General features: G+C 37.3%; 4 protein-coding genes across 6 annotated transcripts in view; 3 read left to right on the forward strand and 1 right to left on the reverse strand.

The window, feature by feature from the left end:
- Positions 1 to 6701: 6701 nt before the first annotated feature.
- Positions 6702 to 25270, forward strand: SLC24A5 (solute carrier family 24 member 5). Its single transcript, XM_065872177.1, has 9 exons — positions 6702 to 6822; positions 7509 to 7688; positions 17406 to 17489; positions 17578 to 17681; positions 18027 to 18127; positions 19827 to 20110; positions 22223 to 22429; positions 24355 to 24456; positions 24948 to 25270. The coding sequence occupies exons 1-9, from the start codon at positions 6702 to 6704 to the stop codon at positions 25268 to 25270; spliced, it is 1506 nt and encodes a 501-aa protein (XP_065728249.1).
- Positions 25271 to 25760: 490 nt separating this feature from the next.
- MYEF2 (myelin expression factor 2) lies at positions 25761 to 57498 on the reverse strand. Of its 3 annotated transcripts, XM_065871815.1 has the most exons (17): positions 57298 to 57461; positions 51967 to 52175; positions 50680 to 50732; positions 49456 to 49463; positions 49259 to 49352; positions 45063 to 45254; positions 44211 to 44364; positions 43623 to 43672; positions 43450 to 43513; positions 38375 to 38476; positions 36802 to 36852; positions 36438 to 36506; positions 36035 to 36133; positions 35659 to 35730; positions 33691 to 33899; positions 33560 to 33611; positions 25761 to 25993 (listed from the first exon to the last, which is right to left on the reverse strand). In XM_065871815.1, the coding sequence occupies exons 1-17, from the start codon at positions 57459 to 57461 to the stop codon at positions 25830 to 25832; spliced, it is 1806 nt and encodes a 601-aa protein (XP_065727887.1). In that variant the 3' UTR covers positions 25761 to 25829. The 3 variants fall into 3 exon arrangements, with proteins under 3 accessions (XP_065727887.1, XP_065727888.1, XP_065727889.1); XM_065871816.1 differs by lacking the exon at positions 35659 to 35730; XM_065871817.1 differs by lacking the exons at positions 35659 to 35730; positions 36035 to 36133 and having other exon boundaries at positions 57298 to 57498.
- A 16633-nt stretch (positions 57499 to 74131) lies between these two features.
- On the forward strand, positions 74132 to 82731 carry CTXN2 (cortexin 2). Its single transcript, XM_065872792.1, has 2 exons — positions 74132 to 74305; positions 82218 to 82731. Exon 2 carries the CDS (start codon positions 82275 to 82277, stop codon positions 82518 to 82520), a length of 246 nt encoding a protein of 81 aa, XP_065728864.1. The 5' UTR covers positions 74132 to 74305; positions 82218 to 82274; the 3' UTR covers positions 82521 to 82731.
- Positions 82732 to 88599: 5868 nt separating this feature from the next.
- Positions 88600 to 144179, forward strand: part of SLC12A1 (solute carrier family 12 member 1) — a 90571-nt gene continuing 34991 nt past the window's right edge. The window contains exons 1-16 of the mRNA XM_065871383.1: positions 88600 to 89019; positions 99197 to 99328; positions 99484 to 99559; positions 105451 to 105546; positions 107323 to 107462; positions 108514 to 108624; positions 110486 to 110597; positions 112815 to 112942; positions 126247 to 126331; positions 129630 to 129781; positions 130952 to 131059; positions 131379 to 131502; positions 133293 to 133394; positions 135359 to 135514; positions 138957 to 139056; positions 139834 to 139945. Coding sequence (XP_065727455.1) covers positions 88600 to 89019; positions 99197 to 99328; positions 99484 to 99559; positions 105451 to 105546; positions 107323 to 107462; positions 108514 to 108624; positions 110486 to 110597; positions 112815 to 112942; positions 126247 to 126331; positions 129630 to 129781; positions 130952 to 131059; positions 131379 to 131502; positions 133293 to 133394; positions 135359 to 135514; positions 138957 to 139056; positions 139834 to 139945 — 2154 coding nt within the window. The remainder of the gene's footprint in view (positions 89020 to 99196; positions 99329 to 99483; positions 99560 to 105450; positions 105547 to 107322; positions 107463 to 108513; positions 108625 to 110485; positions 110598 to 112814; positions 112943 to 126246; positions 126332 to 129629; positions 129782 to 130951; positions 131060 to 131378; positions 131503 to 133292; positions 133395 to 135358; positions 135515 to 138956; positions 139057 to 139833; positions 139946 to 144179) is intronic.

Below are 144179 nucleotides of genomic sequence, written 5' to 3' on the forward strand. Positions count from 1 at the left end.
AGCACAAGCTACTCGCATGACAGTGGTCCATCCTCTTGGTCAACTCCCCTGCTTCTCCTCTAGCTCCATACCCTCCACGACAACAAAAGTGGCAGAGCTGTGACCACGTCCACCTCTACTTGCTAAGGAAGGACTTCGAAGCACATGAGGTGATGTGTATAGCCTATCCCAGTATGGAGAGAAATACAGAGCACTTACTGGAGTTCCCTCTTCAAGACCAGATTCTCTTATGTTCCGTCCTTATGAGCTCTAGGGCTCTTGAGTTCCAAGCCTAGGGGAGAAACTCTAAGCCCAGCAAATTTGGAAGAATCCCTGATGAATGCCTTTGAACCAATTATTTAGAGTAAAGGAGGCATCCTTCTCCCTACATAGGGGTGGCAGCCTTCACAGAGCAGACTAAGGAAAAATGATGATGCTAGCTCAAACCCTGAGGGGGTTTATTATATTAAAGTGAAGAAACTAAAGCTCCTCACTCCAGCACGTTTGAGTCAGGGTCCCCCCTCCTCTTGTCTCACTTGCCACCCCATCAGAACACCCCAATGAAATAGAGCTAGAAGAGAAAACGACAAAGCCGGGTTGAGGCAGGCCCTTTTCCAGATCACTCATTAAACCACCAAGTACTGAAACACTTCGGAAGGCTTTTCTATCTAAACTCTGAGAACAAAGACAGAGTAAGGCTGGCACAAATGAAGTGGGTGGAACAAGGATCAAAATGCAGGCTAAAAGCAAAATTCCATTTTTTGGTAAATATAGCTAATGAAAATCCCTTATCTATTTATTTTTTCCGCAGCTCATGGCCTGCCCAGTGCATTCAATTTCACCGAGCACTAAACACTCTGCCGAGTTCTGGTGACATAGAACGTGCTCTCATGGAGTTACAGTGCAGAGGGAAAGGGGATGAATATTTATGCTCTATGTCTGTAATCCCACAGCCTAAAAAGCATGTGGTATCATCCCCATTTATTGAGTTTCAAAAAGAATGGAGGAGGGAGCTTTAACCCAGGTTTAGCTAATTCTAAAATTATTTCCACTCTAAAACGTTTTTTATTTTAAATCATATTTGATCTACAAAACGCGAACCCCCCCATTAGTATTCAGAGGACTGGAATACGCCCTCCAGGAGAAGAAAAAAAAATACAATTTTTGAGAAAACTCTGAAGGCCTTCTAGGAATTCAAAATGTTTTAAATAACTTTCACCGAGTTGGACCCACACAGCAGTGAATGAGACCAGTCTGAACTGGGTTGGAAACTGGAAATGTTGAGTCATACTCTCAGGCAGTGCTTGACCCTGGGCTCTTGCTGATAGACCCACTAAGGGTGAGGATGTGAGAAAACTGGCAGGTACCTTTGGAATATGTGAACCATTGACCAGACTGCTGCTTGCTCACAGCCATGGCTATGGCCCCAGCTAGCAACTTCTATGATGGTTAAAGATAAAAAATGAGGGAGCTCAGTAGACTGAGCTGAAAGCTCCCTGTCATGAGGATTCCCAGGCTACTCTCGTAGGAAAGCAGCCTGAGGGAGAGCCACTCATGGGCCGACAGCAACGGAGACACAGAGGGCTCCCTATGACCATGCACTTACAGGCAACACTCACTGCACCCCAGCTCTCTCAGGCTGTGCTTAACATGGTGACAATCAGTCACTCATCTCATTAAGGGGTGCCCATGGGGCTTGACTCTGCCTGTTTAAATAGGAAAAAGCAATGGCAAAGTATGTGCCCTCTTCTGTAGGTATATTATATATTTTAACAAAAAGTTAAAAAATAAAAAGGTAATAATGACAAGCTGGAGTCAGAGCCTGGGACTAGCCTTAGCCACCTGCTTCCTTTCCCTTCCTGTCTTCACAGTAGTTGGGGCAGCCCACAAAAACCTTCATTTCAGGGTTGGGGTGCAGATAATAAAAGGCAGGGGCTGACCACCATTCCTAGCTCTCATTCCATGAAGGAAAGTCGAAATCTCTTTTCAAATGACTGATTTCACAGGGCTCCTCATTGTAGATTTTCCATATTCCCTCCAACAGGAAGTTGGAAAGCTCAACCGTGTTTGGAGCACCAGCAGGTGGAGCTGGAGAGCTGACTGAGCCCCCTTGGTTAGGGGACACTAGACAAATGCTTGGGGAACTGAGCAGATAGCACTTGGATGGGACAAAAGGATCAACTTATAGAAGATGCTGTGTATTCTTATCCTGTGGACGTTGTCAAGGAAAAATCATTGTGGAATTCCTTATTTCATTCATTCATTCATTCAACAATAGTTAGTAGATGCCCATCACATGCCCAACACTGTGTTGAACACTGGAAATGCAGGACGAAATTAGATAGGCACAGTTTCGCCCTCATGGCAATTACATTCTGAAGAACTGGCTTAGCTTAGCAGATAAGGACGTTCCTGCACTTTAGCATTAGACAGACCTTTGTCTGCATGCTGGCTCTGACATTTAGTTGGAACTATGTAACCTTAGATCTTAGGCAATTGACTCAATCTATCATCCATAAAACAGGGGTAGAAATATCCATCCCAGTAGTTCTCAACAATCCTAGAATCACCTGGGAAATTTTTAAAAATATCCCTGCCTAAGCCACTCCCTAGATTTTGATTGAATTGATCTGGGTAAGCGTCAAATCATCAATAATTTTAAAAGCCACAGATACTTCTACTGAGCAGCCAGTGAAAACTACTCCTCTATCCTTTAGGGTTAGTGGGAGAATTACACTGAATAGTGCACATGAATACCTCATGCTTAGTAAACATAACTTTACTGTTAGCTTTGATTCCAAACATAGAAGATGCTAACTCAGCAGAGGTCCACGTATCTGGGAGAAGACTGTGAAGGTGAAGCTGGTCAGTGTGCAAGGAAGAGCTGAACAAGATGATTTTGACAGTTTTACTCCTCAAAAGAAAAGAACGACTACCAGTCTATACCTTGACCTCAACTCAATAACCATCTCTGCACTGATTTTAACAGGTTAGCTTACTTGGCTATTTCAACAGATGGCTTGTTCTGGGCTTCTTTATTTGTTTCTTTATTTTGATTGTCATTGTGAGAACAAACCACAGTTCAGAGTTTAATAATGTTATCAACATGAAAGAACTCAGGGAATATTGTTCCCATGAACCCTTCCAAAGAATCTACTAGAATGTAAGATTTGGGCATCAAAATAGCTAGAGAAACATCAACCTAAGAGTGCTGGCAAGCATTAAAAATGTAGTTACTTGTAGTACCAAGACTAGATGAGGGTTAAAGGGAGAAAGAATATATTTAATGACTATATGCTCAGGCAATGCAGATAGGCTATAGCTCTTAGAATAGAAAGCGAATGGAAAGAGCATATGCAAAATCTTAAAACTCTTCTCAGTAATTATATGAGTAGTGGTGGTATCAATACCATTATTTTGAGACTCATATATGTAAATAGCACCAGTAAATGAGTAATTATGAAGCACTGGATATTCTATTGTCCCCTAAGTACTGGGACCCTTGAGAACTGGGACCCTTGAATGAGAAGTACCAGTATGAACTCATGATGTATTCTATCAAGAGGTGTGTGTGTGTGTGTGCGTGTGCGTGTGTATGTGTGCGCACGTGTGTGTGTGTGTGTGTCTGTGTGTCTGTGAGACAGAGACAGAGAGAGACAATGAGCATGCCTAGCAACCCAGATTCTTAGGTCATGGTCTTGATGTACTTTGCATTTAAAAAAATAAAGAGGCATTTTGGAGAAATGGCTGGTTTGAGGTATAAGATGAGCCTAGAACATCTTTTTATATCAGGTAGTAAGAAAGCTACCAAAACTATTAAGATCATGTCTCAGAAGTCAATTTGAAGAGGTTCCCACTGGCTAAAGATGAGACAACTTGAACTTCAGAAAGGATAATAATTACAATTGGAACCCATCAAATATATTTAAATACCCTAATTCATAATAATTGTTTAAATAGAATTGGTTATTTGGGAAGGAAAAGAGAGCGCCAAACATCTTGAGAAGTGATAAATAAAGAAGAGGCAAGCATATACATTGTCACTGCTACCTAAACTGAGTACCCCTGGGTACCCGCAAAGTGGATGATAGAAATCACCTTCTTGTAAAATATTCCAAGTAATAAATGAAGAAATTATAGAATAAGAATGCCATTCTTTTGCAAGTTCTAAAGAATTAACAGATTTAGGTAATGAGCATGAACTGCTGCTAAAATCACCACAAAAGAGAGAAGCAGATACCGTGTGCTTTATGAGGGAAAGACCTCACCACCACCTTAGTGGTGCCAAAGGGTAGCCCTGTAGCAGAGCAGATTCTGAGCATGCAGAGCTAGTCTTGCCAAAGGGGCAGTACTGAGTCTGAACAACTTCTGCATCCAGCTGCCAATCAACAAAAATATAGAAAACGGAGGAACACACTGAGCTATACCATAAGACGTAATCAATAAATCAGGACTGTGGGAAACTCTACAGATCAAATGCCCTGGGGTTTTCCAACAGATAAATTATAGGGAAAAGAAAAAGAAGTAGGGGAAACCTATAAACTAAAAGAGACTTAAACGACTTCTTTTACGGCTAAGCTATAGCATCCTTAGCATGCCCCCAATTAGGGATGAGCGATAAACTATTAGAAATATACACACAAGGAGGTGACTGCTATAGAAGCCAGGAGACTGGTTACTCCCAGAGAAAAGGATAAGTTGGGATTGGAGCACGTGAAAGGATTTCTGGGATGGCTGGCAAACTTTTATTTCTTGACTTGGGGAGTTTATAAGGAAGTCCATCTTATAAAAAAAATAACAACAATAGTAATATAATAACTATACATTTATTTTATGTGGCTTTTTTAATGTTTTATTTTACAATAAAGCTTTTTCAGATTCTTTTGCAAAATGAAGAATAAATGTATAAAGCAAATCTAATTAGCCTCCTAAATTCTCTTTTCTTGGTAAACCTATATTTTATTGGATAGTTTGCTCAGAACAAGTATACTGTGTGTTCTGAGAATGTGTTTTCAAGAATCATTACAGTCTAATCAACAAATGTTTATTAAGTACCTACTATGAGCAAGATTCCACTGGAATTGTTTCATTGTAATTGGCTTATATATTCAGATACTTGCTCTGTCTCCTGGATTAACAACATACATTGTATAAGTATTCACTTTCACTGTGGGTTTGAGTTTTCCTGTCATTTTGTTTGTTTATAATGTTTAGTTCTATTAATTGATTGAACTACTGCATTTTGGAGAGGAAAGGTTCACGAGACACTTCCACTTACACAAAGGTAAGTGGACTCTTCCCTGGGGCTTAGCACCGCTGGCATTGAGGCCAAAGGCCAGTGGTCCAGGGCACCACCTCCTGCAGGTGTCAGCAGCCAGAACTCTGCTTGCTGGGAATCTGCTCTGTTACTGGGCTACACTTTGGTGACTCATCATCCCAGCCTCACAACCACACCACGTATCTGGATAGTCAGTTCCTGGAAATGACGGTTTCAGAGAGGCTTATAATGGGTAGCAATTCCCAGCAAAGCAAAAGAGTGTTTGAGAATTTTTACCAACTCAAGATCACAAACTGACTCCTTTCCACCAGAAAAACGCAGTTTCTAAATTTAAAACTTAGCAAGCACATCAATTTTTATGCTTTTTCTGCAAAGGAACCATGAGAGTTGCAAAACTAAAAAATTCCTCTATGGCCAAGAAGCTTCTATCTTAATCAAAAGTAATACATTAATAATATAATATAGATGATAGACAATAGATAGATAACATTGACCATGGGGCAGAGGCTGTTTTAAGCAGATTGCATGCATTCATTTATGTAATCTTCACACAACCCAAATAGAGGGCACTAAAACCTTCCCATTTTACAGAGAGTGAAACAGAGGAGCAGAGAGGTTAAATAACGTGCCCAAGGTCATATAGGTACTAAACAGCAATGCTAGGACTCAAGCCACGTGGTCTGGCTACAGAGCCTGTGCTATTCGCCACATGTTTCTATACTGCCAGAAGTTCTTAACATCTTGGCAAGCCCAGTAAATGCTAGGGTAGGGAGGATAGTAGTTTATATTTGAACACTCCCTGGCTTGTCCAATTTGCATTTTAGAACCTCTGGCAGAGAGCACAGCTAACCAATGATCAAATAGCCTCCATCCACTACGACTCTTACTAGTTCTTGAAGCTGCCCACTTCTCTCCATCCCCATTGCCACTGCTCTGGTTCAAGCCACCATTTCTCCACTAGATTATTGCAGGAGCCTCCTAATTGGAGAGAGGACGAGAGGCCAAAACAGAAATATAAAAGGGTGACAGCCTAGCCAAAGAATGCACATACACGAGCTCCAGCAAATTCTAGAAGCAAAGGCTGGAGAGGTGGAAGCAGTTATAAACTCAGGTCCTTAAAAATCTAGAGACAGTCAAAAGCAGAGCCAGTATGAAGACAATAAATAAAATCACTCTGTAAAGAGCAAGCCGCCTGGATCTGCCCTCGGGGACTGTGGGCCACGGGACTGTCTGCTTCCTCCCTACCTCCTCCAGCCTCTCTGGGGCTTAGGGCTCCTGATCAGAGTAGCTTGGCTGGCTCCAATCACCCTCCCTTGTCCACTGGCCTTGCTTTGATGTGCCCTGGGCAGGGCACTGGGCAGGAAGGAGACTCCTCACATGATCCAGCTTAATCCTCCTCTTCTCCCTTCCCAAGGCTGCACGTTGCAGAAAGACCGCTGCAGCAATGCAGACCAAAGGGGGCCCACGGTGGGCAAGAAGGGCCCTGCTTCTCGGCATCCTCTGGGCTACTGCACACTTGCCTCCCCCAGGTGCCTCCCTGCCCCAACGTCTCCCAAGGGCTACAGGTAGGTGGACGCTGGGGTCAGCTACCCCTGCTGCTGCTGCCACATATGGATAAACAGACAAAGAGAGGGAAATTCTTACTTGACTCACTTTTGCTTACGCTTCCTGCTGTATTTGCTCTGTTTTAGCATTTGGTAGGCTATCAAACACTTTTGATCCTTCGGATAAGTTCTCAAAGATAGCTCTGAAATAATTCACAGACGTCATGAAGCAGGAGAGTCTTCGGTTTTTATTGTTGGAGACTTCATCATGGAAAAAGAAATCTTTCATCCTAGAAATTCTCTCTGCAACAGTGGATGATTCTTTGTGGGCCTTGGGCTTTGCGGACAACTTGGGCTCTGAAATGGGAAAATGAAATTGTACAGATATTAGGAATCTCTATCTTCAAAAAACAGTTTCTAATTGAGGAGGAAAAGGGGTTCAGAATTCCCTTTTATTAATGAAGCAGACAAAAAAGACTGATTTCGTTATTTCCTCTTTTTAATTCACCTGCTATCATTATCTTATTTCATTTAAAGCACCTCTTTCAGGTCCCAAAGACTAATTTTTTTTTTAAGGATCTACAATTACATCATATTCAAAAGTGATTTAATCCCACACTTCCTGTTTTTTTAAGGAATTTCTCTTTGTGGGCTTGGAATGTGTGACTCGAACATCCTTCAAATTTTCACCTCCTTTTCCTTACCAGGAAATAGCACCCAATGTGTTATGTCCCCATCTTCGGAGTTTCCTGAAGGGTTTTTCACAAAACAGGAGCGTGCAGATGGAGGCATCATAATCTACTTCCTAATTATCCTTTACATGTTCATGGCCATGTCTATTGTCTGTGATGAGTACTTCCTACCCTCCTTGGAAATCATCAGTGAATGTAAGTAGCTGGAAATCTTCTCTACAACTTTCCAGAACAGTAGTGCCACACACATATACAGCTGTCTTTGGAGTAGCTCCGCAGCAATCCTGTCCATCTCAACTGGCTGCAGGACACTGACTTCTGCGTCGTGGTGTCCTGTACCTTGAGGGACTGGTGTGAGTATGGTTTTTCTTGGTAGTTAATGTGCAGCGAACATCTTTAAATGAGTACAAAGCAACTACTGTTATACTGCCTATCTCCAGAAACTTGCAGTTTGTCTACCGTACCGCCTAGCTGTTTGTTAGTAAGCTGTTCCACGTTTCATATACATGCACTTGGTATATACCCCTAATACACTGGACTTCTAATACTTGCCATCAAATACTTCAAAAAATGTTTTTCATTTTTACTCGAAAATCTCTGTAACTCTTTAAAAGGTAGATGATAAACAAATACCTTTAAGGACCGCCCTCCTCCCTCTTCCTTTCCCAGCCTCCTAGCAGTAAGGAAACTAATTCATGTTTATGAACCAATAAATAAATAAATAAGTCCTGCATTTTATGTAGAGTGCCCTTCGGCATCAGGTAATTAAACATTAAGCTCAGTTACTGGTTTCTGGAAATAGGATCTGCCAAGCCCCTCAGTTCTACCCCTTCAATCATGTGTATCGCCCAGAATTCTGAGCACAGACCTTACATTAGCACACTGGTCCCTAAAATCAGGATATCAGTGATGTTTTATGGCAAATAAGCAAAAGTGCCAGCGTTTCCAGTCTCTGTCTCCTGCTTAATTAGTTTAATTGGTTGAGCATGCTCACTTCAGGGAAGGTCAGAGTTAAGGGTTAGATTTCCCACTGCGTACTCCCAGGACTGCACAGAAATAGCATCCCCCCGCCACACACACACACACACACACACACACACACACACACTGCTAGCATTTCTTCACAGGGAAAGAGCATGAATGTAAACTCTCCCTTCCTCCCTTTTCTCATGGTCCCATCCCCCACCCCTGCTGAAATACAAGTCATTTTCTCTCTTGTAACAGTGCAGTACAGCAGTATCCTTAGGACTTAAAACAGGATCTGGCAATAGCAGAGGCACTCAACACCTATTTCTCTAATGAAAAATAATTATCGAACAGGTCAGCGTAAGTTTATTATAATTATTATTTAACTTATACATACAGTTTCACATTGATACTACACTTGACATTGACACTGATAGTTTTCCTTAATAGAAAGTAAATTACTTTAACATAATACTTTTACTTAGACTGATGAAATGCAAGCAGAATAGAAGAAAAAACAAATTCCTCTACATTTCTATCACCCAGAGACCCCCACAGTTATCATTTGGTGGACTTCCTTTCAGTCTTTCAGATCTTGCTACATATACAATTTGAGGTTGTTTCCTTTTCCTAAGGTAATATTTAATCACGTGCATTTCCCTATATTATTGAATACCCTTCAAAAACATGACTTTTCATGGCAGCACAATAGTTCCTGATTCTGGAAACGATTTGAGCACCTAACACTGGTTTTTATACATAATAAGCACCCAGTAGAAATTTATCACAATTTTTTAAATTATTAATCTTACTAGACATTTGAGTTTTAATTTTTTGTTCTAAATGATGTTATGCCCATACTTGTATCACATCTTTGCAAACTTCTCTGATCATTTCCTGATAAAGATACAGAGCTATGCATATTTTAAGCTTTATATTATACATTTCCAAAAGCGTTTCACAAAGGGTGTGCCAACGAAAACCTCCACAATGTGTGGTAGCTTCCATTCCAGAAAAACATGAGTAATACCTTTTTTTTAAAATAATTCTTATTGGGATCATTTTAAATGTCTTTGTTAATTGCTTTCAAATGGAAGTTATTTTATAAAATTTGTATTTATCTTACTATTTGTGAGGTTGAAAATTTTATATGTGTATTAAAATTTCTGGTTTTGCTTTTGTGTTTTTTGCCCATGTTCTAATACGGGAGTATTTGTTTTTACTTACTGATTTCCAAGATTTTTTTTAATATAAGGGTATTAACTCTTTCTAATATAATTTTTATATGATATACTTTTTATGGTTTGTTTGGTTTTGTATTTTATGTGTTTATCACATTGAAGTGTACTTTTTAATTTTTTTTTGAAGTGTACATATTTTTAAGTAAATTTACAAATATTTTCCTTATGACTCCCCTTTTGGTTTTATACCTAGAAATACCTTTTTATCCCTAGGTCAGAAAAATTGTCATCTTTTCTTCTACTTATAGTTTCTTTTTTTTTTTACATTTATTTATTTATTTATTTATATTTAATATTTTTATTTCTTCCACCAAGAATTTGTTTTGCTATAGGATACAATACTATTTTTTCCAAAAGTTGATCCATTTTCTATACTCTCAACTCTATACTCTATTCTAATGATCTATTTGTTCATGTTTGTGCCAGTACCACACTTCTCATTAGAAAAACTAAATCATATTAATTACATAAAATTAAGAAATTAAAAATTCAAGGTACCATATCCCCACTTAGAATCCTTCTCTTCCTGGAAAACAAACAAACAAAAAAATCACTTTTTTTTTTGCTTGTTTTTTGTTTTCACATTTCCAAACAATGACTTGACTGAAAGAATAAATCCATCAAGAATTTTTTAAATAAAAACCTGTCTTGGGAGTGGTAAATAAACAGATAACTTTCTAGCCCTGCAGAAGAAACTACTGCATTAAAATTTAGATTGCTACTTCAAAATAATCTTCATTAAGCAACTTCATAAAATATCTATAATAATGACTTCCACCATGCCATTTGTGGAATTACTTTGGAACATCATCAGCAAACATTCATTTCTCAAGTGAATCGCTCTTTGCTCTGAAGTGTAACACAGTAGCTATTATGGATGTGTGATTGATGGATGCCCACATCACTGCCAAATCTTCAGCTGCTAAGAATTGACCCCGGTCTTCAGCATTGAAAATGCTGGCAATGAAATGAAATGGAAATAGTGCTAGCTGGATTCATTTTTAAATGCCTCTAAATTAATTCTGTCGTTTCTCTTTCCAAGGTCTTAGTATGGTCTTGTCCAAATTAGGACATCGGCAATAAAAAACAATTTCTCTGGAATTTCTTTACATCCACAGAAACTAACTTCAGAAAGTCTGCAAATGCTTTGCATTTCCCCATAGTTCTTTGACAAGCTATAATAGTCCCACCCAACTAATAAGTATTAATATAATCCTCTAAACAATTTCCAGAGCATTCTACAATGTACTGGAATGCTATTAACTATTTATATATTTATTATAGTTATTTATCATAAAACAATTATAGAAGACCAAGCATGGTTCTAAATTAAACATATATGATTATATTTAGTCTTCACATAAACCCTATAAAGTAGGGACTATTAGATTGGTTTTACTAATGAAAAAAACCGAGGCTGAGAGAATACATAATTTCTCAAGACTACACAGCCAGTACACAGGAGAGCCCTGGTTTCTCTAATGCCAAAACCCAGGAATGTTTTCAATTGCTGTGTGATATAATTTTACACGTCCTTGTTTGAGATTAGCTGCCGTAATATGGTTGTTTCAGAAGAACTGTTCTTTCTGAACAATTTTAAAAGGTATTTTATTTTTCTCCCAAGGGCACTGAAAATTTTGACCACAAAAATACATCAAATGCTCATTGTAACTACAGAGGAAGTATACTACAAAATAATGAGAATCCACCAAGTCACTTAAAAAAATCAGTTAAGAATTTTAGCAACCTACTGGGGGCTGTAAATTAACGTTATAAATGGTAACCTGCAATAATGAGACTCTGAGAACTAAGCATTTTGTCTATGATGTACATGAAATCACAGTGCAGTACTGTGGAACCAAACCATCATGTATAACGCAATGACTTTCTATGGAGTACATGTCTGAGTCCCAACCTAGGATACAATGGTTGAATTGGCACACCCCCGGCCCACCCCAGCCCCATCATCCCAGGAACCCCTCCTCCAATCACTAACGGTGGTTCATTTGGTTAGCACAAGGGTCCTCAGCAAGGTGAAGACTAGAAAAGGCTCAGGACTGGAGTCTCCATGCAGGGGATAAGTTGGAAGTGGTGGAGGGAAGAGCCTCTTGCTGATGCCCTGGCCAGGTCCAACTCAGGCAAGTGTAGCTGTCTCTGTCTGTAGCTATATATGCTGGTCTGTCAATTACCATTAGAACCACCACCACTTGAGGCTTTCAACAAGGATCTTTCCCTTTCTTGCTCAACTCATGACCATCAAAGTCACACAACCTCTCCTCCCCACCTCAAAACTGGAAAAGCAAGCACATACCCTGAGACATTTCAATGTCATCTTAACTATGTAGAACCAATACAAGAAAATGTTGTTGCTATACCCCCTTCCTCTAATCCTATTTTCTCTTTTATCCATTTAAGTTCTAAAGGAAAAGAGACTAAAGATGATTCTTTGAACACATTTATATATAATATAAACTATATTAACTTGTAGCCCAAATAGTAGGACTATTACCTCTCATCTTTATAAGCAGTTCATTTTTAGAAACACAAAATTCAGTATAAAGTCAAAACAAATCCTTTTTATGTATTGTTTTAACATGTAATGGGGATGTCCTAGAGTTATTTAACCACTGTTTAAATCACCTTTCTTTAACTTTTCCTAAGCTAACTAGAAAGAAACATGAGAACCCCTAGTGACTGGTCACTTGATATAGCCCAAAGTCCACAATGAGCTAGTTATGAAACTTTTCTTTTTAAATGTTACACTAATACGCTATTCAGTTAGTAGTTCTAATCCCTCCACCATGTTGATCCTTTGAAATATAACATGTCTTAAGTGAAAATGATCTTAGTAAGGTTTTCAGAAACATACTTAAATAAAATATTTACTTTTTTATTAAAAAATTATTCTTATTCACTCTGCTTTGAGCTAATATTTGCCCATGTTCTACTTTATGTTTCAGAAATAGACAATAAGAAAGAAAGGCAAGTTTTAATTCCAGGTAGAATTAATTCTAAATTGATAAAATTGAAAGGGAGTGGAATAATTCTGTGAGTATGGCATTTGGATAGCAGACAGTTTCAGGGGATTGTTTGATTCTTAATCCTTCTGAAATTTACAGAGGCAAAGCCTTTCCAAAGAACAAAGAATCTAAGAATAGCACTTCCTCCCTGCCACACAGGCACTCATTCTCCTCTTCAGAGCATTTTCATCCTCTTTGTTTTTCTTCTCCCTCTGATCTAAACTAATCTAAATTTAAAATATAAATAAATACATTGTGGTCACCTTGGATTGCATCTAAATCTACCCCAGGTATATGGATCTAAATAAGCGCTAAGTGGTCTGGATATTACCAAGATGCTATTCAGGAACAGGCAATGATGATGATGATGATGATGATAATAAAGCTATGTATTAATCTCTTCACTTACATGGGTAACAGAAAGAGCAGCTTTTTAAATTCAAAAAGGTCTAGCTGCCCATCCCATCTCTGCAACTACTAACCTATGTGACTTTGGGCAAGTTATGGAGACAAAACTCAGGTAATTGTGAGCTTTGGAGATAAAATGTCTTACATATGCTTTATATGATAGACTTAGGGCAAGTGGAAATTAATTAATATTAAAGCTGTTAGATTAGGCCATGGGGGAGTCTTTCTTTTTCAGTGGAATCAGGCCTTTCAAAACATTATACAGAGTTTCAGAATTTATTCCGTTATAGCTCAGACAAAATATGAGATGATAACTCTAAAGTACTTCAAATGTTTTTATTTACTGTTAAAAGCACCACAGAGATATACATGCAGTTGTACATTAAGGGGCTAGGCATTTATTTCAATGATGTCACTCAAAACATTTCTAGAATATATTTGGAATTAGTATCAGAACCAATTTTGTAAATCATAAAAGACATTGGTTTGCTGTCATACTTCATTTTGAATAGAATTACTCAGCATGACTACCCACCCTAGTCACTAGAGTTGGGTCTGAATGACTTGTAATTGCTTCCAAAATTCAAATCCAGTCACAAGGCATGAAAATTCGCTATCACTGAGGACTTTACAAAATTGTGCCAGAAGACACCAAATTGCTTATAGCCTTCTCTTGTAACTCTATTAAACGCACATTGTGAAAAGAACTGGAAATACATAAAGAACGGTAGCAGTGGTTAAAATACAATGTTAAAATTATAAATGATCCTCCCCATTGTTTTCTCCTCCATTTTCTAAATTTTCAGTAACAAAGGGGATTTTTATTTATAAAAGGAATTGATTTAACAGTAAGAAGCAGTACAGAGGCTTAAGGCATAGAATTCATATTTTATATTTTTTGTAAAAATTGATAATATTAGAAGATACCTAAATATTGTGTAGTCCAACCCTCCATTTTACAGATGGCAAAATACAAGACTTGTCTGAATGACTTATCTAAAGTCTCACATCAAGGTAGTGGCAAGGCCAGAAGCCAGGTCTCCATTTTAGTTTAAAACTCTTTCTACTATATTTCCAGAAGAGGATTTTCAAAAACCGTTATAAACTTTCCAACATGGTATCAGAGAAGAGAACATGCTTAAGAAAAAGTCTGATGAGTTCCAGTAATCAGTTCATTATCATAAAGTTGCACTTTATATAAACAATGTAATATCTAAACCTATAAAGAAAACTCACCTTGAACATTTCTACTATATCCTGAAGGAAATATGATTATTCCTTTAGAGTAATAGAGAGGGAAAAAAGTAATAGCTCTTGGGAGAGGGGGGAAACCAGAACAATTTATCTTTAATAATAAACTATAGCAGAGAGAAATGCTACCCAAGGGTCAGTGAAGACAAAGCCAGTTGATTCTAAAGTTCAAAGGTATAAACCATTTTATAAAATATGCTCAGAACCTTAAGATATAACTTGTTAAAATATCTTTGAAGTTTTACACATCCATCTGTACAGAACCTTTCTTTTCATAACTCAAATAGAGCCCAGTGAATAGCAACAAGCTTTATTGTTACTGCCTTTTGAGAGTGAAAGTGCTCAAAAGGGCCACCTATTTTCCTACCTTGCAACAGCCGGATGGATCACCCTTTCTCTCTCAAGACTGAATTTTTCTAATGAAGCATTCTTCAGCCAGCATTAAATGAAGATTGGCCATTCACACTTCAGCTGCCCTGAGTTTAGACAGTTACTTCAAGATAAAGCACTTTGTTCTTTTTCAATTTCCTCCACATATTATCGAGCCCTGGTTTGATTTGAGAAGAGAATTCATGGTAATATCACTAAATTTATACATTCTCTGGAATATGCTGGAAAACATCCAAATTATTCCTGACTCCCATTAGCTATTTTCCCCCTAGCAAGGAATGGAACAGTGGTAGTTATGTACCAGTGCCATGAGGCAGGAAAGAAAATGACTCAATTGTCCCCCATAATTGGCCTAAGTGCCATTCTTATATTATATTGAGTTTCTGTGATGAAACAGAAATAGCACTGGGTTTAGAAGCAATAGACTTGTGGTTTATGCCCTAATTCCTCACATTTAAGATCCTTGCTCTCCATGTAACTTTTAGTTACTTAACCTTCTGGACCTGTTTCTTTATCTGTAAAATGGAAATACCACCACTCACATCTGAGGATAGCTGAGATGATTAAATTATGTACATGGTAGTGAACTGTATACCATGAATGTAAGATATTATTTACTTCATACATAAAATGAAAAAGTTAAGAACAGAATAATATGCTTCATCTTGTTCTATTTTAAGTTTCATGGCCAATTGGTCCTACTACATATCAGAGTTGTAGTAAGAGTATAAATACGATATACTATATATATACTACATATTTATATGTAAAGTTACTCTAACCAGTAAAAGAAATGCTATGAAATGTCACTTACATAAATTATTACCTCTCTCCCTTCATTAGTCACAAGTAGATGTTCATCAAGCAAGATGACCAAAGGAAAAGAGTAAGGAATAGAATAGAGAGCCTGGATTAGATAATTCCGACTATCCTGAGAGGATTTTTCACAATGGAGGCTTAACAGGTGGCCCAACAAGCTGGTTGGGCCTCTGAGACCAGATAATCTCATGGGGATAAAAAAGATGACTGCGGCTGGTATTACCAGCAAGCAATATTGTGGATGTCTTCCCAAGCACTTCCCATATTCTTCACAATAAAAGCCCAAGTCCTTGCTAGGATCCACAAGGCCTTACATGATCTAGCCACCTATTACCTTTGACCTCATCATCTACAGCTCTCCTTCACACACTTTACTCCAGACACTCCAGTCTTTTTCTGTTTCTTGAACATGCAGGCTAGCTTCTACCTCAAATCCTTTGCACTCACTCCATCTGCCTAGAATACTCCTGGGTCTATGTGAGGTTAGCTCCCTCACTTTGAAGTCTTTGTTAAGTTACCATCTCAGTGAAGTCCTTTCTGGTTACCCAATCTAAAATTACAATCTCTTCTCCATGACATTTTATATCCCCCCACCCTGCTTTTGCTCCTAACATAATACGTAGTTTTCTTATCCTGTCTGTTCTCACTATAATTAAATTCCAGAAGATGAGAAACATTTGTCTGTTTTGTTACTGCCACATTCCTATCACATAAAAAAAGCATCTGGCATACTAGGTAGTCAACAGATAAATAACAAATAAATGAACAATAGTCAGGTGTGCCAGTTATCTACGGCCGCTTAACAAATCTATTAGCTTAAAAACTATTAGCTTAAAAGAACAATCATTTCATACCTCTCACAGCTTTGGGGGTTTACTGGCCTCAGCTGAGTGGTTCTTGCCTGAGGTCTCTCATGCAGTTATAGTAAGAAGAGAGGACTAGAATTATCTGAAAACTCCCTCCTTCACATGTCTGGTGCCTGGGATGGGAAGATTCAAAACTGGGGGGCTGAACCAGCCGGGGTTCCTCAGGGATCTCTATTTCTACGTGGGCTCTTCACAAGGTCTTTCCAGTATGGTAGCCAGGGTTTTTATGCGATCACTTAGGGCTCTGAAGCAAATGTTCCTAGAGAGAGAAAATCAGGAGAGTTTTGTCACCTTTTATGTCCTAGCTTCAGAAATATTATGGCTCTGCCATACTGTTAGTCAAAGCAGTCACAAAGGCTCATCTAGGCTCAGATAACGTAAACATAAACTCCACCTTGTTTTTTGTTTTGTTTTGGTTTTTTGATAGGGAATGGAGAAGTTCTGGAAAATCATGTGGGCAGAAATATCGTAGCTATTTTTGTTTTGCTGTCACACCGCCAACAACAAAAGGAATCAGTAATGTCAAAGGTAGATGTCTCAGCAGAGAAGTAGAACCTGATGTGGACCTGAGAGTGAGCGACAGGTAACGGTCCCCACAGGCAAGAATAAGTAAATACTGACCACAGGTGAACGGGACTCAACAAAGCACACCAGAGTTTGAGAGTCTGGAAAGACTGAGTGTCAAGTATCAGTAGATATAGCAAACAATAAACATCAACAAAGGATTGCTAGCAAAGCCTTAGAAACCCGAGTTTTAGTTCTAACTTTGATACTAACTTTCTGACGTAGGGTAAATAATGCCTAGCATGCTGTCTCTATTGGCTATTTTCCAGCTATAGTATTAGTGATTTTCTGTGAAGATGTAGCTTTGATATATATATCTGTTTAGTTATAAAGACATACTTTCATTCGTCACTTTACCAGGCATAACATAATTTCATTTGTCTTCAGCCTTTGGATTGTCCCAGAATGTTGCAGGTGCAACTTTTATGGCAGCCGGTAGTTCAGCTCCTGAATTGGTTACTGCTTTCCTAGGTAAATATTGCTCCTTATATTTTTTCTTACTCCATGTGATTTGATCTTCTCCAAGTCAATGCTAACTGAGCTACTATCATGCTTATAGGTGTATTTATCACAGAGGGCGATATTGGCATTAGCACCATTCTTGGATCTGCAATTTATAATCTCCTTGGCATCTGTGCAGCCTGTGGCTTACTATCTAACGTGGTATGTAAAACAACTTTATTCAACAAAATGTATTGCCTTGACAAATTATAAGAACCGTTCACAGTCTAGAACAAACAAGGCACTAGTAATGCGTTCAATTAAATTTATTAATCGGTAGAAAAACAACATGTATTCAATTTTAAGTTAACCCACAAATACCTCTTGGTCAAATTTATGAAAATCAGACTAGGTTTAGAAACACAATTTTTCTTAAAATTCCTTTCTCTATGCAATATGCAAAGGGCAACAATATTTAGCTACAAATGTACAAACAATTTTATTATCGCACTAAGCAAGTACTTGAAGAAGTTACAGTGTAATGGAAAACATTAATTATTTTTATAGGTTTCAACGCTATCATGTTGGCCCCTATTCAGAGACTGTGCGGCATACATGATTAGTGTAGCAGCAGTTCTTGCCATAATATTTGACAACCAAGTTTACTGGTAAGCTTGAATAATCATTATTCTTAATGTAAAACAGTTACAGAGAGGAGTTTTATAAAATTCTGACGGTTTAGTAACATTTCTTTTTTTTTTTCAAAAATGTTATTTCAATCACTTCTCAATTATCCGCCACTTCCGTACATTTTCCCTGTAGGTCTCTGAGCTAACCTCCTCACCACAATTGCTAGTTGGGTCCTTCTCCCTTCTTTGCAATTCTTTAGTCAAGTCAGTCTTTTTTCTATCTAACCACTGGATGTTACCACCTTTCTTTCTCTCCACTGACTTTCTGTTGAGAAGATCTCCCAACTTTTGTTGTCCGTTAAAGCCCCAACAGGTGGCTTCTTCATCTATTGGGTGGTTTACCTTGCCTCCGTTAAAAGTGACCATTGTCACAAGATTGGAGAAGATGACAAAGGAAGTAAAAGAAGTTCCTTTAAATTCCTCCAACTTTCTCCCTGATGTTCATTTAGTAAGAGGAACTATATAGCCTTCTTCCTCTAAAAATCAAAAACGTTTAGGTTTCAATATTAAAAACTATTTGCTTTATAATCTCCCCATGCCTTGCTGTCCCAAGAAAATGAAAAAGGGGGCGACTCAGTGAACAGATAGTAATCGTTTCAGCTAACAAGTAGGTGCTTATCACTACACTAGGAATCTTAACAGATAAAGAAATGTAAAACACAGCCATACGGATTGTACATTGCCTAATTCCAGAGATCACCAGAAAAATAGAAAACACTGTAAATGGCACCCCTCTGGAATACTACAATTTGGCAGTGCTGCATCAATACCTGCTATCAAAAAACTTTAAACCTCGCAGGGAGCAAATTTTTTAGATGAATCATCCTGAAATCTAGCCTGTCTCCCAAGGAAAGACTGTTGGTTACAATGGGGATGCTTCTGGGACTTAGCAGTTGTCTGTAAGGGGACAATGACTGTGAGAGCATCCAAGCTAATGCTCCCCCCCATTAGGGAAATTAAGAACTCTGTGCTTTCAAGCTGTAGCAGAGACTCAATGGCTATAAAATAAAAGGTAAATGCAAGGTTCAAATGTGATGGTATTAGCTAATGAAAATCCTTTAAACAGCAAACCAGAGTACAGGAAAACGGTTCTCAGTGCCTTAGGTATAGTTTTATTTTTGAGAACATCCTTGCTTTCTTGTGAATGCAATCCAAACTCATTTACATTAAAATCTTCGAAAAATCTCTGTATAGCAAACTGAAAGGCTACAGCCAAAGTCTAACATATTCTGAATATTTTACACAAAATTCCTATACCTGAACAATTGAAATGAACAGATACTATATGTTCTTATAATTATTATATTCTTCCAATGACCTGAGGTGGAGAATGCCCATCACTATTCATTAGTTTCACTTTTATTTTGAAAGTCTATAATTACTAGTATGTTTAAAGAACTTTTAATGCCTGCCATTAGGAAGGATTCTACAGATTAAGACAATGAATTTATAATCTTTGTTTCTGAAATACAGAAAGGACAGTGTCAAGTTTTCATCAATACATTTTTAATAATGCTGTAACCAAAGGTGGACACATCTGCAAAACCAAAATATATGTAGAACATTTCTGTTCTATTGCTGCATTAGAAAATTAAGCAGATACTGCCCCAAAGCTACTAACTCTAAAATAGCTTTCACATTTTTAATTGAAAAACACACAAATTTCTCTAATTTATAGGTATGAAGGAACTTCACTGCTTTTGATATACGGATTATATGTTTTGGTGCTGTGTTTTGACATTAAAATTAACCAATATATTATAAAGAAATGCAGTCCTTGCTGCACCTGCCTTGCCAAAGCAATGGAAGAGAGAAGTGAACAACAGCCACTGACGGGATGGGAAGATGAGGATCAACCATTCATCCGTAGGCAATCAAGAACTGACAGTGGAGTATTTCATGAAGATTCTGGCTACTCTCAGCTTTCTATAAGTTTACATGGTCTTAGTCAGGTTTCTGAAGGTAATAACCACATCCTGGCCACTATTAAGTCTATTCACTAGCAAAACTTAATTTCATTTCAATTCATTAAGTACTATATACTTACTATGTAAAAAACACTATGGGGATTAAGGGATGATCAAGAGGCAGACCTATCCCTAAAGAAGCTTCCAATACTACAGTGGGGGGGGTGGGGGCGGAAACCCAAATAGCTAAAATGTGAACATTTAAGTACTGTAAAGAGAAACAAATAACGCATAACTGTGGTTCCTAAACGGGACAGATGGTATAAAATTTGATGAGGATGGTTAGATAGGAAAGATTATCACGGAGAAGGGAGCATTAAAACTAAGCCTTGTAGAATAGTAAGATTTTAACTAACAACCTGATTTATGAATAATAAGTAACAGCTATTGAAGTCTAGACTTCAATAGCTGTTACTTATTAGTCATAAGTAAATGATGCAGAGATAAGAGTAAAGAGTATTCCATGGACTGACAAGGAAATAACATGAGCAAAAGGCCTGCTCAAGTACTAACATAACTGGAGCACTGCATGTGCAGAATGGAAGCAGAAGAAAGGTGGATAGAAAGGAAGAGGATAGAGTCTTAAATGCTAAATTAAGAGTGTTTGCAGGTTTGTGAGCAGAGAAATTATCAGAACTGAAATATGGGATAACAGACATGGAGGTCTTTAAGAGGCTACAAAACCAACTGATGTGTTTAGCAGATGTCTAGACAAAGTGAAGGCAGGGCGGATACAAGAGAACAGATGTGAGACATTGCAAAGGGAGCATCACCAAGACCAGGCCACTGAAGGGCTACTTGGGAGCAGTGATAATTCTGAGGCTTTTGATCATGACTGATTAAGAAGATGAGAACACCACTTACAAAAACTAGGAATTAAGGAAGAAAAGCTGGTGTGGGAAAAAAGAAAGTAGGAAGGAAACAGTCCAATTTTAAACATGTCATTTGAAGCAGTAGCAAAACACTTAAGTAAATATATTTAGTAGGAAGTCGAATTCAGCTATGGCCAGAAATACAAATTTGGTGGTTATTTTTTTAATAAAGTGGTTGTAAGAAAGAGATTCTAAATTTATTTAGTAGACAGGGAACTTATTCTAATTTATTACCTTAAAAAGTTAAAGTATGACTTTTCCCCTTCTTACAAAAATTATAGTTTCTAGTCTTTCAGGCGCAAGAGGTACACACATCTAAGTTAAATTTTGTAACAAGAAACTCAAAAGAACCAGTCCAAACATTTCTTATTACACTAAAATTATATCTGTTACTTTCTGGCCCATTGGCTGAGGCTTGGCAAAAAATTTTTTATGAGTTATTTTACTAGCATTCGTTGTAATGTGACCTAATATATGTGTATAGTATTTTATAAATGCCATACAAATTTTAAACAATTTTAAAGGAATTCCCCCAGGAGCCTGTGTCTGGGGTAGTGACTAATGGAGATTAAAAGCACAAGAGAGGATCTTAGATGAAATGTGGTGTCTTTGAAGAAAATGATTACAACTAAGTAGCAAATGAATCCACAAAGTGGGCCAGGGAAATTCTCAAGTTGGGCCAGTGTACAGATTAGAGAAGCCTAATGCCTAAGACAGACAACCCCAAATTCTCACAGTGAAGTCATTGTCTGAGGCCAGCCAGTGGGAGGGCTCCGTGCTGTGTGGCCGTTCAGAAACACAGGCTCCTTCTGTGTAGCGGCCCCACTGTCCCCCAGGACAGGACTTCACAGACTGTCATGTGCTTATGAATCTCTTGGGAATCGTGGTAAAATGAAGGGTCTGATCTGGTAAGTCCGGGGGTAGGTCTGAGCATCTGTACTTCTGACACTTCATAAACATTATGTCTCTAACATACTTAGTGAATGATCCAAGACATTTTGATGGATTTAAGGCCCCAAATCAAGAAACGCTGAGTATCACATTTTACACCGTCAGCCCTGAAGTCTCAATTAGTTTCTTTGCCAGCAATATCAGTAATGAGGTATTCGAATGTTTTAAATAGCCTCTTAAAAACTGATACAGCTAATTTATTTCAATACAGCTCTCTAAATGAACATTTCTAACTTAATTGGCCACTTGAGAAAACTCAAAATCGTTTAATTTTTCCTTAACAGATCCACCAAGTGTTTTCAACATGCCTGAAGCAGACTTGAAAAGAATTTTTTGGGTACTATCCCTTCCCATTATTATACTACTTTTTCTAACCACACCAGATTGTAGAAGAAAGTTTTGGAAAAATTACTTTGTGATAACCTTTTTCATGTCAGCACTGTGGATCTCTGCATTTACATATATCCTGGTTTGGATGGTCACAATAACTGGTATGTATCTTAAGTATAAGAGCACAATTTTAAAATAATCAGTTTTATATAAGAACAAAGAATATATTCACTAAGTGTAGTCTAGTTAAAGAGCAACTTTTTTTTCAGTAAAGACTAAAGATTAGTGCTATTTACAGAAAGATTAAATATTAATACACCAACAAGCTCATTCAGGTTTTGTGAGTTGTATATCACATGTCAACTATATTCTCACTGTTATATACAGCCCAGGGGTACAAGTCAAAGGAATGTACATGTTATAAATGAAATCAAATTCACAGAAAGTCTTTCTATTATGCTAATAATTAAATCACATTGCATGGGTGCACAATATAGTCTTTATATTGAATTCCATTCCATAATAAAAAATATAGCAAGGTGCCAGTGTTTTGAGAAAACGATGGGTACTCACTGTTTAACTGGATTACATTTTATTTTGCTTTTTAATATGGGAATATAAACGTAGTATGAAATGAATAAAAAGGGTACAAAATAAAGTTTCATTTTAGGTTTCTACTACCTTCATGATTAAGATTTAACTATTACTGCTTGGTCATAAGCAGCTCTAGTCCCACAGAACTCCTAGTCCAGAAGGAAAAACTGAGTATCAACAATGAACAAAAAAATCAGGAATTTCTCCCAGAAAGGTTAAGCTGAATGGACTTATATCATAGGTGAGCAAGCCACCACCTGTGTGCCCAAATCACTGAGTCTCCTTTTGAGAGTTAAGTTTTACTGGACACAGTCATGCCCATCAATTTATATATTATCTATGGATGCTTTCACATTACACTGGCAGAGCTGAATAACTGCAATGGAGATCATATAGCCTGCAAAGCCTAAAATAATTACTATCTCACCCTTTCAAAAAAAATTTGCTGACCTCTGACTTTTCTCAAATTAATATATGACTTAGAATAGTATGCTATTCTATTTCTTTTTCTTTTACTTTTTTTTAAGAGTAAGATGAAAAAGTCCAATAGCTTGCATATTAAAACTCTAAATTTTCTCAGACAGATCACATTTGACATTAGGAAAGCAAGAAAAGAACAAAATGAAGTACTAGATCGTAGAACAGTCCCCAAGATGATAAATATTAGTGTTATTTATGTACATATGAACTCTGGCAAACCAGTAACAAAATTAACAACCAATTACAATTCCAGTATCAATATATAAGCATGCAATAAATATGCTACTTGAAGTTCTTCTAATTAACATTTTAAGAAAAAAAAATTCTAAAGTAAGTTTTCAATTACAATAGTAAGAGCAGTTACAATTACTTTTTTTTTTAAACTTCCCTCTAGTTCTGCTTCCCAAAATGAATACATTTATGAAAAATGTTGAACTGACATCAGACTTAACACAAGTATTAAACTGGGACCATAAAGTTAGAAAGACTCAAGCTGAATCCTATTTTGTTTTCCTCAGATTTATGATTTCCCAAAGAAAACACTAAACTAAGGTCTGTCACGAAAGTAGGAATTTAAAAACGCATACCGTGTTAACACATGTACAGCTTAAAAACAGCTACAAATAATTTGCTTAAATCTGACCTCTTTAGCAAATGTTTTTAAAAGGGAAAAGAGAAAATGACCAATCTCGTTAGCATATTTTAAGCAACAGCCTTGACAACAGTAGACAGCCAAAACTTCTGTAAGCATACCAGGCAAGGAAATTACTCCTTGGTAGAATTTTGTGTATTAAATATCGATATCTGTCATTAAAAATCTGTGCTACCTGGGTTACCAATTCACCAATATTATTCAAATATTTTGGTAGCTAAAATCTAAGTAAATACATATTGGTTCTGAAATCTAAATATGCCTATTTTCTTTTTCAGGAAAGAAATATCTGAAATATCTGCAGAGAACAGTTAGTGAATCTATAAGATTTGTAACTTGTAATATCTATGTTTATTTCAGGGGAAACATTAGAAATTCCAGATACAGTAATGGGCCTTACTTTATTAGCAGCAGGAACAAGCATACCAGACACGATTGCAAGTGTGTTGGTTGCAAGAAAAGGTAAGAAGTAGGTCCCTCAAGCTGCAGTGCCCTTCTTAAAAGCCTGGCTGAAATACACTGAGCAAAGGTAACTTTAAAATATTTATTTCCTCAGTAACATACTTTGAAGAAAAAAAAAGGAGTGACTCAGAGGAAGGATTTACTATTTAATAGCAGATTAATTTCACTAAATCTAATCGCCCAAGTAATATTCATCTGAAATGTGCGTTAAATCATAACCATGTTAGAATGAAAAGCAACAAGTAATCTACATACCTTATTGAAAAATGGTTTAATAAATAAAGATAATTATTATTAGATAAATAAATGTTAAGACTTTAAATACTAACCCCCCAAAATTTAAAAATACAAATTCATTAAGACTTTTCCTCTAATACAACAATTTTCCAAAACAAACAGAGAAAGTATCCAGTGTTTTTTCTTATGAAGCTTATTAATAAAATACAGTATTGGTGTGCATATTTTAACAACATGCTTTTTTTTTTTTACAGGCAAAGGAGATATGGCTATGTCTAACATCGTGGGATCCAACGTGTTCGATATGTTGTGCCTAGGAGTTCCATGGTTTATTAAAACTGCATTTATAAATGCATCTGCTCCTGTAGAAGTGAACAGTAGAGGACTAACTTACATAACCATCTTTCTCAACATTTCAATTATTTTTCTTCTCTTAGCAGTTCACCTTAATGGCTGGAAACTAGACAGAAAGTTGGGACTAGTCTGCCTATTATTATACTTGGGGCTTGCAACATTATCAGTTCTGTATGAACTTGGAATTATTGGAAATAATAAAATAAGGGGCTGTGGCGGTTAATGTTATGTGGAAAATGTGAATGATGGGGAAGGGCGGAGAAGGAAAACTCCATTTCTCCATTTAAGTCAAATAAAAAATATTCTGAACTTCAGAATCTAAAACTTACTTAATACTTTATCACCAAGAAAAATTTAAAACCAACTAAAATCATGTCCTAATTTGTCTGAGCCCTTTCTTTTCAAGGACAATTACATATATTAAACAGAAGTTTTGAAAAAACCATCTATGTTTTACCTTACAATAAGTTGATAAAAGCTGGGGACACTTGAACAAACAAATCCCACTATGCAGAACTGAAAATAACAAGAAAATGGCTTATTTCATTAAAAATAGTATAACCATTCATTTAAACTGAATGACCAGACTTGCTGTCTTTAAAAATCCAAACTTGAGATTAACAAAAATCACAGTATATTAACACTATACTGTTAAAAGCTGGTGGGAGTTTTAAAAGTTCATCTTTACAACTTTTGTAAGCATACAGTATTACTTAAAAAAATGACTTTTACTAGGAGATTCAGCAAAACAGATGTAAGAATGTTCCAACCGTGGTTTCAAATTATGCATTACGATCCAAGCGAACATCAATTTCTCTGCCACTGATTTTTATGCCATTCATTATTCTGCAGGCTTTTTCAGCTGATTCTGGGGAGTCAAATCTGACCGTTCCACAGCCTTTTGACTTTCCATTCTCCATTTTTATTTCTGCAAACATTACATGACCTATAAAATAAAAATTATAGAATTACTAGTCTGTTTAACAGGTTCCATTTCACTACACAGGTTTGAAATTTCTCGTAGCCAATGAAATGATAACTTGGCTAAAAACATCAATGATTTTAAAACAGCACATCATATAAGCATTATTCTCATCATTTTATATTCTGAATATAATGCAATTCATATAAAGTAATGAATATATACAGGTTATAATATACAAAATTGAAATCAAAATAAATTTGCTTAGGATTTAATATTTTATTAAAATAAAAATTTTTAATGTTAAATCCTTACTTCTAAAGTGAATTTTATAGCAAGATAAGGTAAGCTAGCACAAAATGACACCAAGTCACCATGCCTAATAACAAAATTCAAACAAAATTATTTTCAGAAAAACAATTGCTCATTTATGCCCAATCTCCTAATCTCTCTTCCTTCCCTTTTATCCTCCATTTCACTCTTTTATCCCTGAAAACAGTAGCAACAGCCCAGAAATTTAATTTTTACCAGGCCACAAAGAGCTCCGCTAATTCTGCTTTTCAACCACAGTGCCAAAGTCATTTATTCAATATGACAATTTGAACTCCACATGTAAGAGTGGCACCAAGTATATTACAGAAACAGGCATGGACGAGATACTGTAGATTTAAATCAATAAAAGTAGAAAACAGTGATAAGAGCACAAAGAAGAACCTTAGAGAAACTTCCAGGAGGAGGAAAACCAGACAATGGTTCTGTTTATAGTTAATATCATTACTGACTCTATACAGACTGGTATTTGAAATAAATGAATACCATTTATCAAAATACGTAGCCATAAAAATCCATCATCCAAACCAGAAACTTGAGAGTAAAAGGGAGAGTTAATAATAATTACACACAAATAACAGATATAAACATTGAGACTATCCCCAGGCATACAAGGATGTATGATAACCCAGTTCACACAGATTTAGATGTGAGGTGACTACTTGCCATAATGTTTCCCTCCCGTTGAATATTATAGTTGCCAGATCACTATGGGCTAATTTTAGTCTGGCAATAAAATCGAAGAGTCAGACATATTTAGTTCTATAAAGGGACAAAAAAAGGAAAAGGGGGGAAGGTAAAAGAAAAAGGCTTGGGCTTCCCTGGTGGCGCAGTGGTTAAGAACCCGCCTGCTAATACAGGGGACACAGGTTCGAGCCCTGGTCTAGGAAGATCCCACAGTCCGCGGAGCAACTAAGCCCGTGTACCACAACTACTGAGCCTGCGCTCTAGAGACCACGAGCCACAACTACTAAGCCCACATGCCACAGCTACTGAAGCCTGCACGCCTAGAGCCTGTGCTCTGCAACAAGAGAAGCCACTGCAATGAGAAGCCTGCGCACTGCAACGAAGAGTAGCCCCTGCTCGCCGCAACTAGAGAAAGCCCACGTGCAGACAAAGACCCAATGCAACCCAAAATAATAAATAAATTAATTTTAAAAAGGGCTTATAAAAAAATTGCATAAGCCCTTTCCAGGCGATGGAATGAACTTTTTTTTTTTTTTTTTTTTTTTTGTGTTACACGGGCCTCTCACTGTTGCGGCCTCTCCCGTTGCGGAGCACAGGCTCCGGACGCGCAGGCTCAGCGGCCATGGCTCACGGGCCCAGCCGCTCCGCGGCATGTGGGATCTTCCCGGACCGGGGCACGAACCCACGTCCCCTTCATCGGCAGGCGGACTCTCAACCACTGTGCCACCAGGGAAGCCCGGAATGAACTTTTAATCCCAATGCATGAGTAAGATTTTTTTTTCCTGTTTAAATTTTGATCTGAATGATTTCTACAACATCCTAGGCTACTTTTCTTCTTTTGTTTATTCATCCATCCCCGCCCTGCCCCATTACCACGTTTTTTAAAAACCAACTGACAGAAAAAAAAAGAAAAAAAAAAAACCCAACTGATAGGTAATCACTCACCTACTCAATACTAATTAAATGGTTCAAGTTAATAAATATCACACTGAACCAAAACCATGATCTGTAACCCAAGCCAGGCAGTCTTTAACTGTGTTCTAAAAGTTATAAAACAGACTAATTCCAAGAGAAATTATTATAATGGTTAAAGTAGATCCAAAAACTTTTTAACCTACAACAGGTAAAAATCCAAACACACCCCTGTGCACCATTAGTGGGAATGTAAACTGGTGTTGCCACTATAGAAAACTGTATGGCAATTCCTCAAGAAATTAAAAATAGAACTACCATAAGATCCAGCAATTCCCCTCCTGGGTACTTATCCGAAGAAAATAAAAACACTAATTAAAAAAAGATACATGCACCCCTATGTTCACTGCAGCACTATTTACAACAGCCAAGATATGGAAGCCCCCCAAGCATGCACTACTCAGCCATAAAAAAGAATGAAATCTTGCCATTTGCAACAACATGGATGAACCCAGAGGGTATTATATGCTAAGTAAATAAGTTACAGAAAGATAAATACTGTATAATTTCACTTATATGTGGACTCTAAAAACCAAAAGAAATGAACGTAACAAAACAAACAGTTATACAGAGAACAAACAGGTGGCTGTCTGAGTGGAGGGGGCTGGAGAGAAGAAAGAAATAGTAAAGGAAGATTAAGAGGTACAAACTTCCAATTGCAAAATAAATGAGTCACGGGTATGAAATGTACAATGTGAGGAATATAGTCAGTAACTATGTAATATCTTTTTATGGTGATATATTGTAACTGGACTTATCGTGATGATCATTTGAAAAGTACGGAAATATCGAATCACTATATTGTGTAACAGGAACTAACATAGGGTTGTAGGTCAATTATACTTCAAAAGCAAAGAAACAAACTCATAGAAAAAAAAAAAGATCATTTTGTAGTTACCAGAGGCGGCAGGTGGAGTGGAGAGGGGAAATTGGAGGAAGGGAGTCAAAAGGTACAAACTTCCAGTTATAAGATAAATAAGTACTAGGGATGTAATGTACAACATGATAAGTGCTGAGTGTTACATATTAAAGTTAAGAGAGTAAATCCTAAGAGCTCTCATCACAAGGAAAATCTTTTTTTCCATGTCTTTAATTTTGTATCTACGGGATGATGGATGTTCACTGAACTTCTTGTGATAACCATTTTATATGTGTAAGTCAAATCATTATGCTGTACACCTTAAACTTATACAGTGCTATATGTCGATTATATCTCAACGAAACTGGAAGAAAAAAATTTTTTAAAAATATGGAAATCACATTTTCTAACATCATAAAATGAAACTGGAGACTATATATATTTTTAAAGCTTTAAAGACAAATGCAGAGCAATTTCCAGAGTCACAGTCCTCTTAGTATCTCAAATGCTGGGACCTGAAAAAAAAGCAAGTTTAATTAAAGAAGCATACCTTGGTAAATGGGAGCACTTTACAGTGATTTTGAAGAGGACTGTGGAGAATTTTCAAGAGCTTTTAAGGTTAAATGTTCTTCATTATCCTAAATTTATCTGTTTTTCTTAACATAAGTATCCCACCATAGGTTTATTAGCAATACTAAGGTTCACTCAAGCAAGAAATCTTCAAAACTTCAAAGGAAAATATGTAATAATCTCTTGCAAAATCCATTAATCTCCCAGGACAAGTTTCTCTTTTTTTCTCTTAAATTTCCTCTCTTTTTAGGAATCATGACTCAAACCCCCAAATTCCTGACCTCACAGCGATCTCAAGGCTTTTCTAGCTGACAAGGTCTATCAGCTAAGATACTTGAACCTTCTTACAGTTTGGACACTCAGGTTTATAGAGAAAGTAACTTATAGATACTTGTTTCATGGTTAGATTGCCCCAAAAAACCCCTAGGTATAGAACTAGAAAGTTCTGTTTTCTAACTTTCTTCTTAATCCCATAAAAACACCAACTGAGATATATTCTTTTCTAAAGATAAATAATTGAGGAGAAAAAAATTTAGTTTTAATTAATTAAAATCAGACTTCTCTGGTTTTGTACATGCTCCGAGGACTCTTAAATGAATGAAATTATCTACTGATCTTGTGTGATTCCAAGAAAAACAAAATAGGGCTGCTATTTTAGCAACAGTATAAAAGAGTATGCAATGAGAAATCAGTATTACAGTAATCAAAAATACTGCTGTTACATATACTAACTACAAAAAATGACTCTCCTGCAATAAAAGAAACCTTTCTGCTTTATTTAACTCAGCCTATTAAGTAATCTTGTGGGGTATACTCTGGAAAATGATGATGTAAAAGCATATCTAAAAACTGACCAAATTAAAGCATAAATAAATAAATAAATGGTTTAATAAAACCTACTTCCAAAGTACAGCTGTAACATAACCACAGGACAAGAAAGCAAAATCAGATATTCTACAAGAAACTATAATTATGATATGGAGGACAAAAAACAAAGTTTGAGTGTTTCTTTACAAACAAAAGAAAGTGACTATCTATGAATATTCTTCATATATTGTTTTTACTCTTACTGCATTATTTTTACTGTTATTTTTATCTAGAGTCCACTAGCCATGCTTGAAGCACTATGTGTTTTAGTAAAGAAAATCCACCACAAGTCTCCATTTTCTATGCAGGTAACAGGTAGCATACTGATGTAAAAAATGAAAATAATGGAAACCTGTGGAACAACGTTATATTTGGTATGGTTTATAGCAGGAATAATTAAGAATGGGCTTTCCTTGCTCTGCAGTTCTAAAACACACTGAGCCAGAGTATAGTTAAAGTGTATAAACAATATGGAAGTTTGAAAAACACCTATTTGACTTCATTAACACAACCTGAACTAATGCGGGGTCCAACTCTGAATGGGTTAGTTATTTATACTCAGTCTTCTTAAAAATGTGTATTGAGGAATTACATATAGCAAAATAAAAGAAGATCTACTTTACTATACTCACTTCCTTCTCATCCTGCTATATTTGGGGATATCTGAATACATTTTTTCCTGAATTATACCCGCTAAGGAAATGTTGTATTGAGGGTTATTTAACTCATACTCCAACATTTTCTCGATCTTTGTAATTGCCCCACCAAGGACAATTAACCACTCTAGACATCTAATAATCAGAGGGCTTGCTGATGGGTCATTTACTAGCAGTTACTATCTAGAGGAGAGCATGGAGTACCACTAGACTCCTACTAAGAAGTAATCAAGAGAATATACTTACTCACCTTGGGCTCAGGGGGTTAAAAAAATAGCAAAAAACTGACTTCTACCGTGAAAAGGGGCACTACTGGCTTGGAGCAGGTTAAAAAGAAACTTTCCATTCTAAGAAAGAAAAGCTAAGATTTGAAAATAAATAAAGTGATGTGTGGCAGAAAAACAGATGGTTCAGTTCATACAAGCCAGATAATTTCCATAGTTGTCAATAGCTGGACACTTAATTCTACAAATAATTACTGTAACTTATCTTCCTTTCCATCAATGTAAGTTCAAGGTTAAAAACAGGAAGATGGTAGGAAATTATTTACTATGGTATTACCTTAATATAAATCTGAAAGTCAAAAGCTTTTACAATTAGAATTGAGAAAACAAAACCAAAAAGCATTACTCTCATGATATAATACAGACTGATCAAAAAGGGACATAAAAATAGAGCTAAAATAAGAGTTAAGCACTTTATTTTATTGGCTAAAATGTTGTACAGATTTTTTAAATGTAGATTTGGGGACTAGTTTTTCCTTTTAAAAGGAATTGTTGATGTCCTTCTGTCAAAACAATGGCAGCAACAAGTATAGAAGCCCACCAAAAGACCTCAAATTTGCTGCAAGCCTTGCTCATATCTAATCTTGAAAGGAAATCTGCCTACGTACAAGGAAACAGTCAACTCAGTTTTGGTCACATTTTCACTAATGTCATTTGTTTGCCCCACTTTGTTCTTTATCTTGTTTCATTTCTACTTTTTAAAATAAAGTCATATGTCATCTGGAGATTCTTCTTCACTGAAACTACAATAGCAGGGATTATCTATACTTGCTGCCACCGCTCCTCATCTGATGGATCTCACTAAGGCCGTAACATGCTCATTTCCCCTGTAGCCTATGGGATTCACGGGTAGATGCTGCTTACTCATCCTAGTAGATCTACTTACTCCTACAAAGACTACCAACACCTCAAAACAACTTGATAATTCTGCTTTCTCTTAGTAGCAACTATTTACTAGTTGACTTGTTTACAACAACTTTTTTATCAATAAAAATTATCTTTCTCTTCTTTGAATAAAATGTAAATAAATATAAATTAAAAGATGATCAACAAAAAGGAGCCACTAGAACACTGTAGACAGATCCACACTGTATGTTCTTTGAGGACAGGGGTAATATCTTACTTTCTTCTCCTTTCTAATTCTAATGATGAGCAGACTACCAAAAATACAATATTTGTAGATTTACTTAATAAATAACCAAATAAATGAATGAAGATCTTTTCAGAATCCTTAACTCATTCATAACATTTAATAAACTCCTACTATACGTGCAGAGGCAACGAAATGTACTAGAATAAATAGATGATGGTTCTTGCCCTCAAGAGCCTTCATCTGGGAGGGAAGAAAACATGTGAACAGATTACCACAAGAAAAGTTAGGTATAAAGTACTCAGAACACATTAGAGAACAGTTGCCAGAAGGATCACTTTGATCCCTTGTGACAGTGGCTACAAAGGTTACTTTTGTGGGAGAACACTAAACTTATCCCCTTCGTGATCTCCAAAAATTAAAGATATATTCCAAATACTCTTAACTTTCCATTAACTCTCAAAGGTTGAATATACCACTTTTACTTAGCTATTTTTCATCATTATATCCCACCGACATAGTTGTACTATTAATACTCTCTGGGTTACCATGCAATAGCAAAAAAATACTAGCAGGAAATCTGTTACTTTGTTCTACTCACACTAAATCTCTCATCATTACAAAAAAAAGGCCCTCTTCTAAAAGTAATAAACCACCTAAACATCTACAGACCTAATGAACATATTACGGTCGTACAGGTAGTATCATTATAGCCAAGAACAGTTTATAAAAGGAACAGAAGGGCCACCAGAATGTACCTGTCTAAGGCATTCTAGGCAGTGGGTTCTACGCTATCAGCTAAGTTTCCTTTATTGTATAGGTGACAGAGTGTGCAGAACAGGTCTCATCTATTAACTCCATATCACTTGGATGTCAGCATTTCATTGGGTCATGTTGACAAAGCACTGTACTACATTATAAACAAAGAAATACATATACCATTCGTTAGTATTTCCCACATAAAAAACATCCTTTTAAATTCAAGCAATGATGATATAGTAACCATTTAAATATCAGGTAATAAAATAAGCCCTTTCTTTATCCATAGGAGACAATGAGACTCTACTCTAAATCTTGTTATTTTAGTAGTAATTTGCACTGCTGTATGTCAGAGGATAGCAAAATAATTCATTTCTTTGAAGTGGAATTAAACCTGTCATACTACCCAGGAATAAGCATCTGGACAGGTAAAGGTCTAAGCCGTATTTAAAAGTTTAAAATCAATTTTTCCTCCATAATCAATATCAATATATCTACAGTCATTGGCATACTTACCACACTGACTGAATTTCTCTTTTAGTTTCTGCCAAGTCAAGTCAAAAGGCAGCTAGAATGAAAAAAGGTATTAGTAACAGATATACAAGGAAAAAAATAATTTTAAGTATACTTTACATTTAGTTGCTTACATTTCTGACAAATATCTGGTTGCCTTTGGAGCCTATTCTGTCTCTCATTCCGCTTCCCATAGGACCTGATAAAAATCCTCGATCCATATCGATGCTCCTTTCCAGTATAGCTCCTATACCTGGTCCCATTCTATCAAAGCTGGAACTCATCCGGTCCAGTCCCATCCCCATTCCTCCAGTCACACTGTTCATGCCACCCATTCCACCACCTGGATTTTCAAGAAGGGAAGGGGGGATTTGGGAGTTTGGTGTTTTTGTTTTAAGAACAGAAGGAAAAGGAGAAGGAAGAGGAAGAAGGAGAGAAAGAGGAGGGAGAGAATCATTTTTGAGAAAGAAAGAGAGAAAAATTAATTCATTTATGTAATTAGAAAATATATAAATAAAATTATTTTTATACACACAATATAACAATCTTCCAAGGAACAGATTTTAATTTTGTATATATTTAGTTAGTTGAATGTTAATGGCTAACTGAATCTGTTCATACTATTATACATATACATTTCTAAAAAATTATATTCTGATCATAAAACATAAGTTATATAAATTTTTTATCAATGACTTTATTCATTAATGTTATAGTAGTTTGTATCCTCACTTTTATCTTTTAATAATACCAAGCTTATTAATTGTTAGAACAAAGACATATGGGGTAAATTCAAATAATTACAACTACAACAGATCAACTGTTGCTCTCATACTGTCCTACATAATATTCTTTTCCTAGCTTACCTTTCACCTCAGTATCTTGTTTTGTATACAATTGCTCTTTTCATATCAATTCAACTTTCAATAACCACAGAAAAAGCTAACTTTTAGTCTCTATGTTATACAGAACTTGTGGAGATAACAACAAAAACTGGAATCACACTCCTTTAGCCAGAGCTTAAAAATCTAGCTTGTAGCTCGTACCCACTTGATTCTTATACATTGAGTCCCCTTTAACTATTCCAATCCTACTCTTTCTCAATCGTATCCTTTTTTCTCGTACCTAATATCCCCACTCTAAAGATTAACATCACCCTCAAATTGGCTTTCTGTGAATAACAAATATAAAATTAGGGGAACAGAAGTATAAACACTGAGGTGAAAAAGGAAGGTAGGGAAGTTATGATTAACAGGAAAATGGCCAAGGCTGAAAAGATGATGAAAAGAAGGAATAAAATGAGAAGCAAGGTACAATGGAAGTAAGTATCTTCAGCTGACAAGATTTTTTTAACTCACTCTTAGAAGAGTTCAAGTAGACTTTGTTTCCTATTTGTGAGATTTCAATCAATTAAAGGAAGTCGGTAACTATGGAGAGCTCACATAGACATGGTTCAGTAAGCAACATGGGTCAAAAACTAAGCCTTGTGTTAAGGGTTAATATAAGGCCTAAAATGTACTAGTGGAAACAGAGGGAAGAAATTTGGCATTCCCCAGTTTTGCAACAGTAGTACTCTTGATTCTATCAAAGAAAAGGTTTAAGAAGCAAGGAAATAAGCATTTCTTTTAACCTTGCCCTCAACCTCAGGACGTCTCCAGAAGTGTTAGATCTGAGGCGGTTCACCTGCGTTTACCAAAAGACACAATTTTTTTTCACAGATGAAATAAGCTAGTCTCCAACAGCAGTTATAGAGAATAAGCAAAGAAACAGAGTTGGTGATAAAGCTAATGTTGTTCGTGACATATGATCAGAAAAAGCCCCAGATTCTTTAGTTGGAATAAAGGTTCTTGAATTGGGTGACAGTTAACACACATTCTGGTGTTAGTTTAGAAATGTCAAAGAAGTAAAATTCAAAGTTAGTTAAGAAATTTCCAACAGCAATAAAACAGTAAAGCTCAATAAATATCAAAGTTTCTCTAAATTATGACAAGTCATATCAACATATAAGAACAAAGTATTACAATACTACAGTAACTACTCTTGCAAAGTTTTTTGCAAGTATTCAAATATTACTGTAAAATTCTAGTAAAATTTAAACCTACTTATTCCAGATCCTACTGGACCCATGTTAGAAGCTCCTATTCTTCCTGCAAACCCTCCAATCATTGCACTGCCTAAACAAGGATGGAAAGATAATATACTAATTAATTTAAATAATCATACTTTAAAATTCCCAAGGTATTATGCTCTCAGAAGATGTACAATAACTGAAAAGTATAAAGTCTTCTACAAATAGGGTTCAAATATGTAAGACACTGAAAAAGAGAGCTAGTACATTAAAACCTCTGAAGTATTTTTCTTCAAGTAATAAATTGCACGAAACATTATACATTTCTTATTTTTCATACAAAAAAAAGACAGCCAAACTTTGAAAAAATACAACCTGCAAAAAGAAAAGAAGTAAACAGCCAGCCCTACCAAGTCTACCAAAGGAATCTCCAAAGCCTCGATTTATTCCAATATCACCACGTCCAAAATCTCTCTCCATGCTACTAGTCATCGCACCACGGTATAGCTCTGAAAAGATTATGCAACAAATTAACCCTTTTTCAAGTATTATCAATAAACAGTAATCCATTTAGGAACTTATTGAAACTAAACTGTAATGACAGCAAAAGCCACAATACAAGAAGTCCATGATTTACCCAACCTACTTCACATGCCAGAGATATCCCAGTTCTGCTCTGCCTGTCCCTACCCCTGGTGCCCATACTTCCTCTGAAAACATCTACAGTATCCATTCCTAAGTAAAGGGGGGACATTTTTAATAATGGAGAAAATGAAATGTAGTATACACATCCCACTATATACATTTACCTACCTCCCATTCGACCAACTCCTCCAAATCCTCCCATGCTACTCATTGCTTCCAGACCACCAAACCCAATTCCTACGGAATAAAGGTTAAGTTTGAGATCTGTCAGTTATATAGCTGAAAGGTATATTTTGTAAATATTAAGTCTCATCAGTAAGCTCTTCATCCACCCTACCTTGTGCAACTGCTTCTTAACACATCACCTTCCATATCCCTTAAGTATGTACCAGGCTCAATTTCTGCTAGCAGCCTTTAGGACGTGAGCCAACAATAAACCATGACTTCTGTTTCCCTTGGAATTCTCAACATAGTTTCTAACTTACTAAACATGGTGATGGGTACATACAAGAAAACAAATGCTTATACATACCTCCTCCAATTCTATTCATTCCTCCAAAACCTGGACCATCCATTCCCATACCTCAAATAAAATACACAGTATGTACTTTCAGTAAATCTTATTTTAATGACTAAAGAATGACATAATGCAACACAGCAAAATAGATACCAATGGTCTAGTCACAGTGGAATACTAGAGAAGCAGCAGGGCACAGATGGGACGGTTTAAAGTGCTATGCCACAGCAGGTGTCTAATCATGAGTCTTCAGAAAGGCCTCTTTGAATATTTATTAGACAAGAAAACAAAATTCACTGGTCATACTCACATTCAGTTAGAGAATATCTAGGACTAGGTAATCGCTCATTTTTTTTTTTCAGCTCAGACACACAAATATCACTACAGCAGATTGAGAGATCAGGTCAGAAAGTAAGGACTCCTTTAAACATGGCAGCTAAGGGAGCAGTAAAAAATGAAAGAATAAAAATAGTATGTGTTTAGGAGGGTAGAGGGCCTAAGAGTAAGGGAGAAGATTTCCATCTGTTTAGACCATAATGATTACCATAACTACCCTCACAATTTAAAACGTAACTATAGCATCTCAACAAAAATAGAAACCAGATAGCATTAATTAGTCCATCAATTAAAACAGCAATTCTCAAAATATGGTCTAAGGACCTTTGAGGGTTCAATAGGTCAAAACTCCTTCATTATCCAAATAACACTAAGATATTGACTGTTTTACTCTCATTTTCTCATGAGTATAAGGTGGAATTTTCCAGAAACTACATGATAGATGACACTGTAACAAATTGAGTGCAAAAGCAGATACAAAAGCATGACTGTCTTGCATTAAGCCAAACATTAAAGAGATGTACAAAAAGGTGAACTAATATCACTCTTCTCACTAATTTTTGTATTGGAAAATACAATTTATTTTCTTAAAAATTACATTTATTTTAACACATAATGTGTTTATCATTGTTATCTTAAATAAATATGTAATTTTTTTTTTAATTTCTAAGTTTTAATTTCAAATACAGTAAATATTGACAAATATAACCCCATAAACAAAAGCACTTTGGGGTCCTCAACAAATTTTAAGAGTATAAAAGGGTTCTGAAACAAAAAAGTTTAAAAATCAATCTTCAAACATAAACTGTAGGTTAGTCTATGTGAATAGCCAAACAGCTATCTGAAAAGCTACCCTCCCAACTAGATATTCAAATTTAAATTGCTTATATGGTAGTATTTTAGCCATTCCCCAAATACTGTATATCCATGATACACAAGGCATAGACTATGTTGAATATTCTCCTTCTACCTTAAAGACAATTCAAAATCTAAAAGGCTAAAGGCTAGCTAAAAGTGCTAAAAGGCTAGCTGCAATGTGGCTGCCCTCAGAGGAACCCTCCTGACCTTCTGTTCAACCTCTTTCACGTTCTCTGCTCTCAAAGGTTTCATTCCTTTTTCAGACTAAAGTAACATCTTAAATATTCAACTATAAACTACAGTCCTTTAAATATTATTACAAACTAGTAAATATAAGCTTTACAATGTAGCAAATGTATCATTTAAAAAGAAACAATAAAGTTAGAATACTCACCACTTGGACCTAAATTTCCCATTACACCACCTATGTTCAACTGGCTGGCACTAATAGGTTGTCCACCTGGACCAAGTCCCATTCCAATGCCTCCAAGACCACCTAAAACACAAATAAGAATATTATTACCAACTCATATATGATCAACTAACTGGCACTGAAAAAAATTTTAAAGCTATATGCTTGTAGTAGTATTTCTAAAATTTTGCAAATTTGTAAATAAGAGCACCACAGTTCTTGTTTTCATTGGAATGCAGCACATTGAAGCCTCACTATAATATCATTTACTAATGAGAAGTGTTTTATGAAGCAGATCCATCTTATATCCCAGTAAAAGGCATACTGAAAAAGAGTAATGAAATACCAAGAGGATTTTGAACCACCTTATAAATGACATACATATCTGAAAATAAGAATCTTGCTTGAATCTGTAGACCCTCTTAAAACCTAGGAATTACTTTTCAGATGGTTCAAATCAAACTAAAAAGTCAACAAACATGAAAACATTGAATAAAGCAAACATTACCTAGTTTTATCACTGACATAAATATTTATATAAACAAATATATTTATTTATATGGTATTTTAATTTATTTATATACTATGGTATACAGTGTTTTCACATCTATTATCCACAGATGAGGTAATTTCTGAGACCATTAAGTTACTTGTACAATGCCATTTAACTACGTGATTAAGCTAAGACTAGAATTCAAGTTTTCTGTCTCTAAATCCAGTATTCTTTTTACTTTCTCTCTTAAACTAAGTTCACTGAAAAGAGACTGTAAGAAGACAATCTGATGACTTAAAGACAGTGGGAACTGTTTTATTCTACTAAATCTGAGTTTGACTTAAAAGTTCTTGCTAGTCAATGTAGCAATTAGTAAGTGGTAAGGGCTGAGAAAACCATATACTACATATATATATTTTTAAAAAGAGTACAGAAGCATGTCGTGTTAAATTGGAGAAAGATCAATGTGACCTGGTAAAAGAAATATCTTTTTAGCTCAGTCCCTAAAAATGGTTCAAAGCAACAGCACACTTCACTATCAACAATGCTCATGTTTACACCTAAAACTCTTATTTTCTTCTCTGATATCATTCTTCACTAAAAGGAACCAGGCCTCTTTGAAAGTAGGCCAATCTCATGTCTTTGAACAAGAAAAATCTTCATGGATCTGGGAAATCCCATTCTCACCAGAAAGTAATAGCAGAGGGATAGGAAATGAGGGGTCCCCTCTTGCCAAGTTATAATAATTTGAGAAAAAGAACTGGGGGTGGGGGTTGGGGAGAAAGGAAAAAAATAGGGAGGTTAATAATGATTAACTTAACTAAAACAACAAACTGATTCTGTTAAAGTCTATGAGTTCATATTACATCTCAATAGAAAAGAGTACATAAAACCATAAATCTTAAAAAGAACAGATATAAAAGTATGAATGTAATTTTTAAATCTAAATAAATTGAAAAGTACTAACAGTGGAAAATAAATCGAAAGCCCCTACTTTATAAAACCAGGATATTAAAACATGACACCCTGAGTGATAAGGAAGGGCAGGAAAGGACTGCCCTACAAAGGGAGAACAGGTAATATTCAAAGACATGTAAGCTGAGAATTTATTTTAAAAAACTGAATTCTCAATTGTGAAAGCCCAATAAAACAGTAATCCACATCCACACTGTAGTAAAACTGCATGCCAAAGATAAAGATCTTAAGATCAGCTACATGAAGAGCACAGCTTATCTATAAAGAAAGGACAGTTCAACTGATAGCTGACTCAATAGCAAATATAGAAGCCAGTAGACTGGAATATTTTTAAAGTGTTGAGAGAAAATAAGTACCTTAAACTATATAACCAGTGAAACTATCTTTGAAGACATTTATAGACAAACCAAAATTAAGAGAATTTACTAACAACAGATACTCATTGAAAGAGCTTTTAAAATATATGCTTCAGGGGGAAAAAATAGTGCCAGGGTCTGTGAAAGCAGATGATAAGTAATAATAATGCCTAATTTGTGGGACTGGAAGCAAAGCAATATATAACTAAAACACTGAGCAATAATAGCATATAATTCGGTAGGAAAGTGATTAGAATTAGAGCATTCAAAGGTCATTCTACTATTGAGAATAACTATATTAACTTCAGACTTTATATAGGCATATTAAAATATCCAGGATAACCACCAAAAGAGAAAGATAGGAGAAAAATAAATATAAACATTTGTAAAACACAGAAAAATAAAACACATAATAAGATAATGGGAATTAATCCAAATAAATCTACAAATGTGAATAAACAAAACAAAGCTGTTTCATCTCCATTACTATTAGACAAATGACTTAAAGGTAGTTACTAAGTATGAAATCACTCTATAATGATAAAATCTTGATTCACTAAGAAAATATATCAGTTCTAAACCTGCATGCACCTACTGAATTAGTTTCAAAATAGTTCAAGTAAAAACAAGAAAAAATATGCAAATTCACCATTATAGCAGGGGATTTTACATAAACTTATCTCAGTAATTGACAGCACAAGCAGACAAAATCACTAGCAGAGATATAATTTAAATGATTAACAAACTTGATTTAATGGACATATACAGAACAGTATACTGCACACCTGAAGTATTTATTAAAATGTATCATATATTAGGCCACAACGCAAAGTCCAAATTAATTAATTGATTCCAAGGAATCACAGAGACCATCTTCTATGACCACACTGTTAAGTTAGAAGTTACTAAGAAAAAAAGTATACATTTGGAAATTCAAAAATATATGACTTAGGAAGAAATCATAATGGCAATTTAATAAAAATTAAATCACAATAAAGACACTCTATAGCAAAACTTGTATATAGTGGCCAAATTTATAGTCATAACTACTTGTATTAAAAAAGAGGCTGCAAATTAGTGAAGTACACATTCAACTTAAGGAGTTAGGACAAAAATAAGAGACTAAACCCAAAGAAATAGAGAAGGAAATAAAACTAAGAGAATAAATTAAAATATAAAAAATGGAATTCACTTCTTTGAAAGCACTAATAAAACTGACAAATCTCTAAGAAAAACTGACTAAGGGGGCTTCCCTGGTGGCACAGTGGTTAAGAATCCGCCTGCCAATGTAGGGGACACGGCCTCAAGCTCTGGTCCAGGAAGATCCCACGTGCTGCGGAGCAACGAAGTCCGTGCACCACAACTACTGGGCCTGTGCTCTAGAGCCTGCGAGCCACAACTACTGAGCCCACGCACCACAACTACTGAAGTCTGCGTGCCTATAGCCTGTGCTCTGCAACAAGAGAAGACACAGCAACGAGAAGCCCACGCACTGCAACAAAGAGTAGCCCCCCCGCTCACCGCAACTAGAGAAAGCCCATGCGCAGCAGTGAAGACCCAACGCAGCAAAAAAAAAATAAATGAATAAAATAAATTTAAAAAAAAAAGAAAAAGAGAGAAATTGCAAACCACTGGAATTTAAAAAAGAACTATGGATGTGGCAAAAATTTAGAGAGACTATTTTATGCCAATAAATCTGAAGATGAGGAAAAACGGTAAAATTCTCAGAAAAGTAGAAATTACCACAATTGAGTCAAGAAGCAATAGGAAATATGAACAATAAACAGTTAAAAATCTTCCCACAAACAATAAAACAAGGCCAGACAGTTTTACAAATAATTCCTAGCAAACATTGAGAACGTATTATTCTAAGAGAAAAAGAACAAAACACTCCTCAACTTAGTATTGTTTCTAATAACAGAAAATTAGAATAACCTAAAAAATATATATGTAAAATGTGGTATTAGCAGTTAAAATAAAGGAACTAGAGCTACAATCTATCAAACATAAATGAATCTCAGAAACAATGTTAAACCAAAACCAGCAAGTTGCAGAATAATAGGCACAATATAATTTCACTCACACCAAATTTTATATCCAGCAAAACAATTTCATATAATGTTTATGGATGTATAAATGTACGATCAAATTATTAAAACCTAAATGATAAACACTGTATTCATAAGTTGTTTCCTCTAGGTAAGGCATCTAGTGGGAGGTGGTAGGGGAGAAGAATCTTTATCTATAAAATTTTAAAGAAAAATCACCTAAAACAAATATGGTCTACACAGCTACACGAATGATTTTATATTTGTCTGTATATTTTAAATATTTTATGGAAAAAAACTTTAATAATAGCCAGAGAAAATACAACAAAAAGTAAGAACACGAGGTAGTATTTACTGAGTGCTTACATTATGCCAGAACTGTTCTAAGTGCTTTACATATACTATATATTAATTCATGTAATACTCATGCCAACCCCATGAAGTAGGTACTATCAAGCATCCTCATTTTGAACATGGGGTATTGAGACACAGATGTTAAGTACATCATATTGCTGTTTTATAATCCTTTGGAAAACAATTTGATAATACTGATCAATAAACATACCTGAAAACCTGTAAATCTATATCAAGATATCTATCTTAAGGAAATAACCAAAAACATACCAAAGATTTGTATACAAAAAGAAAGAAAAAGAAAAAACTCTATTGGTGATTAAAGGGAAAATGTTAAAATACCTACAATATACATAACCGTGGAATAGTTATGGAGCATCCATATGATAGATTATCAATAGCCAATAAATTTTGGAAAGAAATTTTAACATAGAATAATGTTTTTGTTAAACAAAAAAATAGAAAATTATTTATATGGTAGTTCTCAACTGTGTAAAAAAATACACCTAGAAGGAAAGACTGGAAGGAAATGCACAAAAATGTTATAATGGAGGTTACTTATGGGTGGTAAAATCACAACGATTTTTTTCCCCCCTTACATATGACCTTAACAAATTTTTTAGTATATATTGCTTTTATAATCAGGAAAAACTACAAAAAGAAAGAAAAGTGTCTGTCACATATAATCAATTATGCCAAACTAGCTCCATAACTCCAAACACCAAACTGTGGGCAACTTGGGAAGTAGGCACAAAAATAAAGTTTTGCTTAGCATATCATGAAATTGAAAAAGAATAGTCTGTATTACTTCTAATAATAGCTTTTACTTACGTGGTAATTGTGGTGTTTTACTATCATGTGAACGGTAGTCTTCATGAGGGACAGACTTGTCATCCTAATTGCAAAAAAGTTTATTATATGGTTAATATATAATTAAAAAGATCTTTAACATAGAAGAGAGTAGATAAGAGGTTGGAGAGTTGAAGTGATATACAGGAACTCACCATTTTCACATGCATAGGTCTATCAAACAAAAACTGCCCATTGAACATAGCTGTTGGTTCAGTCAAGGAAAGCCAGTTAGGCAACTATGAAATTATACTTGAACACAAACACATTTTTAATAATCATATTTAGCATCAGACTATCTCTAATATTTTAAAAAACATCCTTAGTATTTTACTTATTTGTATTAGTCTCTTCCGCATACTCAAAAATCTTCAGTTCTTTGCTTTATAGTTTTATTTTATAAATATCTTTAATTCAACCACTGCAAAAAGAAAATTAACAAGGCTTCATTTAAAGCAACTGTATTAACGTACAATGAATTACATTACTGTCAACAGCATGTATACAATTAGTTGTGGTAGGAAGAGAAAGTAGAAAAAAGTTCATACCAGGCCTATACAATATGGCTAATTCAAGTTTTAAGAGTGACTTTAGTACTTGGACATAGTAAAGGTTTTATGTGCTGGAGACCAAATTCTAATACATATTTCTAAGCCAGGCAACCTTAAATTCCATAATCCCCACAAAACGGTATCAAACTTCTTCAACCTTATTAAATAATGCTAAAGTGTAAATCAGGATACAAATTGCTTGAACTGCTTCAATTGCTTGTTCAAAAGTGACTGTGCCCATTCCTCTGCTCTTGCCATCTTTGTCTTCTTTAATATCTGCCCGCTTTACAGTTCCAGCTATGCTGAACACTTCCTTTAGCTTCTTCCAACCAACTTTGAAGTCAAGCTTAATATAAAATTATATAAAGTTACACACCTATTAACTCCTCTCCCCACTTATAAATAATACAAGTCTTTTCTAAACTCTCAAAAATATAAAGAACTATAATTCTTGTTAAACAGTATATCAATAGTATTCACGTAGAAACATCTTAAATTATTAAAGATCGGTTAAGCTACATCTACATTGTTCCTTACCCTTATTTTTTTTAATTCCCAAAACAGTCTCTCAGAGCTGCTCAATCCTGTTTTGTACATTTGAAACTTTCATAGCTATTTTTACGGACAGAAATTCAGATTTTGGAAAGTATGGTTGATATCACTGACTTCCAAAAGCTTAGAACAAATGACAAACCAACTACAACATGCACATTCACAAATATCAAGTATCAAAGCTAAAGAAAGAAATCCATTTACCAATATGAACAAAAATCACATATAATGTAAGTACATAATTTCAAGAACTGCTTAAGTGTTTATAAATTCCACAGTTCCGTTTTAAAAAATCCTAAATACTTGTATTTACACTCTGACCTTATATTTATGGACTTAAATTGGGCTTGAGTTTACAATAATTACTGTTTTGCTTAGTTAAAAACAAGCAAAATGTTCTATAAACCTATGACCCATTCATCTAATTAAATAATCTCATGATTAGAACTAAATATCTGAATGGCAAATTTTTAGAGTAAAGCTTAAACTTACATTAGCAACAAAAATTGTGGAACCAAGTCTACCAGCCTGCAAATTACTGATAACCTCAGGAGGAATGTTTGGATTATTGAGAATGGAAGGTGGTAAATTCATCAATCCCGATCCCATGTCGGGTACATGTCCTCCTGGAAATGATCCTCCTGTTCGTTGCAGTGCCCTACGAGCATTTTCTCCATCAGGATCCTATAACACACAGTGAATGTTAAATGCCACCAGATACATCAGTAAGTCTATATCACTAAAATAACAACTTCAAATTCTACAGCAGCTATCCCAACTGGCTCAAATTAGTGGCCCTCTTGAAGAGTGAGCTTTTTTCTCATCCAGAGAATTCAGTCCCATAAAAACCTGTGGATAGACAAGAGATTTCAGTCTCCAGGGATGTCAATTAAATACCTCTTTCCAATCACTAAAGTCACTTAAGAACTTGAAATTAGTTTAATTTTGCCCTCATACAGGTATACAAGTATATGGCGCACACACACATAAATCCACATAACTCAAAGAGGAACAAAATACTTACTGTGACTCTTATTCCCACCACTATATGCCCAATGTAATGACAAATTCATACTAACTCAAAGCTTTCAACAGAAGAACAGCCTGTTATAAAACCCAGGAATACTGGGGTAGAGGGGAACTGTTATAATGTGGAAATTTCATTCCCGAACAAAATACAATTATCCACTTTCCAACCTCTTTCCATCCTCAACAATGATTATGATCTGAGATGGATGGAGAAGGGACATAAAGAAAGGCATGAAGAATGGTACTAAACATTGTTTGGTTTTTGTTTTCTTAAGTTCGTTGACTTTTAAGAGAAATATGCTGCCTTTAAACAAAGCAAAAAAGGCAAGCCTAAACATACTTCTCACTCATCTCAGTAAGTAGAGTACAAAAAACAAACAAAAACCAAATAAACACACAGATAGATTATCATCTGCAATACCAAATGATTATGATATATGTAACCATCAACTCTACTCTGCTGGCCTCCATCTGGGAATACTAATAAAAAGAAAGTTGGATGACTTTAATAAATTTTCTAGGAAGGCTGGAAAATAGAAGGTGAAGTGAATGTAAGGATAAAGGTATTCTGGCATCCAATGTATTCCATCACCATGAAGAAATAAAAAGAAATACAAAAGCAAAGAAATTTATGTTTTGAAAAATGCTATAAAACTCTTTTAAGTTAATAAATAAATGCTTCAGGTCTAAGGTTTCAAAATCTTGCACAAATACAAAACTTAGAATAGTGGTTACCTATGGGGGAAGGAGGAGGACATAGCAGGGAAGATGCTTCATGAACCATTAAGATAGTCAGATTGTCCTTCACATCTTAACATTAATAAAACATTGTTATATTTTGATTTTTTAGGTATGATATAAACATATATACACACAAAAATATAAACACACATATAAAACATATATAAAATACAAATTACGTAAAACCACCTACTATGTAGCATGATTTTCATTCCTCTTTTCTCCTTAGATGTCAGCCTGCCCCAGTCACTGCCTGCTACTGCTATGAGAGGGCCTCTAATAAGTTTACAACTGCTACTAAACCTCACTTAATTAAATTTAAAAATGCAATTCTAATATCTGTTAATGAACATCGGAAATATACTTTTCCCTAGACTCGGACTAGTATTTCTCAGCACTGACCCCAGCCACCCACGTGAAAATCAGATAATTCCAAGAAAGGGACCTTTAGAGATATTAATCCAAAAAAGTTAACTGAATAAAGAACACCTCATCATTTAGCCAGGCCAAACTCAACCATTTTTCTCTTTAGGAAGTAAAAACTGGGAGTATCCTAAATCAACTTGGATCATATAACTCTATTATAGGGTCTCTGAAATATTACTGAGGATCTACAATGTGTTAAAACTTAAAAGAACACAAACAATACGGGCTTGGCCTTTAGCAGCCAATAAACTTTTTTTCCAGTTAAAAAAAGACACAGAATCTATAATACTTGTCTTTTTTTTTTTTTTTTTTTTTTGCCACACTGTGAGCCTCGTGGGATCTTAGTTCCCCGACTAGGAACTGAACCCCAGCCCTCGGCAGTGAGACCACAGAGTCCTAACCACTGGACTGCCAGGAAATTCCATATAACACTGGTCATTTGAAGAGGAATAGGAAACATCATAAAAAAGCAAGTCATAATTCTCAAAATAATAATTTCCCAAATGGTGGCTATTCTATAAATGTCACTGTTATGGGAAATTATTAGGGTATCAGCACATTTCTGGAAAACTGGTCCTGGCTTACGCATAAAAATTACCAAATGGCTGGCACAGATTACAACAGTCTAAACTTTCTCTACCAATTTTCTACATCTCAGTCAAAATATTTAAAAAGAAAAAAAAAAAGAAAGGAAAGAATAAGCCCCTAGGCTCAAATAGAATTAGAGAAATTCAGAAGCTGACTCCAATAAAGGGATATGGGATACCTGTATTTGCTGGCAGCATGGCCTTTAATTTTAAGCTATTATCACCTCATATCCAGGAACAAGAGACCAAGGACCAGTAACACTCCCACCTTGGGCAGGAATAACAACAATCAAAATTATTATTACAGGGACTTCCCTGGTGGCACAGTGGTTAAGAATCCATCTGCTAATGCAGGGGACACAGGTTTGAGCCCTGGTCCAGGAAGATCCCACATGCCGCAGAGCAACTAAGCCGGTGCGCCACAACTACTGAGCCTGTGCACTAGAGCCCGCGAGCCACAGCTACTGAGCCCAAGTGCCACAACAACTGAAGCCCATGCACCTAGAGCCTGTGCTCCACAAGAGAAGCCTCTGCAATAAGAAGCCCGTGCACTGCAATGAAGAGAACCCCCCGCTAGCCGCAACTAGAGAAAGCCCACGCAAAGCAACAAAAACCCAATGCAGCCAAAATAAATTTTTTTAAGTTAAAAAAAATTATTATTACAGCTAACATTTATTATGTAGTTACAATATTTTCAGCACTGTGCTAAGTGCTTTATATAATTATAACAAATATGTAACATTTATTGTTTTACATATATTAACTCTTTGAGTCCTCATAACACTATCAGATAGATTCTAGTATCATACCCATTTTAGTGATAAGAAAACAGAGAAGTTAAGTAATTTGCCCTGGGTCAGAGTCTCTGATGCCAGAGCCTGAGTTTTTTTAATCCTCATAAATGTATCTCCATTTAATCCTCATAAAAACCCTAACTAGGTAAGTATTATCTGTATACTATTATAATTACTAAGGTTTAGAGAATAACTCAACTAAGTACACAGCTAGAAAGTGATAGAGTTGGGACTCAAACCAATACCATACTAAATTAAATTGTGACTGACAGTACTGCTCTACAATGATTTGCATCCATGTTGGTGGAAACTCTTCAGGGACCCAAAGTTACATCCTCTATCATTTTTTACTATAGACTTTAGCAAGGATATATACATATGTGGTCTGTGATCAACTATTCAGTAAGATCAACAATATGAACTAAAGAAAGACATGAAAATGACTTCTATTCAAGCTAATCATTTCCAAGGTAAATTACACCTAACTGTAAACAGTTTTTCATGTATCTTCCAATCATTCTTTTGTCAACATATTTATACACTGTTTCATACAACGGGAACATCTCCACTTCAGGGGTTTCCAAGTTCCAGTTATAAATTTCACTAACCGATTTATAACTTTTCTTAAATTTTAATCTGGCATAGTTTCAGGTTAATTTTATTAAAAGTGAATATCAATTTTATTCAAATCCATAAGGTATTTGCATTATTAAGCAAACTTTAATTATCAACTAGGATATCTACAATATTTCTTAAATCTAATAACACAGTCTAAAAACTGAATATGTTTATACCAAGTATAAACTTGGTATAAAAAAGTCAGCACCTTAAGTCTGTCATCTTTAAATTTCTGTGTCCTGTAGTTTTTTAAAATCATACACCCTTGCTTATAATAACTTGGAACAAATCATATACATAGGATACTGCTTAAGGGCAAATAGGAAAATCATGTACAAGCAAAACTATCATCAATTATACAATGCTTTAGTAAGCATCTACTCTTTAAAAAAAATGCTGTAATCAGATAAATAACCTTACTAGATGAAAATCCAAACAAGACATGCCCTTATAATTCAAATGTTTAAATTATTCCAAATATAAGAAATCTTACCTCTTTGATATTCAAGGGTCTTCCGCTAAGATCATATTTGTTCATAGTTTCTAGTGCTTTCTTGACAAATTCTTCATCTTTGAATTCAACCACACTTAATGGGGAAAAAATTTATAGGAAATGTTTATGTACTAAGATTTTTTTCCAATCATAAGTTTAAATTTGACTTAAGATACTTAAAAAAAGAAAATTCTTACCCACAACCCTATATCCAGGTAGATTTGTCAATATATGCAAAAGAAAAAAAGTTCTGGATCAGTAGACGAAGTTAATGGCAGATTCTAACATTTAAATCATTAAAAATCAATAATACAATCATTCTTTGTCTTTTAGACCTCCAGAATGTAACAGGAACGTGACCACAAATTTTCTGTAAATTTTCAGATCTATCTATTTAAGATTGTAGAATCTAGCATCTAACAAGTTTGGAGCACATTTTTACTTTTAGATGATTCTTCTTTAAAACTAAAGTAATGTCATCCCACAAATTCAATCAAAAGTAACTCAAGGAAGTAACTGAAGGCTCTCAAATACCTATCTTTACATTGTTATGAATATTTTTGAAAGATATATGGTACACAAATAATTTTTAGTGTAAATTTTTCAATTTTATTAAAATCAAAATAGGAAATATTAATCTAATGTTAAAGTTCTCAAAACTGGCTGCACACAACTTAATAGCATCCAGTTTTAAGTATATTAAAAAAAAAACTATGCTAAAGAAAAAATTAGAATCATTTTTTATATAATTCCTTGTCAATATTACTGTTCAAAATGCCATTTGAATGTGATGACAAAGTTTTTATTTCTCATGCACCCAACTGGTTTTTGCTAGTATAATTAAACATTGTTAAAAAGCTTTCCATTATATTCTTCAATATATTGCTTTCTTGCTAAAATTCAAAATCTACTATCAACCAATTCCTTCTCTGTCAATTTAATCATCAATGTTATTCATACCAATTGGTCAGAGCACTGCCTTTTACGTGGTCCTGCAGGCTACCAAATTAGGCTCTTCAGTGCAAGTTTCAAATGTACATTCTGAATTAACACCTTTAAGCTATAGGCCTCTCATAGAACTCTTAGGAAATATTATCAATTCAGTGATTTTTAAAATATCCTTAAAGACATCAAAACACAACAAAAAATATCCTATATTAAAATCTATTGGCTAAGAAGCATTACCTTAGAGCATTAGAAAAGTGAACGCCCTTTATGAGCATTTACAAAACCCATCCCTTCAAGGCAGCTAGTTTGGTTTGTATAAGTGTCAGACTTGCTAGTATAAAGCCTCAAATCTTTCATAATAAAGTAAAACAAAATGAAACTTAAGTTTCCAAAAACTGGTACAAGTATTATACAAAAAGTAAACTGCTGAGGAACTTTTAAACCTCAAGCAGATGATTGCCCACAGCACTTACCCTTGATTTTCCTTCCGCATCCTTAAAGAGCTCCACGTATGTAACCTCACCAACTACATAAGACATACAAAAGGAAGATACCAAGAAACAATACATTTAAACACCAATATCTTGCTTTACTGCACACCTGTGCACAACTCTACAGAAAAGCACCTATTATTCACCAACAATCAAAACCAGACCAACATACCTCCTGTCAATGGCTATGTAAATTTAACTAATTTTCAGAAATGTACATCATCCACATTCTCTAAAAAAGCTAACAACCATATTAACCTAATTCATGCTACAGATCATATTTTGGCCAGCATGATATAGTTGGTGAACAAATGCACATATACATACAAATGGTCCCTTAGCCTGTCATATTAAAAACATCAACATTAGCACTTTTCAAATAACTTTGGTCGCCTACACACAACAGCTGTTTTAAGGTGACTTTCTACCTGAATGTCTTCAATCTTGTTTGCCGTCAGTAAACTAAATTTACAAGTCATGCTTCACAGCAAGCCACACACTTTCTAAATAAAGTCAATGAATAAAACCAATCAAATAGTTGTCACCTTACAACAGATACACCAATGCAAATTGTTTTTTATTTATTAGAAGAGATCAGCCTCAAAACCAAGTAAGTAGTTTGCAGGACTGTTGAAACTCAATTTTTCAAGAGATAACAGAACTAACTTTTACAAGATCAAGTATTAAAAATATTTTTCCCCAAAATCAACCGTGTATATAAAATGAAGGTTTTCAGGTTATTCTGAAAACAAAACTGCAACAGCAGTAACACGATTTTAATATAGAACTGCAGAGACAGCATCATGGCATTCATGACAATGCAAACAAAATGAATTCCACAGCCAGATTCCAGACTCCACCAAGATAATAACAAAACAGCTTTTGGAAAAAAAATAATCAGACCTTATTATTCATACGTTAACACGCTAAATATATTGCTTACCTAATGCAATAGGCCTTTAAAAATCTATAAAAACTTCAACTAGACAAAGCAATCACTTTAACAAAATTCTTGGTGGCATGCATATGCTGGTTCGCTACTACCCCACTAAAATGGCAAAAAAAACAAAACAAAACAAAAACTTCATTTATCCGTACTACCTTGTAATGAAATTGTGTCAAGTGAAAGAAGAGGAAAAGATTAATTTATGTGTCAAAAAAATCAATTTTTTGAGTCTGTGTGGCTAAGAGGAATAAAAAAAAGTTTGCTTAGCTCCCTCTCATTCTATATGAAAATTATCCAACAATGGGTTTCTCAAAAATAGTTACCTTTTTCTCTCATTAGATCTTTAATGGCTTGCCATTTCATGTCATATGGGATGTTGCTAATAAAAACTCTGTTACGATTTGGACCCTTCTTTTCTCCAGTGCCTGAGTTCTTATCTTTTGAATAAGGATGAAATCTGTTGGCTTTCTTATTTCCTGTAGATTTTTCTTTTAATTCAGATTTCTCTTCTTTGACCGATTCATCATTCTCCCTGTGAATTAAAAATAAAACAAAAAACAGAACAACAAAAAGAAAACCTCAGCGGGGCTTCCATAATGTAAGTCTACGTTAAATAAATATTTCATATTTATCACTTCACTTCACAAAATTCTCCCCTAAGTTAGACCTCAGCAAAGCAGCTGGAGACTCAGCCTACTGGCTTTGAAATTACTCAATGTCTTTTCAAAGCAATGATTTGGGCATATTACCAAAGTTCTCATTTAACAACCCTCCTTTTATTCTGTATTAAATAGCTGCAGCATTCAAACAAACCTAGTTTTTCCCATCATACTACTTAATAAACGTTGTTAGAACCTAACAAGAGGGTAAAATGGGTGATTTTATTCCTAGAGTATATTAAAACTTCCACCTTTAATGGAGAATTAACTTTCTGGGCCTCATTCAGAACTCTACAAAAATTAATTTACAAAATGAGACCCAGAAAAAGTTTCTCTCTTAAAGGTTAATGGTTTCCTCCCAGAACTTTCCTCTTCCACTGCTTTAAGAACATAATTAAAACATAATTTTATCTATATACTCCCATACGACTCTCATAATTTTTGTCTCTTCCCAAATTGGTCAACATAGAAAAATGATAAGGTATCCTATTTTCATGCCCAATATTTTCTGTTTTAACCTATAAACTAGGATAGCGTACTTCATAGAATCATGCCATTTTTATTAGTAGTATCACCTAAAATGGTGGGATGGGATGGAGAAGGGAAGCAGTACTTAAATGCAACATGAACCAGAATTTTATAAATCTACTTTTTTTTTTTTTTTTTTTAGCAGTACGCGGGTCTCTCACTGTTGCGGCCTCTTGTGTTGCGGAGCACAGGCTCCGGACGCGCAGGCCCAGCAGCCATGGCTCACGGGCCCAGCCGCTCCGCGTCATGTGGGATCTTCCCGGACCGGGCACGAACCCGTGTCCCCTGCATCGGCAGGAGGACTCTCAACCACTGCGCCACCAGGCAAGCCCTACAAATCTACTTTTTAATGAGGTCCTAACTGGAAAAATATTTAATCTATAAGATTGCAATCACATTACAACTGTATGATGCTATCCACCAAGCACCTATAACATGTTAAGTATACACTTAAAGCAAACCCTAAAGATAAAAATCTGGAGATACATTTAAAAAATGCAATTTACTTCTCAAAAGTAATTTTTTTTTTTTTACAGAAGAAACAATATATTTCTTCTAAGTCACTAATTACCCTAGTGAATTTAAAACTATTTAATTAAAACTTCCATTTTAAAGCAATTTTTCACAAACATATACTAAGAAAAATCTCTGGGAATGACATCCAGGAATCTAAATCTTTTAAAGCTTTCTGGATTATTCTGACCACCAATCAGGTTTCATAATCCAGGCTCTATATTATTTTCTAAGCCAAGCGACTGTGGGAATCTATACATTGCAGTGCTCCACACACACCTCTTACTGTAGTCATTTGTTCCACAATATAGTGAAGTTTTCAGACACTTTTTCTGAGCAGGTAACAACGCCGCCATAAATATAGTATGTAAAACTCTATGAGAACAAAAACTATCTGCATTGGTGTCAGCAGCATCTAGCGTGGTAACATGTGTTTGATAAATATTAAATTTTGAATGAATAGTCAATTAAGAACCCATAGATGATGCTACTGTCTGCCAGAAAAACTGCTAAAATCAAGGAAGACACATTAGGGCCAAACATGCTTTGCTACCGCTTTAGACCTTGACAGGGACACCTTCACTATCAAACATCTTCCCTCATCAGAAACAGCATGCCTGGAAGCAGTCTTCTCAACTGTCCAACTCTAGCAAGTACCTACCTGTCTGAACAGAGTGGCACTCCTATAAATGGCAGCAAGTAGTCAAAAAGCCACAGAGCACTTTTCTCTGGTTTCTGAGTACAGTGGATACAAGAACAAACCCTTATTTTTAATCCCCCAAAGAACCTATTTACATAACAGGCTGAATTCAACGAAGGTTTTTTAAAATAAACTAAGTCTCTGTTCAGGTAAGCAGACAGCTATACAGTCCCTATCCAAATACACCTTCCCCTGCCTATTTTATTCCTAGATGCAACCAACTGTGAAAACTGAACAAAGTTCTGAATCACTCGCTATGTTCTTTTATTCTTACATGGATGTTGTAAGCTTACAACAATCTAACAATTCCATTAAGCGGTAAAGTTATTATATAGGATATGTTCTTTATTACTCAAGGGATGACCAGAGGGAGAGATTTCTTCAAGCTTTCCCCAATTAGTGGCATCTTAAAGATACTGTTAAACTGCTCATCTACAATGCATAAATTAAGATTACTATGGAAGGTAGATCAGTTTAGTTGCTAGAGGTGTAGTCTGATTATTAAGAAAGTGAACTGTAATTACTCAATTTCTGAACTCATTTCTAAGTCATAAATACACTATGGGAAAGACAGTAAAGATATATGTGAAAACTCGTAGGAAAATGATACTACACAGTATCAAAATATTGGCACTATATCCAGAATTCCATGTAATTCCAGAACTATTCATCTACACAACCTCCCTTGTAATGTACTTGAAATAAAGACTGTGATGAAATAAAGACTGTGATGATTCTAAGTCACAAAAACATTATCTACTCTTAAGACTAAATTATGTCTACCCGAATTAACATCAATTTCTGAAAAATCAGTATCCAACATCAAATGAGGACACACAGTTTCAATATGTGACTTAAAAAGCATAATGCTATGAGATCCAAAATCAAGCCCGGTTCCATTCTTTACTCCTAATATAATAAAAAATACTACTCTACTTCAAACACTACACCTTGCACCAATACTTAATATTTTATACAACCACTGTAATGTAACTCTGAATCTCCATATGCTCCAAGGTGTTACTTAGTCACACATGAATAATAAAGAGTTATAACAATACTGCTATTTTTCTTTCCATTCACTTAAGGAGAGCTAGTATACCATTTTGGCATAAAGAAAAAGACGAGACCTAGGGAAACATCTTTAATTTCTTGTCAAAAGATGTGAACATGCCAAATAAATCCTCTGTACATGAGTTTCATGATCATATAAGTTCACTTCTGCATTTCTTAAATGTTTATTGCACCTTTTTAAATATAAGGACTTGGGAAATACAAACAGGAGTAAGACATAGCTGTCTCTGACATAGCTGCCTCCATCCTTAATTACTACGAATTAACCTCAGTAAAAATCATTTCAGTCTTAATGACAAACAGCATTCTGTCCACTTCTAAGCAACATATATTTTAAGGCAATATTTGGTAATTTTTAATCACCTCTATGAATTCTTATCATTAAAAATATATGGTGAATCAACTCAAGGTTTATGTGTTGGGTTGTAAACTACTCCAGTTGGTGCCCAGGGTCAAAAAAAAAAGGCTGTTAGACTGATGCAGGTAAATGTCCCTAGTTATTCAGTGTGAGTGACCCATGATAGACCATTATATGTTAAGGAATAAGCAGTACAAGAAACCTCTGATAGTAAATTGGCTTCTTTACTCAACTGGGAAAAGAGGGAGAGAGATGAATTATAAGCAATATGAAAAGAATCTGCATTTGTATTTACTGGTAACATTGCTTCACCTTATGTTTTCCTCTTCCTCAATCAGAAGTGAAAGGGATTCTTTTCCCACCTCTGTCCTCTTGTCTAGCTAAACCCCAGTGAGACTTTAAAAGGGATTAGAGCCTTTTAGATCTAATGGAGGTTTAGATACCAGCTTTATCTGTACCAAGACTATTAAACTAATCATACCCAAGTATAGCACGGCTTCTCTCCATAATTCAAGGCTGTACTTTTTGTTCAGGAGGTGGCAGGCCCATATTTAGGTATAAACAAAATGCTTTTATCATTCTACTAGTTTTCATTTGTATTTATGATGCCAAATCCCTGAAAGCCCACATTTTGGCAGGCAGGGTAGAAAGTGCTTCATTCACTTTCTGGGTCTTCAGTTACTAAGTGCACCAGGTTCCACCTCTATTTTGCCTAGAAGATACTGCCTATCCTATTCAAATCCAGTTGAGAGCAAGAGTACATAACAGAGCTGGGAGACCTACCTTATCTATCTGCAGTCAACCCTTAAACAGACTGGTCCAGGTCTGTTCTTACACAGGTTCTTATACAAAAGAAAAGTAAGAACATTTACCTTTCCTATTTTTGTGTGAACCTTATGTTCACTTTCACTTTCTACTAAATTTAGTGTTTTCACTAAATTATTAACATACTTTCAACTTCAGGTTTAAAGAGCTGGGCATGTGCAAATCAAATGGCTGACTTCATATTCCCCCTATATAACAAGAACAAAGGGGAGCACAGTATTATTATGGATTCGAATCGACTACATTCTTTATCGGTACTGATGACACCTGCAATCTTAAAAGTAGTGGGTTTTTTTCAACTAAAAAAGATCTTATTTTTACCATTTTACCAAAATTAATATCCTACCATCCCGCACTGAGTTTTTTTTTTTAAATAGCCTGCGTGGCTGACAAACAGGGGGAGGGAGTTGAGGGGGGGCGGAGCAAGGCACCACGCACAGTTCCCTTTTTAAAGTACCTCTTACCAATTCAAGGGTAACAATGGATTCAGTCTCACAGCATATTACTAAACTTCCTCTTGCTATATATCAGTTAAGAAATGAATTCATACTTTAGAAAACAACAGTGAACTTATAAAGCTCAGAATGAGGACGGGGAGATGCGGGGATATTCCTTTTACAAACGTCTTCGGTGGTTAAGAGAAAATGTCCGATGATGTCATCCCTAGTTACTCCCTAGTGATGAACACTAACTACTGGCCTTTAAAAGGGGGACCATTTTTCTGCAAACTGTGGCGGCCGCCGAGCTCTGCTGAAAGGTTTTCGAGCCGAAGTCAGGGAAGAAGGGGTGACTCACGGTCTTGGGCCAGAAGCAGGGGAGGGGCGCCAGACCCCAGGCCCACACCCGGGATCCCCCGCTTCGGGGCGGACGGGGAGGGCCGGCTGCACCTGCACCTCCCGCCGCCCACGGCCCAAGGCTCAGCCCTGCGTGGGGCCCCCCCGGTCGACTTCCCGCCCCCCCCCCACCTCGTCCCAGTCCCCGGAGGAAAAGACAATACATTTTAACGCCATTGGAGCTGCTGCTGTGCTGCGGCGGCGGCTGCTTCTCCTGCTCGGGCGGGTGAGGTTCTCGCCGGGGCTCGCCCGGCGGCTCCGCGGGCTGCCGATGCGGGCTGTCGTCGCCAGCTGCCCTAAGCACCTCGGGCTTGTCGGCGTCGGCCATCCCGCCGCCACGGCCTCCGCCTGCGCCGCCTGCGTTGAGGGGCTCCGAGCGCCACAATGGCGGCGTCTGGGAAAGCGGTAACGGATCCCGATTTGAAAAGGCCCCGAGCGCTCAGTTGCCCGGATCTCGCGAGAACCGGTCGGGGCTTGGAGACTGGGAGATGGTGTGAGCTGATGGGGGGGAGGGGAAGGGAGGGGAGGGGAGGGGAAGGGAGGGGAGGGGAGGGGAAGGGAGGGGAGGGGAGGGATGGGTTGGGGTGGCGGGTCATGACCGACGCGGCCTCAATCGGCCCTGCTTCAGCCCGGGGAGGGCTTGATTTGTCCAGAAGCCCCTGGTGGGGCCGTGTTCTCACCACCAGCCCCATCTGTCGTTTGGCACCCAATGGGGTCTTCGCTTAAAAAAGTCGGCTCTGGGTGTTTGAAATCCCTAGAGTTCTCAAACCCAGACTATTCTAACCATTCCGTGTAGGGGCAGTTTAAATTAGAGTAGCACACACAGCTTTGCATCTTTAAAAACGTCTTCAAATCTTCGGACTTCCCTTAGAAATCCTTTTAATCATGAAAATAAATCACTTGCCACTTCAATGCCTATGCACCCTGTGGACATTCAATAAATAGTTATTGATGACAGGTTGCAATTCACCAGATGAATGGCTTTGGATTTCTTTGAGTTCTGGTTGTTCTTGAGAATGACGCCATGAGCTTACAAAAAGACTAAAGTTTTTAATTCTCCAAGTAGCAATCAATGAGGAGAAACTATACTTTTCATAAGAAATCTTCTACTAGATTGGCCAATAATGGACATTTTGGTTTTGGGTTGTGTTTATTATATACTGATGGAAATTATATTTGAAGCAGTTATAGGTTCTCAAACAAATTTAATTACCGTATGGAATTTTAAAATATAGTCATAGAGTTTTTCCTCTAAGTATGAAAAAGAAACCCATTAAACTTAATTCCTAACTTGGGAGTACTATAATAATATTTCATGTTGAAATAAACGTTTTCAGCTGAAAAGTTCAAAGACTTTACCAAATCTTTCTTTTCATAAAGAGACAAACATGTATGATTTACATGCTTTGCAGAATATCATGCACACATTAGCAGTAAAGCTGTATTAGAAACTAACACTCAGGTAATACATAATTTCTTCACTTTCCCCCATTCTTTGACATTTCAATGTGTAGGTTTTTTCCCTGGACAAAAAAATGCCATAAAACATCCAACACTATGCCAGAAGAGTTGAGCTACTTCATCAAACACACACACGTAAGAATCAGGACAATTTTAATCATGATGAGTACAATTGGTAAAATACTGCTGTTTAGGGTGCTACTGACATTGTTTCATACATACAACACAGGCTATTATAGTTGCTGAATGAACTGTTTCTCCTCAGTCAATCCCCTAAGATTTAGCATTCCGAGTACAGAAAGGGCATTGGATTTTGACACAAAAAACCTGGGTTAGAACCCCAGCTCTGACACTTTTTGCCTGTAACTCCTTGGGCAAATCACTTAACTTCTCAATCTTTCCATAATAAATAAGGATTATAATACCTACTTAGCAAGATTAAGATGAGGATTAAAAGAAAACACTTTATGTAGGGCAGAGTGCTATATGAATATAAAGTAGTATTACAATTCCCTTTCTCCAGGCTGAGCAGGGTTTTAGTCAAAGAGAAGTCAGGTGATATTCATAGAACTGAATTGTAGGTACTTTGAAAACATTCATCACTCGTCCTTCTTTGGCTATTGTTGAATTAAGATAAAAACTTAACCCTGTAGTCTCTAATATAGTATATTCTTGCAAAATCCTTCAGTAGGTTCAATTTAATATTTTTAGGAGGTCTTTATGCTTAAAGTAGAGTAGTAGGCACATGAGGAATACAAAAATGAGTACAGCCTATTCTGTTGGGAGAGAACATTTATAAAAAGCACTGTTTGAGTGCTGTAATAGAGATAAATGTGAAGTGTAATTAAAATTTTATTTAGAAAAAGAGGAAACTGGCTTGCATGCTGTAGTGTGGTAATTAAAATATTTCATTAAAATATTTATCTTGATTACTGAGCTTTCTGGCACCCCTTAAATGGTGTGCCTAAGACAAACACCTCCCTCACTGTACTTTAGCCCTAGTCCTGATAAATGCATAAACAGCAGAGGTTAATTTCTATAGGCGGGCCGTGAGAACTTCATAGAAGAGCTGAATCTCAAAAGATGGAGAGAATTGGGGCAGCTTCTGAAGAGAAAATGATTAATACCTACTATTCCGTCTGAGTGCTCTGTAGATTGATCTCACCTCCCTCGCTTGCTATTAATATTGTACTTACCCTAAACCTGAAAAAAATAAAAAAATAAAAAATTTACTAACATCCTATTGCTACATTCCATTTCTATATTTTCCTTCCTTCCTTATTTACTTTTTTTTAGTCCATATACACATACTGAAAAATCCTCGAGTTAATGCTTTAGCTTTTATCTTCTCACAATTCCTACTGCAAAATCTTTCCTTTGCAATTGCACAAAATGTATTACCGATACAACCTCACATAGTTTTATCTCACAAATTGAAATGTGTGTGTTTACAGTTGTTTGTAATAGAGTAGCAGAAGGAAGACGGAAAGGAGAGAGAGGGAGAACCATTATACATATCTGGAAACTTAACCCTAAAATTCCAAAATATTTTCAAATAATACTTTAATATGTGTATCATTTAGGAATTGTGTTCCCCTGCTGGTAACAGAGCCTAGAAATAAGTGTCTTAAACAAGATAGAACTTATTACCCTTTTAAGTAAAAACAGTGCAGAGGGAGGCATTCCAGAGCAGATACAGTAGCTCCACAATGACCATGAACTCAGGTTTCTTATATCTTAACCTTTCACCATCCTAGTGTGTGGCTAACATTTTTAAGGTCACCCTATGGCCCAAGATGGCTACAGGAGATCTAGGCATCTTGTCACATTGGAGACCAGAAGCAGTTCAGAAAGGAAGAATTCTATCCAGAAATCTCACCCAACACTTCGACTCACGGGTTAGAACTTGGTGACACGACACACCCAGCTGTAAGGGAGGTGGGCAAATAATTTTTCAGCTGGGCTCACTGCCTAGGGTTCTGCTACCAAAGAAGAGAATAGAGTAGCAACTAGCATCCTTTTAATTTGCCTTAAAGAACTGAAGGCAAAGACCAATAATATGAAGTCAAAGAAAAAGTATGCTATGATTTTTAAGTCAGTTTACTTGGCTTTACAAAATGAAATGGCTGGATTTGAAGCCACTGTTTCCAAACTTTAGAGAATTGGAACTTAGAAAGGAATTTATAACTTTAAAAAATACAACAGGTTATACTGAAATCCATATATAGTTTACTTTTTCACCATAGAATTCTATGGTGAAAAAGTGGATGTTGGTTATTGTCACTGGAAAGAACAGGTTTAACCTGACAATTAACTACTTATTGTCTCTCTCTTCCTTTCTCTCTCTCTCCTTCTCCCTCCTTCTATTACTCTGCTTAACTTAGGAGTCTATTTTTTAGCATTTACCATACGAAAATTACATACTGAAGAAAGTTCTCTACTAGCCAAGAGAGGTTTAGAATTAAGCAATTATCTGAATAATCTAGGCAGAAATTCCACTTTCACCTCAATTATTCAAATAATTCAGATAATACCAAGAGTTTTGCTTGAATTCCTTAGATAATTGTTTCTTTTTTCCACTTTACAATGCTAGGGTCATTGCCCATTAACAGATTTACTATTGATTTTTGTAAGCAATATTGGGACAGTTTTTTTCTTTGGAGACTAAAGACTGCTGTAATTCCTGGTAACTTACTTGAGTCTCAATTTTTATTCACGTTCTAATTTCTTAACTTAAATCACCCTGCCTTTTCCTCAATCTCACCCCAGTAACTCCATTAAAAGGAAGATCAGAAGAGCAAACTTCCAACAGCTCTGCCCTACCTCCCTTCCTATAGGCATAGTTACTCCCTCCTCTTGAGTAATTCCATGAATTAGGCTTCATCTGCCCAAAGCCATGGATATCGTATGGTAATATTTTTAACTATTCCAAATTTGGTATCCTAACTCAAAGAGTATTAATGAAAATGGTTACTTTATAGCAAATATTGTTTTTAACTTAAATAATTGCCCCTTTTAGCAATATCATTCTCAATTTTCAATGACAACATTTAGAAGGGGAAATACATTTCTTGGAGTGTTGAATAATAAAGTTCAATCCACACACTGTCCTGCATATTTGAATATAATCCTATAAATGGTGATGACAGACTTCATAACTAACATAATCCAATTCCTCTTTTTATTTGATAATAGAAATTTATTTTAGATGACTGTGAATACTGCCAAAAGTCCACATTTCCTAGCCTCACTTGCCACTGTGCATGGCCACGTGACTATGTTCTGGCCATTAAGGTATGAGCAGAAATGTTGTGAGGACTGAGGAGGAGGTTCCTTAGAAGGAACTGACTTAACTGGAAGAATGGCCTCTTTGTCCTCTCTTGCTTCCTTCTGCTGCTGGCTTGGAATGGAGAAATGATGTCTGCACCAATAGCAACCGTGATGGACCATGAAGTGACCTTATGACTGAAAGCTAAGTACTGAGGATGGCAGAACAGGAAAATAGAATTAGGGTCTCCGATGACACCTTGAAGCCACAGTAGCAACTCTCACATTCCTACCTCAAACTTGTTTCCAATAGGAGGAAAATTTCTATTCTGATTAATTTGCTATTATTTGGAGTCTTTCTATTATGCACAGTTGAACTTAATCCTGACGGTCATAATTTTTTATTGTAATAACCAATTTGCTTGAATAGTTTCCTCTACAGTGTGGTCACACAAATACTGCTTTAAATTTATTTTCTCTGAGGACATCATTTACATTTGTTTTTATTTGTTCCTTTCCTGTATGCTGTAGAACACTACAAGTTTCCTGCCTGGTATCCATTCTCCCTTTTTTTTCTTACTGACAGAATCACAATTTTGTCTAGTAGCAATATGCCCAGCTAAAATACTGGAAGTGGCCATAGGACACAACTCTATCTAAGAAGTTGTAAGGATAAATACACTTGGATTCTAGAAGGATCTTTCCTAATAAGTTCTTTGCATTCCTTGTTTCCTGTGAGGCTAAAGGGTGAAGTATCCCTCTGAATCCATGAGGTAACAGGTTTGAGGACAAGAGCCACAAGCTAAGGATGACAAAATTAGAAAAATAGGAGTCTGAAACACTGATGACCTCACAGAGCCATTGTGTAAGCCCTAGACTGCCTATATCCAAACTTCTTGTTTGAGGAGAGAAAGAACCTCCATTGCCTTTAGGCACTGCATTTGATTTCTGTTACCTCAGCTTCATGAAACTGAACAGAATCCAAAAATTCTACCCTTTTGCAACCCTTTAAAACAAGGGTTACACCATTCCTGATGGCTGCGTATGAGCCTACTTTGTTGGAAACAATATTTTTTCAGTAGTATACAAATGTGATATATTTTTTTCATGGTGTATTATAGAATGGTAGGCTGAAGTGATTTCATGTCATTATATTTCAATTCACAAACTGTTTAAACATGCTAAAAATATATACGTATATACACACAACTATAAACATACAGATGTATATAAACAAAGTTGACTAGGTATATTTTCCTGATTTTCATTTCTTGCTTTATTTGGTAGTCAGTTAGGAGAAGAATTAAAGCTTTTGATCCAGCCATAGATATTTCATGTAGGAGCTAGTGCACAAAGACAGAGGTTTACACAATAATTAGTAGGATTGATGGAGCAAAGGTCTAGGAGCTATTGCTAGGGTTTGAAAAATTAGGAAGGGAAGGAATCATGGGAACCATCACCAATTATCTTTGTTTCATGTGGCAGCAGATAAGTTTCAGAACTTCCTTATGCCCAGAAGCTGCTGGCATAAATCTCATCTGCCATTTGCTGATGCGTACAAGGTTGCTTCTGCTGAGATTGGTGGTTTCTCCTCTCCCTCCCCTTAAATTTTATACCAGTGCCTCTCATTAGTAGAATTTAGGTTGGAATACTGCTGGCAACAGAGTCTGAGAAATGTCATACAAGGGAGAGATTAGAAGCGTGAGGATGATGCTGAGTATCAGTAAGTAATATTTGGTACAGTGTCTAAGCCATTTGGTATATATTCTGAGGGAGGTATCCCAAAACAAAGGAGAGAATAACTATATTTATTTGTTCATCCGTCCATTCATTTATTGTGTCTGTTAGACGCAGGAATCCCTGCATCTCTAAGTAAGGTTAAATATGTAAAAACATTTGTAATTTATATTATTCTTTTGAGTCCATTAACAAATCTCAATTGTGAATTTCCCAAAGTATCCTTCAGATTATGCATGGTATTTCTGTCAGACAGTCCCAAAGTCATTAAGGAAATATAGGCTTGCATAAGTGTCCATTTACTTCAACCTTGATTTCTGCATCTGGACTCCTAGTATTTCTGGAAACTAGTGCCAAAAACATTTCTGAAAAATCATATCTTACTCTTCCCAACTGTTTATTGCTTTGAGCATCATCTAAAGTCTTAGGGGCAGTCATATAAGAATTACTGTGTATACAGAAAACTATGTAAAAAATATTGAAATTAATCAGTCCTCAAAATATCAGGTTTATAATCTGTCCTTAAAATCTTCATAGTTTTAAGTACTGTTTTATACAATAGCCACTAGCTTCAACTTATTTTATACCAACTTTTATGTAGTATTGAGATAAGGTCCCTTTGTAGACTCTTTCCAGTCTCACTGAATACTCACTCATCTTAGCTTTGCTTATGAGAGGTGTGAGCTCAGTTTAGCTGGTTTAGTTTTAGAAATCTGATATCAAGTATACAAGTGTTTCTTCTTTAACAATGCATGCATTTCTGAAAACAAAAACAAAAACTCATGTCCTACAAAACCATTCCCTAAAAATATCTGGCAACTTAAGAAAATGAATAGACAAACTCAGACTGGGATAAAATCTTTGCGAAACATGTATCTGATAAAGGCCATATTTCCAAACTATACAAAGAACTCTTAAAACTCAACGATAAGAAAACAAGCCACCCAATTAAAAAGTGGGAAACCATCTGAACAGACACCTCATCAGAGAAGATATACAGATGAAAAATCAGCATGAGATATTCAACATCTTTTGCCATGAGAGAATCGAAAATGAAAATGGCAGTTAGATACCATTGCATACCTATTCAAATGGCTGAAATCCGAAACACTGACAACACCAAATGCTGATGAAGAATGTGAAGCAACAGGAACTCTAATTTATTGCTGGTGGTAATACAAAATGGTATAGCTACTTTGAAAGTCAGCATGGTAGCTTCTTACAAAGACAAATATACCCTTACTTATTTACCAAAATGAGTTGAAAACTTATGTTCATACAAAAACCTGCATGTGATGTTTATAACATCTTTATTTTTAATTCCCCCAAATTCAAAGCAACTAAGATGTCCTTCAATAGGTGAAGGGCTAAACGAACTATGGTATATCCATGCAATGGAATGTTATTAAGTGATAAAAAGAAATGAGCTATCAAGCCATGAAACATCATGGAGGAAACTTAAATGCTTATTGTTAAATGAAAAAAAGCCAGTCTGAAAAAGGTAAGAGTCTGTATGACTCCATACATTCTGGAAAAGACAAATAATAGAGACAATGGCTTCCAGGGGTTAACATGGTGGGTTAGGGGGAAGGGGAGGAATGAGTAAGTAGAGCACAAGGAATACTTAGAGAAGTGAAACTATACTATAATGCTGGATACATGACATACATTTGGCAAAACATATAGAACTGTAAAACACAAAGAGTTAACCCTAATGTAAACTGTGGACCTTAGTTAGTAATAATATATCAATATTGGCTCATCAATTGTAACAAATGTACCGCACTAATGCAAGATGTTAATAACAGATGAAACTGTTGGGTAAGGGGGAAAGAGATACATGGGAACTTTCTGTACTTTCTTTTTTTTTTTACTTATGGTATGTCAGATGATTTTTTTTAACTTATTTTTTTATTGGAGTATAGTTGCTTTACAATGCTGTGTTCGTTTCTGCTGTACAGCAATGTAATCAGTTATATATATACATATATACACTACTTTTTAGATTTCCTTCCCATTTAGGCAACCACAGAGCACTGAGTAGAGTTCTCTGTGCTATACAGTAGGTTCTCACTAGTTATCTATTTTATATATAGTATATATATGTCAATCCCAATCTCCCAATTCCGCCTCCCACCCCCCAGTAACCATAAGTTTGTTTTCTAATCTGTGACTCTATTTTTGCTTTGCAAATAAGTTCATCTGAACAATTTTTCTAGATCCCACATATAAGCAATATTATATGATATTTGTCTTTCTCTTTCTGACTTACTTCACTCTGCATGACAATCTCCAGGTCCATCCATCTTGCTGCAAATGGCATTATTTCATTCCTTTTTATGGCTGAATAATATTCCATTGTATATATGTACTACATCTTCTTTATCCATTCCTTTGTTGATGGACATTTAGGTTGCTTCCATGTCCTGGCTATTGTAAATAGTGCTGCAGTGAACATTGGTGTACATGCATCCTTTCGAATTATGGTTTTCTCTGGATCTCTGCCCAGGGGTGGGATTGCTGGGTCATAGGGTAGCTCTGTTTTTAGTTTTTTAAGGAACCTCCATATTGTTCTCCATAGTGGCTGTACCAATTTACATTCCCACCAATGGTGAAGGAAAGTTACCGGACTTTCTGTACTTTCTGCTTGATTTTTATATAATCCTAAAACTATCTAAAAAATAAAGTTCATTCAATTTAAAAAACAACTGGCAATATTTAGGGAAAAATTCATGTTGGGGAAAAACCAATGTAAAACCCATGAAACTTCACAAAAACACTACAAAAATATTTATAAACCTAATGAAAATACAAGTTAAAATATACATTACAATATATCTAAAACTCCACAAAATTTTTTTTAATTAAGAGAGAATGATGAAAAAGTGTAAGTAAAGGGTGAATTATGAAAACAAGGGTAAATGCACAAAGATCAGGAACAATTACTCAATATGCATTTTCAAGACAGAGCATATGGCCAAATTGAGCCAAGAGGAAGAAGGAGGAGTGAACGAGCAGTGTGTATAGGACTGCTTTCCTCCACAACTTGCTGCATTCAGCTTTGTTAGTGAACTTAGAGTTAAACTGCTTTCATTTGGTAGTCAAAACACTAATGTATTGGGGAAAGTCGTATATAAACCAACCAATTTTCACATTCTTTTGACATCCCCATTCTTTTGTCAATTACATATTAACTGATTCATATTACAGAAACATACACTGTAGCAGAATAAACTGATTCTATTTCTCTGTTTCTTTAACCCAGCAAAATAACTTACGCCAATTAAATATTATACTGTGGTTATGGCTCACACATTCATGGAGATTGTGCCCACAGTACCCTATCATACTCATTATACTCAACAGTAAATATAGAGAGGACTTAAAGTACAGTCTAATTGAAAGGATTATGGGCAGTAAAATTAAAATCAATTAAATGAAACTTCATTTAAATAGTTCACTCTGAACTGACATATTTAGTGCATTTTTCTTTGCAGAAAAGTTTACCACCAAAACATAACATCTCATTTTCAATGGGACTCATCAAATAGACTTGCATTAGATCATTATCTACACTGAAGTGTCATATGCTCAATTCACTTATGAATCCCCTTAGATAATTTCTTCACTGTTGACAAAAATCCCACCATTATTTCATAATCAAATTTGATCATCTTATTACAGTACTCCCTAATCCTATTTCAGCATATTCAGCATTGGCTACTCTCTAGAGATGGTAAAGTAACCTAGAGGAAGAAATCCAAGGAAAGAAAATAGAAAACTAATAGGGTGGTTTAAAAAATACAGAACTTTCTTCCAATCCAAGAATCAACATTGTGAAAATGACTCTACTACTCAAAGCAATCTACAGATTCAATGCAATCCCTATCAAACTACCACTGGCATTTTTTACAGAACTAGAACAAAAAATTTCACAATTTGTATGGAAACACAAAGACCCCAAATAGCCAAAGCAATCTTGAGAACGAAAAATGGAGCTGGAGGAATCAGGCTCCTTGACTTCAGACTATACTACAAAGTTACAGTAATCAAGACAGTATGGTGCTGGCACAAAAACAGAAATATAGATCAATGGAACAGGATAGAAAGCCCAGAGATAAACCCACGCACATATGGTCACCTTATCTTTGATAAAGGAGGCAAGAATATACAGTGGAGAAAAGACAGCCTCTTCAATAAGTAGTGCTGGGAAAACTGGACAGGTACATGTAAAAGTATGAAATTAGAACACTCCCTAACACCATACACAAAAATAAGCTCAAAATGGATTCAAGACCTAAATGTAAGGCCTGACACTATAAAACTCTTAGAGGAAGACATAGGCAGAACACTCTATGACATAAATCACAGCAAGATCCTTTTTGACCCACCTCCTAGAGAAATGGAAATAAAAACAAAAATAAACAAATGGGACCTAATGAAACTTCAAAGCTTTTGCACAGCAAAGGAAACCATAAACAAGACCAAAAGACAACCCTCAGAATGGGACAAAATATTTGCAAATGAAGCAGCTGACAAAGGATTAATCTCCAAAATTTATAAGCAGCTCATGCAGCTCAATAACAAAAAAACAAACAACCCAATACAAAAATGGGCAGAAGACGTAAATAGGCATTTCTCCAAAGAAGATATACAGACTGCCGAGAAACACATGAAAGAATGCTCAACATCACTAATCATTAGAGAAATGCAAATCAAAACTACAATGAGATATCATCTCACACCGGTCAGAATGGCCATCATCAAAAAACCTAGAAACAATAAATGCTGGAGAGGGTGTGGAGAAAAGGGAACCCTCTTGCACTGCTGGTGGGAATGTGAATTGGCACAGCCACTATGGAGAACAGTATGGAGGTTCCTTAAAAAACTACAAATAGAACTACCATATGACCCAGCAATCCCACTACTGGGCATATACCCTGAGAAAACCATAATTCAAAAAGAGTCATGTACCAAAATGTTCATTGCAGCTCTATTTACAATAGCCCAGAGATGGAAACAACCTAAGTGTCCATCATCGGATGAATGGATAAAGAAGATGTGGCACATATATACAATGGAATATTACTGAGCCATAAAAAGAAACGAAATTGAGCTATTTGTAATGAGGTGGGCAGACCTAGATTCTGTCATACAGAGTGAAGTAAGTCAGAAAGAGAAAGACAAATACTGTATGCTAACACATATATGTGGAATTTAAGAAAAAAAAATGTCATGAAGAACCTAGGGGTAAGACAGGAATAAAGACACAGACCTACTAGAGAATGGACTTGAGGATATGGGGAGGGGGAAGGGTAAGCTGTGACAAAGCGAGAGAGAGGCATGGACATATATACACTACCAAATGTAAGGTAGATAGCTAGTGGGAAGCAGCTGCATAGCACAGGGAGATCAGCTCGGTGCTTTGTGACCGCCTGGAGGGGTGGGATAGGGAGGGTGGGAGGGAGGGAGACACAAGAGGGAAGAGATATGGCAACATATGTATATGTATAACTGATTCACTTTGTTATACAGCAGAAACTAACACACAATTGTAAAGCAATTAAACTCTAATAAAGATGTAAAAAAAAAAAAAGTCATGTACCAAAATGCTTATTGCAGCTCTGTTTACAATAGCCAGGACATGGAAGCAACCTAAGTGTCCATCAACAGATGAATGGATAAAGATGTGGCACATATATACAATGGAATATTACCCAGCCATAAAAATAAATGAAATTGAGTTATTTGTAGTGAGATGGATGGACCTGGCGTCTGTCATACAGAGTGAAGTAAGTCAGAAAGAGAAAAACAAATACCGTATGCTAACACATATATATGGAATCTAAGAAAAAAAAATGTCATGAAGAGCCTAGGGGTAGGATGGGAATAAAGACACAGACCTACTAGAGAATGGACTTGAGGATATGGGGAAGGGGAAGGGTAAGCTGTGACAAAGTGAGAGAGTGGCATGGACATATATACACTACGAAATGTAGGGTGGATAGCTAGTGGGAAGCAGCCGCATAGCACAGGGAGATCAGCTCGGTGCTTTGTGACCACCTAGAGGGGTGGGATAGGGAGGGTGGGAGGGAGGGAGATGCAAGAGGGAAGAGATATGGAAACATTTGTATATGTATAACTGATTCACTTTGTTGTAAAGCAGAAACTAACACACCATTGTAAAGCAATTATACTCCAATAAAGATGTTAAAAAAAAATACAGGACTTTAAGACAGTCAATACTTAGTTGTGAAACAGAATGAGACCATGGACCATTCATTTACAGCAGAAATTTTTAAAGCATTCCTTGGATTACTCTGGGATTACAAAAATGGACATCCAAGTGGCCATGAATGCTCTGAATTGTGAGTGAAATTATCTGCATGTGTATATTTTTAGGGAGAGGGCATATATTTCCTATTGAAATTTCAAAATCATTCTTAATCCTCCAAAACGATTAAAACCATTTATGTAGAAAATAAGGCATAAGTACCTAAAAATTCCAAAACAGGAATGTATTTTTAGAAAGCAAACAGGTGACTTTCTAATACCACTTAAAGCTAAATAAACATTGGATTAATTTTTTAATGTTTATAACAAAAGTAATTCAAATTTGTCTTTAATATATTTTTTAAGTTGTGCATTTGAAAGTTGTAGTATCCAATATTTGAGTAAATAACAATATTTTTCAAATAGAAAAGCAGAGCTACTCTCAAACATTTTAGCTCAGAAAGAATAAACAAACTTAAGCCAGACAAGATGTAGATTTCCATGAAAAGCTGGAGGTAACATGTTGGCCTAATAAGTTCAAGAGAGGATCCCACTGTAGAAAACTTGAGAGCAAGAAGTCAGCTGGAATCAAGGTGAGTAGAATTCATAGCAAGCAAAATTTTCCTCTGAAAAGAATCCTGAGCTGACTTGGAGGAAATTCTTGCTTTCGGTTCCTTTGTGACACCCTTATACTATAGTATATTCATTAGAATGGGGATGTCATGTTCTTTAAATTTCTATAGTTACCACATCTTCTAACAAGGTAGATAAGTAATACTTCTGCTCGCTGACATAAGAAAAAGTCCTAGTCATACAAGGGACACTATTTAGTGTATAGAAGGAGAAACAGGGAAACGATGTGTTTTGAAATAAAGTTGATCTGTAGTTATATAAAGTGAACTTTTCTTCTACTAGCTTAACATTTATTATTTAGTCACAATAAGTTAGATTTTTATCTTCATAGCTAACTAATCATTTCTTCTATACTTAATATCTTGTTAAAAACAAATTTATAAAACAACCATATATATTCCCCCAGTAGTCAACATTTTTTTTGCCAAAAAGTGGAGAAAAAATTTACTTATTTACTTATTTTTTATTTTTTTACTCCATTTCTGATTCCATGAGGACATTTATATGAGGACACACATTAAAACAGATAATTAAAAGAAAATAATACACCAATACCTGAGCAAACAAAATGGCAGTATTCAAGGCAATAAAGAAAGAACACACATATAGAGGCCTGAAGATCTTATATAGTTACTAATTTTTAGCTGTTAATTTGACCCTGACATCCCTGGTAACTAAAAGAAAAGGCACATGTGATCAGCTACAGGATATATATTGTATATAAGAGGAGAACACACCACTTACCTTGGGATGATTTAAGTGAAGAGGAGGGGTATGAAAGTTCATTTCATGAAATTGGTATGGAAAAAAATGTTTTTTGAGGGATGTCATATTAGGAATAGTAAAGGATGTGTTGGGCAAGTCTTTAGTAACAATCCCGTAGCAGACATAGAGCAGGCTGTGTAAGTTAAGGATTGCTTTATATAAAATACTTGCATATAAGCTGAAAGTGTAAAGTCAATGCATAGTAAAGGCAATTAATTTGGAGGAGGTCTAAACAATGCCACCCATATATTTACCTTTCTAATAATTTGGATTCCTCTGAAAATAAATCATAGACAATCCAGAAGTACAGGTTAACCATGTGTGCTTTAGAAAAGCGTTCATATATTTCATATCTTTCAACAATTTGTAATCAAAAGTTGGGCAGCAGACATTGGCAATGACCGGAAATACACCTGTATTTTAAATACACCTGGGTTTTTCTATTTTGCTATTCTTCATCACTTCTTTGGCAATGGAGAATAAAACATACATTATTAATCTCTGTGCTTCTATAGAACTTTGTAGAATCTGCCATGCTGTTTTGCAAAATACCTCATCAAGGGCAGAGACCAAATCTCATTCATCTTTGTATCCCAGCATATAACAAAGGAAGTGGAACATAATTGATGTTTAATCCATTACACTTTCTTGAATGAACCACTTTGCAGACTTTTCAGAACATCACCACTGTTCATATAGCTTGAAAAAGGTCAAGGTCATGCACCAACTAACACCAAGGAACCTAATTTATAGTCAAAACTTTCCTTTGGCATCAGCTCAAAAGCATTAACTGAAAGCACTGTACAACTGATGTAGGTATGGATTTTTTTAAAAATCAGAAAATCATCCAGAGGATGATTTCTTCAAAATCTAAGTAAAAATGTATTATGTCAATGATATGACAGATCAGATTTCATTCAAAAGGTCTGTGAAACAATGGTCATCTTCCACTTTCTAAACTGGGTGAGAATTAGATCTATAATGTCTAAATTTTAAAAATCAGTATCATGAGCATTTACTACAGAACCATATTTAAAGTCATAAAATGACAAGTTTAAGTCTTCAATCATGATAACAAATTCTTGGAGTGGGGCCCATATACCAGTAGTAGAATCACGTAACTTGGTTCTGCTTTCTTAAGCTTGGCTTGCAAAGAGAATGGGTGATTGCAGATCATAGTATGGAAATATAGAGTGAAGCAGACTGTAGCATGTGTCTAGACAATGTCAAAATCAATCAAACGATAAATTCATAAACAGTTTGTTAATATTGTGCAAATAAAATGGTTAATCTCTGAACTTATTTGAATAGAATATTTTTGCAACAGTCTAGAAACATACAGAGAATAGATGAAAGATAATGACTGCCTTTTGCATACTCTGTGGGTGACTGCATGGCCAGAACACAGTATCTCTAGAACCTTGTTATTTTAAGTTTAGTCCTGAGACTAGCAACCTCTGGAATCACCTGGGATGTTGTTAGAAATTCAGAATCTGAGACCCAATCGCACACTTACTGAATGAGAACCTGCATGTTAACAAGATCCCCAGGGGATTCACATTCAATTTCAAGAAGCACTGCCCTAGTATATAGTACCAAAAATGGATGTGGCCCTTAGCAAGCTTAAAAAAGAGTCAATAAAACCATGGCAATGAACATGTTCCCAGAAGAAGACACTTCTTCCACTCTCTTTGGTGGGCCTATATTATAGGGTGTTTAATAGTTTTAAATGAAAAAGAATAACTGTTTTTGAGTATAGTCTTGTATGAACTCACAGTCATACATTGCTCATTTTTTGTAAGACCATGAAATTTCCTAATTTAGTAAATACTCTAAATGAACATAAAGTTTGTCTTCACTTTATTATTGAACTATAACACACTTTTACTTGTTTTCAGCATTTTTTTACATGAATAATGACCTAATTCCACATCTACACTTTTCCCAATCTCTGAATAGTTAATAATTCATAAAGTCAATAATTAAGTTTGAAAGGAATCTACAAGTGTTTGCAACTCATAGGTTCTGTATATAGTATCCAAAGATGAGTAGAACTGGAACCTTACACCTGAGTTTGTTTGCCTGTCTGTTTTGTTTTGTTTTGCTTTCAATGCAGTTTAGGTTTGGTTTCTATATATTCAACACCGTTCAGAAAACGTGTCTCACAACTTCCTGTAGGCTTTATCGGAGCGTTCCTCGCTTGCTGTCTTGTAGCTCGTCTGTGGGAGGTAGGTCATACTACGCAACTTTTCAGCACTACGGACAGCGCCTAGGCACCTACTCCTAAGAAGAGGAGGGGATCCTGTTGGGTTTGCATAGGCAAGGCGAAGGGTAGGGAAAAATAACTCCAAATGACGCATGCGGTCCCCAGTTTAACCAATACACCCGTCACCCACGTCTTTCCTTTACAGGATGAGAAGACATAGGAATTGATTGCCTACTCCTCGACTGAGACTGCAGTCACCGAGCACAACAAAATGCCCGCGGCACAGCTACTGATGCAGACAGAAGAGGAAAACAAGTATTTTAACAATACATTAATTAACACCTCCACTGCCTTAGAAAGACAAATTGGTGATGAACTCCGATTGCTAACCTCCAAGTGTGATATGAGTGAAAATGAGCCTTCTTATTTTTTTTTGCAGAGCTGAGGACTATATGAAGCCTGTTGCTGCCGTGGCCGATTCCCTACCCCCTCTCACTGCCCACCGCTTTTCTCTCACAGACACACACGGTCAGACGCCCTCACATACGCACACGCGCGCGCAAATATTTACACACTGCCACATGGAAGAAATCCGTGCACATTTTCCTGCAAATATACTCGCGCGCGCACACGTCTTCTGCCCCTCACCGACAGATACAGACATTTACACACGTAGGCCAGTAAAGCGATAACCGCAGTACTGGGACTCCACGCAGGTTCCCAGGACACGTCTTTTACATTGCTACCGAACCGATCAGCGAACACAGACAAACCTGCCAACACTTAAATCTACTGGCTGGATTTCATCTCCATGGCAACAAGCATGGAAGGTGAGACGTCTCTCCCTGCGGAGTAACTTTCTCCCCCTACCCTTCGCATTAACTGACAGGATTCTAATGCAGGTCCAGATGAAAAGCATGTCTCCTTTTCTGGTATTTCTGAAGCTAGGGAGCTGGAAAGGAGGTGGGGAGGGAGGAGAGGGGGAAGGAGTCTGTAGGGCTGCTGAGTTCAAATTCTAAAGAAGAAAGAGCCCTAATGTTTCTGCTGATGCTGCTGACAAAAGGGAAAAAAAAAGTGGATTTGTTGTGTGCTTGCTGATGTTTCTTCCATAATGTTTGGTAGGTGATTTCTATGCTTCTTAAGTTTAATATGTCCAAAGAGAACTGGAGACAAACAAGGCAGAATGATAATGACAGTCCAGGTTTCACTAGTGAGACATTTTGAGAATTTTCAGACCAGGTTTCCAGTGCTTCTGGAAAAAAAAAAAGGAATGTCAGAGTCCTTGAGGAGCCATTCAAAGATTCTCTTAAGAGGGAAATTCTCTAAAGGTTGAAATCTGAAAGGTTGGGGGGGAGGTTGATTTTGGCATATCTCAAGGTTTTGGATTCCTGGGGAGGCCTGAAATTTATGCACTTCATCATGATGAAGACATCTGGGTTTGTTATTTAAGGTTTTCCTTTGATTACAACATATTCCATTCCAAATTACTAACTAGCTCTGTGCAGATGTGGCCTCAATAATGCTTCTTTTCCCTCTTTTAATGGGATTTAATAATCTTGATATTTCAAAGGGTGTGTATATGGGAGAATTCATTATTTTTTAAGCTTGGATTTTCCTATATGTCTCATTTCATTAAATTATGAATGTTCATATCATTAGCATTAGAGATTATTATATCTAATGACAAGTATCATAATAGTTTTCATCTAGAACACCATATTCCACTATAATAGTTATTTTAGATATATTGTTTGGAATATTATTAATAGATGAATAAACAGGAGACAAAAACCTGTTGATTAAAATAAAATACAGGAATTTCTTTTTTAATAGGCACATACTTTTCAATATTGGTTTCTGCAGTTACACATTGTTGCATGATTAAATGACTATATGTTTCTCAAAACTGAATTTTTATATCTCCAATCAATGAACTTATTTCACAGAAAAAAAAATCGCACATAACATTCATGTATATGAAAGTCTATAAATCAGGTGTAAAAATACTGTTATCTTTGCTTGACTACTTACAATAGTATGATTTGTATGACTGGTCATAGAAAGACTGTGTTTGCTTATTTATTGGTTACTAACTACAAAGCAGCTCCATGAGATCTGGGCCTACTGGTGTCTACAGGTATACCCTTGGCCCAATCCTATGACTCATCAGAACTTAGAAATCCCAGTTCCTGACAATTGCCATGAAAGAAATAATGGGCTTTCAACTCATTTTCTCATTTCTAGAATACTTAAACATTGATTCCAGTTAACGTGGCTTGAGGCAATATTTTATCATTTGCAGTAGTACTACAGAAATATACTTAAATACTTTAATCATAAAACACATAGAGACTGATATTTAAACTGTACAATGTTGATAATTTTAGCCATTTTTTGTGGCAGCGCATATTAAAAATAACTTTTACCACATAATTTTACACTCTACTCTTATTTTGAAAATACATTTCTTTATTCTCAATTTTTTTTCTCATAAGGGTTTATTTATTTAGTTTTGTAACTTCATGGTCTAAATTCTCACATATTTCTTTCATTTTCTATTTCCCTATAAAGAGGATATTAAGATATTTTCCCTTTGAGGTAGGCATTAAAATGTCTGTTTTGCACAAACTGCTAATTTTTTTTTTTTGCTTCTGTTCCAGAGACTAGAGAAAGTGAAAGAAATGTATCTTTTATCCACAGTTGTCCAGTAATTTTGGATACCTTATTAATTAATGAAGAAATCAGTGTTGCCTCTGAAGACCTCTATTGATTCTTAATATTTTGTTATTACTCTTATATCATATTATGCTCTATATTAATTGAAAGGTACAGAGCTCAGCACACTTAGCAGTATATTCTCAAAAACATTAGACTTGGGGTTGAAATGAGACACGTTCATTTAATAGAGCAAGCAAAATGGAAAGTTTGAGCAAATCTTTGAAAAATTTAGGCCTGAAAATACTGGTATTTTAACCACTGCATATATGGCTTAAATTCCCAAGGGTATCTATTTTCTGAACATGTTGGTAGGCAATTGCTTAGCTTTTCACTTATTTGCTTGTGTGGACACAATGCCTGCAGCAATGGCCAAACTTTTTTTTTTTCAACATTTGAGTACGACCCTTTCAGGTGTTCTCCTTGGCTTGTATTTTGTTTTCATCTTTGGTGTAAGGTAGAATTTTAAGATGAATATAAAAGTCAAAGTTCTTCCTTTTAAGATATTAATAAAACATCTGTTCACATGAACTTCCAGGTCAAGTGTCCCCCATCCAAGTTTGGTGTATCTCCCTCCCTCCCCCTTAAATATGGGACTCGAGAAGTGTTTCTATTAAATTTTTTTTAATTAAATTTTATGTTCAGGTTTCAATCCAGAATTCCAGTCATAAGAATTGTCTTGAATCTTGATTCTGTGAGCTAACTTATAGTTTTCAGCCCCGCCTTGTGTCAAATTTAATAATCATCACTTCAATGTCTTCAACCTAGTTACTGTTCAAAAACACTGAAGAGGATGTAGATAGAGTTAGACCTTTGTGATACTACATTAGAGAGCTGTCTCTATGATTACAGAGCCCAATTTTTATTAGGATACTTCAGTGAACTATGACTCTACATAAAAATAATATTATCCAGGCATATCTTACCATCTTCCCCAAAAAAGATATCATGGGAGATGGTTAAATGCATTGCTGTGCTATTTGCATCGACTAAACCATGTCGATGTTATTTCCCTGATATTCCATGTTAGTAGTAAACTTTCCAACAAAGAAGTGAATTTGGCATTACTTCTTATTAACCTAATCTTAACTTTTAGTGAGTGCTAACAAATTAGCATTTAAATTAATTTTAATTAATTAAAATAATTAATTACGGATTTGTAACAAAGATTAATTCCAAGTTACCAATATATAATTTTCACAATTTCCCATTGCTCTTTCTGAAAATTGAGACATTTGTCTGTCCAAGTCCATACTTCTGGCAGCACTCTCATGGTCAGGTATTTCTCAAAGGTTTTTGCTCATCAAGTTATAAATCATCTTATCCTGGGAGTTTTAACTCATCTAATGCAGCTAAACATTACTCTACTACTTTCTTGTCTCCTTTTATTGTTTGATTTTGGGGTCATTTCTAAAGAGCATTCTACATGGGTTAAAAAGACAGAAGTATATAAAGTACTTCTGCCTTTTCTTTGTCAACTGATAACCATTAAACCATCTTGTACAAGTAGGGAGTTTAATGTGTTATTGGTCAATTTCTTTATCTGAACATATTGTGTATGAAATCCTCTCACCTCAAAGCCTTTGCAATGACTGTTTCCTCAAACTTCAATGCTCTTCCTCCAGATATTTTCACAGCTCCCTTCTTGACATCATTCAGACTTCAGGTCAAATGTCATCTCCCTAGGAAAGCCTTTGCTGATTTCTTCAATTAAAGAAGTGCCCTTTATTCATTATCATTCTCTTTCCTCTTAACTTGCTTGCTTTCTTTTGTAGCATTTATGACTACCTGATATATAATAGATAGACAGATAGATAGACAATTTTAAAAATAACTGAGTCTGTCTCCTCCTCCACTCATAGCAGGCACACATTGTTCTGTAGTTCATCATTATAATCCAGGACCAAAAACAGTGCTGGCATGGAGCAGATATTCAATATATATACTGGTTGAATGAATAACTAAAATGTAATTGCCATATTCATTATTATATAATACCTTAACCTCATTCAGCTCCCAGTTTTTGTCCTGCATTTCATTTACATTGGTACCAACAATAGATAGCCAAAGAGGGCTTATAAACTATGTATAAAGCCATGAGACAACCATTTATCTGTTCTTCCAAGACAGTATAAAACATGGTGACTGTATTCATTTACTAACAGTGGCTCTATATATCCATTCATTGTTTGTACTCCTACCCAATTCCAAAAGCTCTTGATGTATCTTAGCTAAGTATCCTTGAAGTATCTTACCCTTCTTAGCTAAGGGTAACCAGAGCAGCCAAGTAGTAAAGAAGGCAAAGTCAGGGGAAGAAGGGGTAATTATACCGGAAGTCTTAAGCTAACAAAGGCATTCTGACTGAGTACAAAATTTAACTATCTACTTCCTGGTAGTTAACGCCAAAGTAATATGATGGCTACATACTTTTCCATAGATAATGACAGGGAACTAACAAGGCTGATAGAAAAGATCTACTTTCCCTACCTTTGAATATTACAAATCATGTGAGTATTTCTGGGAATGCTATATTAATCAATTATTTTAAAAAACCAGAAACATTGAACTCTGAGTGAGCTGCTGAATTTTAATGTGTATCTTTTTTTTTTTTTTTTTTTTTTTTTTTTTTGGCAGTACGCGGGCCTTTCACTGCTGTGGCCTCTCCCATTGCGGGGCACAGGCTCCGGACGCACAAGCTCAGCGGCCATGGCTCACGGGCCTAGCCGCTCCGCGGCATGTGGGATCTTCCCGGACCGGGGCACGAACCCGTGTCCTGTGCATTAGCAGGCGGACTCAACCTCTGCGCCACCAGGGAAGCCCAAAGCTGATATTTTTTAAATCAAAGTTTTCTTGTTCATTTCTTTAAAATATGTTTTCTGAATTTAAAAATTAGATTTTTTAAAACGAGAACTTTATTCATCAAAAATTATATTTTTCAATACATTTAGTTTAATTCAATTCAAATATTTATTAAATACCTACAACATGCCAGAAACGGTGGTAACTGCTTGAGAAGTAGTTATTTTTCCATTAAAATAAGTAATTCAATTCACAGATTGCCTAAGACTCTAAGAACAAAACATTATGCTGTGTTTTAACATATGACAGACATATAACGTATGTCTGCCATACGTTAGACAAATAGTAATAAAAAATTTAAGGGATTTTGTAACTCTAACTAGGAAAATACCTTGTTTGAATTTAATGGTGAAAAATGAGTTGCGTGTTTTATTGCCACAGCTAGAAAATGTCTCTTTTGGTTTGTTTGGTCAGTTGGTGGGTTTTTATAAGAATAACAGAGTCTAGTGGATTAATCACAAGCTAAGAGCCAACTGACTTAAGTCTTCTAATGATCAGTTATGACCCTGTGTACATGTCTACTTCATGATTTTTAAAAACATGTAAATAAATTTAGCTAACATCATAACTATACTCAGTTTAGGCTATTTCTGCATGGTGGCAAAATGAACTAGCTGAAAAATGCACAGATCATTAAAACTGCCCAGATGTTTTAATTATAGTGATACCAATTGTTGCAGGTTAGGTTCCTCAGAAACCAGACTCTGAGACAGAGAGTAGTGTGCAGGATGTTTACTGAGTAGTGCCCTTGGGCTCAACACCTGTGGAAGAGTGGGGAGTTAAGCAGGAGTGGGCAGAATTTGAACTGTGATGAAAGAACAGCCTTGGTTTTCCCCGTGATGAACTCTAGAGCTAGAGTAGTTCTTTTTTTTTTTTTTTTTTACATATTTATTTATTTTTAACATCTTTATTGGAGTATAATTTCTTTACAATGGTGTGTTAGTTTCTGCTTTATAACAAAGTGAATCAGTTATACCTATACATATATCCCCATATCTCCTCCCTCTTGCATCTCCCTCCCTAGAATGGTTCTTCAGAGTTCAAGATGGCCAGGCCTTTTTATTTTCACATTAATCAGTCATTGAAAACTGTCTGCTGTTGGAAACGAAGTAACCTTGGGTTACAGAGAGGCAGCTCTCTGCTATTGAGGCAATCCATGGAAGGAGCTAGCAGCTGAAGATTATCTGCTGGTAGCCCTCCCATGTGCTGGGCAACAAGTCCTTCACTGAAGGGAGTTTGTTTACTGTGTCCACCAGTAAACCAGGCTTATTGCCTCTTCTTACCTACATGTCCGAGGAAATAGTCAAATGGTATAGCCTAGCAAGGTCATGGCTCTTGTGAAAAAAAAAATTCAACAAGTTACTTGGCTGAATCAGTCAAATGGTTGATCCAGCATCTCCATGTAGAAACATCCTTCTTTTCAGTTTGTCCACCCATTAAAAAAATGAACCAGAGGGTGTATGAATCTCAACAAAAGACCTTTAAATGACAAAGCAATAAAATTAAAGATTTGGTCAGAAAAAAAAGTTCTAGTTAAGTCCCAAGGTCATTATTCAGTCCAGTCTCCCCTACTTTCTACAGGATAAATTGTACAACAAGAGCTCAATCTTCAGAAAAATCACTCTGAAACACTTAAGTGATCTGACATTTTTAAAAATTAAAATATATTCAGTATACCATACTTATTACAGTAGAAAAATGATTTGGTGTAAAGAAATTCAACAAATGGGGTTGAAACAACATTTTTTCCTTCTATTAAACAAAAAAGTCAAATAACCAGCATATCCCACAATGTATTGAATATTTCTAACACTTAAGGTTTGAAGACAGAGCTCTTTTGTAATCCAAGCCAGTATAAAATAAATATTGTTTGATATTAACTCGTGTATAAGTTGGTGAACAATTTTGAAAGCTACAAGGCTTGTTCTTATTAATCACTCCCTTTCTCCACTCCTTACCTCCCATTCCTTGTTCTGTCTCAGTTGTTTTCTGAAAATTGAACCCCAAAGAACCTGAAGGGTCAGTCATTTTAATAAACACAATTCTTAAAATTATCAAAAGAAGCAACAACAAAGACAAAAACACCAGCAGTCTATTATTCTCAGTTATTAGATGAGAAGCTTTTTGGTGACAGTCCTCTCAAGAAGGGCAGCTGTGGGTTAGTAACCATTTGATTTAATTAACTAATCTTGATTTTTCATTAGTTAATTTAATTAACTTTAAGACAGCAAGTGGAAAAATCTATTTTGCTTCAATTCAACACACACTTTTTGAACACTTTTGCTGTAGTTTTAGACTCTCAACATAGTAGGAGCTTAGAGATAGTGGGAATCTGGTTGGCAAGGGGTCTGGGGAGCTTGACTTGCAGCTGAATTTCATAGAAAACATGCTGTTTAACTTGGATTTTATGTCTGTTTAGGGTGTGAGAGCCAGTGGAGACGGTGGTGAGATGGTTAATGGTCCACAACTACCGCGGCTTGTTACTTGCAAGCTACTATGTTGGGTACTGCTCTTTTTAACATAATTTTTAAAACACAGTTTCTCTTTTTAAGAAATTAGCATTTAGTGTATGAAGTGGTAGTGGAAAAGAAAATACAAGAACATAAGTCTAAAAGCTAAGGAGGGGGGTGAAAAAGAAAGAAGGTATTACACCTATTTAAAAGGATCAGAACCTATCAGACAAAATGGCATTGGAGATAGACCTTAAAACATAGACTTTAGAGAGCTTGACCAGCTTACACCCTATAATAATTTATGGTTTTTTTGATACATGCAAAAATGAAATGAAAATTAGATGACAACTTGGGTCAAAGAAGCAATGACTTAATGAATCAAATGAATCACTTAACTTAATGAATCAACTCAATGACCTAACTTAATGAATCAAATGCTTTTAGGGTTAATTATTTGACTATTCCCCTTCATACTTGATTTTATATTTAGTGTACAGAGGTATAGTTTGTGTGTTCACAAAGGCAATTCTGTAATTACTACAATAGAAGTAGCATCTCCAATACTAATTTGATCCTGATCCATATCTGATAATGTTTTCATCTATCTTTTGTGAGTTAAGTCAAGAGAGTTTGAAAAATGCCAGATTTTACAAAACAATTACCTACCTAATACCATGTATGGATAAAACTAAACTGAGTCCAATTTTGTATCTAGGCCAAGAGGTGACTCCAGCAGGAATTCTGAAGAGCCAAAATGATGTGACAGTGAATAATGAGTAGTACCTACTGTGGCAACTCTTCAGCTAAGATGAGTGTCAACGAAGTGTCAGCTTTCTCGTTGACTCTGGAGCAAAAAACTGGCTTCGCTTTTGTTGGGATTTTGTGTATCTTCTTGGGAATTCTTATCATCAGATGCTTCAAAATCCTGTTAGACCCATATAGTAGCATGCCTTCCTCTACATGGGAAGGTGAAATTGAAGAGTTTGATAAAGGGACATTTGAATATGCACTTGCCTGAGTGTTTCAGCTTTATAGTTTTTAGGGTTATAACACTGGGGCACATGGTGGACACAACTGTAATTTCCTTCAGTGTGCTGGAGGAAGATCATTTCATTCACTGAATTCAATAAAGGTGTATGGTTAATTTATCCACCATGCTGTGTAAGTGATAAACCATTGTTGGGGTTCCTCACTTTCCTCTGTCCTCACATTGAGGTTTCTAATGAATAGAGCATAAGGATAACTCCAGCCACATATAATATCTTTATTCTTCCTGCATCTGCCCCTATGCAATACCCAGACACTCTCTCCATATTCCTGACTCTGCCCCCCTTGCTCTAGAGAATTAGGTGTCAAAGATAAGGACCCCTCAGTCCAAAGAATAAATAGAATATGATTTTCCTAATAAGAGCCATAGGTCTACAATGTTCATACAAACCCTACAAGCAACCATAGGCCATAAAGTTCCCCACATGTCACAATTTGACCCTTCTATTTCTTCTCCTTCTAGGATCTCTTGCAATAAAATCCCCTAGCTTGGGATCATACTGATACTCCCTCCTCTTCCCCTTTTATAAATAGCATTAAAAAGGGAGTTTTCATCATGACCTGGTGGAAACAAGAAACAAGAAGTCCAGTCTCCGCTCTGCCACCAATAGAGCTATCAACCTTGGCCAAGTCATCTTATCTCTGTAGACTTCATTGAGGAAGCTAACCAGAGGATTTTTAACAACACCCCTTTTAATTCTAGTGCCCTATGAGCTCTACAAATATACCTGGAAACCCAGGGATCTGAGATGAATGAGGATTTTTAAGACGTCATGAAAAGTTTTTCAGTTTAGGAGCCTAAACTCTGAGATTTGAATTCTAATGTTGCCTAGCTAAGAACAAGCAATATGACCTAGAAAGTTACCTAATGGGAACTTAAGTTCCATATCTGCAAAACAAGGATAAAGAAACCTATCCTACATGTTTTACAAAAATGTTGGGAGGACCAAGTTACATATAATGAGTGGGAAAGTAATTTGAAAACCAGAAAACACTGTTTAGGGATTTCCCTGGTGGCGCAGTGGTTGGGAATCTGCCTGCCGATGCGGGGGACACGGGTTCGAGCCCTGGTCTGGGAAGATCCCACATGCCACGGAGCAGCTAAGCCTGTGCGCCACAACTACTGAAGCCCATGCACCTACAGCCTGTGCTCCACAACAGGAGAAGCCACCGCAATGAGAATACTGTGCACCGCAACCAAGAGTAGCCCCCGCTCGCTGCAACTAGAGAAAGCCCACACGCAGCAACGAAGACCCAATGTAGCCAAAAATAAATAAATATATATTAAAAAAAAGAAAACACTGCTTAAACATAACTTGCTATCATTATTTATTATCCTTGTTGGTAATTGTTAAAGAGATTATCAAACCCTAAGAAGTAATGGCTCAATGTAAGTTATTCAGCCTCTCCAGTGTTCATTCTTTCCATTTGATAAATTAAAAAAAATAGAATTACATAATTTAAAAATTTTTTCCAACTACAAAATTCTGACTCTCTGTAACTGAATGGAGGAATATACCAGGAGATAAATAAATACAAAAATATTTGTGTCACTTGAGAACACAGAACTGCCTAACACACCAAAAAAAAAAAAAAAAGGATTAAAATGTACTGAGAGTTAGCACTAAATGAGGTGCTTTCCATTTATTATGAAATTTGATACTCTTATCAATCCTTTGAGTTTGGTACTATTTCCATTCTATTAGCTCAATTTCACAGATAAGGAACTGAAGCTGAGAGAGATTAAGTAACTTCCCAAGGTCACCAAATTAGGGCGTGATTGTATTAGAAATTACACTCTCATCAAAATCATAGTCATTGTTTGTAAATATCATGCTATACTCCCACACACTGTCCACAACATTTCTACATATCTTACAAATATGATTATTGCTCAGGTCTAAGGCACTCCACAGCCAGCTGTCTCAGTGAGAGTCCCTGACACTTTTCATCTCGTAGTAGATTTAGAACACATCTGTGTTGGCTATGGATCTTCTGGACCAAACTCACACCTTAAGGAGACTCTTTGAGCCCCAGTAGGTACTGGAGTGTCAGCCTGGGATACCTTGTAGCCAGTTCGTAATTTGGTCCAAGAACAGCTCATTGAACCAAGTCAACGGGACACACTGAAAGCTGTAAATGTCCATGATGCTAGTCATCTCCTTTGTGACCCAGGCTTTTGAAGTACTCACTAAGATATATGCCCAGGTACCAGATGCTCCCATTTGTCTCCCAAGGAAGACAGCCAACAAGACCTTCCATTTTGGTGAGTAGACCTGTGATGTTAACAAGGCCCCATCTTTATCTCAAAAAGAAAAAAAGACCCCAAAAACCAAAGATAAGAAAACTTTGTGAAGTATGAGCATTGTTTCTGAAAGTTCAACACCCATAAGCTTTTCAGATATCATCAACTCCACCTTAGTATTATTTCTAATCCTACTGAAGAGAAATTCTTTTAACCAAAGGTGTCTCCATTCATGGCATTTATTCATGGCCTATTGTGTACCTTAGACTTTCTGGGGGAAAGGGGAGGGGACAGAGAGGTTAGAATCGGTATTTTTAGAGCTAGAAAAAATGTGAGATATAAAGGATAGTTATAGCATGGAGAACATGGAAATTTCATGAAATGCGAACTAACCCTTTCTAGGAACAGATGTCCAATGTCATAGCCAGATTATCCCCTAGCTGCCTTTTCCCAAGAGCCCTGTCAAGGAGGACAAGAGAAAAGGTAGACAGTACCTCCAGACAGTTTCCCCCTGTTACCTTACCCACCTGTCTGAAAGGCCTTTCAGGGTTGGTTTATGGATAGTGTAATTTCATCCATATACCCCAAACCACCTCCCATCTGCTCCAGAATGTCTGAATCCCCTTAATAGAGAACAAAGACTTTCACTTCACAGTTAGAGATAAAAAGCTTAGAGAGAAAATGTCTAGTTGATATAAGACTAAGACCAAAACCAATTCACCCTACTTTGTAGTCAAGCAGTCAGTCAGCAAGGAAAGAGGAAATTGATGGCTATCAGAGGCATTCATAGTCTTTGGGAGAGGGAAAAGGTTGAGGAATAAATAGATGGGCTCCTGAAAGAGGACCAGAGTTGAGGGAACAGTTGAAGGAAAGGGAGACCAGAAGTGGCAGAAATAACTGCAAGTAAGTTCACAGTTCCTCTACAAGTCCGGTGAATAAGACTTGTTTTGAGTCCCAGCCTCATCTTAGCTGATCTAAATAACCAGCACCACCCAGCTGAGTCTGAAATGAGACTACTCCCTACACCTACCATATGGAAAGGCAGAACCCTTTGTTGAACAGATAAATGCCTTGCACCAGTGGCCTTTAAGAGCAAAATGAGTTATAGGTACCTGTAATTCTGTCTCAATTTCTGATACAGCCTCATGACATTAGTCTGACTGATTAGCATGACAGTTACCTAAGAGCCTCTAAGGGGTTTTACTGAGGTATCTCCAGACTCCTTTCTATAATCTGCTATCTGTTCACCAACCTACCTTTCCCTCTGTTTTAATAGGCATAGTACCTATCCCAATCGCTAATGATTCACCCCAGAATCTTGGATGCAAAAGTTATCAGTAACTTGTCAATATTGCCGATATAGTCAAAGCAAGCACTAAGTACACACTAGTGCTTTCTAAAATTAGCACATTAACCCTTTATACAAATGAACTCATTTAACCCTCACAGTGAGTCTACAGCACAGCGTTATTCACAACTGATTTTACAGATGAGCAAGTTAAAGGCACAAAGAGACTGAGTAACTTACCAGTGTTCACACAGATAGGAAGTGGCAGGGCCAGGATGTGAATCAAGCGTGCCGACCCCAGAGACTTGCTCCTCATCTCTGTGTTACACCACAACTCTGCTGCTCGGGCAACTGGAAGTCACTTGAATAGTTTCTAATAAAACACGAGGAGGACTCTTTCAGTCATCCTGATAGAAAACCAATGACAGAACCTGCACAGAGGAATTGTTTGCGCTGTCTTAATAATCACCACCTCACAGATGTGAGCCAAACCTTACCCTCAACAAAACTCAAAAACCAGTTTTGATGAAAACGTTTTGCCGGGTGGAGGCAAAAAGGTCATTTAGCAGTGCCGCTGGAAAAGTTACCCATAGTTTGATTTCTGCTTGAAAGAGTTTTCCCATTAAGTAGAAATATTTCCAATACATCATTGATCATACTCTCCATCTGCTCACTTCCTGTGCAGAGAAGAATCAAGATAATATCTGCTATAAGCAAGATAAAATCTCAAATACCACTGTCTAGTTACAAAGTATAGAAATTTTCTCTGGAGGCCTATATTTTGCTGCATACCCTGAACAATAGGAGGTCACTAGGAATCGTGTGCAATGAGATGGCAAGATTCGATTTATTTAGCCTCAGACTGAAGCACTGCTCACACTTTCTTGGATGATGGCTGTTGAGCAATCCAACTCCCCGCATGCATTAAAGAAACTTTGTCTTCCTGTCTAAAAGGATTAATGGTTTACTCCTGGTTACTAGCTGATGTAGTACTTAAAGTTCTTCTGCGCTAATGGCTGGGTGGGGCCTACAGCATTAATCCAGGCCAATCATTTCTTGTCATCTTTTTCAAGGAAGATTTTAACCAATAAGAAGAAGCCTAAGGTTTGGGGGTGAAAGCTAAGTGCTGCATATATGCCTGGGTGATGCTGAAGTAGGTTATGCTTCCTGAGAAGGCTCCTGGGTGGTAAGTTAAACATTTCCGGGCAGGGTAAAAATCATACTTAACATTATGTCATAAAGTAGATTCTGAGGAGTGGAGTAAAGGTGAGGATGTCAAGGGTTATGAAGAGAAGTGAGAGGTTCCATAAAAACTAAAGAGGTAATAGTTTCACTTATAATTTCTCCAGGAATGATTATTTGAGAGTTGAAGTTGAGATTTTTTTGTTTTTAATTCAAAGAAATAGCTTTAATAACTGCTGGTGAGAAGCAAGGTTTTCTGGGGTTTTTTGTTAATTTTTTGTATTTATCTATCTTTGTAGAACTTTCTTTGAAAAGCCAAATTTTAAGGTATCAATAAAGAGATATTATTCTGATGAAAGAATGTTCTAAGATGGGCTTATATCGTGGATTGTGAAAATGATTATGTAGTCTATCTCACAGTCAAATAAAAACCTCTTGAAGACTAGAATATTTCTTTAAAGGGAATCAGTAGAACATAATTATTCTACCTAAATATAGCATACAACTTCATTAAGGACTGAGATTTATTTCCTCACCCTGAATACTCCTTTTTTAAAGGTTCCATAATAGCATTTGTTAAACAAACAAATGTATGAACAAATGAAACATTCTGAAGGCTAGTAAAAGACCCAAGAATTCAGAGACATCTTGACAGGATGTATATTTATAACCTGACAAGAATGTATTTTTTAGAAGTTTTAAAAATATTTTTAAAATGTATTCATTATATAATATATATTAATATCAATCACAAAATACTTGGTGGTTTCCACATTTAGTACTGTCAATGAACTCTGTTTCAGGCTGAGAATACTCTCATCAGCTCTTACTCTATTCAGTTGGTAGAGTTATATCTTTTCTAAAGTCATATTGAATCCAATCGCACTGAGTACAAACAAATACTACAAACGCAGGTAACATTTTAATGACTCCATTGGAAATTCTGTTTGCCGAAGCAGGTCCCCAGTTATTTATTATGGGATTTAATTGCCCAGGTAACTGAGGTCCCTGGACAGGTAATTTTTAAGGAAATGAATTTAAAATCGTATGTCTTATGAAAGAAAACTGTTCCCTCATACCTCCAACCCTACTTAAACATATTTATATTATCTGGAACAAGTCTAATTTTCTTTTCCAATTGACAGCTTTGAAGAACATTCTGAAGCTCGTATAGGAGACAATATATCAAGAATCTATTTATTGAGTTCTTCTAGAACAAAAGCCAGGAGCTCCCTAATGTAAACACATTAGTGTTTGTTTTGAGGAGGAAATCTATAGACTTTTTTTAAGCAACCATAAAGCAGACAGCTTAGTTCAAAAAATCCGTTTCGGAAGATGTCACTGAACAACTCTTCCAATGTATTTCTGGATTCCACACCCAGTAATGCCAATCGCTTTCAAGTGAATGTCATAAATGAGAGCCATGAGAGCAGTGTGGCTGTGAACGACAACACCGACCCTCCACATTATGAGGAAACCTCTTTTGGGGATGAAGGCCAGAACAGATTCAGAATCAGCTTTAGACCTGGGAATCAGGACCGCTATGACAACTTCCTCCAAACTGGAGAAACTGCGAAAACAGATGCCAGTTTTCATGCTTATGATTCTCACACAAACACATACTACCTACAAACCTTTGGCCACAACACCATGGATGCTGTTCCCAAGATCGAGTACTATCGCAACACTGGCAGCATTAGCGGGCCCAAGGTCAACCGACCCAGCCTGCTTGAGATTCACGAGCAACTGGCAAAGGTAAGCTTAAAGGTACGGGAAAGTATCCTCCTTACTCCTTCAGGTGATCTCCTGCTTCTTACGAACACTATAGATATAAAAGTGTCCAGTGAAGAGGTCTATTGCAAACCATCCATCTTAGTTACACAGCTGTCCCTAGTTCCCAATAAACAGAAGATATACTAAGCTGGTTTCACCTTAGTCTTAATGCCTCCACAACAGTTGTTAAAAAAAAAAAAAAGTCACTAGTGTTTGCTGTAGTTAACACTGTTGTACCAGCCTTTAGTGCACGTGGGTATTTTTTTATACTCTTTAAAGAGAGAGAAGAGATTTGTAAGATTCAGCATTTTATCCCTTCTTCTTCAAAACCTTGCCTGAGGCTCCTGAAGGCACTTAAGCATATAAAAGTAACTAAATTAAAGTACAGAAGCAGCAGAAGTGGCTAAACTTTTCATTGTTTAAGGAATAGAGCCAGGGTTCCCAACCTGCTAGAAGCATGAGGCAGTACTTTCTCTAATCTTGTAGCAAATCATTTATAAGCTTAGTAGATTTCTTCTTCGGTTACTTGCTCTAAAATATGTTGATGCACTTTATTTTCCTGCTCTTCTGGACCGCACTTTGGAATGAATAGCATTCTTTATGGAACATAATTACTTGCTAAGAAGAATAATTAGTTGTCTCATATCTAAATGCAGTCTACTCTTGGCCAGGTTTTAAGGTAAGGAAAAAAAAAATGAGTGGAACAATTCCTTTCATATTTATTCATTCATTCAACAATTTTTTAATTAAATGCTTGCCCACTCTGGGAATTCTCAGAATACTCCTCTCATGAAAGATGCTAATCAAGGTGAAAAGCTCCCTTTAGTTTCTGCTCATCCTTCTTTCCACAAGAAAACTTCTCTCCATAACCTGTTCCCCTTGGCTGCTCAGGGTCCCTGACTCTGGGTCCTACCACTGAAGACTAATCGACTTCCAGAGAGGGAGCCATGCCCTGTTTCTTTACCCCTCTCTACACCAAGCCTTATTTGTGCCGTGTGCTGTATTAGCAGCGCTCTGCCAAATGGCTGCTTTCTTTATAGACGTAAGATTTAGATTTTATCTGGGATACCTGCTGCTTTAATCAAAAGAAGTTAGCAATGTAGTGATTTCAGACAAAAAGGCCAGCCCCCAGGAAGACTGGGGCAATTTGAAGTTCCTGGAGTTAAAGTGTCACTTTCTTTTTCTACATGAGAAAAGGGGAAGGGAGGAGGAAAAGAGGGAAAAGAAGGTTAAGAGAAGGCACAAGGAGTTTCCAAGATATCAAGATATGGGAAGGGCAGAAAGAGAAATTTACATTATGAAGAGACTTCAATTTATTCTGAAGAAGTGAAATGAGCCAAAGTCTTCATAGACCTGAAATTTTATTCCACTGTACCCTACCTCATTAATTTTTAAATCTGCATCGTTTGTTAAAATTGCAATCAAAATTTAAATATTCTCACTTCCTTCCCCAATTTACAACAAAAGAAAGTAAAATTTTAATTCTATTAAAAAGGAAATGGTGTCAACTCACATTGTTGTTAGGACTGATATTCTAGAGAGAGGAAAGTAGCTGATTTATAATTTCTAAAGCCACAGTGTATGTAAATCTTTATATAAGGGGAGAAAATCTCTGAGGACACTGCTGTTAGAAAACCATCTGAATGACTAAACGGGAGGAATGCAATAGCTGCGTTTGACAGTTTTGATGGCTGTTTGGGATATCATATTATTTTTGAAAAGATAAAATGAGACCAAGGACTTAACACTAACTTACAGTATTTTCTTTTCTCTCAGATATGAAGGAATGGCAAATTAAATACATTAAAGATTAGGTTTAGTCTCAATGCCCTGAACTGAGAACAAGTATAGTTTGAACAAGTATAGTTATTCTGAACAAGTAATTCTGAACAAGTATAGTTATTCTTTCTGTGTAGTTCACCTTGGTTAAATCATGCAGAACTATCCACATAACCAAATTGGGAGCAGAATCAGTATATAACCATGGAATCTGCAATGGGTACATTCCCACAGCCAGGACCATTCTAGTGTCGCTGAGCCTGTGAGCACTTATTCCACATGTTCTACTTCTGCACTCTCCTTCAGACATTAACAGTCTGGGCCTTCTTCAATTCATTTCTTCCTTGCTAGTGAATTTGATTCTGCTATTCTCCCTGCTTTCCCCCCATCTCCCAAATAAAAGATGAAGACCTGCAGTATAATGTAGCTATGCTGCCACCTCCTTGTGGCCCTTGACAATTTTATGGTAGTTTCTCAAAACACAACTGGAAATGATCAATAGAACAAACATTGTACAATAATACTCAGACATGTCACTGATTTTGTATACAAAAACATGATAGTGTTTACTTAAATAATGTAAGAGTAGGAAAAAATGGACATAGTATAAGTTAGGAGATATTTTTTTGTATCCCTAATTATAATGCTTTAAAAGCCATGTAGGAATGGTACATTCATACTAAATGGCAGAACAAATTTAGTCAGAAATCAGTTGAATTTTGTGAAAATCCTGGTTATAGCTTCCAAGTTGGAAAAAAATTATATGATAAGTTTGTCCTAATAGGTAAAATGAAAACTCAGTTTGAAAGACATTATTTTAAGTCTCTACCTTAAATAAAACTCTAGGAGTGATAGATACTGACAGAATTTGTAATCTCAATGATTTGAGATCATAGTGGAGAAATCCTTTTCATTTTCTATGTAGTAAAGAGCTAAATGCCTATACTGGTGGCCATGAATTACAGATTTCTGGAGACTGGTTAAAATCAGAAAAAAATGACTCCATCCCTTACTTGCAGTACTGTACAAGCTACATAACTTTAACTGATCTTGCAGGATGCTTGTGAATATTAGTTTATATGCAGACGAAGTCTAGCACGTTGCCTATAATGGGTAGAAACTCAAGAAATGATTATTGATGATGGTCATGGTAATTTTTATACCAGATAACTTTTATTTTAAATTTTATTTATAAAGGAAAATACACACTGAAAAAATATTTAACAAGTACTAAAAAATATATACTGAAATGTCTCTTATCTAAAGTAAACCTTCTCTCAAAGGCAATTATTACTGAGAGTTTCTTATAAATCCTTCCAGAAATTTTCTATGCCTATACAAGCGTATAGGCCTATCTGTCTAACTTTCTGTCTGTATTTTTTTCAAACAAGTATTGGGACATATTTTACAATATTGTCCTGCACTCTGCTGTTTTCATTATACCACAGACTTTGGAGATCGTTCCACATCAAAACATGCATAAAGATTATTAGACATCTGGCAAAAAAAAATCTAGTATTTCTACTTTGTAAAAATAATTCTTTTAGTATCCAACCTAATTCTTGTGCCTACCTTTTTATACACAATTCCTAACTACAGGGCTAACCAAAAGGGAACTGTTTTTAAGCCTTACTACCACCATTGTTGTTGGCATTTCAGAAAAATACAATTATAAAGGATTGAGGAAAATATAAAGCCTTTCAATTAAAGTCATTGTTCTCATGTCACTGAAATAAACTGTCTATGAAAAGTATAAAATACTATGAAAATTAAGATGTAAATATTATTATTTTTAACAAGCCAATTGCATAGAAACTGAATTAAAACAAAAACAAAGGAATGACTTCACATTTGGGTCTTTAGGCCATTAGCAACTAAAAATAATTTGTAAATAAAAGCATTAAGAGTGACTCGGGGAATTCCCTGGTGGTCCAGTGGTTAGGACTCAGCAGTTTCACTGCCTCCGGTTCAATCCCTGGTTGCGGAACTAATAACCCACAATCTGTGAGGCCAAAAAAAAAGAGTGACTCGGTATAATAATAACAAAAATTTTATTGAGAAATTTTTATGTGTCAGACATTGTACTCGACGAATTCTCACTCAATCCCATGACAACCCTTCAAGGTAGGTACTATTATTATTGCTATTTTAAAGTTGGGGAAGGTTTTATAAAATCCTAAGGATCTTTAAGAAGAGAAAATAAAGACTTAAAGAAGTCAGTAAATTTCCAAGGTCAGGAAGCCAAGGTCACATGGGTAATAAGGTGAACCCATGGTTGCATGACTCCAGAGTCCAAGCTTTTTGTCACTATTTTCCATCCCCAGCCTACTCTCCCACAGCACTTTGCCTCAGCTCATTCGACAGCTATAGAAAATGGTGGAACTCATGCACAAGGAAGAAATCTCAACTCAGTCATGATGGGCTGGGCAGGAGATCCTAATTTCTTCCCTGTTGGAGGCACTGTGGCAAGAGACCATGCTGCTTCTCTCACAGAATTGATTGTAGGTCTCAGTCATTTTCATTGTCATTATCAAAAGCATTTACTAGCCACTTATTTACAAGAGCTACTCTATAAAATGAGTTAAAGAGATTTCATCTCTACTCTCTAGAATTTTATAAGTCAAAAGCCATAGTTATGGATAGAAGTAAAGGACATATAATCAAGTTAACAAACATTAAACCACATAAATCAATGTATAAGTGCTTATCTTCTGTAAAAGAACAAACAAAAATCTACAAATGCTTTCTCTAGAAAATAATCTTTTCTAAAGCGATTCAAAGTTCAAATTTGGAACTTTTGCATTAAAATTGGGGATATCCAAATTTATAAATAATCACTAATTTAATGACAGCCAGATAAAATAGGCAATAAATGCTCTGAAGGCCAGTGAAGACCAGAAGGCACCCTTAAAATATTTGTTAGAATGAAACTCTGCAACTAAAGATTCATTTTAATACTTGTTAGAGTTTCTTAGTACCCAAGACCAGCTTCCCTGGGAGCTTGCACTATTAAACTAATCTGTGGAAACAAAACAAAAAACAAAAAATGATTAATTTCACATTATAACTAGTTCAGTGATAGGTGGTGAATAGAATGGGAGTTCCCTTAAAGGTACACTTGGAAAATGTTAAGAATATTTTAATTTTACTTTCTCATGCTGGTTTATTATACATAGCTACCTTTTGGCTTAAGTTTTCAAAAATACAAGTCAATTTGTGTGTGAGCTATGTGTTTTCAGATATAATAAAAATACTGTGATTATAAAGTGTGACCACTGGTGGCATGGTGTATAGTAACTTTAAAAACAAGAAAAAAAAATCCCTCTCATTTTCATAATTTAAAATACTCCCCTTTACCACAAAGGGATAGCAATGTATAAACATAATAATATTGATCAATACGATATAGAAATATGATTAGAATTACATATTTTTCATTCTGAAATGAACCTTAGGAATTATCTGGTCCTTACTGGGATTGGTTTTAAAATTATTCAGTGGCAGGGGTGTGAGAAGTTTAAGTGGAATAATATTGGCAATATGTCAATAATTGTTGAAGCTGAATGATGGATACATGAGATATATTATTCTCCCTACTATTGCATATGTTTAAATATTTCAATAGTAAAAGAAACTTTAAAACAATGGGGAGGGAATCACCTAGGCCTAAACATTTATGGAACTATTCCTCTTTGATGGTCTAAGATTTCCACCATCCTGAGATTAAAGGCTGAAAAGTTGAAAACATATATCATAGCAAATATTATCTCTTTAGAACTTAAAGAAAAAGATATGTATTTTTTTCTTCTTTGATGATAGCTAGAAAGGCATTTGTTATTTTTCTGGGGTCTGAAAAATCACATATTTTATACTAAATAAAATAATTTAATCTTTCATCTTCTAGAAAAATCCATCAGGAATTTACTTAAACTGCACGTGATAGTTTAACAATACTGGAGGGGGGAAAGCCCTTTATCAAACTTTTCTTTCTTTCTAACATACTTTATTTTACTTTCTCTGAATACTTAATGCACAGGTAAAACTCTTGGTAAATAAATAATCAGTCCCTACAGCTATGCAATTTAAAATGCATTTATGAAAGGTTGTGGGTCATCATATATGGTAATGGAGTGTGAACAAACAAATTAATTCAAAGTATGAAGGAAAAGAACTGGTTTCAGGTAACAGTCATAAAACTTTTAGTCTTTATGACTTTGGTCCCAAGAACATGCACCAGCCAGGAGTCTGCCAGCCACCGGTTACAGCTCACAGCCATGAAGTCCCCACAAACCCTCGACCTGAAGTCTCCCTCCGTACTTCGATGATAAGTTAACTTTATAATTGCTGTTTGGGTTTACAAAGGAGACATTTATTAAAGAGTGAAACCAAGTTTTGCTTCGACATGTTAGAAGAGGGAGATGGCAAGCATAGAGAAATGATTTTGCCTTAGAGTAAACTACTTCAAAGTAAGATTTTCAGAAAACCCACTGGATTTATCCTCACTGGCAGTATCCAGGAAAGGTGAAGTAACTTCTGGAGGACAAGCACTGAATTAATCACATTGCCAAAACTAGATTCCAAGTCTCCTAGTCTATATGGTGCAGGGATTTTTCAGCTCCCACATGAGAGCAAGGAATGGGAATGGATTCTGTACTTATAAATTTACCATCAGACCTTTATTGTCAATGGAAGAAATATACATTCGAGGGATTATTCCCCTCTGTGTTATAAATATATTTAAAACTTTGAAACTCTAGCAGGTTGAACATACTTACCTACGAGAGAGTTGAAGATCCTACAGTGACTCTGTTTTTTAATAATTTAGAAAATTATTGCCTTACTAATTTCTATATATAATGATTTCCTTGACACGCCCTCATAGAATATTATTTTTGCTTCACATTGTGATGTCCCAGTGATAAACTGAAGAACTGTTAAACTGTAACCAGAAGGGTATCCATCAGATAGAAATGTTCACTTAAGGAGAAATTTAAAATATCCCATTTATTCTTTAGCCTACATTGTAAGATATTGTTTTGTTTGTTTGTTTTTTGTTTTTTTTTACAATCATTGGTATTCTCATCAATCCAGATCTAAGGGTCAAAGTTACCATCAGAATTCATCAGAGAGCAGAGCAGTTTCCTGAACCAAACCCTCAAGTTCAGGTTTAATCAGGAAACATGGGTTTTATTGCCAAGATTGCCTTTAAAAAGTGAGTGACTAAAGTTCTGTCTCATGGACTCCCCAATTAACCCAGAAAGAGGAAATTGCCTTCTCCTTGACTGAGTAACCGCTGATGGTCTGGCCATGGGATCTATTTTTTTTTTTTTTTAATTTATTTAATTTATTTATTTTTGGCTGTGTTGGGTCTTCGTTGCTGCACGCGGGCTTTCTGTAGTTGCGGCGAGCGGGGCCTACTCTTGGTTGTGGTGCGTGGGATTCTCATCGCAGTGGCTTCTCTTGTTACAGAGCACGGGCTCTAGGCACGCAGGTTTCAGTAGTTGTGGTGCATGGGCTTAGTTGCTCCGCGACATGTGGGATCTTCCCGGACCAGGGCTCGAACCCGTGTCCTCTGGACTGGCAGGCGGATTCTTAACCACTACGCCACCACGGAAGCCCTGGCCATGGGATCTTGACTAACTAGAATATTGACAATTTAAAAAGTTTTTCTCAAATCAAATCAAATAAATGAATCTCCTGACCAAGTAATCTCTTTAACATTCATGAGTATTTTAACACATTCCTCAATTCCTTGCTCCCATTGATTTTTCCAGTTATGCAAAATAAAAGTTACATTTGAACTACTCAGCTGCCTTATGAATACAGAATCCTGTCAGAGAAAAATATAATTTTTAATTGACTGGAGAACAACCTCAAATATTTCATCCATCTGTAATCGACTGTATTGTATAGACTCGTGAGGATCCAATATGATAACTCTAGCCACATGTGGCTATTGAGCGCTTGAAATATGGTCAGTACAAATTGAGATGTACTATCAGTGTAAAACACACACTGGATTCCAAAGACATAGTATGGAAAAAAAGAATGTACAATATCTCATCGATATTTTTATAATGACCATATGCTGACATAATATTTTATACAGATCTATTAAGTAAAGTATATTATTAAAATAGTCTGTAATTCCGGTCCCTGTACAGTAGGTGCCCCTACTGCTAATGAATATTTATATTACAAATATGGGAAATACGATAGTCTGCAAAAATGAAATGTATTTTTTAATGTAAGGATCCATACCTGACCCCAAGTTATTTCACTAATTTCTTTTCACTGTTTTTGAAGTACCTACTGAAAAATTTTGAATTACATGCGTGACTTGCATTTGTGGCTGCTATAAATCACCAGTTTCTGCCCAGTTCAGCCTCAGTTTCTATGGACTTTGTTTATCCATGTCTTACATTGGTGTGACTATATGAGGTCAGCTTTCAACTACCTGTGTAAATAGGGACTGAGGATGCTTGATTAAGATATTTCTCAGGTAATTCAAGACTAAATTTTAACCTTTAATTTCAGTTTCCCATGCCATTCAAGTTTTTCCTAATGCCGTCAGAAACTAGTAAGATGATCTGACTTGGGATTCATTCACTTTCTGTCTCTTATTTAATGTGGCCTGCACAGAGGAAACAGTGAGAAATGGCATACCCAAGAGGGAAGGAAGAAAAAGAAATAGGAGGCAAGAATGGATAAAAAGAAGCTAGGTCATCTGCTTTGAGGTGGTAGAGATCGCGTGGCCTTCAATTCAATACTGTTTATCGATGGCCTGCTGAATGGCAGGCCCTTGGTTGGTATTGAGAAGTAACCCATACCACCATCTTCCTCCAATTCAGTTCACATACAATAACTCTCATCACATTATATTACATTGGTTACCCAAGTGTCACACTAGTATCATGAAAAAAGTCTTATGGGAGAACAAAACTGGGAGAAATCCTTGCTTAGAGGACTTGCTGGAAGAAGGAGACAAGGAATCAAAATCACCTTGGAGTAAACAGCCCAGATTAGGGTCATCTTACAGTGGGTAGGCTAGTGGTACATCAAAGCCCAAAGAAGCAAGAACTCTTGATCATGGCAAGAGCGAGAACTTCAGTCGTCCCCAAATAAAGTCCTTATAATAAACACTGAATATTTACATCATACCAGTCCCATTTTAGAGGGAAAATATGCCCGTGTCTAAGGCCTCTTAGCTAGTCATGTCAGAACACGTCATCCTAGACTTACACCAGTTTAGACCACTTAAACAAGATAAAGTTGTTCTTTAATAATGGTAATCAACTGCTGCATCTAAAAAAATTTCCTAATAATTTCAAAATCCTTACTGGAGAAGGTGGCTTTCGGGGAGCTTAACAGAGTGTGGTCTAACCATTAAAGAGTCAGGTAAGTGCTAGATAGGCTAAACTAAGTCGACGGCATCTGAAATTATTCAGTCAAACCTAAAAGAAAAGCTAGAGAGTTGTTTGTTCTTAACTTGAGAGAAACATAGCTATTTCCTTCCCCATTAAATTCAGAGACTATCCTACTGACAAGGAAGATCGTTTTCAAAATAAGGCCACAGGAAAAAGAAAAACAACCTCAGTAAAGGTTTCGACCTTTTCTAGAGTACTTACTTCTTATTTCTACTCAGCTTACCTTTCTAGTCGTCAGTGTGGAGGCTTCTTACCTTCCGTACAACACTATTGCACATCCAACAATTCTCAGGCAACGTATATCAAATCTGAAAGAAAATTCCCCTACTGGAGTATCATTCTTGTAGCCATACAGAGCCTTTACAACTTTAGAGTATTTTAAGAATACTCTAAACTATTTTTTTTTTAAAGAAAACTTCTATGTGTTACTTCTATTGAATCTTCTTAAAGATACTCTGATGTGAGTGGAGAAGTTTGGTTACCATTTTTTTCTAGATGGATAAAATGAAGCCCAGGGAGGTGAATGGAAAGAAGGCCAAACACTGCATTAGTGAGGAAGGTTAACTTTCTGGCCCTCGTACCTTGCTTTCTAAAAGACCCTCATTCACTCTTGATAAGCTTTCCTCCCCACCTTGCATTCCCCCTTCTCTCTTTTGATCTTTTTGTATTCTAAATTTATCCAAATTCCATCGTTTTTCCCTAAGGTAATATTCTCACCAGTAGAAGAACCGTCCCGTTTCCTTTACCACCCTTGCAGACTCAGTAGTGCCTAAAATCACCCACAAAATGAACGCATAAACTCCCAGGGCAAAAAATAATCGTCTTATTAAAATGACTGAAATACGTTTGTTTTTTTCCTCAAGTTTCACGTCAATTGTTTTTATTTGCCTCTGGAAGTTTTATGGAACCATGTGTTGACCAAATACCATGTTTTGCTCTCTGTAAAAATGCAGAATGTGTCAGTGGCCCCGGGTTCAGCTGACGTGGTTGCCAACGGGGATGGGATGCCTGGCGATGAACAAGCTGAAAACAAGGAAGAAGACCAAGCCGGTGTCGTGAAGTTTGGATGGGTGAAAGGTGTGCTGGTGAGAAAGCTTCTGTGTTTACAAATGAAAACTATCTGTTCAATGTCCTAGTGGACTAAGTGTTAATAAGGCCTGAACACTAGAGTTACAAAGACGGCTGGGTGCTGCCCCACTGTCACTTCTCATGTCATTTTCCATGCTCCCTCAACCCACAGGTAAGATGTATGCTGAATATCTGGGGTGTCATGCTCTTCATTCGCCTCTCCTGGATTGTTGGAGAAGCTGGGATCGGTAAGCACTTTTCCCCTCCTATGTAGTTTTCAGTGTAAATTAAAAACTCAATAAGCAACTTGTTTTCACCATTAACACTGAATGTGAAATGAAGATCGCAGAATTAATCTGCACTTGGGCTCTTTTACTTTGCCTCTTTGACAATGTCTGTCAGAGTAGACAGGTAAAGTGTTAACTCCTGGGAGACTGGAATTTTCCAGCCTGCCAACCAGATAAATGCTCAAGTAAATATTTCATCGTTTCATAGAGTTTTAGGTGTACAAGTATACAGAGATACATTCATCTTAAATAATAGTATTCATATTTTGGGGCATACTGACATTCATCAGAATATCCCCCTTACGATTATTAGCAAAACAACACTGAACAAAAATAACTTGTGGGAAAATTGGTGAAACTGTGACTTGACTAATAAAAATGCTGAATTGTTGAACATTTTCCAGGGAAAACAGTGTTACTTGCAGGTACAAGTAGTAAGAAAACAAAGGTTAATAAACTATTGCCAGATAGAAGCTTAAAAAGATAGGCAAAAAGACCAAGATAATGTATATAACTGTTGGTAATTTTGCTAAATGGAAATAGATGATGTTGAAATTATTTTGAGTGCTTATTTAATGTTTTTAAATATTGTATTTTATTTAAAGTATTGTTTCCTGTGGCAAATATTTTTATTGTGAGTATACCACTAAAATTTATATAAAAATTTATTTGAATTATATAAAAGTTTCTGATTCAATGTGATAAAAATTAATGATGTTCTACTCTCTATATGGAAAACACATTATAGGTTCACTTTGTGGGGGGCACACCTATAAATCATTAGTATCAAGAACACAGAAGTTCAGATGTGCTTTCAGATTCTACTCCAAAATGTGTCTCAATTCACATTTAAAAGGTACTTGGTCATTATTTATTGCCTTCGCTCCTCAAAACAGATTCAGAATCACCAGAAGACTTAATGCGAAAAAGAGCTGGAACCAGTTCCCATAGTTTTTCCTCTTTGTGTGTTTGGCAACTGCTGGGCTCCTGACAAAGGGCTTCTTGCTGGCTTTATGATGCATATCAAATGAACACTTACAGCCTCAGGGTCCAAAATAAGTATATGCTATTCCATGGAAAATCTGCATCTTAATATTGCCAAACTGTTGCTCCAGGGTTTCATGCAAAATTAGTTTTTTAAGGGCAGTTTAGTAACTTATTGAGATCATCAGGAAACATTACTTTGTTTGGAGGTGTGAGTGTAGCCCAGGGCAGGAGTGATTCTTTTTAATGCAACTTATTTAAAATCCGTATGTTTGGGTAAAAATCTGAAATTTAATCAGATCTTACATTATTCTTCACAGTCAACCCAGTTTCATGTTTATTGCAAAATTGTAGAATATGAAGAATTCTATCTTCTGCTAAACTGTTTATTATACTTTCAGACATCAGTATTGTTTTAATAAGGATCTTTTATTTAAGTAGTCAAATCCAACTTCAGAAGAGAGTAGAGTTCTACCTAAATGGGTGTCCAGTGGGTTTTCCTTTGAATGGAGGTTTTTTGTTTTTTTTTTTATTCCGAGAAAATAGACTTTAGTGAGTAGTAGAAACTTACTATCACCCTTACTCCGTTTTACTGGACTTTGTCATGAACTTAAAGCTGAAGGAGTTGATTAAGTCACCATCTGGGTCCAAACTGGGTCCCCTTTACTGGGAAAGAAGACAAACACGTACAAGCAGTACCCCCTTCTGGCTTTGGGGGTAGCCTGGGGAAGAAACCTGAATATACTTTCAAGCTCAGACCCTGGGGAAAAAGCCAGAAGGAAGCTGTAGCCAGGAGTAATGGTAGCTACAGTCCTTGGGTAACCATCTGGGGCTATAAGTTCTGGCTGCCTTGTCCCCAAAAGCAATTGGTAGAATGAGCTGATAATGCCATCTAGTTGTTCTCTGTCTTGACCATCTTGGCTGGGGCATGATGGTATCCAATAAACTTAAACATCAAGCAAGGAAGAAGGGCATGAAAAGCAAGTCATTTATATTTGGTGTGTTTCACTGTCTCATCTGAAAATTAGGGAGCTGGATTAATTGTTTCCCAATCAATTCTTTGAAGAACGTTGCTGAACAGGCAGACACAAATTGCGATTGGCTGAGGGTAGCTCAACAATAATCTTCAGACCATGGGGTGCATAACCATCACCTGGGAAGATAGTTACAAAACTGCAGAATCCTGGGATTCACTTGGAAAGATCCAAAGTCAGTAAGTCTGGGCATTTTTAATAAGCACCCCAGGCATTTCCTGAAGCAGGTGGTTCAAGGACTGAAGTTTGAGAAAACTATGAACTGAATGTTTTCTAAGCTGCTTTTGCCCTGGGATTTTATGTTTGATTGTGAGAGGGAAGCAAATCCCTTGCTGTTTAAATGCATACAACTTTGTTCCAGGATTTTAGACAGTTTACAGAAATATATATGATGCCAAAGGATAAATTAAGAATTGTGTGGAAAATAAAGGCAAAGGGAATATAAGGGGTAGGGAAATAATAAAAGTCAGAGTAGGTTTAATGTCATGAAATGCAAACTATTTGGCTCTCTACTGTTGCTGGGGTGAGCTAAACATTTGGTATCAAACTTCCTCAAAATAAAGTTGAGTTAAAATAAAGTGCAAAAAAAAAAGAAGTCACCTTTACTGGCACACAGACTTGAAGTTGCACAGTGATGTAGAGGCGACACTCACCCCAGGATCCCTGCAAAAGATACAAAGAATTTAGTGCAAGCATTTCTTATAACACCAAATGTGCAGGAATCTATAGGGGCCAAACCAATATAGTCTAAGTTTGCATCTCATACCCATGGTTAGCCTCTTCCTCTGCACTTTAACTGTAAAATAGCCTAGAAACTTCTGCTAGAGCCAGGATATAACTGGAGGCATCAAAAGAGCCAGCTTCCGATACCTCATTCCCATTTCTGTCCTTAACATCCTTCCACTTCCCCTTTTTCTAGGGCATGGCCAGAGAGAGCGCAGCCTCTCCTGGCTAACTGCCCTTTTTATCATCCTTGGAACAAGCGAGGCTATCAACAACAATTATGAAGCATTCACTTTATGTCAAGGAACACACCAAACAGACCTAGGCAAGCACATTCTGGCTGGAGCCAGGGTGATTTCAGTGCCTACAAGTTCTCCCTGAATTTAAGGTTGATCTCCACTGAGGAGGGTAATGTAGGGGAGGAAAAACTGTTTTCCCTCTACTCATCTTAGGCTCATTGCCTAGGGCCCTGTAAAGTAGACTGACAACACACAGATTAACAAGAGAAAAACAATCAGAAGTTTATTAATATGTGCATCGTGCATGCACACGGGAATCTTTAGCACTGAGTAACTCAAAGGGGTGGTTAGAACTTGGGCTTATACAAGCATCTTAACAGAAAAACACATTTTTAGAGAAGTAACAAGACAAAGGAAAAGACTGAGTTTCTAGAGTGGCACATTGTGGGAAGGCAAATACATGGGGGAACTAATGGAAGATAAGGGCTAGTTAGTAAAGTCTATATGGATTCCTCTAGTACCATCTCCAGCTGTCTCCAGTCTCTAGCTGATAACTGTCCCCAGTATAGAGGAAAGAGGAGACGCCATTACAAATCTATGTCCTGCCTTTAGGCAAATAAGCGGTATCTTCTTCTTTTCAACTGTCTTTAGCTCAAAATAATCCTTATGCTAAAGTGGCAAATTTTGGGACAGCATATTCTGCTACCCTTCAGTGTCCTCCTAGCTGTGTATTTCCTGAAACTGAAAGCAGCCTTGCTTTCCTCTGAATTCTGGTCTACTTTCTCCCTCTCATAATAAATGATTCTGAACCATAAGATCTTTGAGGGCAGCTTTTTTCATTTTTATTTTTCCTTGCATTTCACATACCGCCTAGCACAGCTGGATATATAGCTGGCTTTTAATAAACAATAGCTGTTATGACTATTGTGGATTTGATCAAAAAGCAGTGCCATTGATTATGTGCTGTGTTCTATGCACTATGCTACTTTACTTTACACATGCATTCTGTCTTTATACACGCCACTACTTTCTTTATACACGGCCACTTTACACGCGCATTCTTTCTAATTTCATTGTCATTTTTGGCTCAGAAAATAGGTAACTTGCCAGAGTTCACATAGCCAATAAGTAAATGTAGTTTGATTTGATTCTTTCTACTTTACTCATCTGCCAGATGAACAATTTTCTATACTATATGTAATTTCCCACTCCTACACAATCGAATATACATAAAAAGATACTTCCCTGGAAGGATGAACATCTACACTCTCGTAATATTAACAGTTTGGGATTGTTCAGACCAATTATTATGTTTATGGGTGTCTGGAACTTCATAAACAGTGAGGTTCATGTTGAATTTTGACCAGCCATAGCTGTTCGGTTATGTGAAACTTTGCACTGCACAGCTTAGGTCTTGAGTTTCTTGGATCTGTGCTACTTCAGGCAGAAAACTTCAATGCTGGGCATTTCCTCTGTGGTGATTTCCAGACCAACTTGTTAAACTCAAATGTGGTCCTTTGGTGATTACTCTAGACTTGCTGGCTTTTATGTAAATGATCTAATGGATTATTCCACCATTTAATCGCCTTTATTTTTCCTCTCTCAACTGAGGTCTTGGTGTGATTATCATCGGCTTAGCCGTGACAGTGACTGCTATCACTGGTTTATCCACCTCTGCTATTGCTACAAATGGATATGTCAGAGGAGGTAATTAAACCTGTGACCCGCATGATCATTTGTAAGGTAAAGGCAACACAGGCTCAAATAGTTCACCACTGACCTTTCTGGAGTGTTTTCAAAGGTAATCCAAGTTGGTTCATTTTTTTTACCCCCTGCCAGGCAAAAGAGATGCAAGAAAAATGGAGAAGGATTTAACCTTTGTCAAACTCCCAACTTTCTCATTCAGGTTCCTCTCCAGCAAGAGAGAAGGTCAAATGTTATGTTTTCTCTTTTCGCAGCCAGGGTGGTTTCTCTCCCAGGACACCAGCGTCAGTCAGCTTTTCCTTTCCAGGGCTGCATTTTAGATTGTGTTTGCTTTTGGAAACCATCCTTCATCATAATGAGCAGTTCTCCAACTTGGTCTTTACGCCAGGCAAACCCGTTTCTCCTTAGCACGAAGGAACTCCACTGGGGCCCAAGGCTTGGATGTGAACACTTAAATTCAAAGCAGTATAGTTTGCAGCAGTAGGGAATCCAAGGAAGAAAAGTAAAATGTAATATCTTCTGTCTTTCATTGCTAACAGGTCTTGGAGTTCTCATAATTCTTCTTTCCACCATGGTAACTTCTATTACTGGGTTGTCAACTTCTGCAATAGCAACTAACGGGTTTGTTCGTGGAGGTAAAATTTCTAAGATATCTAAATGCTCTCATCACTTGCTACGGGTAGGCAAAACCTTTTTATTATACTTCTTTTTGGTGGGAACAAGAAAGCAGCCCAATGTTCTTGAAGCCTGGCTAACTATGTGGATGAGCTGGACACAGAAGGAAACACAAGGTACTGTGCGTATAGTCCTGGCCTACTCTCGTCAGCTGTGGTCTCTTTTCTAATGGTCCTCTCTGGCACGTTGCAGGTCCTGATTTCCAGACGCTCAAATTCCTTGGGTAAATGCTTTATTTCTCAGGCTACTGCACACCTCTTGCCGGTGTTTCTTGGGAAATGACTTCTCGACACAGCTTCAGTTTTAAAGTTTAGTACATTTCAGGTGCTTCCTAGACCTTCCTAGACCTAGACGGAATGGGATCTTTTAGAACGTTTCAGGTTTTTCATAGGGAGATGTTCCTTCCTTGACAAGATTCAGACGGCTGCCTCCTGAAGTACTGGTGACTTCTTGAAGTACTGGAGCCAAACACCTTTCTTGGGGGATTTTTCAGGTCTTGGAGTCATCATCATTGGCCTGAGTGTGGTAGTGACAACACTCACAGGTATTTCTATGTCCGCTATTTGCACAAATGGAGTAGTAAGAGGAGGTAAGCCAATTCATGTACTTACGGCTATAAGCTTTGATTATGTAGTAGTGTCTAGAGTTGGTTTAATGTTGGAAGTAAAATTTGTACATTGATACTTAGTCCCCAGAAGCCCTAAAACAAAACAAAATAATCCAAAATTTAAACAGCAAGGCATGATTCTTTTCCACTAAAATTAAGAGATCTCCAGAAAAGATTTTTTTGGCCCACTTCCTGTGATTAAACATGTTTATAAAGTAGAGAATGACCAGGTGTCTAGAAAGAAAGCATAGAGTATTAGAGTGAAATAAACGGTTTCTTTGTGCCTTGGACGGACCCCACTGGCTCTCTCCCAGGGCCCCTCAGAAGGGGTCTTCTCCAGCACCCCAGCTGACACCACTGACACTTCCCACTCAGTGAGCCTTCAGAGTTCACCCCAACACTATGCTCCTAATGGCCAATCAGCTTGAGAAGTTTCTTAAAAAGAAAATAAAAACAAATAAAACAAAGAGTTACTTTCAAATCATCCAGGAACAAGCAGGCCTGGGCAGAGAATGAGGGGTTGAAGCTTGTCTTATTGTTCTTCTAGCTTCCTTTCTTCCCCCTCCAATTCTGTTTTGGCTCCTGGGGTCTCTACTTGGGTACCTTATCCAGATCTCCCTACCCAGGGCCTTCTAAAACACCATCCTACCTACAAAACAGCTCCTCTCACAGCTCCTGCCTGTCTCTCATTTTGACCAAGCCTAGTAACTTGCTGTTAACTTATTTAATGTAATCAGGACAAAGAAAGTCATGGGGATTTGCCCCACCCAAATAAAAGTTTACATTTTTAGAGAGGATGTTGTCGTCTTAACCCAAAGGAGTCACTATGGTGGAGGAAACAGTGAAAACTTTTCAGTGAAGGATAATTTTGGCTGTAGATATGTGTGTCCAGTGTCATTCCTTTACCAATTCTGTCTACTTCTAAGGCTAGCTCAGTATAGGAAGTCATTGATTCACTACGGTCTGTGATAACACCTAGTTATCTAGGCCTTTCAACATCTAGTCATCTTAACCTTCAGTAACATGCTCTCAGAACTCTTGAGGTAGTTAACTATTCTGGCTCAGTCTTTCCTGTGCCCAGAAGTATACAGCCATGAGCAGAACCTTCTTTTCAAGGTCCAAGGGAGAAGCAATCGTTCCAGGCCCTCCCTACCTTACTTCCCATTTGCCACACCCATACACATATGGGTATTTGGCAATAACCATGCCTTCTTGAGCTAAAACCATCAAAACTAAGTCTGATTTATAGAGCGGATAATCCATAGCACTATACAGGTACCTTTTTAATGTAGTACATGTGTACCAGTAATTATACCAGAAAGCAAGTTAGAACGACAATGATAAACTTTATCCACTTCATTCTCTGCCTGGGCCTGCCTGTTCCTGGAAATTTCAGATATGAAATTTTACTTCAGTTACATTATTAACTTGAACTCTCCAATGAAGTTTTTTAAAAGACAAAGAATTTGTGGGGTAAAGTTTGCTGTATTCTTATTAGTAGCATTTGTGTATTATAGGTTTCAATAAATTGGATTTTACTTAGTCAGAGTAGTTCTATTGTAGATTATATACAGAATATAAGGCAGGGCTAAGTTATTCATTACAGTGAACAAGATTTCTAAAATTACTAGGATTTATAATATTTTTATTAGAATAATTAGTATTTTAAATGTTCTCAGACATTCAAAATTATTTGGTCATACAAACTAAATCCTCTAAAAGTTCCTCAGTGTAAAGCATGTTCATTTCTTGTTTCAGGTGGGGCCTACTACCTTATTTCCAGAAGCTTAGGGCCCGAGTTTGGTGGGTCTATAGGCTTGATCTTTGCTTTTGCCAATGCAGTGGCTGTTGCTATGTATGTGGTGGGATTTGCTGAGACTGTGGTAGATCTTCTTAAGGTAATTAAAAGCTTTTCTTTTCTTCACCCAAGCAAGATAATTTGGTTTATTTTGCTTTTTCAGGGCACTAGGGGATATCACTATGGCAAGATGAGAGCAAACAGATTTATTCTGCAGAATGTGGAAGCTGAATATAGTTGAAGGAGCCCTAGGCTTGGCATCAGAACTGGCTCAGAGTCCTGGCTCTCACACTTACCAGCTGAGAGATTTTGGACCAGTCCCTCTGTTCATCTGAACCTTGTTTTTCAAATCTATAGTATGGGCTAATAATATTGTTTATGTCTTTCACAGAAATGTGGTACAGATCAAATGAAATAATGTACATGAAATAGAGTGTAAAATATGAAAGAAAAGATAATGGGAATTATTGTCAGCAGCAATATTACTATTATGGTTATAGATTTCCAAAGGGAAAGAAAGTTCAAACATTAGAAGAACTCACTGCGGGAAACTGGGCCTTTTTTAGTTTAGGTGCCCCATCTGGATGGTATATATGTGAACACATTAATTAGCTAGTATATGAGCTAACTTCTAGTCCTCCTTTCATGGTAATGATAGCAGACACTGAATTCAATTGGTACCTCTACTTGAAAATTAGATGAATAAATGAGTGGATTATAGTTCATAGTTTGTTCTTTAATTGAGTAGCATTTATTTTTTTTTTTGATATTCACATTGGAAACCACTCATTTTTATTCTTCTAAGATTCCCCTTGACACATAAAAATAACTAGTCATTCTTCTGAAACAAAACATGATATTTGTATGTACCCATATTTTTACTTAGTGCTACAGTAGATTTTAAATCTGTGCCTAGAATGAATCCCTAAAATTTGTAACTCCTAACCTTGGCTATCAAAGGCCTATTATCACAGGAAAAAATTAATTTAGATTCTTTATCTTCTCCAATTTATGAGCATTTCATTTTTCCATTATCCTGTGTAGCCCCAGACATTAGTGCATGGTATCTCTTCTTACTGTTAAATTCTACAATAAGACATATAGGCAAAAAAAGCTTCTAACCATTTTAGTGATTTTTTTTTTTGTTCCAGGAGAGTGATTCGATGATGGTGGATCCAACCAATGACATCCGGATAATAGGCTCCATCACAGTGGTGATTCTTTTGGGAATTTCAGTAGCTGGAATGGAATGGGAAGCAAAGGTGAATTTCTCAAAATGATATTACCAACAACTGCTAGTCAGCTTCCCGAACAAATTGCAGGAATAGAAGGAACTCCATATTCAAAAAGAATTGCTATTATTACTTTCTATGATAAAAGGAGCCAGGTCAGTGCTCGGTGGAACACCAAGCCCTCAAAGCACGAAGTCCAGGCAGTCCAGCTCATGTGATCAGGCCTGTGCTTTGCCCTTGATGCTATAGTAACAGTAACGGAGCCAACAAGATTACTGCCATCTTCACACCCTGGTATCCCCTTCCAAGCTGGCTGTGAGTGCTGAAGCCCACAAGAAATGGCAAGTGTGTTGGGAGAAAAGAACAGGCAGAAACTATCATTCCCCTCTGAAATTCAGTACTCCAGCAGCAAATTTGAGGGCATCAGAAGCCCTGGAACTAGAGAATATCTGGATTTAACTATTAGTAAATCAGTTAGTAAATTTCTGAATGATGGAGAGCATGTCTTTTGCTTGCTTTGTAACTCTCAACAGTGACTAGTACAATTGAAACTCCTATGTTCCTATGTGCCTGGAGGTGCAATAACGAGACATCAAGTGGTCACCAGAAATGGAAAGATAGCCAAAGCCTCCCACTTACATAAGGCAATAGGAAACATTCCCACCTGGCACTTATTTCCAGATGATGCATTCATACATTAAACAAAAATTGACGAAGTGCTTATCATGTGCTGGGCATTCTGCTAGGCACTGTATATTCAGTTGTGACCCACACAGGCACAATCCCTGCCATAGTTGAGCATATGGTCTACGGGGAGCTGAGTAATAAACAAGCACATAAACAAGTAAATATAGAATGGTAAATTGTGAACGTGCTATAAAGTAAATAAACAGGGCACTGAGATAGAAGGTAACAGGGGGAACATACGTCAGATTATTCCCTGAGGGAGGCAGTGTAGTTTCATGACAGTAGAAGGTAGAATTCAGAGCTCCAGCTCTGTAGTTAGAGTGGAGTTGAACCTGGTTTATGTCTATATGACCTTTAGTAAATTACTTCACCTCTCTGTTTCTCAGCTTCTTTATCTTTAAAATGATGATAGCAGTATTACCTACTTCATACAGTTGTGGGTGGAATTATTTACCTGAAAGAATATTGGTAAAGTTAGATGTGCATCTGTTGTATTGTAAGCCCTCTGTGAACATTAGCTGTTATTGTTTAGATTCAGTGATCAAGAAAGGCCTCTCTGAGGAGGTAACTAACACATAATGGCTGAGAGGAAAGATACAGTTTTGCAAAGTATAGGGAAAAGTGTGTTTCCAGCAGAGGGAACAGCATATGGGAATGCCAAGCCAATAACCTCTATGAAATGTCAGATGGACTAAAGAACAGTGATTTGGCTGGTCAACCCTGCAGACCGCTTATGCTGGGCACACACTGGTATGGTAGCCCAACGTCAAGTACACTAGGCATCATGGGAATTCTATGCATCATTCTGTGTTCTCATACTCCTTCTGCAGTTATTACTGGAATCCATAGGTGCTCTGCCTAGGAAAGAAACCAACTCTATCAGTGTTCAATCTTTTGGCTCCATTTATATTCTTAGGAACACTGCACTAAGTTACCCACTTAGTACTTGAAATGCTCGTGAAATGTCACCTTCAAGTGCCCAAGCACATGCACCCACTGAAAATGTAACATCTATACTCAGGCCAAATAAGGCTCATTAAGATGCCATTTTATGAGAACACACCTATTACCTACTTTCGATAGTAGAATCTTAACTGGAATTATTAGATAGGGTCTTTCTTCAGTGGGCACTTATGACTTTTATAATTATGTAAAAAGTCATTGAATAAATCTAATTTGACCTCCTGTTACTTTGTCATTCCAGGCTCAAGTGATTCTTCTGATCATTCTTCTCATTGCTATTGCAAACTTCTTCATTGGAACTGTCATTCCATCCAACAATGAGAAAAAGTCCAGAGGTTTCTTTAATTACCAAGGTACATATGACAAATAACTTGCTCTGCAATAAATGGTTCTCCATTGACTGCCCCCATCACCATCCCCATGATTCCTACCCCGGCCACGGGAATCCCAGTGTGATCCAGGGAAGAGCCTGGGGTTGGAGTCAGGAGAACCAGAGTGAGTCTCAATCCTGCTGCAAACTGACATGGTTGCTTCTCAGATTTTCCTGCCAAGGTCGGGGTGATGATAACAACTTCCTAAAGGGATTTTGAAAAGCAAGTAAGATAGCAGATGTTAAAGTGCTTTGGACACATCGTTGTCTCTGTCAGTAGAAATAGAACTAGAGTGCATGTACAAGAAAGAGAACATAGCTCAGACAATGTGTCCAACCACTGAGAGCACTGAAGTCAAACACAGTCATTTTTTCTTCCTGCTAGAATTTTGTACCTTGCTTTCTTATAGCATTACCTAGTTGAGCATCACTGTCAAGTTTTCAAGCATAAAAGATTGTAGGAGTTATTAATATAGCATCTGTGATAATGGCATGGCACTGGTCATAAATTTTGACTTCTCTCTTCTATTCTACTCTGCCTATCCACTCTTTCCTATCTTTCCACTCCAGTTTACTCAAGAATCCACTGCTGAGGGCTTTTTACATTTCCCTTCATTATTTACTCAGTTGTCAGTATTTGTTCCCTTTCTATATCACATCACTTCTTTCTTCCTGATTCTTTTTCTTTGTAAAATTTTCTTGTTTGCTTTGCAAATCCTTTTCCTTTTGATTCTTTTCCCTTCTTCCAGTTCCTGCTGTAATTTTTGTTTTAAATTTTCTTTCCTTATTTTTGCATCATCCTAGATTCTTTTGTTCATATTTTTCTTCCTTTTCTTTCTTTGTTTTTCTTCTACATTGTTCCTTTTCTTTTTTTAAAGTTTTTTCTTTTTTTTTAAACTAAGTAATTTTTTGGCTGCATTGGGTCATTGTTGCTGCACGTGGGCTTTCTCTAGTTGCAGCAAGCAGGAGCTACTCTTCACTGCAGTGTGCAGGCTTCTCACTGCGGTGGCTTCTCTTGTTGCTGAGCACAGGCCCTAGAGCGCACGGCCTTCAGTAGCTGTGGCGTGTGGGCTCAGTAGTTGTGGCTTGCGGGCTGTAGAGCACAGGCCTGGTAGTGCTTGTGGTGCACGAGCTTAGTTGCTCCGTGGCATGTGGGATCTTCCCAGACCAGGGCTCGAACCCATGTCCCCTGCATTGGCAGGCGGATTCTTAACCACTGTGCCACCAGGGAAGTCCCTGTTTCCTTTTCATTTAAATAATTTGGTGACAACCTGTGGGATGTTATTATTTTATGACTAAAGCTCCTCCCTCTCTCTCTCTCTCTCTCCCTCTCTCTCTCTCTCTCTCTCTCTCTTTCTCTCCATATATATGTATTATATACAAAGAGAGAATATATATATATAGTCACCTATACATGCGAATTTGGTATAAGGATCTAAGATCCAACTCTAGATACAGGGGCAGGGAGGTTAGTACATTAGTAAAAAAAAACTCTAAGGACTTCCCTGGTGGCGCAGTGGTTGAGAGTCCGCCTGCCGATGCAGGGGACACGGGTTCATTCCCCGGCCCGGGAAGATGCCACATGCCGCGGAGCGGCTGGGCCTGTGAGCCATGGCCGCTGAGCCTGCGTGTCTGGAGCCTGTGCTCCACAACGGGAGAGGCCACGGCAGGGAGAGGCCCACGTACCGCAAAAAACAAACAAACAAAAGAAAACAAACAACAACAACAAAAACCTCTAAGATAGCCTCACCCACAAGTTTCTCCTACAATGCTTTTTAAAAAGGCATAGAAAAGCAGTGTGCTGATTAAGGTGCATATATATGTGAGAATGTAGCTGTGTGTGTGTAGGGCAATGTTGTGTGGTATATTTGTGAGTATGCCAGTAGGGTCATGAGAGAATTTTCCATTTCCTTCTTTTTCAATCTTCTAGATTCAAAGAAGGTAGACAGCATGGGTCTCTGTTTGCATGAAAATTATTGATTTTTCAGGGTATGTCCTAGAGATCTAAAACCTTCTGACATGTATTTTGACTCTTGGCAAATATTCACATGAGGTTCATCAGCAGTACACCAATATCTTCAAGCTCATTCCATTTAGATTATAGGGACACTGCATTTAGGGCTATAGAAGCCAAATGTAACTTTATCTCCTACCTGTGAAGAAAGTCTACATGATAATTTTCTCATTATTTGTGTTGCAGCATCAATATTTGCAGAAAACTTTGGGCCAAGCTTCACAAAAGGTGAAGGCTTCTTCTCTGTCTTTGCCATTTTTTTCCCAGCAGCAACTGGGATTCTTGCTGGTGCCAATATCTCGGGAGATTTGGAGGTATGTTGTTTCCTCTGCTTTGTAATTCTGCGAGGTCATGGTGCACTTGGGCAGGACAAGGAGCTATAGACATCAGCAGTCACCATGTCTCTCTATAGATTTCAAAACTGTAAGATTTCTGTAAGGTTTCCTATTTATTTAAAAGTTCTCTCTTTAATGATACATTTTACTGCCAAACTATCCTATTCCAGATAGTTCTTCCAAAAGTCTTATTCAGTGATATCAGAAGGACAGAGTATATTGACAGTGTGTCATATTTCCAACAAAATGAATATAATTCAGTGAAAAAAAAAATCAGAACCGGGCTTCCCTGGTGGCACAGTGGTTAAGAATCCTCCTGCCAATGTAGGGAATACAGGTTCGAGCACTGGTCCGGGAGATCCACATGCCACGGAGCAACTAAGCCTGTGCACCACAACTACTGAGCCTGTGCTCTAGAGCCCATGAGCCACAACTACTGAAGCCCACGTGCCTAGAGCCCGTGCTCAGCAACAAGAGAAGCCACTGCAAAGAGACACCTGCGCACCGCAACGAAGAGTAGCCCCCGCTCGCTGCAACTAGAGAAAGCCCTCGCACAGTAACAAAGACCCAATGCAGCCAAAAATAAATAAATTTATTTTTAAAATATATCAGAACCACCCTTTCTCTTTTAAACACATAATGAATGGAATATTCAAGAAAAAACAAAAACAAAACCAAATCACTTTATTACTGAATACTTATGTCATTAAATTCAGAGGTACATTCACTCATTTAATAGGTATTTATTTAGCAGTCTACTCATAATATTCTATGTTAAGTACTGTAAGGAGCATTGTATTAGTTAGGATATTAGTTTCAATGTATTATAAAAGGCCAAGAACAGTGACCTAAATACGACAGAAGTTTGTTTTCTTAGTGCGTAAAAATTCAAGGCCGTAGGCCGTCTACTGGAATAAGAAAGGTCTGCGCCCAAAGGTAGCCCAGAAAACCCAGATGACCTCTCTTGTATTACCATTACCTTGGGGTTTGCCCTCATCTTCAAGGTCCAAGAAGACTGATCACTTCCAAGATCACATTCCAGTCCATAGGAAGGGGGTTAAGGAAGTAAGAGCAAACAGTCACTTCTGTTGACATTCCATTGACCGGAATTTAGTCTCTGTGACCTTACCTAGTTGCAAAGAAGACTGGGAAATGTAATCTCTAGTTGGACAACTATATCACCAGATAAAATTTTAGGGGGTTCTAGTATTAAAAGGAGGAAGGTGAAAATGTATATTAGAGGACAATAAATAGTCTCTACCACACGTGAAAAAAAGTAGAAGACACAGGTTTTACCTCAATAAGTTTATAATCAACTTTGGAAGACAAGAAATATTTGCAAGAGTCATCAGGAGATAGGTATAAATGAAAACTGAATGCATTGTCCAAATTCATTATGAAATAAAAATAATGAAGAAATAATTACATTAGGGATGATTTTCTCAACAAAGTAACTTTTGAGCAGGAACTAAAAGCAAAGGCTGGATACTGACAACCGGTCAGAAAATATAAGGGTATCCAGGAAGAAAAAACAAAAGAACAGACAGGAATGGGAAAACTGTGGGACAGTAAGGAGTCTCTCACAATTCAACTGAAGAAGCCTTGACGGGCTGGGTAACCTTATAAGGTAAGGAGAAAGGCCGTTGAAGGGACCTGAGCGAGAGAGGCTTACCCTAGAATATAATCCCATGAAAGTGGGGACTTTGCCTTTGGATTTGTGCACTGCTGTGTCCTTACAGCTAGGAAAGCTTCAAAACATATTTATTGAGTGAATGAATAAAGGCATTTAGATTTGTTATATTAAGGACCGCGGTGCCATGGTAAATTCTTTTTGTTTTTTTTAACATCTTTATTACAGCATAATTGCTTTACAACGGTGTTAGTGTCTGCTTTATAACAAAGTGAATCAGCTATACATATACATATATCCCCATATCTCCTCCCTCTTGCATCTCCCTCCCACCCTCCCTATCCCACCACTCTACGTGGTCACAAAAATACCCAGCTGATCTCCCTGTGCTATGCGGCTGCTTCCCAATAGCTACCTATTTTACATTTGGTAGTGTATATATGTCCATGCCACTCTCTCACTTCATCCCAGCTTACCCTTCCCCCTCCCCATGTCCTCAAGTCCATTCTCTATGTCTGCATCTTTATTCTTGTCCTGCCCCTAGGTTCTTCAGAACCATTATTATTTTTTTTTTTTTTAGATTCCATACATATGTGTTAGCATACAGTATTTGTTTTTCTATTTCTGAATTAACTTCACTCTGTATGACAGATTCTAGGTCCATCCACCTCACTACAAATAACTCAATTTCGTTTCTTTTTATGGCATTGTATATATGTGCCACATCTTCTTCATCCATTCATCTGTCAACGGACACTTACGTTGCTTCCATGTCCTGGGTACTGTAAATAGAGCTGCAATGAACATTGTGGTATATGACTCTTTGAATTATGGTTTTCTCAGGGTATATGGCCATTAGTGGGATTGCTGGGTCATATGGTAGTTCTATTTTTAGTTTCCTAAGGAACCTCCATACTGTTCTCCATAGTGGCTGTCTCCATATACATTCCCACCAACAGTGCAAGAGTGTTCCCTGTTCTCCACACCCTCTCCAGCATTTATTGTTTATAGATCTTTTGATGATGGCCATTCAGACTGGAGTGAGGTGATACCTCATTGGAGTTTTGATTTGCATTTCTCTAATGATTAGTGATGTTGAGCATTCTTTCATGTGTTTGTTGGCAATCTGTATAACTTCTTTGGAGAAATGTCTATTTAGGTCTTCGGCCCATTTTTTGGATTGGGTTGTTTGTTTTTTTTGATATTGAGCTGTATGAGCTGCTTGTAAATTTTGGAGATTAATCCTTTTTCAGTTGCTTCATTTGCAAATATTTTCTCCCATTTTGAGGGTTGTCTTTTCGTCTTGTTTATGGTTTCCCTTGCTGTGCAAAGCTTTTCAGTTTCATTAGGTCCCATTTGTTTATTTTTGTTTCTATTTCCATTTCTCTAGGAGGTGGGTCAAAAATGATCTTGCTGTGATTTATGTCATAGACTATTCTGCCTATGTTTTCCTCTAAGAGTTTGATAGTGTCTGGCCTTACATTTAGGTCTTTAATCCATTTTGAGTTTATTTTTTGTGTATGGTGTTAGGGAGCGATCTACTTTCATTCTTTTGCATATAGCTGTCCAGTTTTCCCAGCACCACTTATTGAAGAGGCTGTCTTTTCTGCATTGTATACTCTTGCCTCCTTTACCAAAGATAAGGTGACCATATGTGTGTGGGTTTATCTCTGGGCTTTCTATCCTGTTCCATTGATCTATATTTTTGTTTTTGTGCTAGTACCATACTGTCTTGATGACTGTAGCTTTATAAGAGTCGGAAATCCGGAAGCCTGATTCCTCCAGCTTCGTTTTTCTTTCTCAAGATCACTTTGGCTATTCGGGGTCTTCTGGTTTCCATACTAATTGTGAAATTTTTTCTTCTAGTTCTGTGAAAAATGCCAGTGGTAGTTTGATAAGTATTGCACTGAATCTGTAGATTGCTTTGGGTGGTATAGTCATTTTCACAATGTTGATTCTTCCAATCCAAGAACATGGCATATCTCTTCATCTGTTTGTATCATCTTTAATTTTTTTCATGTGTCTTATAGTTTTCTGCATACAGATCTTTTGTCTCCTTGGTAGGTTTATTCCTATGTATTTTATTCTTTTTGTTACAATGGTAAATGGGAGTGTTTCCTTAATTTCTCGTTCAGATTTTTCATCATTAGTGTATAGGAATGCAAGAGGTTTCTGTGCATTAATTTTGTATCCTGCTACTTTACCAAATTCATTGATTAACTCTAGTAGTTTTCTGGAAGCATCTTTAGGATTCTCTATGTATAGTATCATGTCATCTGCAAACAGTGACAGCTTTACTTCTTCTTTTCTGATTTGATTCCTTTTATTTCTTTTTCTTCTCTGATTGCTGTAGTTAAAACTTCCAAAACTATGTTGAATAATAGTGGTGAGAGTGGACAATTTTGTGTTGTTCCTGATCTTAGAGGAAATGCTTTCAGTTTTTCACCATTGAGAACGATGTTGGTTGTGGGTTTGTCACAGATGGCCTTTATTATGTTGAGGTAAATTCCCTCTATGCCTACTTTCTGGAGGGTTTCTATCATGAATGGGTGTTGAATTTTGTCAAAAGCTTTTTCTGCATCTATTGAGATAATCATATGGTTTTTCGCCTTCAATTTGTTAATATGGTTTATCACATTGATTGCTTTCAGTATGTTGAAGAATCCTTGCATTCCTGGGATAAACCCCACTTGATCATGGTGTATGATCCTTTTAATGTGCTGCTGGATTCTGTTTGCTAACATTTTGTTGAGGATTTTTGCATCTATGTTTATCAGTGATATTGGCCTGTAGTTTTCTTTCTTTGTGACACCTTTGTCTGGTTTTGGTATCAGGGTGATGGTGGCCTCGTAGAAGGAATTTGGGAGTGTTCCTCCCTCTGCTATATTTTGGAAGATTTTGAGAAGGATAGTTGTTAGTTCTTCTCTAAATGTTTGATAGAATTCGCCTGTGAAGCCATCTGGTCCTGGGCTTTTGTTTGTTGGAAGATTTTTAATCACAGTCTCAATTTCAGAGCTTGTGATTGGTCTGTTTATATATTCTACTTCTTCCTGGTTCAGTCTTGGAAGGTTGTGCTTTTCTAAGAATGTGTCTATTTCTTCCAGGTTGTCCATTTAATTGGCATAGAGTTGCTTGTAGTAATCTCTCATGCTCCTTTGTATTTCTGCAGTGTCAGTTGTTACTTCTCCTTTTTCATTTCTAATTCCATTGATTTGAGTATTCTCCCTTTTTATCTTGAGTCTGGCTAATGGTTTATAAATTTTGTTTATCTTCTCAAAGAACCAGCTTTTAGTTTTACTGATCTTTGCTATCGTTTCCTTCATCTCTTTTTCATTTATTTCTGATCTGATCTTTATGATTTCTCTCCTTCTGCCAACTTTGGGGTTTTTTGGTTCTTTCTCCAATTGCTTTCGGTGTAAGTTTAGGTTGTTTATTTGAGATGTTTCTTGCTTCTTGAGGTTGGATTGTATTGCTATAAACTTCACTCTTGGAACTGCTTTTGCTGCATCCCATAGGTTTGGGTCATTGTGTTTTCATTGTCATTTGTTTCTGGGTAGTTTTTGATTTCCTCTTTGATTTCTTCAGTGATCTCTTGGTTATTTAGTAGCATATTGTGTAGCCTCCATGTGTTTGTATTTTTTTACAGATTTTTTCCTGTAATTGATATCTAGTCTCATAGCATTGTGGTCAGAAAAGATACTTGATATGATTTCAGTTTTCTTAAATTTACCCAGGCTTGATTTATGACCCAAGATATGATCTAACCTGCAGAATGTTCCTTAAGCAGTTGAGAAGAAAGTGTATTTTGTTGTTTTTGGATGGAATGTCCTATAAATATCAATTAAGTCCATCTTGTTTAATGTATCATTTAAAGTTTGTGTTTCCTTATTTATTTTCATTTTGGATGATCTGTCCAATGGTGAAAGTGGGGTGTTAAAGTCCCCTACTATGGCTGTGTTACTGTCGATTTTCCCTTTTATGGCTGTTTGCATTTGCCTTATGTATTGAGGTGCTCCTATGTTGGATGCATAAATATTTACAATTGTTATATCTTCTACTTGGATTGATCCCTTGATCATTATGTTGTGTCCGTCTTTGTCTCTTGTAATACTATTTATTTTAAAGTCTATTTTGTCTGATATGAGAATTGCTACTCCAGCTTACTTTTGATTTCCTTTTGCATGGAATATCTTTTTCCATCCCCTCACTTTCAGTCTGCATGTGTCCCTAGGTCTGAAGTGGGTCTCTTGTAGGCAGCATATATATGGGTCTTGTTTTTCTATCCATTCAGCCCATCTATGTCTTTTGGTTGGAGCATGTAATCCATTTACTTTTAATCTAATTATCAATATGTATGTTCCTATTACCATTTTCTAAATTGTTTTGGGTTTGTTATTGTAGGTCTTTTCCTTCTCTTGTGTTTCCTGCCTAGAGAAGTTCCTTTACCATTCGTTGTAAATCTCGTTTGGTGGTGCTGAATTCTCTTAGCTTTTGCTTGTCTGTAAAGGTTTTAATTTCTCTGTTGAATCTGAATGAGATCCTTGCTGGGTAGAGAAATCTTGGTTGTAGGATTTTTCCTTTCATCACTTTAAATATGTCCTGCCACTCCCTTCTGGCTTGCAGAATTTCTGCTGAAAGATCAGCTGTTAACCTTATGGGGATTCCCTTGTATGTTATTTGTTGTTTTTCCCTTTCTGCTTTTAATATTTTTTCTTTGTATTTAATTTTTGATAGTTTGGTTAATATGTGTCCTCGTGTGTTTCTCTTTGGATTTATCCTGTATGAGACTCTCTTTGCTTCCTGGTCTTGATTGACCATTTCCTTTCCCACATTAGGGAAGTTTTCATCTATAATCTCTTCAAATATTTTCTCAGTCCCTTTCTTTTTCTCTTCTTCTTCTGGGAGTCCTATAATTCGAATGTTGGTGCATTTAATGTTGTCTCAGAAGTCTCTGAGACTGTCCTCAATTCTTTTCATTCTTTCTTCTTTCTTCTGCTCTGTGGTAGTTATTTCCACTATTTTATCTTCCAGGTCACTTATCCATTCTTCTGCCTCAGTTATTCTGCTATTGATTCCTTCTAGAGAATTTTTAATTTCATTTATTGTGTTGTTTATCATTGTTTGTTTGCTCTTTAGTTCTTCTAGGTCCTGTTAAACATTTCTTGTATTTTCTCCATTCTATTTCCAAGATTTTGGATCATCTTTACTATCATTACTCTGAATTCTTTTTCAGGTAGACTGCCTATTTCCTCTTCATTTGTTTGGTCTGGTGGTTTTTACCTTGCTCCTTCATCTGCTGTGTGTTTCTCTGTCTTTTCATTTTGCTTATCTTACTGTGTTTGAGGTCTCCTTTTTGTAGGCTGCAGGTTCATAATTCCCGTTGTTTTTGGTGTCTGTCCCCAGTGGCTAAAGTTGCTTCAGTGGGTTGCCTAGGCTTCCTGGTGGAAGGGACTAGTGCCTGTGTTCTGGTGGATAAGGCTGGATCTTGTCTTTCTGGTGGGCAGGTCCACATCTGGCGGTGTGTTTTGGGGTGTCTGTGCACTTATTATGATTTTAGGCAGCCTCTATGTTAATGGGTGGGGTTGTATTCCTGTCTTGCTAGTTGTTTGGAATAGGGTGTCCAGCACTATAACTTGCTGGTTGTTCAGTGGAGCTGGGCCTTAGCATTGAGATGGAGATCTCTGCGAGAGCTTTTTCCGTTTGATATTACATGGAGCCAGGAGGTCTCTGGTGGACCACTGTCCTGAACTCGGCTCTCCCACCTCAGAGGCACAGGCCTGACACCCGGCCGGAGCACCAAGTCCCCGTCAGCCACACCGCTCAGAAGATAAGGGAGAGAAAAAGAAAGGAAGGAAGGAAGGATGGAAGGAAGGAAGGAAGGAAGGAAGGAAGAGAGAAGGAGAGAAGGTGAGAAGGAAAGAAGGAAAAGAAAGAAGGAAAGAAAGAAGGAAGGAAGGAAGAAAGGAAGGAAAATAAATTTATTGAAATAAAAAATTTTTTAAATTAAAAATAAAAAATTTTTTTAAGTAATAAAAAAGAAATGGACATACAGAACCCTAGGACAAGTGGTAAAAGCAAAGCTGTACAGACAAACTCACACAAAGAAGCATACACATACACACTCAGAAAAAGAGAAAAAGGAAAAAAAAATCTATATATATATATAAAAAAAGGGGAGGGAGCCACCAAATCAATAAACAAATCTACCAATGATAATAAACTCTAAATACTAAACTAAGATAAACATAAAACCAGAAACAAATTAGGTACAGAAAGCAAACCCCACGTGTACAGTTGCTCCCAATGTCCAACGCCTCAATTTGGGGATGACTCGTTGTCTATTCAGGTGTTCCAGAGATGCAGGGTACATCAGGTTGATTGTGGAGATTTAATCTGCTGCCCCTGAGGCTGCTGGGAGAGATTTCCCTTTCTCTTCTTTGTTCCCACAGCTCCTGGGGTTCAGCTTTGGATTTGAACCTGCCTCTGTGTGTGGGTCACCTGAGAGTGTCTGTTTTTCACCCAGAGAGGACGGGGTTAAAGGAGCAGCTGATTAGGGGGCTCTGGCTCACTCAGGCCAGGGGTGGGTGTGTGTGTGGGGCGGGGGAGGGGGGTGGGTATGGAATGCAGGGTGAGCCTGCAGCGGCAGAGGCCAGTGTGACGTTGCAACAGCGTGAGGAATGCCGTGCGTTCTCCCCGGGAAGTTGTCCCTGGATCACGGGACCCTGGAAGTGGCGGGCTGTACAGGCTCCCAGGAGGGGAGGTGTGGAGAGTGACCTGTGCTTGCACACAGGCCTCTTGGTGGCTGCAGCAGCAGCCTTAGCGTCTCACACGCATCTCTGGTGTCCGTGCTGATAGCCGCGGTTCGCGCCCGTCTCTGGAGTTCGTTTAGGCGGTGCTCTGAATCCCCTCTCCTCCCGCACCCCGAAACAATGGTCTCTTGCCTCTTCAGCAGCTCCACACTTTTCCCCGGACTCCCTCCCAGCTAGCTGTGGCGCACTAACCCCCTTCAGGCTGTGTTCACACAGCCAACCCCAGTCCTTTACCTGGGATCCTACCAAAGCCCAAGCCTCAGCTCCCAGCCCGTGCCCACCCCGGCGGGGGAGCAGAGAAGCCTCTCGGGCTGCTGAGTCGTGGTCGGCACCAATCCTCTGGATGGGAATCTCTCCTCTGCACCCCTGTTGCTGTGCTCTCCTCCGTGGCTCCGAAGCTTCCCTCCCACCCTACCCCCAGTGAAGGGACTTCCTAGTGTGTGGAAACTTTTCCTCCTTCACAGCTCCCTCCCTCCCCGAGGTGCAGGTCCTGTCCCTATTCTTTTGTCTCTGTTTTTTCTTTTGGCCTACCCAGGTATGTGGGGAGTTTCTTTCTTTTTTTTCTTAACATCTTTATTGGAGTATAATTGCTTTACAATGGTGTGTTAGTTTCTGCTTTATAACAAAGTGAATCAGTTACACATATACATACGTTCCCGTATCTCTTCCCTCTTGCGTCTCCCTCCCTCCCACACTCCCTATCCCACCCCTCTAGGTGGTCAGGTCTGAGGTCTTCTGCCAGCGTTCCGTAGGTGTTCTGAAGGAGCTGTTCCGCATGTAGATGTATTTCTGATGCATTTGTGGGGAGGAAGGTGATCTCCATGTCTTACTCCTCCGCCATCTTGAAGGTCTCTCCATGGGAAATTCTTGAGCAGAGATATGGCATAAAAAAATAGTATGCTAAGGCTCAGAAAAATTAAATAACTTGTTCAAAATGATTCAAGTTGTAAGCAGTACTGCTTGGCCAAATTTAGCTCTGGATGTTGAGCTTCTGGTTTCTCCGATTTGGAAAAGTATCAGAGGTCACTGATAGACATTTCTCTAAACTGTAAGACCACATTTAAATGAAAAAATATTGTGCTTTCTTTAGACGCCTCAGAAACAAGTTTTTATTATTAGATGCTTAGTAGTCAGTTCAGCTCAACCAACACGTATTACTTATACCAGGCACCAGAGGAGTGAAGAAGAGCTTGCTTGATGCTTCTCTCGAGGAGCTCATGGTCTGAGAGAGAGACAGATTAACTCTATATGGGTCATAAAAAAACAAGAACAAAATCTTGTGCAAGGGAAAGATGAAACAGTAACTGCCTGTCCCCAAAGAAGTAAGGGAAGTCTTTCAGAGGAGGGGACACTCAATCCAGATTTGAAGGGATGAATAGGAGTTCATCAATAGGACAAAGAAGGGAGGGACATTTGGAACAGTAAACAAGGACCGTAAACAGGCTCAGAGAAAGATGCTGCTGACGGAAATGATTTTATGTGTGGAGTGGGGTATGCAAGTAAAATCTTTTCATCAATATATTAATAAACGTATTTATAAAGGAACTTCTATGTGTCCTAGGCACTCTGGGAGTAAGCAAAGAACTAGAGGATATCCCAATCTAAAAAAAAGGCAAGGCTTAGAATTCCTTTATCCCAAGATAAGTGTTAACTTGATTTAGGATTGCTGTATTAGTAAAGAATTTTATTTATCTATCAATCTGTACTGAGAAACCTCTGATTTTGAGTTTACATTGTAAAGAAAAGGAGTTTACATGTAAAGATGTCCTATCATGATTTTTAGGGCACATGTGGTCATAATATTGTTGTAAAAAGTTGCATTTTTTCTATTTAAAAATACTTTGGTGATTTTACAATTAAGTTTAACTTTTAGCACATACATTACTGTATACTGTCATGGAGAACTCAGAAATCCTTTAAACTACTGACATTGGAGTTTGGATATTATCCCACAACTAGCTAGAGACACTAAGGAAGTTAGATCAGAGAGTACCATGATTAGATACTCATTTTAAAGAGTTTGCTAGCAGCTTGTGAGGGATGGATTAGAGGGTGGGGGGGGGGTGATAGGTAGGGAGACCAGAGGCAGAAGATCAGTTAGAGGATATCACAGTAGTCTGGAGAAGAGATGACATGAGCCTGAATTAAGGCCATGGCAGGGAAAATGGATCAAAGTGGTCAGCTTTGGTTAGAGTTAGGAGAGGAAATGGAAAGGATGCTTTCTTTTTTTTTACTATGATCTGCTGCAGGAAAACATTATATATCACAACCAAGTGCCTACATGCAAAAATTTCTCCAAACAGTTCAATACTTTATTACAAATGATGTCTCCTGATATTTTCACACCAGTTCCTTTCTACTGTATTCTTTTCATACTGGCTGTAACCTAGTGAATTGATTCCATGGTGAATAGAAGCTCAGATTTGGCCATTGGGGTTGAAATGGCGGAAGGACAGCAGAGGTGAGATGTCTAATGGGTAGCTACATTTACAAGTCTAGAGCTCTGGAAAGAAACTAGGCCAGGACTGGAAGCCACGGCATGGATGAGTCCATCCAGATCTGGGTAAGAAGGAGGAGAGCAGCAGACCAAGGTAGCACCCAGGGGATATTCAAAATATAAATGGTAGAAAAGGAGTCCACAGAGAAGAAAAAGAAAGAGCTAAGAGGTAGGTGAACTCAAGAGAAAGTCAAGAGAGGAGAATGCTATGAGAAGTAATAATTAACATGATCAAAAGCCAGAGTGGTCAAGCATGTTAAGGACTGAGAGGTGACCACGTGTTGGGAAGTGGCAAGGAAGCCTCAGAACTTATAGATAATATTTCTTTCTGAGAGTGAAACTAGAACATATTAGATTCAGTTCAACTTAGTAAACATGTATTGTTTATACACTATGAGGGTATGCAAGACTCTACCTCTGCTCACAGCCTCAGAATCCTTCTCAAGATGGCTCTTCAGGCTGCCAGTGACAGTTAACAAGCATTAGCACAAGGGGATGCTACAAGGTTCCCACCCTGAACCTTCTATTTGTTAACACAGTATTGATGATCTGTAAATATGTGCCTGGGAGAGGATTTGGGAGGTACCCAGGTCTAATCAGGACAGTTAAGATGCAGTTTCAGAGATATAAGACTAGGATATGGTTGACACTCAACCAGCAGCAATCTAGTAGACTGCACTCTGAAAATATTTAATAAAGAAAGGTGAAGGAAGGTGAGCTTTTGGGTTACTGCTTGAGGGACGAAAATTAACATTTAGAGTGAAAACTAAGAATCTATGTCCTGAGCCCTGTCTAGGGGAAATGTATCCAGAGCAGACAACGTGAGTATATGACCAGACATTAAGATACTGACATCCCGATTTATATCAGGTCAAGTTTGACCCTCGTGTGAAGTCCTAAATAAGTAAATTTAGAGCTTGTAGCAGATAGTTCTAAACATAAACTAAGTGTTCGTATTTTAGGTATAAGACTGCTGTCCATCTTCATACCTCTTTTCCTTTCTTCCCACTTAACATCAGTTCTTCACATTTCACTCAGATCCCAAGAAATCCTTAATCAATAAAATAAAACTTGAACATACCGTGAATGAGATTGAGTGGAGTCGCTTTCAGCCACGCTTGCCTTCTTCTTCCTTCCATGTGCTACTCAGTTACACACACTTGCCACATCCTCTTTGAGACAGTAGTTTGGAATGAAGAGGTTGGATATGTCTGTATCCGAACAAACCATGTGTGCAGATATTCCTACAAGGATGGGAAGGAATGAGTAATTACAGAGTGGCTCCATAGGGCTGGCTTACTCCCCTGTGGGGGTAGATTTGCTTGGTTTAGTTAACATTTCCAGCTGTCAGGTTGTGTCTGCATTCACCATGAGTTGATTTTTCTGATGGATTTCATCAGCAGATTGAAGTTAACAAAACACAAAACTCAGACCTTGACTGCATTGATTGCTCAGTTGTATCGATGAGCCTCATGTCCTCTGGTGGGGGAACTGACGTCTACTGAGATTGTGCTTTCTTCAATTTGGTATTTATGGACTCCTACTATATGCCAGCACTGTCTTTTATAAGCAATGAATACACTGAAATCTCTATTTAATAATCCCTGTTAAGTTGAATTCTATTATTTAGAAGTTATGCTGCTTGGAAATTGATCATTATATGATTTAGCCCCCAAAATAGGATATAAAGTGGTATATTATACATGATGCGAGCTCAGCTCAGTGAATTTATATATATTTATGGGCAAGAGAAAAGCCTATTTTCTGGTATAAGCTTAAATTTGCCTCTTTCTTTATGCCTGCTTATGGAAATTAATATCTCCCATTGTAGTTCTTCCTGAACTAGATTCCAAATGGGAGATTTGAGGGATTGGAGAATTTAGCAGATCACCTTTTTGCTCAGTCAAAAGTAATTTTTTTTAAAGTAAGCCTAAGCTTAGTACAAAACAAATACACACACAGATATCGTCAATGTGCCGGGTATGTTTGTGTGTCCCCCCTAATACTTTAAGGTCTGATACATCTGCACGAAATTCACAGGAGATAAAGGGGAGGGGAAGGCAGTGGTGACCCAACCAGTCCACTTTTCTATAGAAACTCCCTCCTGGACAGTCATAAATCTCTTCTGTGCAGCACAAAGTTATACAGATTTCTTTATTCTCTCTAAACACCCTGCCTTTGTCCAAAAAGAACTGGAGCTCACCACTTTGCCATCTGCTTGGTTTTTTCTTTAGACCTCGCCTCAGGAAGGGTAGCCTAAAATTTTCAAAATACAGAACTAACTCCAAGTGATGTCTGTTTCTTATTCCACTCTATCTCCTCATTCCTCCACGTTATTTTTTCAAAGGATCCCCAAGATGCTATCCCCAGAGGGACCATGCTGGCCATCTTCATCACCACTGTCGCCTACATAGGAGTTGCTATTTGTGTCGGTAAGTTGTATGTCTCTGGTGTCAGAACGCCAGAATTACAAGGGGTCCAGTTGGTTTTCATGTCACGTGGGCTTTCCATGGAACATAAGTTGAAATTTTTTAAATAGGCAACAATTTTAATTCCCTTCTTGGATGCTCTAGGAGTTTGAATGCAATTAAGCTGTAACACAAGTGTCGGTCAGGGATAGAGTAGAGGTAATCAGATTGTCATTCTACCCGAACACAGAAAGGATCCCATTTTGCTGCTCTAGGTGATGTTTCCACTGCCAGGGAAGCCACCATCTCCAGCATCCTCCTCCCTTGCCTTTAGGAGGCAGGTGAGGAACAGAGTAAGAGAAAAGAAGCCCAAAATACAAAACAACAATGACAAAAGCCTTAGGAAAGTACACAAGATACAGAATTGATGACTGTGTCTCCTCCTTGCACTGCTGTCCCTAATATGGAAATGTCACTGTCACCAATTGGCAGGCAATCAGACTAGACCCAGCTGCCAGCAGTGTGGGCAGCCAGCTCCCACATCGCTCAGTGAGCATAAAATATGTGGATTTGCCTGCTGTTCTTTTTTTAAAATTTATTTATTTTAAACATCTTTATTGAAGTATAACTGCTTTACAATGGTGTGTTAGTTTCTGCTGTATAACAAAGTGAATCAGCTATACATATACATATATCCCCATATCCCCTCCCTCTTGCGTCTCCCTCCCACCCTCCCTATCCCACCCCTCTAGGTCGTCACAAAGCACCAAGCTGATCTCCCTGTGCTATATGCAGCTGCTTCCCACTAGCTATCTATTTTACAACTGGTAGTGTATATATGTCCATGCCACTCTCTCACTTGGTCCCAGCTTACCCTTCTCCCTCCCCGTGTCCTTAAGTCCATTCTCTACGTCTTCATCTTTACTCCTGTCCTGCCCCTAGGTTCTTCAGAACCTTTTTTATGTTCCACATATATGTGTTAGTATACAGTATTTGTTTTTCTCTTTCTGACTCACTTCACTCTGTATGACAGTCTTATTACTCAGCCATAAAAAGAAACAAAATTGAGTTATTTGTAGTGAGGTGGATGGACCTAGAGACTGTCGTGCCTCCTCTTCTTAAGCTGACTTTTGTTCCATGTGCTGCCTGCAGCCACACCTCCTCCTGGTTGGGGGTCACCTCAAGCTTATGCCATTATTGGAGAGGAAGGAATGTGGAACATTCAGAGAAGAAAACTTTTCTGTGCACACTCAGGAATACAGCTCCAGGCTGGACCACTATGGAAGCCCAGATGGCCATTTAAAAGGGCACATCCTAATTGTCCTCTGCTTACTATAAAGGAAATTGATAAAGTACATATATCTGGAGTTGGATTCTTCAGAAAAAAACAAAACAATTAACTTAGGTTCTTTCTTCTCTCACTGTCTCTTATTTCAAGAAATTGGATAATGTTATTAATTGTATTGTTGTGACATTTCCAAATTTAGTTACATGCAAAGAGATTTTATTCCAGTGCTTTAGGAAATCGACACATTTTCTAATGACCTTGAAATCACCTAAATTTCCCAAATGGTTTTTCTTTCTCACACAAAGTAAGGAGGAAGAAATGAGTAAAGGAATAGACCTGACTTCAGAGATTCTTCTCCTTTATTGCTTCTTATGGGTAGAAAAATCTGTGTTCCTATACTTTTTCCAGGGTAAGAAAAGGACAGTCATGGGGTCCTGGGCCTGTCATTAGAGCAAATAATGGTTCATGGCTTGGCTTCATAGGAATTTGGGAAGTTCTACTATGCAGAAGTTAAAACACATGATTTTAAAAAGTCAGCTCAACTAAATGAACAATGCAAAAAGGTAAAATCTGAAATGGATAGTTTCGCTTGGTAACCAACATCCACACTTTCAAGTATTTAAGCAGAGGCTGGCAGGCCACTTCTCAGGGCTACAGAAAAAGGATTCCTGCACTGATTATTTTAAATGGCTCTTTCAACTAAAAGATTCTACAAGCTTTAAGTCTTTCCCAGATTCAAAGAGCAGGAATTCCATGACTATAATTGAGGGTTCCCATTAGTATCTGTTGCTGGGACGTCTCTTAAAATAATTAGCAAGGAATGAGAACTCACCCTGCCTGGAGACTGAAAAGCAAAATGAACAGTTTCATTGACTGGCATTTAGTTTGCAAAGTATTTATCCTTCAGGTAGTTCAGAAAAGTTTATATATATATATATATATATATATATATATATATATATATACACATATCTCACACCTATCTTCATACCTTTCAATAATCCCATCAAATACATAATGGTGAGATAACAGAAAAATTAATAATAACAGTCAGTGATTAAAATATATATCAAGAATCTTTAAAAAGTTCATAACTCATTTTAGGGAATCTATCCTAGAGAAATGCTTTGAATTACAGAAGAAAGATTTTATGTGCAAAGATGTTCATAGTATTGTTTGTAATGGAAAATAACAGAAATACCCAAATGTATAAAAATAATAGAATAGACTGAGATAAATATTTGATAGGATGTTATTTGACCATGAATATTACCTAGGAAATCTTAATATTTTATCTCAAAATATTTTCTGTATCATTTAAACAATTAAAATTGTATAAGTAAAATTATAATGGTTTAAAAAAGTTATGCAAAGGGCTTCCCTGATGGCGCAGTGGTTGAGAGTCCGCCTGCCGATGCAGGGGACACGGGTTCGTGCCGCGGTCCGGGAAGATCCCACATGCCGCGGAGCGGCTGGGCCCTTGAGTCATGACTGCTGAGCCTGCGCGTCCGGAGCCTGTGCTCCGCAACGGGAGAGGCCACAGCAGTGAGAGGCCCGCGTACCACAAAAAAAAAAAAAAGTTATGCAAGGAAAATCATTAGTTGAAAATAAGAGCTCAGTTCTCCTAATCACTAGAATTCAGTAATGTCAACCCTTGGGTCTCTCACAGATGAGAAAATAAGTTCTTCTATCTGAAAAACTCCCAATCAGTAGCACTAACCCAGAAATTTGAATTGAATCAATATTATGTGCAAAGCACTGCTGAAAGGAAGGGAGTCTCAATCCCAAGTGTCTTCCAGAGGCAGGCAAAAAGCTAGGACTTAAACTACCCAAGGCAGTGGAAGCGGCAACCTCTTAGAGATAGGGGTCACTCCCAGGCCTCAGAGGATGGGAACTTCCACATACCAGTCAGAGGAAGTGTTGACAATGAAGACAGGATAGGTCAAAGTAAACTAAGTATGTTTTCAGAAGAAAAACCTTAAGGGAGCAGAACCCTTCATATAAAGAAATGACAAGTCTTCGTTGTTTTCCCAGGGGCCTGTGTGGTCCGAGATGCCACCGGGAGCGTGAATGACACCATCATTTCTGGGATGAGCTGCAATGGTTCAGCAGCCTGTGGGTTAGGCTACGACTTCTCAAGATGTCGACATGAACCATGTCAGTATGGGCTGATGAACAATTTCCAGGTTCGAACCTCAAAAAATAATAATGTTTATTGCTACTGCTTCCATTTTTAGAACATCATGTATAATGAAACTTCTGACTCCCGCAACACATTGGTTATTGACTGTTTCGAATTCAGCAAGGAACAATTCATGTGGGAGGAAAGGGAGTCATACAGGCATTCATTATGTGGTTACACTCACTGTGGTGGGGAGAGAACAGACAGTTGTATGAATTGCGTCACCAGGGAAAGATTACCACCGCCATTATGCATCTTCCAATCAATTGTGTAAGATTTCCTGGTGGGGAGATGGAGAGAATTTGAGACTTTGATTAGCTAGCACTAGGAATGCATTTCATGCCTGGGCTTCAGCTCAGGAAAAGCCTCTGCTGTGGTCCTGGAGTGTGTGGAGGACAAAGCCAAGAGGGAAATTGTGAGTGGCAGTTGGCGGGGAGGTAAGTGAGGGGGAAGGAACAAGGGAAGTTGGGGAAACTGTGGAACTTAAAACATATTAATTTGTCCGAATGATTGGTGAGCAGAGGGAGAAGCAAATTTGTCGTGAAGGCTTCATTCATCTAGTTTAACAACCAACAAAGAGAAATTAACTCAGCTGAAGTCATTATTCCAAAATATAACTTAAATTGATAGAATCTCATATGTCTCAGATCTAAAATTATGTTTAATGAGCACAGAAAAAGCAAAGGTTTGAAAAGCCTCTATGTGCAGGAAGAACAAGAAAGGCTAATGCCTTTAAAAAGATTGGTAAACAGCTGGGTCCCTCCTCAAACCTTATTAAAATACCACTTTCTGCTGAATAGAATTTCCCATTGTCCAAGAAACAGATGCCCGGAAAGGACAGAGGGGGAACATGTTGTCAAAATCCTTGAAATCATTTCCCTGTTTATTCTTTACAGTATCTTCTGGATGTATTGTGGTGAGCATTTGTTATTTTTATTTAAAAAAACAGAACAAACAATAACAAAGCCATTTCCATTTTGAAAAAACAATTATTAAGAACTTGAGAATGAAGCAGGGGAAAAAATATATGATTAGAAGCAATTAGCTTATTAAAGAGATTCCAAATCACAGAAAGTGGAAAGGGAAGCATCTGCATAAAATTTTGGCTTAAATTTTTTTTTTTTTTTTAACTCTCTGTTGGATGAGTCTCCTTACTTGAACCTCTCTCCTCAAGGTCATGAGCATGGTGTCAGGGTTTGGCCCCCTCATCACTGCTGGCATCTTTTCTGCAACACTCTCCTCAGCCCTGGCCTCCCTCGTCAGCGCACCCAAAGTTTTCCAGGTGACAAAGACACAAGGGCATGTGCTTCTCCCCTCCTTCTGTTGCCACTGAACACGGATCAAGCTGAAATATCCATTCTCACCGGCAATCATTTTCTATTGCTTTCTGAAGCAGTTTAATGTTTGCATCTGGCTCCAACGCTGTGTCTGCCACATAGTCAAGATCAATACAAATAATATAAAGAATGATAAACTGCAGTGTTAACTTGTGCTTCACATTATGTATCACTTCGTCTTTCCCCAAATCTTGTTAGAATCACCCAGGGAAAATGACTGTGCATAGATATAAATGACGAATTTCTCCTCTTCTTTTCCATTAGGCTCTGTGCAAGGACAACATCTACAAAGCCCTGCAGTTCTTTGCAAAGGGATATGGGAAAAACAATGAGCCCCTGAGAGGATACTTTCTCACTTTTGTTATAGCCATGGCGTTCATTCTTATTGGTTTGTAGTTTTCTTATTCTTACTGAAAGCCAAAGAATTCTGATTACTCATAGGGTTTTCCTTTGAGCTTGAGACATTACCTGTTTTATGTTTAATACCCCATTTGGGAATACTGGAGTCTGTCTAAGAAGGAAATGAGAAATCCTGTGTGTGGAGGGCCTTTGAGGACTTGAGGTGGGCTTTGGACTTTAATCTCTTCTTTGAATCTGAATGTGGGAAATCCATCCAACCGAAGCCTTCCTCCAACCCACCCAATACTGTCTAAGCCCACTGTGTCCCCCAGCTGCCACCTGTCTTTACATCTCCTGACAGCCAGCAGGAGAGCTGAAGTGTCTGCTCTCAAAATGTGGTCTGTTGACCACCTGTGTCAGAATGAAAATCACCTGTGGGTTTGTTAAAGTGCAGATTCGTTAGGCCCAAGGCCAGAGTTAGAGTCTCTGGTGACGAGGAATCTGATTCTTACAAGTTCCTGAAGTTCACAGACCACTAAGGTTTGAGAACCACTTACCTCAGCTCTTTCTCCTTAAGCTATAATCTCGGCTCCTTCTCCCTAAGCAATATAGAAACAGCTACACAATCTTGGAGAGGCACATGCGTCATGGTTAGCCTGCACATTCCTCACTCCTCCCTAGGGTGCCACGATTGTGGGTGAGCATATTAGAGGAAAAGAGGCAAAGAGGCAAAAGGCAAGGATGATGGTAACTCTGCATAGACAGGCAGAGCCGGATTCAGCAGCGGTGCCAAACGATGGGGATTCCGCCTCATCACATAAACTCAGGAAGTGACTCTCTGTATCAACACATAATCAGTCTTTTGTTTATTTTTTTTAAATCTATGTTTGTTACATTTGTAAAAATTAAGTAAAAAAGTGATGATGTGTAGATATGTTTCAATTGTGTAATTTAAACTTTAAGACTTCAAATTATTGTCCTAGACTGCATTTACGTGATCAGATAGCCCAAAGTTTTAAAAATCGTATAAATCAAATAATACTCTCAAAGGTCACTCTTTGAGAACGCTGTAGATTAGCTTCGTGGCGCCAGCTTCGTGGCAGCTACTTTTGCCTACTTTCTTGCTGGCATCCGTGTTCTAGAGTCACACCCAGCTGCCACCTACGTTTGCATCACTGAGGTTGATAGCTGTCTGATCTTCAGATGAATGAGAATGTCTCTAAATTATTTTTATATCATACAGTAGACCACCCAGCTAGGATTCAAACATATTGGACATTTAGATACTGAGGTAAAACTTTTTTTGGCAAACCTTGAGAGGTAGAATTCTCTAGAGATGTAGAAAAGTACAAATGACTAACAAAAATTCTGAAAGTCAGAGAGAGCAAGCTGGGTATATGCAGAGATGTATCCAATTAGATGGTTCTGGTGCACTGGTATTTAACTAACCTGTCACCCTGCGGAGCCTTTTGATTGTATACAAAGCAGATAAAGAACACTATGTTTGGTACCTCTGAAATAGCTACAGGGGAGTTTGTCATCTGCCTGGTCTCCAAATACTCTATCCACTTCCACTCGAATCTTCTGTAGGTAGAGGTCTTGATTGTCTATATTTTTTGATTGGTAAGTTTTCTCGTTTCTTACTTTATAGAAACCCTGGCTGAAAATATATTTGTAAATGAGTGCAGCCCCAAAGAAAAATCACTAGCTTCTTAAACTTTGACAGATGCTAGCTATGCTTTCAATTTCCAAATAAAGTCAAGCTTCCAGGCTATAACAGCTGTTCAGCCCCTGGTCTCATCACTCATATGGACATACTCAATTCTGCTTCGTTCACAGCGGAACTGAATACCATTGCTCCCATCATCTCCAACTTTTTCCTGGCCTCATATGCACTTATTAATTTCTCCTGCTTTCACGCCTCTTATGCCAAATCTCCAGGTAAGTTGACTTTTCAAAACTAAAATAAACCTAAGCAAACAGTTTGTCTCAATAAAATGAAATAAGTCAGTGAAAAGTGCCTGATCTGTGTTTATATGTTTCCTTATATCCTAGTGGGTGGTGTAATTCACTTTATTTTGGTAAGTTGGGGGATGACTTCTGAAATAGAAAAAGAATCATTTGAGCAATGGCCTTTTTGACCAACCATAAAGTCAACTTTCTCCTGCAGCAATAAATTATTCATTGCAAGAGAAACCACATTTATTTCAGCAATAGAAAAACACCACTATTTATTTCCAGGGTGAAAGCGACCACAGAAGTGGAATGAATGTATATATTTGCAACTTCCTTACTATCAATTTGTTTCCTGCCCATGGTGCAGAAGAGAAGGACGAGTAGTTCCCACAATTACCTGCTGAGTGCAGTCAGTGCAGATTCACACCGAAGCTGGTGACATCCCTGCACTCCTCACACTGGTGTTTAAAGTGGTGCAAAATTTCACACCAAAGAACCTTCCCCTATCTTTGTCACCCCTCACCTCTTCTTTGCTTCCACCGGCCAGTTAGAAGAAATCCTCATTTTCTTCTGCCTTTCCACCAGAATAGAGACTTGTCTTTATCAACCCTCAGAAAGTTCTTCACTACAAGGACTTTTATCAAGGGTATAAACACATCTTCACTTTATTAGGGTCTACCAGGAACTCAAACCTCCTTTGGAAAACCTGCTGCAAATATAACAAAATACAGATGGAAGGAGAGCCTCATCCACTCAAGGCCACTAGGCTCCAGAAGATAACTGAAGAATTTTTGTTTCTGTTTTGTTGCCTTGTTTTAAATAGAGAGCAAAAGGTTCTGGTCAGTGAATACAGCAGATCATAGAAATGCGTGCTGCCATACCATGTTGTGTTCATTTTTAAAAAACAAAGTGAAGTAACTGAGGTTGGCAGGGGTAAGAGTGGAAAGGAAGGAGGAAAAAAGGAAGAGAGAAAAAGAGGAATAATAGAAAAGCACAGAAACATACACACACACACACACACACACACACACACACACACACACACACACATACACACAGAGTCAGACTGAGAAAAATAGAGGCATTTCCAGTGATGTTCTTGAAGAGCTATTTCCATCTTGTGGCCAATTTGGAAATTGCTCTTGAAGACGGAAAGTTCTGTTGTGTTTTGGCAACTCCAAATTTAAAATATGCTTTACCCATAGACCAAATGTGCCGTTCAAATCGGAGCTTCTTTATCCTGACCATACTGTCTCCCAGCTTCTTTCATTTCAGGGAACTAATAGAACACGGAAACCCTCATGCATATATGAATGGTGAGAAATATTTTCTTTGCAAAATGCATGATAAATTAATGCATCAGGTTTAAGAAGCCATTACAGAAAAATTTCTCCCTCTTTTGCCATAGATTATTATTTCTGAAAGGGCAGGCACGATCTTCTTAGAGTAAAAGCAGAGCTAGCACGAAGTCAGTGGATTGACTTTTGATGACTGCTCTGCCTTCCCCATGGGAACAATAAGCCTATTGTCTTAACCTTCTCTTTCTTGAGCCACCAAGGTGTTCACCCCCCAAGCACCCCCCCCACCCCACTACTCCCCACCCTTTCCATCTCTCCTGCCTCCTTTCAACTCTTGATGGCATAGATATCAGATGCTTAGGGATTCGTTGTTTGGGAAGACATCCTGGCATGCAGGAAGTGCGGAGGGGCTATGACTGACACATTTTCTACATTTCACAGCTTTCTTATTTGGTGTAATTACACCTTCATAGGCCAGGGACCAAGATCACAGAAAGCAAATAATAGAGTTAGGAACTTGACCTAAAAGTTCTGATTTTTATGCTAGGAAAGAACACATGTTACCTACAGTCTAATAATACACAGTGGTATGATGGTGATAGTGTGGAAGGTTTTCTTGGGCACATATATTTTTTTTTTTTTAAATTTCAGGATGGAGACCTGCATACGGTATTTACAACATGTGGGTATCTCTTTTTGGAGCTATTCTGTGCTGTGCAGTCATGTTTGTCATCAACTGGTGGGCAGCTGTCATCACCTATGTCATTGAGTTCTTCCTCTATATCTATGTGACTTACAAGAAGCCAGGTAAGATAAGATGGATTTGTATTGCAGGGGGTTTCCTAAGAACTCTTAACTATCCATTCACTCAACAGATGTTTATTTGGCAGCCTCTATGTGTCTAGGTGTGCCATGTGTTTGGTGGATATTAATAATATAATGTAATATGATACAATAGTTAAACTCGTTGAGCACCTTAAATATACTCATTTAATCCTCACAATAGTGCTGTATATTAGGTACTATTAGTCCCATTTTACAGATGAAGAAACTGGAGTTCAAAGAGATGACCACTCGCTGAGGTAACCGTCAGGATGGGATGGAGCTGATATTTTAACTAGAGTGTGTATGATACCAAGCCCCACAAGCTGTCCACTGTATCACCTTCTAAAGTCCTGATAAACGAGATATAGTCCCTGTCCTCAAGAAGCACAGTCTTACACATAAGCACTTAACTATACTACAATATAGCAAGCACCGTGAGAGTGACATGAACAAGTTACTGAGAAAAGGAGAAGAAATGACTAAGTGTGAGTAGAGATGTACAAGAAAACTTCCCTGGGCTTCCCCGGTGGTGCAGCGGTTAAGAATCCGCCTGCCAATGCAGGTGACACGGGTTCCAGCCCTGGTCCGGGAAGATCCCACAGGCCGTGGAGCAACTAAGCCCGTATACTACAACTACTGAGCCTGCACTCTAGAGCCCACGAGCCACAACTACTGAGCCCGTGACCCACAACTAGGAGCCCCGAGCACCTAGAGCCCGTGCTCCGCAACAAGAGAAGCCACCGCAATAAGAAGCCTGCGCACTGCAACAAAGAGTAGCCCCCGCTCGCCACAACTAGAGAAAGCCCACGTGCAGCAACGAAGACCCAACATAGCCAAAAAAAAAAAGAAAGAAAGAAAATAAATTTATAAAAGAAAAGAAAACTTCCCTGGTTCATGGCTTTTGTTCCCAGGGTCAAGCACTCAGTAGGTACTTATAAATATTTGTTGAATGAACACATAAGCTACTTTAAGAAAAAAAAAGGCAAGAGACTAGGATTGGTTAATCAGATACAGCCAGGGAAGGTTATTCTAGGCAGAAGAAAAAGTGTGAGTGAAGTTAGGAAGCATGCAAGTATGTGGCGTATTTAGGAAGCTCCAAGGCCTTTAGCACGATGGAGTCCTTGGGTGCTGAGGAGCAGGGGCCTGAAGGTGAGCCTGGAAGGGTAGGTTGGGCCAGATGAACAAGCTTAAGTGTCGTGCTAAAGAATCTGGAGCAGCAAGAAGCTGCCACAGATCATTCAGTTGGATCTGAACTTTGGATGTTACCTCTAGAACCAGTGAGAAGGATGGATTGAAGCTGGGAGAGGCTAGAGATTAAGGAGTGCAGTACTCAGAGGTCCAGTCTCAGGGGCCAGACAGGCCCTGAGCCATCCTCACACTCTCCTTACCATTACTCCACGAGTAAGATAGAGAAGGTAGTAACTACTTTGGAGGGTGTGCTTTTGTTACTTTTCTTTATCACTTTATCCATTTTTAACAGCAGGTATAATTTATGTATGGTAATATTAACCCCCTTTAGATGTACAGTCTGTAAGTTGTAACAAACTTACCCAGTCTTGTAACCAACACCATAATCAAGACAGAGGAGATTTCCGTCATCGCTAAAAGATTCTGTGCAATCTCTTCCCCCAAACTTAGCCCCTAGCAACAACTTTTCTGATTTCTGTTCCTATAGCTTTGTCTTTTCCAGAGTATTATGCAGAACCATATAAAATAGTGTATAGCCTTTGTGTATGCTTTCTTTCACTTAACATGAGGTTTTTAGATTCATCCATGTTGTTGCAGGTAAAAGTAGTTTGTTCCTTTTTGTTGTTGAGCAGTATTCCATTGTATGACTAGATCTCAAATTTTTAAAAAATGAATTCACCTTTGATGGACCTTTGGGTTGTTTCCAGCTCGGGGTGATTACATCTAAAACTGCTATAAACACACAGGGCTTTATGTGGGCATATGTTTTCATTTCTCTAGGAGTGGGATTTACGATTATATAATAAGTGTACACATAACTTTGTAAGAAACTGCCAAACTGTTTTCCAAAGTAGCAGTATCATTTTCCATTCCTATCAGCAGTGAATGGAAGTCCTAGGTGCTCTGCATCCTTGGCAGCACTTATTACTGTCAGTTGATTTTTTTAAAAAAACATTCTAATTGGTGTGGTTTGGTCTGCATTTTCCCAATGACTAATGATGTCAAACATCTTATTTGCCATCCACATATCTTCTTTTGTCAAGCGTCTGTTTAAATCTTTTGCCCATTTTTTGAGTTGTTTGTTTTCTTATTATTCAGTTGTAAGACCTCTTTATATATTCTAGATGCAAATCCTTTAGCAGTACATGTTTTGCAAATGTTTTCTGCAGGTCTGTGGCTTGTTTTTTCATTTTCCTTACAGTTTTTTTTGAAGAGCAGACATTCTTAATACTTATAAAGTCTAATTTATCATGTTTTTCTTTTATGGTTGGGCTTTTTGCTTCTAATCTATCTTTCCCTAATCCAAGGTTACAAACTTCTTCTGAAAGTTTTAACGCTTTAAATTTTTAGTTTATGTCTCAACCATTTTGAGTTAATTTTTGTATATGGTGTGAGGAATGGCTCAAGGCTGATTTTTTTGCATATAAATATCCAATTGATTAATATGGTTTTTAAAAGAATGAAATAACCTAAGGCATGCTAAATGCCCAGTGCATAGTCAACACAATCAATATTAATCTTCTTTATCTCCAGATAATTATATCTCATCATTTTCCTGGCTATTCTGAGCAAGACTGGGGAGATGGCTCTGTCTGCCATCTGGGATGAATCTGTACATTCCCATCAGGGACTTCTTATAAAATTTAGAGGATCCATCTAATATTTAATTTTTTAAATTTAAGTCAGGACATGGCAGTGCTTACCTCCCTTATTATGAAGATTAGGTCCTAAAAAATCAAATTAAAATGCTTGCTAAAGACTGACCCTCTTCACGGACATCTGGAAGTAAGAATTCCCAAGCTATTCAGTTTTATTATTCAAATATAAAGATTGCTGCACACTGTCTATGTATGCAGAAATGCCTCTTTTCTTTTTAGTTTAAGAATTTGTGAAGACCTCTTGAATTTATTCAGGGGCTGACCATTTTCCCAAATCTATCTGCCTGCAATGTAGTTATAACACAGCCTATCCCACCGAGTAAGGTTTCTTAGGCTGCAGCTCTAAAGTCTGATCCTTAGCTGGAAAGAGAGGTCTCACTTCTAAGAATTCACAAAGTGTTCATGGAAGGACACACTGCTCTTTCTAGGAAATACTACATTATGTTTTCTCTTATTTGGGCGTTCGTCACTGCTGACGTAGCCAAGGAAAATCATAGAAGGGAATGGCTTATAAAAATATTCACAGTATACAGAGGGAAGGTGGGTGCTTTTATTCCAGATTTCTCCTTCGTCCACAGATGTGAACTGGGGCTCCTCCACGCAGGCTCTTTCCTACGTGAGTGCTTTAGACAATGCTCTGGAACTAACTACAGTGGAAGACCATGTGAAAAATTTCAGGTAAAACTGGCTTCTCAGGCATCCTGGTGTCATTTCACATTAGAAGTAGCTTTCCTCTATGGGAGACCAATGCACTAGTCACACGCTTTATGGATATATTCTAAGATAGGCAGTCTTACAGAACTGCCACATTTTCATGACAGCACCTCCTATGAATTAGTGCTTCTTTTCTTCTACTCTGAGCTGTGCCCACCCCCAGCTATAATCTCTCATAGTGCTGGCTGTCATCTTCCATGAACAGATAGAGAGAGGATCTCAGTGACATGCTTTCAGAGAGATGTCCCCAAATCCCTACACACATTAATCATTGTTGCTGTCTCCATTCAGCTCACGGCTTTGTGGCTTACTGAATTCCCTTAGGAGAAGTTACACTCTAAGTTCTTCATTGGTTATATCTTATTTTGAATGGAACCTCAAACCACAAGCTTTGAAAGGAGGGTGAAGGAAAATAACATGAAAATACTGGTTGGAGAAGGACTGGTTGTATTGGGGATTTGGGATAGGGTATTGTCCAGAGGAAAAAGGCAGGGGGAACCCAAGACTACCTTTTCCTTACTTTACATTTTTACTGTCACTAACTAAACTAAGAATACAAAGATGGCAAGATTCGCAGCAAGCCATGATGATTCAAGACTTCTAGTGAGAAACCCAAGAAACAGGAGAGCAGGTGTCCCATTTTGCCAAGGCTTCTGTACCAGCCCATTCCATTGGGGTGGTTCTGGGCTCACAGGCTTCTTGCCATGGCCAGTTCTCACATCTTCTTTTCTCCACTTCCAGGCCCCAGTGCATTGTCTTAACAGGGGGACCCATGACAAGACCTGCTCTCTTGGACATAACTCACGCCTTCACCAAGAACAGTGGCCTTTGCATCTGCTGTGAAGTCTTTGTGGTAAGAGCCACTTCATCCCCTGAAGGTGCTTTTTCCTCCCTGCTCACTTGTGTTCTTTTACATGAGCCTAACACGTACACACAGTGATAGGAGAATGGCAAGGCAGTTTGGACAAGGACGCTTTTCCTTGATTCATATAGCAAGGACTAGCAAGGGCCCATGATCCTGAATTTAAATGAGTGGATAAAATGTGTTTCAGATTTCACAAGAGACCAACTAAAAGTGATAAATATTTCTAAATGATGGCCTTTGAGTCAAGAAAAAGAGAATTGGCTCAGAAATAAAATGAAAAGATTTGGGGTGATAACTGTCCCCAGAAATATGAAAGGATAGAATGAGCCAGAGAGCACTATTATATAGATTAAATGATGAGGAGAGAGCCAGACAGAATGGCCTTAAATGAAAGCAAGTAGAATTTAGATTAAATATTTGGGGCTTCCCTGGTGGCGCAGTGGTTGAGAGTCCGCCTGCCGATGCAGGGGACACGGGTTCATGCCCCGGTCCAGGAAGATCGCACATGCCGCGGAGCGGCTGGGCCCGTGAGCCATGGCCGCTGAGCCTGCACGTCCGGAGACTGTGCTCCGCAACGGGAGAGGCCACAACAGTGAGAGGCCCGCGTACCGCAAAAAAAAAAAAAAAAAAAAAAAAAAAAAGATTAAATATTTGGATAAACTTGATGACACTACAGATATCTAGGGAGTTAAACCAAGTTTTCCATGCCTTAGATAAATATTCAGAGCTGAATGAATTCCTTTTTTGTTCAGGAAGTATGTGGTAGACTAATGATAACTTATTCATGGTTTTCCCAGGAGGTATTCAAAGTAGATGCTAGACATTTAACCATAATTATTGACCAATCATCAATCTATAAAGTGAGGAGAAAGCATTAAAATTATAACAAAATAATAAGTCTAAATTCTCCAAACCAGCTACTTCTACTTGTATTCAGACAATGTGCTCTCACGTGCTCTCTCTCTCTGTGTGTATGTCTCCCTGTTTCTCTCTCTCTCTCATGCTCACATACCACTCAAAATCCTCAACAGTGCCAGTGTATTATTATTGTACTTACCTATTCTTCAAAGTATTTTCCTACAGTTTTTCTTATTTCAATCTACATAACGGTCTAGTGAGGCAGAGAGGAAAAGAAGCCCTGTTCTCACTATACTGATTAGAAAAGCGAGATTCAGGAAAATTAAATTATGCACAGGGTCACATGACAAGAAAGTGACAGAGCCAGCATATCAGTCCAAGTCAACCAATTGTGCTCTGTGTTACAGCATGAGGAGAAAGCCTTAGCAGACTTGTATCCCTGAGAGTGCTGTTAGAATCAGATACCACTCCCTAAACTTCCAATACTTGCCAGGGAATAGGGCTGTCAGGAGGCTACGTAACCCTGGGGCCAGCCGACTGTGCAATGATGCAGGGGTTAATTCACCACATGTCATCATGACCAGCACTTAAACATCTTTTTACACTTGGCAATACTCTAAATGCAATATGAAGCAAGATGGTCATATTCTCTTTCCTCTAAGTGCTTATATGATAGTAACTCAAACAATATAACTCAATGTAATAATCCCGTAGGCGGTAGAGGGAATCCTACTGACTACATAAGATTGACAGGTTAAGTAATGACCAACAGTGACTCCAGAGGATTTTTAAAAATCTTATCAAGCACCCTTCTCTCATCTTTGGTGCCCTGGATTAATGGATTTCATTTTGGCCAACAAAATACAGGAGCCAGGTTTGATGGAATAAGCAGTTTGCGGGGGTTTTTCTTCTCAGGCAATTTAGAGAAAACTTAGTTTAGCAGGCAATAAAATATCTTTAGGACAGGAGAAATGAACTTGGAGTATAAACAGTCATATATTAGCAAGGGAGAAAAGGTCTTTTTTATAGAGATGAGATATTACTTTAAATTAACCCTTTGCTGCTTTAACTGTAATAAAAAACAGTATGATTCTGGAATATCATTTCATGTGAAATAGGTACTTAGGTCTGTATCTCTAATGGCCCTGGTTGTTTGACATGTATATTGGACCACTTTATACATCACTGTGCTGGTCCCTCTGAGTAAGGCCCAAGAGCCTTGCTCCCAGGTGCTGAGGTTCTCTTGGGGACAGAAAATAGTTACTGTATCAGTTAATGACTTTCCAGTTAGCTACTCTCTGTGAGCTCCTGGGGCTGCAGATGCAGTCAGCATTTTTCAACTCCATGCTCAGTTGTCAATCATCTTTGCAAAGAAACAGATGGAAGGGGATGTCGTGGAAGTTGACCTACCATTAAATTTTTTTTCCCAAGAGCATAGTGGTTGGTGGTTAGGCCAACCTTGTGGCAAAGGTTAAACGGTAACAATGATGTTGAGAGATAACAATTTAATTTTTAACTCTAGGAAGCTCATGCTTATGGACTTTTGAGACACACAGTCAAGTTCTGAATCACTGTTTTGCCACCTATTAGCTGTGAGTCCCTTGGGCCCATAATTTATTCTCCCTATGCCTCAATTTTCTCAGGTATAAAATGGGCATAATAATAATGATGATGATGATGATATGATGATGATAGCACCTACGTTTGTTACAGAGTTGTGAAATCTGTAAGATAAGCTTTCTAGTAGTCAGCTCAGTGTCTGTCAAATAGTAAATGCTCAATTAATTTTAGTTGCTACTGTTGATAGTTATTATTATGGTATATTTTCGATATACCACGGTTAACATTTTCATTCTGAAAATATACCCCCTTCAACAGAAACCTAAAACACCCTCTCTTAGAGAAACCAGGTCAAAACTTTGGATCTTGGACTCTTAGGTATCCAATGGCTTGATCAGGACAGAATAGTGAGATACGCACTCCCACCCAAATAATCACCGAACAGCAGGCTCTGTGCTCCATCCCTCTGGTGAACTCCAGTTACTGTGAAGTGCTGACATGAAGTGCCATACACTACAAGGAAGAAGCAAGACTCAGAGCTCACTGGCGTTTCGATGCTGGTGGGTAGACAGAAAACATATGCCCCCAGCTGCCATTTCCTGCAAAGAGGCATTTTTAAAGGACTAGACATTGTAGCCCTGGAAGCTGCTGAAGTTGAAATTAAGAATTATTCTTTTGCTGGGCCCCAAGCCCGCACTACAGCCTTCCAACTATTCAACTAACTCTTACACTCACCCATCAGAGCCTCTTCCTACCTCTTGCCTTATTCTACTAAGCCTAAAGATTTCAAATGAGGGACCCCTCATCAGGACCAATTGGGGGATACTTTTTAAGGAATCCAGCTTGGTAACTTAAAATAATGTCTATTCTTCTCCTGTAAATTACCTTATAATAAGTCAGTGATACACTTATATCCCAGAAGCCTTTATATTCAACACGTAATTTTCTTTTTCTTGGGTGCCTCACTCCTCTCACCATATGAAGACTACGAATAGGATTCCACCTTCTAGCACCCCTTCGCATTTCTGAGCATAGCCAAGTTCAGTGGGTTCAGCAACAGGCAAATATTAAGTCAAGGGTTGTGAGCTCCACCAATTCTACCCTGTGTACCGTGGCTTAAAAAACACTGCCTTTCTTTGTCAGTTAGTTTCCTCCCTTATTCGTAGTAGCTGGAGAGATAGTAAAACCAATCATTGCAGATTACTTAGTTTGGACTTATGTACCCTTAATTCTTTGGGTACACTACATTCAGTTCTAAAAAATATGACACTGTCAGCTCATCAAGTGAAAAGGCATCGTGCTTCAGCAGTCACTCACTCATATACTTCTCAGTTTTGCATTTAAAGGAAGGTTTTTTTTTTTTTAATTAAAACAAATATACTTTAAAGACAGAAAGGTGGCCCAATTGATCTGGGATTTAAAATGCCAATCAGATAAAGTCATTATTGCCAGAAAATGCAACACTTACTTCTTTTCTAAATTTTGTCTTAAAACTGCAAAAGGCTTTCAAGTTTACGGTGGCATCTTTTATTAAGTACATTGTGTTGTGTTGGCTGAAAAATAAAGATTTGTTTTTTAGATTGCTTCTATTTTTTATTTTGAAGCGTTAAGAAAAATATTAGGGTGAATCATGTGAAATTTACATCTTTGGATGTCAAAAGCTGTTGAATATTGGCAATTTCATATGACGAAACTATAGTCAATAAAACAACACCCATATTCTACTTCTCCTAATTAACAACAGTTAGCATTTTTCTTAGATGCTTCCACTCACTTTTTAAATGAAATAAACCACTGCACATCA

The sequence above is a fragment of the Phocoena phocoena genome, chromosome 2, assembly GCF_963924675.1.
Source record: "Phocoena phocoena chromosome 2, mPhoPho1.1, whole genome shotgun sequence".
Lineage (NCBI taxonomy): Eukaryota > Metazoa > Chordata > Mammalia > Artiodactyla > Phocoenidae > Phocoena > Phocoena phocoena.

Excerpts from the sequence above, each read along its gene's own strand:
- SLC24A5 (XM_065872177.1), top strand. The coding sequence starts at position 6,702 with ATGCAGACCAAAGGGGGCCCACGGTGGGCAAGAAGGGCCCTGCTTCTC. Across the intron at positions 18,128-19,826 it reads TTTGACAACCAAGTTTACTG|GTATGAAGGAACTTCACTGC; the intron begins GTAAGCTTGAAT and ends TCTAATTTATAG. Across the intron at positions 22,430-24,354 it reads TTGGATGGTCACAATAACTG|GGGAAACATTAGAAATTCCA; the intron begins GTATGTATCTTA and ends TGTTTATTTCAG.
- MYEF2 (XM_065871815.1), bottom strand. The coding sequence starts at position 57,461 with ATGGCCGACGCCGACAAGCCCGAGGTGCTTAGGGCAGCTGGCGACGAC. Across the intron at positions 52,176-57,297 it reads AGCTCCAATGGCGTTAAAAT|GGAGAATGATGAATCGGTCA; the intron begins GTATTGTCTTTT and ends TTTAATTCACAG. Across the intron at positions 35,731-36,034 it reads AGATTCCTTTGGTAGACTTG|GCAGTGCAATGATTGGAGGG; the intron begins GTAGGGCTGGCT and ends ATCCTTGTTTAG.
- CTXN2 (XM_065872792.1), top strand. The coding sequence starts at position 82,275 with ATGAGTAGTACCTACTGTGGCAACTCTTCAGCTAAGATGAGTGTCAAC.